This window comes from Schistocerca nitens, chromosome 3 (genome assembly GCF_023898315.1).
Source record: "Schistocerca nitens isolate TAMUIC-IGC-003100 chromosome 3, iqSchNite1.1, whole genome shotgun sequence".
NCBI classification, from domain to species: Eukaryota; Metazoa; Arthropoda; class Insecta; order Orthoptera; family Acrididae; genus Schistocerca; species Schistocerca nitens.
The window spans coordinates 165,253,718-165,397,896 of NC_064616.1; the positions used below are offsets into that span (position 1 = coordinate 165,253,718).

A 144,179-nucleotide genomic window follows, 5' to 3' on the forward strand; every position below is an offset into this window, starting at 1 on the left:
GCTAAGCACTCGGCTCGCAAATGCAATAGGTTGTTGTATTACTTCTCCTCCTTGCTCTTGCTCTTGGAACAATTTTACCCCAAGCCCACTACGGGAACTGTCCGTGGCCATACAAAACTCTTTTCCTAGGTCTGGATGCCCGAGAAGAGGTGCTGATAGCAGTGCCTTCTTTAACGCCTCATATTCTTCCTGCGCGACAGGGTCCCAATTCCATACCGTTTTCTTTCCAGTCAGCTCACATAGTCTGGGCGTCGCTGCACCCCCAATCTTAATGAACCTCCTGTAAAAATTGATTAATCCTAAATAACCCCATAGCTGACGTTTTGTTCTTGGCACCGGAAAATCTCTGATTGCTTCGAGTTTGTCTGGATTTGGTCTTATTCCCTCTGGTGTCACAATGTGACCTAGAAACTCGATTTCTTTTCGTCCAAATTCTGACTTTCCCAAATTCACGGTTACCCCATGTCTCTCCAGTGCACCGAGCAATATGCTTAACGTTCTATTGTGGTCTTCCCAGTTTCTTTCGGCTATCAGGACATCATCCACGTACTGTGTTACCTTATCTTTTATTTCATTAGGAATGACAGTATTTAGCGCTCTGATAAATGCCGTGGATGATACATTTAACCCAAATGGTAGTTTCCGGAATTGATACGATTTCCCGTAGCACAAGAAAGCAGTGTATTTTCTACACCCCCTATCTAACTCCACCTGCCAGAAACTCATTCTCAAATCAACTGAGCTGAGAACTCTAATCCCGTCGAACTTTTATAGCAATTCGTCAAGTGTCAGCGGCCGATCTGTCTCTGGCTCTATTATCTTATTAATCCTTCTTGATTCCAAAACTAATCTAATTGACCCATCCTTTTTTTCAACACAGACTAAAGGGCTGTTGTACGGACTGGATGCTGGTTCGATAATCCCTTGTTGTAGCATGCTTTCGATCTCAGCTTCCACTCTTTCTTTGTACACAACAGGTATCGGGTACACTTGGGCCCTAAACTGTTTATGAGGCTTGACCTTGAATCTATACACAAAATTTCTTATTGTACCCGCAGCATGTTTAAATACCTTTCAATTCTCGTATAAAAGTTTCTGCAATTCCCTGTAGACCGTGGTCCTTCGTAAATGCCAGATTTTCTCCCTGATCTCCTCCTCCAAACATTTATGAACTTCCTTCTTCTCTTGTTCGAACCCCGTATTCTGTGCCTGTCTACCGGACTTTACCGCCAGACATAATGTTAAGTGTGCATTATCTTTAGCATATAAGCAATCGTCGAATCTTAATGTAATTTCCTCCGAATCTCGTTTCAACTCCATCGAACCATTTCTCATGTTAACGACTGCTTTATATTGGTTCAAAAAATTAACGCCTAATATCCCTTCAACAGTTAGAGATGACACAATCATGAACACTGTACTAAACCTCTTCGCCTGACACACAAAGTCTACCTGCGCTTGTAACTTCACCTCAATTCCCTTTCCTGTAACTGCCCTTCTCACTGTTGTCCTTTGCAATGGCAACGTTGGCCATGGTTTTGTAAGACTACAACACTTAAACACATCTTCCCTCAAAACACTCATTACACTGCCTGTGTCGATGACACAAGGTGCGATTATATTATTTATTTCTACGCTAATTATTGGGTGGATTTCACTCCCCACATCTCCTACCTCCTCTAACAGATTCTCCCTTAGTTTTCCGTAATCGATATACCTAATATTTACATCATTAATAGTCCTGGTTTGTACCCGTCTATCATGTAGTCACCTTCTTGTCCCTCCATCATTGTGACAGTGATTGTCCTGTCGTGAACCCAATGACTGCCTATCCTCTCTTCGCCCATCATTTTCATTTTCTCTTCTTCTTCCATCTCTGTCCCATCTTCTATTTTCCCGGTTTGCCGGTCGATATCCCCATGAATTCCGCCCCCTATTTCCTCGCCATCTTCCATTTCCGTCATTCCTCTGATTCCATGCTCTCCTGTCATTCTGATAGTTTCTGCCGTTCCTAACCTCGACTCTGCCTGACCTATGAGTCGTGTCGCCATTCACAATGTTGCTCTCATTACCCAGTTCCTGTAACAAGTGCTGAAATGGCGCGGAATCGTCTAAGCCTCTGCCTGCTATCACTATATCTCTGCGCAATCTCACTGGCAACTTCGTTATACAGATCCTAATGAGCTCCCCAGTTTCGTATGGCACATCCAAATACCTATTTCGTTTCAGCATTTCCTGATAGCTTCGTTACAATTTGGCATCATCAATATGCTTTGCTTAACCTGGTCCTGCTTACTTTTCGACCAGAATTCATTTAAAAACTTGTCACAAAATATCTTGTAGCTACTACAGTCTTTAATAACTTCCTGCATTTTCGCTCTAGCCTCGTCCCTCAAATGGTTACACACAAACTTCATTTTGAGGAGCGGTCCCCACGATGAAGGTAATGAATCTTGAAATTGAGACTGCCACAGGCATGGATGTTGGTAGTTATCAGGATCCAGAAAACAAGTGTACGTTTGTACCGACACGAAGTGCCTCCTACATTCTTCTTTCGCATTTATGTTTTCCGACCTTGGACTATACCCAGTCGGGTTTGCCACCTGTTTTATCCGACACAACCGTTCTTCTAACTCTCTGAGTTCGTCTTCCTCTTTCTGCCTATTTTCGTTTTTTCAATTTATCTCACTCTCCCTCTGCAGTCTACCTGGTGGTGTTTCACCTTCGCTTCTACACGCTAATTGCAACTGTGCTAGTTCTTCCCTATGTTTCCTATTTGTTTCTAATCGTGCCTCTTTAAACTGTAATAGTGATTGTATCTCCTCCTGGTCGGCATAAACCTCTCGTTGCGTACGGTCAGAGCCTGTTTCGCCTCTTATACTGATCTTTTCTACATCTGTGCTAATCGTATTCATTCTGACCACTACCTCCGCAACTTTATCCCTGTGTTTATTTAGCGCCACTTCCTGCTGGGTGACTTGAGCTTCCACGCTGTCTAATGCCCCTTGTTTATCTGCAAGTAAGTCCTCCACTACCTCTTTGATTCGTTCATCTGGCAACACGTCCCTACGTTCTGTAATATCGCTCTCTATTGCACTTATTCGTACCTCCAAATTATTGGCTTTTTCTTTCACGGCATCACATACTTGCTTCACCACATCCAGATTCTTCTCCCCCTCATCTAACCGATTATTAACTGCGGACAGACGCTCATCGATAACTGTGTGTAGCTTCCTCATTGCCTCTTTATTTCCCTTATCCATTGCCTCCAATCTTTCCTTATTATCTCTATCCATCGCATCCAATCTTTCCTTATTTGCCTCCAATCTTTCCTTATTCTCCCTATCTCTCTCCTTATTATCTCTATCCATCCTCTGTAAAAACTGCAGTAGCACATTGTCATTTGCTACTTTCGGTGCGCTCACCTCGTTCGCCTGAGAAACCGTAGCTTCGTCAAGGGTAGCTTCACTTTCACTGCATACCTGACCTAGTCCCGGCTCGCCCGCGTCGTCGGGAAAAGCCCCCGTTTGTGGAGAAAGCCCGCCGCATAAAGGATCACCTAGCCACGGTCCGCTGAACAATTCAGCCCCTTCCGAGTGTTTGCCGTTCTCGCTCATTAACCCATGGTCGACAGCTACTTCCTGCCGCACTGCTACGTTCATGCCACACTGGTATCCGGCTTCGCTGTATTAATTGAAAGTGAGTTATTTTACAAAAAAAAAATGTTGTTCTGACAAAAATAATGAAGTATGTTGTACTTATTTTCAATGTCGGGCGGTACTGTACCCTTTCATTCATGAAAACAATGAAGAGAGTGAGATCCATGGGGCGGAGTGGTGTGGTGGGAGGTGGGGGGGGGGGGTGCCATGAAGAAAATAGCTGGAGAACCACAAGTAGTAGGAATGAAAGTGCTCAGTTTCGAACAGTAAGATTTGACTGGGACACATAGAATAGGCAGAGTTTTACTAGGCATCTGGAATAAAACCTACATTGCTAACATATAAAATGGACCCACGTTCTTTGTACCCAAAATTTAATAACCCACTGATACCTGTTAATAGGAAACAAGACTGAGTTTATGCTTACCTGAACTAAAATTGAATGGCTGTGCAGATAGTGGTAAACTTCAGTATAAAAGAGGGAACTTCCAACTTCAAAATAAAACCATCTACTTTAAGACTATAGCTTAACTTGACTTTCCAATTAATGAGTGTAAAAATATTATTTACTTCAAAATCATAAATCTTTCGCTACAAATTTCAAATTTATTTGCACTTCATCAGATTCAAAATAGCAGATTCCTGATTCTTTATGAAATAAGTGATGGATGTGGTTGCAGAATGCACCACCAAGCTGTGAAATACAGCACTACCCCCAAATTGGTAGCAGCCCAGAATTTGGACATTTTACCCTATCATGCACCAAAGATTTATATATAATTAACCAAACAAATACTTTTCTTTGAAATTAGAAAAAAATAATTCACCTGTCAAGTATGCGATCCTTATTGGACAGAATTGATGGGGGACATTGAGAAAGTCAAGAGAAGGGTATTTCGTTTTGAATTATCACGATATAGGCGAGAGAGAGTCACAGATAACGATTTGGTGCCATATGTGACAGCCAGTGTGAATTGACCTTTGGATTTGACTTTTTCACTGAACATATTATTTAACGAAAATTGTTTCATTGATTTATGTTCTTACCTATAAGCAGTATGGGTATCGGATGTGTGCTGTTATCCTTAAACCTAAAGAGTTGTTCGTTTTCAGATACCTGACCTCCCTTGTAGAAGAACACTCAGTGGAAAAAAATATCCAAGTCTTAGTGGAACATTTGTAATTTGTCCTGAAAATAAAGAGCAAAGTAGTAAAATAAAGTAAATTCATAGCTAAAACAAAACGCAGAATAATAAAATACAGTATGTGAAGCTACAAAAGAACAAAATCTAGTACTACAATGAACGAGCGTCGTGAAACTTCATTAACTTTCGAATGGGAGATTACCGGTCTGTTCCGCCAAGTGTGAATCAACCTTCATATACTTGAAATTCAGCAAATAAGAAAGTGAATTTCCTGAATTTATGAGTACAGTTATTGCAATTTCACAGAATAATCCGTTGATACAACCAAAAATTTAAGATCTGAAGATAATTTACATATTTAATTTTCGCTGCGCCGTATCGATGCTGTGTGTTGCACCAGTGTAAAATTACCGGCTCCACATTGAAAGGAATAACTTTGGTTGTTCCGTATCTAAACAATCTTTGGCAATTGATTGTACTATTTTTGTGATTGTATTTTTTTGAAAGTGAGATGGGAAACAGTAGCGTACAACCCTCGCGTTGTAGGAAATTCTCAGCCGTATGAGAATGACTGTGACTGTGCAGCAGGGAAGGAGCCTGTTTCACGATGTGTTGTGCTGTGCTTTAATTTCGTGTGGTTAGTTTTAAGCTATGGCTTCAGATGAAGCAGACAGTTACCCGTTACATGAATGTGTGTTCCGCGGAGATGTTAGGAAATTGTCGGCGCTCTTACGGACCCATGATCTGGCGAAAAAGGATAAACATGGTATGGTTTCCTGATGTTATGTTGCTTAGTTTTTATGACTTGTTTCACGCTGTCTCTTCTCCGCAAACTTTGTGTGTGTTGTGTACAAGTATTTCCCACAATTATACAACAGTTTTGTTTGGATGATTAACTTTGAGGTAAGTTAGTAATAATTAAGTGCTAATCGCAATTGGTCTGAACATTATATAGTGATATTTGGAGGACGAAAAACACTGGAAGTCGCCCCCGATAAAAATCGGAGTGTAATTTGAGCAAGACGTTTTTCGTTTGCAAAACTACACAGTATACTTATGTTAGTAGCAAGTGAGCAGTTTCCTATTTTGTGTGCATAACATAAGCTTGTAGACCTTGCTTCAGGGTAACAGGTACAGGAGATGATAAAAAAAACGCCCAAACTGCACTATGGAACACAAGAACAAATACAAAGGCTCATAACTTGATTATGGAAAAGAATCGCAAACATTTACGAAATATGCTTAGTAAATTAGGTTCATTTTGTAATTTGGTATTTGGCCGTGCTGCCGTGGCACTGCTGCCGTCTACATCAGTATCGAGAGCTTGTGCACCGCACATGAAAGTATCAGTTTTCCTGTTACATTTTAAAATCTTGTTGACATTATCACTTCACGTGTGGCTGTTACCTTTTAGGACTACAGCATTCATGTCTATCTTTACTGTAGTTGAGGATGGTTGGTGGAATGGTGATGCTGGACACTTGTTTTGAGAACTGAGTTGAGATTTCCAACCGCAAGACCGCTACGGTCGCAGGTTCGAATCCTGCCTCGGGCATGGATGTTTGTGATGTCCTTAGGTTAGTTAGGTTTAACTAGTTCTAAGTTCTAGGGGACTAATAACCTCAGCAGTTGAGTCCCATAGTGCTCAGAGCCATTTTTTTGAGATTTCCATCCAACCGTTCCAAATTAGATGTCCCATGGCGCTCCAAAATCACTGCAAGTTAATGCCAGCGTTAAAAACCGTGTCGCCCAGTGCTTGGTCATGTGGAACTTGTGACAAACCTCTAATTATGTCGTTTTGGACAGGGTGTTAAACCACAATCGCGTTTGATGTAGTTTGTAATAATTTGATCATTCTTTATGTTCTCTGAAAATATAAATATCATAGAAACACGTAGGCCTATTTTTCTGATTGTAAAAACATAAATAAAAATAGTCCAAAACAAGTGTCAGGGGAAATATTTTTATTTTTTACTACATTCTGAAACAATCTTTACATTTTATGTGTTAAAAAGTTTACAGCAATAAAGTAGGATGTAAAGAGGAGGCTATAGTCTGTGACGAATTTGTTAACTAATGGGCCTAACTCCATGATAAAATCCAGGAACTGTGCAGTGCTTTTATTCAACCCGTACTTAATAATTTGAGTATGGGATCATAAGGTGCCAGTATTGGGATGAGATGGTGTTTAGCACAATGGCCCCAGCCATGATCAGTGCTGTGAAAAGCAGAGGCATCCACTGAAATATTTAAACAGTACATTTAATTTTATTTGCAATGAGTGGGTAATATTAGCAGTTTTCTATAGCTCAAATGAAAAATATAAAAGAAATGAGAAACTGACAGATTGTACCATTGTGAAGACTGTTTAATGAAAAATCTGTATTGGCAGTATGTTATTGGGCTACACATTTTAAATTTATTGGGTATAACAGCATCTATATTACTACCAAATATATAAAGTACAATGTACGAATATTCTTTAGAGTGTGCAGCACAAAGTGTATGACAGAAATTCTTAAAACAGTTGTTATTGGGCCTCCTGTTTAACTTAAGCGTGGCTCTTTCTCTAATGATCTCGTCAGTGGAATGTAAACCCCTACTCTTCTTTCATCCCATTATCATAATTCTGTGATTTTACATTGCTGAAGTGTGAACCAGTGGTATGACACGTAGGAAATAAATTCCACATTCTTTAAAATGAAGTAAGTAATTATGTTACTGCATTGAAAGTCTAGAAGAATTTAGTTTTACATCTATGTAGGTGAAAAGTGACAACCTAAGATTTGATTACCCATATAAATTATTTTTAGCCTGTGCATTTGTTCTTAAAAGATTCATCGCCTTTGGTGATTGCCATTTTTAACTGCCCTGCTTATATTTATACTAATCCATATATAAGTTGTTTTCCTGTAAGTATTAGGAAATAAAATAACTTTCTTTTTTTTTTCAGGAAATACTCCACTCCATTTGGCAGTGATGCTGGGCAGAAAAGGTATGTACATTTTCCAGTAGGCTGCTTTGAACTATTTGTAATTTTAGTCACTAAAGTACCAAGCAACTGCACTTTGTGTATGTGCATAAGTACCAGGCTATTGTGGGTACAAGCAGCTTAATTTGAAGTCCTCTCTCACTTTTTACAGACATTTTAACAGTTTTATAATGGAATGTTCATGAAAAACTGTTTGGGCACTTGACTTCAAAGTACTTAACATTTTCCTGAAATGTTAAAAAGAAATGGAAATGGTGTAAATGAAAAAAAAATAATAATCAAAAATGTAGAAGTTCTTTACCATTTATTTTATAGTTGTATTGTGTTGGCAATTTTATATTAGTTTCTAGTGTTAAATTTAGGTTGGAATTATCTTTCAGAGCATTCTGGAAAATAAAGGAGATTAATTTGTTTATCTAAAGAGTGTGAGTTTTTGCCCTACAACTTTTGACTAATGGTAAGTGTTACATGGTATCTGTGTATTCCATTGCAGTATCTTGCTAATGACTCTTAAGGCATATTTTAGAGTGCTCATGATCACTAAGTGTTAAAGCATATTCTTATCACGTAGTCAGTGGTAGAAAATTATATAAGTATGTGACAGCTGTGAGAATCATTTTTCAACTGATCACTGACCATTTATGTAGCAGTATAATATCTCTTGCATTTTCAGACATATGAGCAGTATTGAAATTTAAATGTCAGTGAGAATAGCTCTCGCAGATCTGTGGCCTGACATGTTGTCCTTCAAATGTATTAACTGCGTGCTTCCACATAGTGAAGGATAATGTATTGCTGTATAAGACTGAGATGCAAGTCACACATATTTGTGGAATGTGCATTAAAACTAAAGTCTGTTGCTAAACATTCTGAGTTCATATCTGTAATGTTATTGATACAGTAATTGTGCTAGCCACTCTCCTGTTATTGGGTAAAATTCACCATGTACTGCTCCTTCTGTGACAAAGTAGGTGGAGGAGGAGATTAATCTAGTTTTAAAATTTCAGAAATTTAGTATATTGCAAAATATGAGATGTGATATTGGTATCATAAAGACTATGGGAATAATTTTGAGGAAATTAATGATAATTATGAGGCAGTAAATATGTGAACAAGCAAAAATAGAAAGCTCATGCTTTCCCCACACTAATTTCTTTTTAGTGCAATGTCTTTTGATTAGCTGGCCTATGTGGGACCGGATCTCAGGCCGGATAAAGAAATGGCTGGTTGATCAAAAAATTGTACCTAACTCACAAAAGAATTTATTTATTTAGCTGAAAGTTGAAGTTTTTTGTTTAATACTGCATTATTATTAGTAGTATTATTCCTATTTCCATGTCAAGAACATCAGATTAAAAGATTGCACATTCACATAATGACAAACCACAAACTATCCAGACTAAAGAATCAAATTTTCAGTAGAGGTTTGATTTCTGCAGTCTGAGTCTCTTATTCATTAGCTTTGAATAAATCATCCTTACTACAGGATTTGTAGAGCTTCATGCAGACAGGAAGCTGGTGGTTGCTTGCTGTTCCTCAACATTCACAATGTGGGTTCGTGGTGATTTATCCATAATGCTTCGTGTTCTGTTCATACTGAATAACGCCACTCCTGCATCTCATGTATGCTACAAATTTCACATTAATATTGTTGGTTTGTCGTACAAACATTGTACTTCATCTGAGTTGTATGTGGCAAGATTTAGCTTTTCACCCATTGGAAAGTTTCAGTCTTAGGTGTTCTTCCAACTAAGGGTTTCGACTGTCATTTTCCTCTTGTTTTTCTTCTCAAACTCTGCCAGTGTCTGATTTCTGGCAGTGTTATGTCCATGATATGGTACATAATTTTGATGAGTTGGTCATGGATATTATGTTCAGGTAAGCTTTCTCAATCAGAGCTGTTTCAATCTGTCTGGCATGAGCTAATCCTTAAAGAATGGTGCTGCATTTGCTGCTGTGGAGAAACACAGAGCAAGGACTGGCGTGTAACTAACATGTGGGTGCACATTAGATAATAAATGTGAGGCATGAATTGGTTTGGCATTTGGTTTGACAGGAACTGAGAGATTTGACATAGTAGAAAATGCAGGAATTAATAACCAGGAGGAGCCCGGTTAAAATATTGGATTACCCCTCTTTACTGAAGGTTTCTATAGTTTGCCAAAATCACTTTGGAAGGATATGTTCATTTACAGCATTGGTGGTAAATGTCTGGAATGTGTTACATTGTTTAAATGTTTGTGTGGTAACCCTATGAAGCAAGTAGTATGATTTTGCTAGAACATGTGAGACCAGTATTAGGAAAAGCTAAAAGAATACTAAGAATTTTTGAGAGAACTGCAGGAAAGTGCAATACTTCTATTAGAGAAACTACTTGTAACACTAAATCAACCTGTTCTTGAGTATTGTTCCAATCTCTGGAGGGTCATCATGATATTAAATAAAGTCTTAGAGGCACAGTTAGGATCATTAACAGTTTGGTTGGTGTGGCCCAGAGGTGGTCTAAACTACAGATCCATAGGTCATCAGTTCAATCTCTGGTCAGAACTAGGACATTTTGTCTGTCATTTATCACTTCTTTCACCTCTGGCAATGTTTGTTAATGTGAAAATATCTTGTTGGACCATGGTTCAGAGTCTACATTAAAGTGTAGGTCCCAGTATAACTGGCTGGTTAAGTCAGCCTAAAGGCCAAAGGGAGGCAAGGTCATACCGGCTCCAACATCCATGCTAGCAAAGCACTGTAGTGTTGAAACCAATCTTTTTTGTAGCTCATATTTAAAGGTAAATGTTAGACAGATGCTATAGAAGTTTGTTAATGGGACTTGGTGGAAGAAAGATTATGTTGTTTTCTATCACACTTGATAAGGGAGGGAATATGAGGTGAAGATGACTAGTGTAAGAAAAAGCAGATTAGAAATACGTATGGAGACATACACGTGGCAGGCAAATTTTAAAAATCATGCCAGTTCTGTTGTACATGTTTTTTTTTTTTTTTTTTTTTTTAAATCAGTGTTGGGAACACTAATTGTGAGGTGTGAAAGAAATGCAAAATGATATATCAACAGCTGGTTTTAACTAGCCAATAAAAGCACAGCAGGCATATGACATGTTTTGTTGAAATAAATATAATTTTACCTTTCATGTTCTTACCTGACTGCAACATGAGATGCTATTGCCTAATTTCTTGTAAACCAGGAGAATGTGAAGAGAGACTTCGATGGTCCAGAGCCCTGGAATACTGAGAAATAGAAACATGTAACTTGGTCTGACGAGTCTACTTTTACAAAGTTTCCTTCTACAGGACTTGTTCCCAAAAGTAGAACATCAGGAAAAGTATATAACGCAGTCTATGTTCTTCCAACTGTGAAGCACTGTGGATATTTTGTAACAGTTTAGGTAAGTAATTCAGTAGTTTCCAGTGGATTTTATGGTCAGGATGAAAGAAAGTGTAACCTGATAGTCAATGAAACCGTTTTAGTTCATCATATTCATTTAGTTGTGCAGATATTCTTTACAGCAGAGATTTGCATATCCCTACTCACTACCATTGATGATGTACGTGCATCAATACACAAGATTATTTTAGGCTTTTTTATATCAGGTGAATTTTCATCTTATTTTACCCAACCCCAGTGGAAAGTCAGCTCATGAATGGATACAGTGTATTAAAAATGCAATAATAATTGAATTCATGGTAATCAGATAGACAATTTATTGTTAATACTTAAAATAATGGAACTATTAATTGGAAAGAAGTTTACCAGCTCATGTAGTGTAACACACATTGAACTAATCTGTGAGACGTGGAGGTGAGCCAGACCTAAATTGAATCCACGTGTCAGATTAATGACCATGAGTTGGTAAGCTGGCCAGTCTGGGTGTGGTTTGTAGGCAGTTTCCCATGCATGTTTAGATGAATGCTGGGCTGTTCCACCAAGTCTGCCTCGGCAAATATGATAAACAAACAGTTTAAATATGAAAATTCAGAGGCAGGTGGCACACACAGTTTCCATCCCTTAGGTTACCTTGATGTCTTTGGTACCAGGAGCGGTATAAAATTTATCATATTCTGTGGACCCCTTAGTAGATGGGATGCACGCTACGAGAAGGAAGATGAGGAAGAAGTTAATAAATAAAGAAGTTTAGACACTGTAGTAGTGGTGAGGAGAAGAGGGACCTGACATTAGTAGCATCACCCACTTTAATTAGCACAAATATAGCTGAGTATCATGGGGCATGGTGGAGAGATCTGTGTGCACCATAGACTCCCAAGCTACAAAAATTGTGTAGAACATTAGAATAGTAAGCATATACAAAAGCAGGTGATGAAGCAATGTACAGTAGCAGGCAGAAGTGTACCACATGATGTGGCAGTTAAGTGTCCTCCGACCAGTTCTGTTTGTTGTATGTTTTCTCAAAGTATTTCTTAAAATTTAACAGAGTTTTCACATTAATGTATATTTGGTGTTGGCTATTGTGTTATCATAGTATTCATTGTGTATGATAGAAAATATACCTAGTGTTGTACATAAAACAATATTTTTGTTGCTCATTTCTGTATTAATATTTCAAGAGAACACAGAAACAGAGTCTCCATGTGGAGCATGAGCCAGCATTACCATTTTGCTAAGAGTGGAAAACCACCCCACCATTTGGCTTCAGCGATTTAGGAAAACAACTGAAACCTTAAATCTGGTAGGCTGAATGGAGATTTGACTATTAGAACAGCTTTCCTGTCCTTCCATATACAAGTCCAGTGTCTTATTGTTTTGCTTACTATGTGTGCTGTGCTGCACACTGAAAACAGCCTATGACACACTTTTGTGTTGTTACTGGATTCATATGTCTCTGTAGTTCATTAACACTGCTTTATGGAGGTCACTGGTAAATCTATTACTGTATGATATAATGTTGCATGTTCTCAATAGAGGGTATGCCAGAGCAGTAGGTTTTTGAATTCCAATCAATATTTGAAAGTTGTTTCCTTGCTGTAATGCTGATTAAGGAGGAGGAACTGTATGATATTTTCCCTCAGTGACACTGTGTTTGTACGCATCAGTTACAAATATCAGCTTTTTACAAAAACCAAGACTAAAGTGATCTGCCATTAGTTTGGTTCCAAAATGTATGCAAAATTTTTTCGTGTCTGAACATTATCATAATCAAAAAAGAAAATCAAACTTCCCACAATGAAACTTGTCACCAGTCCACATATAATTTGCTGTATTTGTGCACCCATTGCACCTTTAAGCATTAGCAGTTGAAAACTGTGTTCCCTCCAACATTTTTTGAGTCATAATATGTAGCTCCAGGTGTGGTATTAAGCACCACAGGTAATCGTTAACAGTCATTAATATTAAGAAATGAACAGTCACAACCTTGGAGCAGTTGTAGATGAGACAGTCATATTCCTTGTCCCAGCATATGACTTTTATAGTTATTAGATACAAAACTGAAAAGGATGATTCCAGATACTTTGTAGTGAAAAAATAGCCAGCATTTAGGCATTGCTTAGAAAAACTACCTTGGCTCTGATCTAAACTGGATCACTTGGAAAGCTGTAACTCATCTGTTCGGCATAATAGCCAGGAAGAAATTTCATACATGCAAGTGAGATTTTTCCAAGGAGGGAGAAAGATCATGCCTATGTTATGAAGAGTAGATTGTACACTATCCCACAAACTGCTCTGGATGTCCTAATGTACATATGGTGGTTGACCTCATGAGTGCAAGGACATGTGGCCAAATTTTGGTCAAATGTTTTATAACTCTACTTCTTATTTTTAGTTTATTGTTTCGCAATTTATATGTATGTAAAATTGTTTCGAAATGTTCTGTACTTATTTTGTATGTAATTGCATGACATCATCTGTATGAATAAATACTGGTGCTAAATTCAGGCAAGGTACCTTGTCACATAGTGCCCAGGGTATTCTCATTATGCTCACACCAGAATAGGAAACATAAATTTTTGACTTACTCACTTGTCAGCCATGTAGCCAACTAGTAACTCATGCTCTCTCATCTCTAAGCAGCGTTTCTATTTCACCGTGCTTTTAAAAAAAATTTTGGGATGTTGTCCAGTGCCTATGGAAAATGCTCTCTGATGTCATAAACGGTGTCAAAACAGTACCCTTGCAGCACAGATATTAATTTTGTAATAAGAAAGTCATATGGAGTGAGGTTTGGAGAGTTGTGTGGCTGAGGAGGACAGTTGTCTACATTTTAGCAGGCATCGTCATGATGAAATAATCACAAATAATCTTGCTACAAGTGTGTTCTCTATTTTTGAATTTTCTCTTGAAACCTGTTCAACAGTTTGCAGAGTAATAACGCTTGAGTGTTTGACGTTTGAGGCGAACAATTCCATTGACAGTTCAAAGTGAACATCACTTCGACATTGGTTTGATACACTCATGCATGGTTTGAACATGAAGATATTTACCACTCGACTCTGATGACTGGACTTTTATCTCAGAGTCATAACTGTATTCTCATTCAAAGTGTTCCTTCTGCTCTATAGTCAACAAATGAGGAATGAAGGCTGTTGAAAATCTATACCTTTCTGAGCAAGGTTGGCTGTTTTAAAGACACTGCACTGGTGGTTTGGATCCCGGTCTTACCATCCCAATTTTTTTCTTAATTCTCACCACATGACACAGTTGGGGTCCATTGTCGTCTGGAAGTTTTCTGTCAGTTATTGGTGATTTGTGTACCAGATCTGTGATTTAATTAATGTGAGATCTGATTGCTGTGGTCTGAACTGTACCCAACTGAAAATTGTTTTCAAAGGATTGATGACCACACTTTAATTGCTTCTAAAGCTCAAATTTGTCCATAAACATTTTCGTTGCTTTCAGCCGAAAAAAATTAGCGTTTGTAGAAATTTCTTTCCTTAGGGCAACTATTTCATTTTATCTTTTATTAGAGCATGGGCAGCTGAATTTTTAGAAATTTCTTTCTTTATGACAACTACTTTATTTACTTCATTCTTAGAGGATGACTTGTTTCAAAATATATAATGGCTTAGTTTCTTATTGCTGCTTGAATGATGCAGGCTCATTGTAGAATATGTGGAAATGCATTGCAACGTCTGCATTGGCAGCATTTATTTACCATCTAGATATTATTATGAACATAAATCTGAATTGCATCCTGATGTATGCAGCGGGTGTAGGTGATTTGTACTCTTTCGTTTACAGTAAGCATAAAGTGATGTGCAGGTGAAATTAAGTTGTGTGTTTCAAAACCAGTTATGCTCTAAGAAACAAGTAAACAAAATATCTATTGTAAACAAGATGATGTCAATATGAAACAATGTGGTTACTTGAGGAGCTGTGGTAGATACAGTGCTTTAAATGGCTTCACTACCTTTTTTTTTTTTTTTTTTTTTTTAAAGAAAAAAGAAAAGAGAGAGAGAGAGAGAGCAGTTTTTGATAGATGTCATTTGTGGCATCAGTTGCATTTTCTGCTATAAACTACTACTTTTTCTGCCCAGCTATATACAGGGTGTATCAAAAAGGATGGCGTAAATGTACACGGCTGAAAGTACACAATAATAGAAGCACAAATGTCAAGTAAACGTGGGCTCTAAAACGTATACCTTAAGAGCTATGAGATATTGTTGATTTTCAGTATTGTGAAACAAATCTCTTCTACTGAAAGCTCTTTGCTTTCCATATTTTGGGAAGTGGTAGTATGGCCCAAAACAAGAAAAAATGTCCAGTAAACATGTGCTATACAATGCATACCTTGAAAGCTATGAGCACTTGTCCATTAGAAGAGTTGTGTTCCAAAGTACCCAAGATGAACTGGTGGAGCTGTGGTAGATACAATACATTGCTTTCAATGGCATGTTAGTACTTCACTATTATAAAAGAAAAAGGAGAAGAAGAGCAGTTTGTGATAGACGTCATTTGTGGCATCAGTTGCATTTTCTGTCATAAACTTCTTTTTTTCCTGCCCACCTATATACAGGGTGTATCAAAAAGGATGGAGCAAACTTACATGGCTGAACGTACACGATAATAGAAGCACAAATGTCAATTAAACATGGGCTCTAAAATGCATACCTTAAGAGCTATGAGATGTTCTTTTCTTCTTGTTTTGGTCCATACTACCAGTTCCCAAAATATGGAAAGCAAAGATCTTGCAGTAGAAGAAATTTGTTTCACAATATTGAAAATCAAGAATATCTCGTAGCTCTTAAGGTACGTGTTTTAGAGCCCATGTTTACGTGACATTTGTGCTTCTATTATCATGTACTTTCAGCCATGTAAGTTTGCGCTATCCCTTTTGATACACCCTTTGTATTAAGTGTTGCAGACAGGATTTGCTCAAGTGGCATATCTTTAAATCAGTGTTTCCCAAAATGTTCTGTGGAACTCTGGTGTGCGACAAGTTCTGAGAAAAACTGTTAATAATGTGGTGTTCTTTTTTTCTAACATTTTGATGATACTATTTTTTTGTTTTATTATTATTTCTGTGTTATTAGTTGTGATTTAAAATTGAAATAAGCACTGAATAAAATAAGTTTCCCTCATTTTTAAGTATTAATAAAAATGAACAAGGTGTTCCATCAAAGTGCCAGAATTCTCAAAGTGTTCCACCAGAGGAAAAGTTGTCAAACCTCTGGTCTAAATGTCCATGTATGGACTGTGGACAGCATGGCTTCTGTGAAGAAAATGGAAGATCCATGTTTAACCGCCCATTGACACCAAGGTCAATAGAGATGGAGTACCAGGTGTACCGGTATGAAATGAGCGTTAAGATACAAATGTGTCGATAGGGAACATTTGTTGTGAACAAGCCTTATTTTTTTTGTTTTGTTTGGTTGGTATGATATCTGTCAAAGATATTTAGTATACATCAAGCCATGGAACAAACATCATCATATGTTTTCATCGTGTTGACAATGTCGAATTTTGTACCAGAAAGTGATGATTTGCGGAAAGCATTAATTTTTTGGTTTCATTTGAAAAAAAGTGCTGCAGAGTCACATCAAATGCTTGTCGAGGCATATGGTGATCGTGCTCTATCAGAAGCGACATGCAAAAGATGGTTTCCACGGTTCAGAAATAATGATTTTGATGTAAGAAATGAAATTTGTCAAATTTTGCTTCAAAGACATGAAAGAAAATCAATTTTGCATCGAATTGCTACTGGCGATGAAAAATGGATTTATTTTAAGAATCCTAAATGGGAAAAATCATGGGTTAATCCGGGACAACCATCAACATCGACTGCAAAACTAGATCGATTCGGCAAGAAGACATTGCTCTGTGTTTGGTGGGATCAGAAAGGTGTGGTGTATCATGAGCTTCTAAAAACTGGTGGAAGTGTGAATACTAATCGCTACAGACAACAAATGATCAATTTGAACCATGCATTGATTGAAAAAAGACCAGAATGGTTCAGAAGACATGGCAAAGTAATTTTTTTACATGACAATGCACCTGCACACAAAGCAAAATTGGTTCAGGATACAATCAAAACCCTTGGCTGGGAGGCGCTACCCCATCCGCCGTATTCACCAGACTTGGCCCCTTCCGACCCTCATTTGTTTTCATCAATGGGACATGCATTGGCTGAGGAACACTTCGATTCCTACGAATAAGTTGAAAATTGGGTGTCTGATTGGTTTGCTTCAGAGGCGAACATTTCTATTGGTGTGGTGTCCACAAATTGCCAGAAAGGTGGTCAAAATGTATAGAAAGCAATGATCAGTACTTTGAATAAAATGTTTTTACTTTTCAATTCAAAATTAGTGTTTCATTTTCACAAAAAACGCTCATTTCATACCGGTACACCTGGTACATACTTGGATTTGGAGAAGGAATTCTGCCATTCCGTTTTCAAAGGAACCATCCTGGCATTTGTTTAAGTAATTTTGAGAAACCAGGGAAAACGTAAATCTGAACTACCAAATGGGCATATGAACTGCCGTCAACCTAGAAAGAATCCACTGTCTTATCACTGCACCACACCCTGCTTGTTCCTGCCTGCTGCAAGCTCGCCCTGTAGCTGCTCAATGACTTCGACTGTAATGTCTAACTGAATCTTTAGTTTGTTGCTTTCTGTGACCTCAGCCCAATAGAACAACTGTTTCCAGTAATGGGAAGACTATCTGTAGAAAGAGGAAATTGATAAATGAGCAATGTGATGTTCATTGTGCACGATTCTTGACGATGAATCCTAAGCCGGATTGTCCATAACTTTGAAAACAAGAGACTTGTTCATGACATGCCACAAATATCTGTCACAGAAAGATGGTACATTTTGGAATTTTAATTGTACCGATGTGTGTGATAACTGGAAGTACAGCATCTTAAGCTGTTTAGTGTTCTCTCATTTCTTAGCTGGAGTGGTGGTTGGTGATTTTTGTGTGGGAAGAAATTGAGGCAAAAAAAAAAAAAAACCCACTTGAGAGGCCTTCATAAACTTAATACAATTTGGTTATAAAAGAAAAGAAAAAAAACAACCTCAGAATTGTTGAAATGATCATCGGAAGAACTGGGAAAATTCTCAACACAATTCTAAACAGAATCAAATTTAATCAGAATCAGAGGTAATGACTAAAATGGTGTTTCATATTTTATATTTAAATAAATACACCATAAACTGATAAGAAGATGATCTTTGAAGATATGATCAAATAAATCCACAAGTATGTCCAGGAATAAAAATTTAGTTTTCTTTGAAACAAAGTGCTATCAATTGCAAGAACTTGGTTTCTTCTTGTTGTCTGTGTTTTGTTATCTCTTTCTGTTTGATTTATTTGTAAACGAGGTGCTGGGAAGTGATTCTGGTTGGGTATCAACTTATTGTCTGTTGTGTAAAATGAAGCTAGTTTGAATATGCTTTGAGGTATGTGTGTCTTCCTCCTTCTCCCTTTTTTCCCCCTTTCCCCTCTCTTTACCATCCATACGCACATTTGCAGCTGTAAACACTGAAATTAGTATTTGACAAACCATTTAATATACTGTATACCACACTTCATGTTACCCCATCGAGGATATGTGCAAATGGATGAGTGAAAGTGCCTATCAAGACAAAATCCTAGTGTTCAGTTCCCCATCTATTACAGAAGAGGACACAAAAATTCAGTTTTATTAACCAGTCAAACATGTAAATAGCTGGACAGTATTTTGCTACATGTTCATTATGTCTTAGCAGACCATGGAGTACATATACATCTGTGTAATTACTCTGCTATTCACAATAAATTGCCTGGCGGAGGTTGTCAATGAACCACTTTCAAGCTGTCTCTCCACCGATCCACTCTCAAACGGCGCGTGGAAAAAATGAGCACTAAAATTTTTCTGTGCAAGCCTTGATTTCTCTTATTTTATAGTGATGATCATTTCTCCCTATGTAGTTGGGTGCCAACAGAATGTTTTTGCAATAGGAGGAGGAAACTGGTGATCGAAATTTCATGAAAAGATCCTGTCGCAATGAAAAACGCTTTGTTTTAATGATTGCCACTCCAATTCACTGTGTCCCCTATTTCACAATAGTACAAAACAAACCACCTTTCTTTGAACTTTTTCAATGTCATCTCTTAGTCCCACCTGATGTGAATCCTACACCGCGTAGCAATACTCTAGAATAGGGTGGACAAGCGTCGTGTAAGCAGTATCTTTAGTAGAGCTGTTGCACCTTCTAAGTGTTGTGCCAAAGAATCACAGTCTTTGGTTTGGTCTACCCACAACATTATCTCTGTGATCGTTCCAATTCATGTTATTTGTTATTGTAATCTGTGAGTATTTAGTTGGATTTACAGCCTTAAGATTTGCGTGACTTATCGCGTAATCGAAATGTAGCGAATTGCTTTTAGTACTCATGTGAATAACTTCACACTTTTTATTATTCAGGGTCAATTGCCAATTTTCACACCATACAGATATCATATCTAAATCATTTTCCAATTTGTTTTGGTTATCTGATGACTTTAAAAGACGGTAAATGACAGCTCACCTGCAAACAATCTAATAGGACTACTCAGATTGTCTTCTATGTCGTTAATGTAGATCAGGAAAAATACAGGGCCTATAACACTTCCTTGGGGAACGCCAGATACTACTTCTATTTTACTCGATGACTTTCTGTCTGTCACTATGAACTGTGCCCCCCTGCGGATCCTGGGGTTAGAATAGGCCTGCAGAATTCCTGCAACTAAAAGGAGTCTCTCACGTTTTGGCCTTTATGTGATGGTCCCCTGTAGGGTTTGACCTCCATTTTTCAAAATTTTTGCGAAGAGTGAGCCAATTGGGGAAGGGCGCCTTACATGGTGCAGTGTGTCCATCGTGCATTGAGATCTTTAGCCCGTTTTCTCGTCGTTGCATTGCAATCCCGCTCACTCTCCGTCTCTTGGGTGAGGATACATTCCTGGGTGCAGTTTTCACAATCCACTATGCTGTGTCGATTTCTCCACCGACAACGACCATGGACTTCTTTGCACCTGATATCCAGCACAGTAGCCAGTCCGTTGTGGTGGGGTCGCCATGTACCCTGTTGGTTGTAGCCCCCGAAACAACACGGGATTCGCTCTGCTGATGCCTGTGCCATTAACTCCCCACGTATGCCAAGGAGTAGATGCCTATCTCCCTGGGGCATTGCTACTCCCGGCAATGGCCATCATGCCAGGTGGCCGTGCTGCGGCTGGGTGGCGCCCGTGGGGAGGGTCCTTGGTCGCAGTGGGTGGCATCAGGGCGGATGACATGCAATGAAGTGTGGCACATCCTCTTTTGCTGGTGGCCAGCAGCCAGCAGTCTCTAAGTGTTCAATTTAATGCAAAGACATATGACCCCAAATCGTTTCCCTCTCTAGCCACTCCATGGCAGGAACGAAAGGCTAAGAATTTCAGCAAAGCTTATTTGCCCTGCTACCTAGTATGTGCAAGAGCTGATGGGGAATCCTTTATGTCCATGAAGCCTCAGTTCTTTGTACAGCATTTAGAGGACAAGTTTGGGGAGGTGGAGGGCTTGTCCAAAATGCACTCTGGGTCACTTTAGATAAAAACTGCATCCTCTGCCCTGTTATGGGCATTACTCGCTTGTGACAAGTTGGACGATGTTTCTGTCAGCATCACACCCCATGAGAGCTTAAATATGGTGTAGGGTATTATATTCCACAGGGACCTTCTTTAGCAATCTGATGACGAGCTGCATGCCAATTTAGAGCAGTGAGGTGTTCATTTCATATGGCACATTCATTGGGGTCCGAGGGATAATCAGGTTGCCACCAGTGCCTTCATCGTGGCCTTCGAGGGTGATACATTGCCTGAGAAGGTCAAGGTGATGGTCTACTGCTGTGATGTCAAGCCCTATGTCCCTCCCCCGATGCGGTGCTGTAAGTGCTGGAAGTTAGGCCATATGTCTTCCTGCTGTACTTCCAGTCTCACATGTTGAGATTGTTTATGCCCATCACATCACTATACTCCTTGTGCCCCACCTCCCATCTGTGTCAACTGTGGAGAGCATCATTCATCTTGCTCGCCAGACTGCAGGATTTTACAGAAACAGCGGAAAATCATGGAATATAAGACCCTGGACTGACTGACCTACACTGAGGCTAAGACTCCATCCTGTGCGAATGACTTCCTCTTATGCCACCACTAGAACAACAGTGATAGCCCCATAATTTCAGCGAATTCCAGTCGGTTCCCCGAGCCATAAGACTACACATGCCCCCTTAGCCGTGTGGGCACTACCGTCCCTGTTGCTCCTGCACCGCCTACTTTGGGAGAAACACCCCCTGACCCGTCAGGGATGTCCGTCCCCACTTCTAAGTCAGAGAAGCGTCCAACTTCTTCGGCTCCTCTTGCTTGGAAGGGGTCCCTTGGGTCCTTCCCCCCTCCCACCAGTGAGAAAGATGATGCCAGCCAGTGGCGTAAGTGCCCACAAGCAGCTGGTCATAGGGCTTCATGATCCTCCTCAGTCCCGGAGACTGAATCAGTGAAGCCCTCCCAGCCAGTGAAACCCAAGGAGCAGCGAGAAAAGTCCAAGACGAAGACCTCAAAGACCAAGGACCTTGCGGTGGTGCCCACCCCACCTCAATCTACAAGCTCTTTGTCTGAGGATGGGGTGGAGATTCTGGTGTCCACTGAGGACCTAGATCTCACCGGACCCTCAGATACCATGGAAGTTGATAGCACGGGTACTCAGTTGGTGGCAGTAGCTGATCCAGCGGGGTAATCTGCCTCCTCGGTTCCTTCATGCCTTTTTCGGCCCCGAACAATGTCATCCTCCAGTGGAATTGCAGTGGTTTTCTCCACCACCTTGCTGAGCTATGACAACTTCTCAGCCTTCACTTTTTCTTCTGCATTGCTCTCCAGGAAACTTGGTTTCCGGCAATGCCAACCCCCGCGCTCTGTGGCTATTGGGGTTAATATAAGAATCGGGCAGCTTATGAGAGAGTATGTGGTGGAGTCTGTGTCTTCGTCCTTAACTCTCTTTACAGTGATTGTGTTCCTCTTCAAACACCTTTAGAGGCTGTCGCTGTTCGGGTCTGGACGCCTCAGGCTGTTACTGTCTGCAGTCTCTATCTTCCACTGGGTGGTGGTGTCCCGCAGCATGTATTGGCTGCGCTGATAGCCCAGTTGCCGCCACCTTTTCTGTTATTGGGCGACTTTAATGCTCATAAGCCTTTGTGGGGTGGATTGGTGGCAACAGGCCGAGGCACTGTCATTGAGCAAGTGTTGGCACAGCTCGACCTTCCTCTTTTAAATATGTTGCCTCCACACATTTCAGTGTGGTGCATGGCACGTACTCAGCCACCGACCTTATGGTCTGCACCCCTTGCCTTCTACCATTTCTCCAGTGGAGTGTGCATGATGACTTGTGTGGTAGTGACCACTTTCCAATCTTTCTGTCACTGCCACTCGTCACTCACATGGGCACCTCTCAAGATGGGCTTTGAATAAGAGTGACTAGGACTCGTTCGCCTCCATTGCCACTCTTGAGCCTCTTTCTCATGACGCCATTGATGTGGTGGTTCACACGATCACCACTGACATCATTTCTGCCATGGAATCTTCAATTCCCTGTTCTTCCGTGACCCCTTGGTGGAGGACTGTGCCTTGGTAGTCACCAGAGATCACTGAGGATCATTGAAGCACCTGATTACCTTTAAACTGCTCCGTGCCCAAGCCCAACGCCTTATTCGCCTACGGAAGCAGGAGTGCTGGGAATAGTATGTCTTCACCATTGGCACCCGTACCTCTCCATCTCAGGTTTGGTGCAAGATTAGGCGACACTCTGGGTATCAGACATCGGTCGGTGTACCTGGACTTTCAGTGACTGGAGCAGTCTTTACTTAATCAGAAACAATTGCAGAACTCTTAGCAGATCATTATGCTCAGAGCTCTACTTCTACGGATTACCCACTGGCCTTCTGCTCCCTGAGGAGCGGTTGGAAAGTCGAAGCCTTTCAGTCCATACAAGCGACATCTCCTTGACCCTTTCAACTGTATCCGGGTTGAGGGTGAGTTCCCCTCTCAATGACAGGAAAGCATTATCGTCCCAGTGTTGAAGCCTGGCAAGAACCCCCCAGAGGTGGACAGCTGCCACCTCATTAGCCTCACCAACGTTATGTGCAAGTTTCTCGAACACATGGTGAGCTGGAGGTTGAATTGGCTACTTGAGTCTCGGGGCCTTCTGGCGGCTCGGTCCCAGGGTGTGTTCCGTAAGGGCTGCTCTGTCACCGATAATCTGGTCTGCCTGGATTCTGCCATCTGCACAGAATTTGCGTGCTGTCAGCCATCTGGTTGCTGTCTTTTTTGACATGCGGAAGGTGTATGATACGATGTGGCGTCATCACATCCTCACCACGCTTCATGGGTGGGGTGTTAGGGGCCCACTCCCGCTTTTTATTCAAATTTTCTTTCGCTTCATTCCTTTCACGTGTAAGTTGGTTCCTCCCATAGTTCCTCCCGAGTTCAGGAGAATGGGGTCCCGCAAGGCTCTGTCTTGAGTGTCTGCCTCTTTTTAGTTGCTATCAATGAGCTAGCTGCAGCTGTGGGAACATCGGTCTCGGCTTCTTTGTATGCTAATGACTTTTGCCTGTAGTATAGCTCCACTGGCATTGCGGTTGCTGAATGGCAACAACAGGGCGCTATACGGAGGACGCAGTCTTGGGCCACCACGCACGGCTTCCAGTTCTTGGCTGCTGTGGCCTGCGTCATGCGTTTCTGCCAGCGTCGCACTGTTCACCCTGAGCCATGGCTTTATCTTGATTGCGAACCTCTTGCCATGGTGAAGACACATCGGTTTTTGGGATTGCTTTTTGATGCCTGGTTGACTTGGCTTCCTCATATTCGGCAGCTTAAAGAAACATTGTGGCACCATCTTAACGCTCTTCGTTGCTTGAGTCACACTAGCTGGGGTGCCAATCTGTCTACCCTTCTACAACTGTATCAGGCATTGATTCAGTCCCGTCTCGATTATGGGAGCCTGGCTTTCCATTCGGCATCGCCTTCCACATTGTGATTGCTTGACCCCATACTTTACTGCAGGATCTGACTCACAACTGAAGCATTCCGCACAATCCCGGTAAACAGCCTACTTATGAAGTCTGGTGTCCCTCCATTGCGGATCTGGTGCCAACAACTACTGTCCGCTTATGCTGCAAATGTTTTTAGCTTTCCTGGGCATCCAAATTACCGTCTCCTTTTCACCAACTTGGTCGTCCATCTTCCAGAACGGCAGCCCCGGTCAGGATGTACGATCGTGGTTCGCATCTGGGCTCCTCTCTGAGGTCGAGTTGTGCCCTCTCCCACCTCTTTTCCAGGCCATATACATACATCCCCATGGTGTGCGCCCCGCCCATGCATTCGGCTGGATTTGGCACAGGGTCTGAAGGACTCAGTCACTCCTGAGGCCCTCTGCTGCCGCTTTCTTTCCATCCTTGCTGCCTTTCATGGTTCTGACGTAGTCTATACCGACAGTTTGATGGTTGCTGGTCGAGTTGGTTATGGTCTTACTCTTGGGGATCATTCTGAACAACGCTCATTGCCGGCTGGCTGCAGTGTTTTCACTACCGAGCTGGTCGCCATTTCTCACGCCCTAGAGTATACCCGCTCCTGCTCAGGTGAGGCCTTAGTTATCTGTAGTGGCTCCCTGAGTGGTTTATGTGCTATCAATCAGTGTTCCCCTCGCTCTCGTCTGGTGATGGCTATCCAGGAGTCCATCCATACTCTTGCCAGTTGCGGCCGCTCTGTGGTTCTTATGTGGACCCCCGGGTCATGTCGGCATCCCGGGTAATGAACGTGTTGACACGGTGGCCTAACAGGCTGTCGGTGCACCAGCTTTGGAGATTGGACTTTCGAAGTGTGATCTCCATTCAGTTTTGCAGCAGAAGGTCCTTGGTACCTGGAGTTTTGAATAGCGCACCCTGCCTTCACCCAACAAACTTCGGATAGTCAAGGAGACTACTGCTGTGTGGCGCTTCTCCTTGTGGGCCTCTCACAAGGACTCTGTTGTACTCTGCCAGCTGCACATTGGCCACACCTGGATGACACATGGTTATTTACTGCGCCGGAGGACCCACCCCTCTGTCATTGTGCTTCAGCATTGACAGTGGTCCACATTTTGTTGGACCGTCCACTTCTAACTGCACTCAGGCAGACGTTTACACTGCCTGATACGCTCCCTGCACTTTTAATGGATGACGCTGCCATGGCAGGCTTAGTTTTGAGGTTTATGCATGCAGCGGACTTTTATCACTCAATCTGAGGGTTTGTCTCTTTCTTTTGTGTGGAGTCTGCCCTTTGTCCTATGGTTTTAGATTGGGTTTTTAGTGTGTCTCTTGGTGGTTGGGTTTTCCTTTTTTTTTGTTTCCATGGTCGGCCAATCATTGTAACACTCTGTGTGTTTTTAATTCCTCTTTTCTGGTCTTTGTCTATGTCTTTCTTGTTCTGTGTCATCCCTTGTCATCTCCGTTGCTTGTTTTTGTTCCTTGTGGATGTTTCATGATAGTGGAAAAAGGGACTGATGGCCTTTGTAGTCTGGTCCCTTCAACCCCCACAAACAAACCACAAACCATCCAACCACTATGAACTGTGACCTTTATGACAGGAAAGCACAAATCCGAGGCAATATTCCACAGGCACGCAGTTTGGTTAGAAGACACGTTTGAGGAACGGTGTCGAAATCCTTCTGGAAATCTAAAAATGTGGAATCAATTTTATATCCCCTGTCAATAGCTCTCATTACTTCATGAGTATAAGGAGCTAGTTGTGTTTCACAAGAACGATGTTCTATATAATTGCGATATTGTTGTGATATTGGTGTCAATTACTGAGTTTGGTTGAATTATATCTGAAACTTGTTGAACAGTAATGTTGCAGTTTAAATAAGTATTCTGAATATTTTAGCTGAGAATATTCATACTCTTTCAAAACTAAAAGGAAAACTGTGTGACACATTTATGCCAGATCTGTGGGATAAATTACTGATAAAAACCCAAACCATCTTGCAACAACACATTTGCTTGTGATACTCTTGAGTTTCAGATGTAAAACGGTGGTGGTAGTGATGTGCACAAGTCTATTGTGCTCTGACAGATAGCTGGAAACAAAAGATGTGTGTGTACAGTTTTCATAGTAGAATCTGCAAGCAGCTACCTACCTAAGTAAGATGAAACTGAATTGACAGACACCACCAACCAGTATATGGCTGTTGTAAAGAAGATGGTTTATACCTGTCTATTATGTATTAACAAGGGTCAGTGCAACATGAAACTGTCACCATGAAGGTAAAAAAAGAAAACAGCCAAACATAATGCCATCCCTGTTTTGGGTTTACAGGTGGGAATTGCACCAAGGGAGACATAAGAAAAGGATGACAGTAATACCAAGTTTGAAATAGTAATCATCTGGAATGTGGTAATGAACAGCACATATGGGAAATGTGTAATGTCAGTACAAAATGAATCAACAGGAGTGTGTTTGTTAGTCAGGTGAGAAACTGATGAGATACTTGCCCAGACTGCAAATAGTGTGTTAGTTATCATATTAAAGTAAGAACAAGACAAAATGGATTTGTCTACTAGAGTGATTGAACATGTGAGGCAAAATTTTAATGGTGTGCTGAGACCAACTGTTGATGTTGCCCCTCAAGAGAACAGTCATTTTTAAGTTAAATTGTCTAAATTTTGTTGTAATGGCCCAGTTTTAAATCTATCAGGATTTTATAACAACATAACATTAGCTCATATAACTTAGGATTAAAGGAAATGACAAATCAAAAAGCAGTAGCATTGAGTTGTCAATAGGCATACATAAAAGAAAGAAAACTTGCTATCTTTCAGAGTTGTCCTGTGACAAGCTAGAGTGAAATACACATAACCCCCCCGACACACACACACACACACACACACACACACATGTGGTGCTAGCTAGACAAACAGTGACAATGCTATTTTGCAGCAGGTGGACTGGTTGTGGTTGGGGTACTGTTGGTTGGGGTGGATGGAGAGGGAGACAGGAGGCAGCAAGAGGGACTGGAGGTGGGTGGCTAGCGGTTCAGAGGGAGGCGGCTGGTTTGCCAGCTAGAAATGTGGGAAGGAGGGCTAGCAGGTATATGGGCTTGCATGATTTTAGCAGATGGTGGGAGTGGTGTTTGCTGATGGCAACCTGGGTGGTGGGTATGGGGACAGTGAGTTACGGGAGATTAAGACCAGGGTGATTGTGGGATTGGAGGATGTATTGTAAGGATAACTCCCATCTGTGTAGTTCAGAGAAGCTGGTGGTGCAGGGAAGGATCTAGATGGCTTGGGAAACACCTGTTGAAATTGACCATGTTGTGATCAGCTGCAACTTTGTTCTTGACAACAGCTTGGTGGTGGCCATTCATCCTGGTGGACAGCTGATTATCAAGAACAAAGTTGACTACCCAGTGGCATAACATGCAGTGGAACACAACATGCTCAATTTCAATGGCTGCTTAACAACCCGAGTCATCTCTATCTTCCCCACCACCAACAGCTTCTCTTAACTATGCAGATAGACGTTATCCGTAAAACACATCCTCTGGTCATGTAATTGTCTTGCCCTCAATCTCAAGTAACACTCTGTCCCTGCATTCTACACCCAACAATTTCCCCTTCATCTGAACTGTCATCCCCTCCTAATTGACATCCCTCAGATGCCAGCCAATATACCTATAACCCCTTCTTCCTGCGTTCCTAGCTGGCAAATCGACCGCCTCCCTCTGAGCCACTAGCCACCCACTCCCAGTCCCTCTTCCTGCCTCCTGCCCCTCTATCCCTCTACCCACCCCACTTGACACTACCCCCACCAAAACCAGTCCACTTGCTGCAAAATAGCATTGTCACTGTTAGTCTAGCCGGCACCATATTGGTGCATAGGCAGGTGTGTGTGTGTGTGTGTGTGTGTGTGTGTGTGTGTGTGTGTGTGTGTGTGTGTGTCTAGCTCGCCAAAGGATAATTCCAAAAGCTAATAACTTTTCTTCCTTTTGTGTCCACCTGTCGAAATTCAGCACTTGTGCTTTTTGGTAAGTGGACTCCTTTCATCCTAAAGTATTTACATTCTGCAAGAACTTTGCCACAACTTTTATAACCTTAGGTCAACTATTTCATATTATCTTGCTTATACTTTTTATGTGCAGAAAAATAAGGAACAGGACTTTAAAAAAACTATAGGAGCCCTGAGAAGTCCTTCATAAACTGATTCAGCTTATATTTTCATTTTTCTCTTGTCTCATTGACCAGAATTCACTAACAAGCACGAACAAGTACATTGCAAATGGCAGAGGGCTTTACCTTACAGTGTCTGTGCCAGCCCAGTGACACACCAAGTCACGTGCATTGGTGTTGTCTAAATGGATTGTGCTAAATGACAGTGTGACACCTCACTGTCCTCAGTCCATTAAACCATAATGGAATTAAAACAAAGAAATAAATTGTAGGGACGGGCTTTGTAATGTCAGAATGCAATCATGAGAGGATGCAGCGGGTATCCCACTTATCTTCTTTTGTAGTTTTTTTATTCTCCTTAGTTTTGTGTTTGTTTCTGTTCTTCAGTTAATCTCTAACTTATGGCTTTTCTCATTTTTCATTGCCCTCTGGGACTGTCGTGTTCTAATAATTTTCATTGTTTGTGTTTGTATTCCACCTGTTGCCCATTTGTTTGTCCTTTTTTTTTTTTCACTAAATCCATTCTCTCGCATGAGTCTTGCCACTTGCAATGTAATATATGTGTGATTTGCCTATTTTGTCATTTTTTCACAGGCATTTACTAACTGCTTACACTTTTTTCTAACTTCCAGGTGAGGTATGTTTATTTTTTATTTTGATTTGTTTATTTGTGAATATAACCCATCTGGCAATTAAAGATAGTAACAACTCCTTAAATTAATGTTTTAATGCTGATTTCTTGTATGTGCATTTAATTGAAAATAGTGTTGCACTGCTGGCACTTGTTAAATTATTTGTTTTTCTTTTCTCTTGTTCCTTTTTGCTCATGTAGTAGTGTCTTCATCAGTGAATAATTTTACTGTGTTAAGAAACGCTTCACATGGTCATTTGTTATATTGGATGAATTTGGCACTACTGGCACTTGTTAAATTATTTGTTTTTCTTTTCTATTGTTCCTTTTTGCTCATGTAGTAGTGTCTTCATCAGTGAATAATTTTACTGTGTTAAGAAACCCTTCACATGCTCATTTGTTGTATTGGATGAATTTTACAGTTGCATTTTTTGATCATTTTGTTCTATTATCCAGCAAATAACCAAAACCATATTTATTATGAGTCACATTTTTACTGATAATTAATGAATCATTTAATTTTGTGTTGTTTTTTTTTTCTTCCAGAATGTGTTCATTTGCTTCTTGCACATGGGGCGCCAGTTAAGGTGAAAAATATTGCAGGATGGAGCCCTTTGGCTGAAGCAATTAGCTATGGTGATAGACAGACAAGTAGGTACAAGACTATAATGATAGTATTTTAAAATGCAATAGAGTTTCGTAATGATGATATAGTCTTTTTTCAGTCGTAAGTAAAATTATTTTGTTTGTTTGTAAAGCTGTAAAGTTTCTAAGGTTCTATCAAAAATTTAAACTGGCTCTTAGTTTTCTTTTTGATGTCAGACTACATGTCCTATGGTGTAAAAGTTAAGGTATAACACACAGGACTCATAGAGATGGTTAATAATAATAATAATAGTTGACTGGTTTATGTAGGAGCACTCACTACACTAAATATACACACTAGGCAGAGATCAGAACCAACCAACACACAGAAGAAACCCACAAAACCAGCATGGCAACACAGGTTACAGATCAGAATAGAAAAACTGAGAAAAGACATCGGACAGCTAACACAATTTATAAGAAATGAAATATCAGACAAAAAACGAAAAAGGTTAGGTAAAATCTCACAACAAGAAGCGATAGAGCAATTAGATGAAAAGAAGCAGAAATTACAAGCATTGGCCAAACGACTTAGAAGATACAAAAAAAGCGAAAATAGAAGGAAACAAAACCAAACATTCAACACAAACCAAAAGAAATTTTACCAGACAATAGATAACACACACATTAAAATAAACAATCCATCAAACATAACAGAAATGGAACACTTCTGGAGCAACATATGGTCAAACCCGGTACAACATAACAGACACGCACGGTGGATACAAGCAGAAACAGACACGTACAAGATGATACCACAAATGCCTGAAGTGATAATTTTGCAACATGAAGTCACCCGAGCAATTAATTCTACGCACAATTGGAAAGCCCCTGGAAATGATAAAATAGCAAATTTCTGGCTCAACACATTCACATTTAACTAAATTATTTAACAGTTACATTGCAGACCCATACACAGTCCCTGATACACTTACACAAGGAATAACTTATCTGAAACCTAAAGATTAAGCAGACACAGCAAACCCAGCAAAATATCGCCCCATAACATGCCTACCAACAATATACAAAATATTAACTTCAGTCATTACACAGAAATTAATGACACATACAACACAGAACAAAATTATAAATGAAGAACAAAAAGGCTGCTGCAAAGGAGCACAAGGATGTAAAGATCAACTGATAATAGATACATAGGTGACATATCAAGCTAAAACTAAACAAAGGTCGCTGCACTACGCATACATTGATTACCAAAACGCTTTTGATAGTGTACTCCACTCATGGTTACTACAGATATTGGAAATATACAAAGTAGATCCTAAGTTAATACAGTTCCTAAACATAGTAATGAAAAATTGGAAAACCACACTTAATATCCAAACAAATACAAATACTATCACATCACAGCCAATACGGATTAAGCGTGGGATATACCAAGGAGACTCATTAAGTCCTTTCTGGTTCTGCCTTGCTCTGAACCCACTATCCAACATGCTAAATAATACAAATTATGGATATAATATTAATGGAACATACCCACACAAAATAACACATTTGCTATACATGGATGATATAAAACTACTGGCAGCAACAAATCAACAACTCAACCAATTACTAAACATAACAGAAGTATTCAGCAATGATATAAATATGGCTTTTGGAACAGACAAATGTAAGAAAAATAGCATAGTCAAGGGAAAACACACCAAACAAGAAGATTACATATTGGATAACCACAGCGACTGCATAGAAGCGATGGAAAAAACGGATACCTATAAATATCTTGGATACAGACAAAAAATAGGAGTAGATAATACAAATATTAAAGAAGAACTTAAAGAAAAATAAAGACAAAGACTAACCAAAAATACTGAAAACAGAACTGACAGCAAGAAACAAGACAAAAGCTATAAATACTTATGCTATACCAAAATTGACCTACTCATTTGGAGTAGTGAAATGGAGTAACACAGACCTAGAAGCACTCAATACATTTACATGATCACAATGCCACAAATATAGAATACATCACATACATTCAGCAACAGAAAGATTCACATTAAGCAGAAAGGAAGGAGGAAGGCGATTTATTGACATAAAAAACCTACATAATGGACAGGTAGACAATTTAAGAAAATTCTTTATAGAACGAGCAGAAACTAGCAAAATACACAAAGCAATCACTCATACAAATACATCGGCTACACCATTGCAATTTCATAACCACCTCTACAACCCTTTAGATAACATAACGTCAACAGATACGAAGAAAGTAAATTGGAAAAAGAAAACGCTGTATGGCAAGCACCCGTATCATCTAACACAGCCACACATCGATCAAGATGCATCCAACACATGGCTAAGAAAAGGCAATATATACAGTGAGATGGAAGGATTCATGATTGCAATACAGGATCAAACAATAAACACCAGATATTACAGCAAGCATATTATTAAAGATCCCAATACCACAACAGATAAATGCAGACTTTGGAAACAACAAATAGAAACAGTAGATCACATCACAAGTGGATGTACAATACGAGCAAATACAGAATACCACAGAAGACTTAACAATGTAGCAAAAATAATACATCAACAACTTGCCATACAACATAAACTAATAAAACAACACGTTCCCACATACAAGTATGCACCACAAAATGTACTGGAGAATGATGAATACAAATTATACTGGAACCGAACCATTATAACAGATAAAACACCACATAACAAACCTGACATCATACTCACCAATAAAAAGAAGAAATTAACACAACTAATCGAAACATCCATACCCAATACAACAAATATACAGAAGAAAACAGGAGAAAAAATTGAAAAATTCATCCAACTGGCTGAGGAGGTCGAGGACATGATGTGGCATCAGGATAAAGTTGACATTATACCAATTATACTATCAACTACAGGAGTCATACCACACAATATCCACCAGTACATCAACGCAATACAGCTACATCCATATATATATATATACACACAAAACTACAGAAATCTGTAATTATTGATACATGTTCAATTACCCGAAAGTTCCTAAATGCAATGTAACGTATACCGTACAGTTAAAGGGAAGTCACGTTTGATCAAGGTCCGCGCCACTCTCCATTTTTAACCAGACATAACGTCTGAGAAAGGAAAGAAATAATAGTTGGTAGTTCAGAATTCCTATTACAGTCTTTTAGGTGTCATAGAGGGAATTTAGTAGATAAAACTGTGATAAGGCACCCATGCCCAGAAATGTACCATTTGGATGTAAAATAAGTTTGAAAATCAGATTACTTTCAAATCTCCCATTTACAGTATGCACAATGAGCTCTGGCGTGTGTGTTCTACAGGAGCCCATCGGAGGGCAATATTTTGAATACTCATTGTTGGATTCTCTTCTCTATGACAAAGGAAGTCATGTTCAAAGTTGAGAGTGTAGCATGGCCAGTGAACCACAGTCAGCCCTCTTAGTTGCAAACTTACCAGTTTCTCTGTCATTCTAGTTGGATGGAAATGGTTGTTGTTGTTGTGGTCTTCAGTCCTGAGACTGGTTTGATGCAGCTCTCCATGCTACTCTAACCTGTGCAAGCTCCTTCATCTCGCAGTGCCTGCTGCAACCTACATCCTTCTGAATCTGCTTAGTGTATTCATCTCTTGGTCTCCCTCTACGATTTTTACCCTCCACACTGCCCTCCAATACTAAATTGGTCATCCTTTGATGCCTCAGAACATGTCCTACCAACCGATCCCTTCTTCTAGTCACGTTGTGCCACAAATTTCTCTTCGCCACAATTCTATTCAGTACCTCCTCATTAGTTACGTGATCTACCCATATAACCTTCACCATTCATCTGTAGCACCACATTTCGAAAGCTTCTATTCTCTTCTTGTTCAAACTATTTATCGTCCATGTTTCACTTCCATACATGGCTACACTCCATACAAATACTTTCATAAACGACTTCCTGACACTTAAATCTATACTCTATGTTAACAAATTTCTTTTCATCAGAAATGCTTTCCTTGCCATTGGCAGTCTACATTTTATATCTTCTCCGTTTTGACCATCATCAGTTATTTTGCTCCCCAAATAACAAAACTCCTTTACTACTTTAAGTGTCTCATTTCCTAATCTAATTCTCTCAGCATCACCTGACTTAATTCGACTACATTGCATTATCCTTGTTTTGCTTTTGTTGATGTTCATCTTATATCCTCCTTTCAAGACACTGTCCATTCTGTTCGGCTGCTCTTGCAGGTCCTTTGCTGTCTGTGACAGAATTACATTGTCATTGGCGAACCTCAGAGTTTTTATTTCTTCTCCGTGGATTTTAATTCCTACTCCGATTTTTTCTTTTGTTTCCTTTACTGCTTGCTCAATATACAGATTGAATAACATCGGGGATAGGCTACAACCCTGTCTCACTCCCTTCCCAAACACTCCTTCCCTTTCATGCCCCTCAACTCTTATAATTGCTATCTGGTTTCGGTACAAATTGTAAATAGCCTTTCGCTCCCTGTATTTATTCCCTGCCACCTTCAGAATTTGAAAGAGAGTATTCCACTCAACATTGTCAAAAGCGTTCTCTAAATTTACAAATGCTAGAAACGTAGGTTTGCCTTTCCTTAATCTTTCTTCTAAGATAAGTCGTAGGATCAGTATTGCCTCACATGTTCTAATATTTCTGCGGAAACCAAACTGATCTTCCCTGAGGTCGGCTTCTACCAGTTTTTCCATTCGTCCGTAAAGAATTCACGTTAGTGTTTTGCAGCCGTGACTTATTAAACTGATAGTTCGGTAATTTTCACACCTGTCAACACCTGTTTTCTTTTGGATTGGAATTATTATATTCTTCTTGAAGTCTGAAGGTATTTCGCCTGTCTCATAAATCTTGCTCACCAGTTTGTAGAGTCTTGTCAGGACTGGCTCTCCCAAGGCTGTCAGTAGTTCTAATGGAATGTTGTCTACTCCTGGGCCCTTGTTTCGACTCAGGTCTTTCAGTGCTCTGTCAAACTCTTCACACAGTATCATATCACCCATTTCATCTTCATCTACATCCTCTGGTATGTGATGTCATAAGTACAACAGGGATTGATGGGGGTGCCATCTTCTCAGTTTATAGGCTTACCATAAACTGATAGATTTGAAAGTGATTCGATCTTCAAATGTATTTCACATCCAAACATTACATTTCTGGACATGGATTCCTTATCAAGACTCTATCTACTAACGATGGAACCACACAGTTATTGGATTTTTTTTCTTTTTTCTTTTTAGTTGTGGTACATGAAATTCAGAATTCAAATATCAGTCACCCAAAGCACTTTAATGTGACTCTCAAAAATTCTTGAGAAAATCAGTTTTGAAGTTTTATGAGTAACTTTAGAGAACTAAGGGAAGAACAATTTTCGACAGGCCACATGGCTCTATCAGTAGTGCCTGAGACATAATTCATTATTCAAGTCTTGTTTTGCTCACTATTTGTTTTTTAATTTTTTCCATTCAGTTTGAATACCTATGTCATTTAAATCAAAATGCATCATACATATGATAATTTACACATATTAGTTATAATTTTGCATGGAAATTGCGTGTGAGTCGAAGGGTATGTGAGACTAGAGTGTGTCTTTATTTGGAGAGAGTTAACAGTACTTGTTATCTGTGTGTGTTTACAAACTGTGTGGAACATGCATTACTATTAGTTGATGATGTTGTCAATGCTTGTCAGAACCAAGATCACATGCCATTGGCCCAATGCTTGCCCTAGTGGTATTACCTGCAGTGTGGACCACAGCTTGAACAAAAGATTTCAGTGAATTCCATAGTAATTGGAAGCGATACAACGTATCTGGCAAGGGGCAACTGTAACTGTAGTAGCATTTCAGCATTTGTTCCAGTTGTAGTAAATACTACTTTGTGATGATATGCGTGAAAATCTTCTAATAAGACAAGAAAAAGATTGTAATGTTGAATGTGGACAAAGCAGTATAAGACAGTGTTGTGCAGTGAAGTTTCAAGAGTAAACATGAGAAAGCCATTTTATATTACAAGCAAAGCCTCACAGAAAAAAGTCTCATTGAACCAACACCATTGGGGGTAATTCCTAAAGGAGCAATGCTACTAGCAGAAGACTTGTTCATTTGTAGATTACAAACTTTTCACCAAAAAAGTTTGTAAAAAATAGAGTTGATTATGTTCCATGAAGAGGACAAAGAAAATGTTTCTGGTGAACCTGTGTCTGACCTTCAAGATTCTGTGAAACATTATGAGCCAGAGGACAAAAGGACAAAATCATACAAAGACAACGCTACACAGGATTATGAAAGGAAAGTTTTCGATAGCGTTCGAACTCATCTGGAATGGCACCGAAAAGCTTGGGGGGGGGGGGGGGGGTCAAGGATTGTGCAGTTGCTTGACATGTTTTTTTTTTGGAGTAACTGCCAAAATGGGAAAAACCTGTTAAAAGTGATGGAACCATTGTTGACAAATGCACAATTATCGATTCATACACTTACGATCACTTTGAAGGAGGGCTACAGAATTACCAACAAGATATAACCCGTCAACTTGATCTGCTGTAAGCCAATTTGAAAATTTTGATTTCAAAATTTCCGATAGGCGGGTGCAGAAATTGAAACACAGCCATCATATTCACCAAAGGAAAATCATGTAGGTTTTAATGGATAGAGAAACAGCAACAGTGAATGAAATCCTGGCAGCTACGGAAGATATTCGAATCCAACTGAACTTTGACCCTGACCTCATAATTAATACAGACAAAACAGGTACTGAAAACACTTTTTTAAAGATCTTCCTTCATATGTAGTGTTTCTTGAGCTGTGTCAGTAATTGTGGTGGCCAGTAAAGGCAGTCAGACATCAACATAAAAGTAACACATTAATAAGTTTAGTTAAAATATGTAAACATAATAATAGAGATATACATAACTTTGAAGTGCTGTAGGTCCTGTGTGGTGTTGAGTCATATATAGTGAGAGTAATGTTTCTGATAGAAACAAATTGTATTGAATTCTGATAGAATCTGACAAGACAGGACACTGATAGTAATGCTTAGTAGTGTCATGCTACATTGTAATTTCCTCACTGCAGTCTTCCGTACTAAGACTGATTAATTTGGAGATTCACTGTGTCTCTGGGTGAAGCTCTGAGTGCAGCTGCTTCAACAGATGTGCCAGCCAATAAGTCAAAGGCAGTGAGATCATATGAATTTAGCATACCATGGTGGCTTGTATGCGTGGTGCCCCCATCGGAGACAGTGAGTGATGGAAAGCAACCTCATTGACAATGCAGTGCCATCTCCCACGCAGCTGTGAGCAGCATTCTGGGAAAGGTCGACTAAGATGCTGTTGATACTGCATTTTGTTTATTTATCTATCTTTCATTTGTTTTTCAGGGTGTCAGTACCAATCAACTTTTGTCAAGACTTTGATGACAAAATGATCAAAGGTGGTGCTTGTGATGAGGCTGAATATGAATAAAGTTATATGCACTACAAAACTGCACGGTACTGTCATTCTGTCAGGAACATTGCTTCTCCTGATCTTTGCATATCTTCCAGAAACAGGAAGTTCATGTGGACCTAGGGATCAAAAACTGATCGATGAGTATCTCAAAAAGTACTGAAAAATCACAGTCACTTCATCAAAATTGGGCAGGTTGACACAAACCTGTATAAAGATGTTTTTTAATCAGTTCTTTAAACCAATACAGAAAAAAATGAAAGTATCGCACTAATTGATTCTTGGGGTGGACAAAACGATCCAGTGTTGTACATTGAAGGAAGCATCTCCCTACTTGCACAATGGAAGTAGTTCCAGCAAACTGCACACAATTAGTGCAGCCTTGTGACATGAAGTTTTACCGTCAAGTAAAAAAACTTCATTAAGCATCTGAAAAATTATGAATACCTGGTTGAACAAAGATGCTAAATTAGTTACAGATAAGAATGCATAAAAATTCATTCAGTTGTTAGTCACCAGTTGTCCTCTTGAATCTTTGGTGAACTCATGAGGTGTGTGTTGTTCGCTTTGAAAATTTGTGATAAAAGAGAAATCTTTATAAACATAAATGAAGATTTCTTTCCAATCGATGTATTGAAAAGATAGTGAGTGTAAAAAATGTAGCATTTGTACATTATGCTTGATGCCATGAAAATGGTTGTATTCTGTGTTTTTGCAATGCTTATCACTCTGGCTTGTGTTAGACCACGTGTGTGGTATAAAGCAGTTGACACAGACCATTTAAAGGGATTTAATTTCCAATCCAACATTTTTTCATTTTTATTCTGAAAATTTAATTTGTATTTTTTTAAATTAAACAATCTTTATTAACAATCATTTCTAAAAGATCAATAATAAGAATGTATGTTTCCAATGAAACCTAGAACATTTGTGGGATACTTAATTAGAAATAAAGAAACATGCTGTGTGAAATGCATACTATTGTAATAATAGTAATAATCCACCAGCTTGAAGATAAGCCATCACTCAAAACCGGCAATTAAAATATAAAAAATGTAGCTGCATTTCATACAGCATGTCTTCTTATTTCTAATTATAAGAGGAAGGCAAATGAAAATGAGACAGATGAGGAAAGGATAAGTAAACTGTTTATTATTTGAAAAGTAATGTAGAAAAGTAATCACCATAACTGTTAATACATGTATCCCACTGTGAGACGAGATGGTAAGTGCCTTCATTGGAAAATGTATGCAGTTGCCTACGGAAATGTGATTTTACCCAGGCATGTACCTCTTCATCCAAAGCAAATCGGCAGCTGTGAATACCTTTCTTCAGAGCTCCAAAAATATGGAAACTGCATGGGGTGAGAGTGGGACTATATGGAGGTTTCGTAAGGGCTTCCTAGTGAAACTTGTGCAGCATTGTCGAAACAACCTTGGTAACATGGGCCTGCCCAGAGATGTAGGGATATAGAAGCATTTATAACTGGGGGAAAGATAGACACTGCTTATCGGAAAAATTAAAGAGATGTTTGGAGAAAGATGGCCGGAGTGGCCGTGTGGTTCTAGGAGCTACAGTCTGGAACTGCGCGACTGCTACGGTCACAGGTTCAAATCCTGCCTCGGGCATGGATGTGTGTGATGTCCTTAGGTTAGTTAGGTTTAAGTAGTTCTAAGTTCTAGGGGACTGATGACCTCAGAAGTTAAGTCCCATAGTGCTCAGACCCTTTTGAACCATTTGTTTGGAGAAAAGCAAAATAGCTGTATGAATATCAAGAGCTCAGATGCAAAACTAGTACTGAGCAAAGAAGGGAAATCTGAAACCTGGAATTAGCATATAGAAGGGTGTACCCACATGCTGCCAAGATTGTTTCGGCTATGCTGCAGAAGCTTCACTGGGAACCCCTAATGCATCCTCCATGCAGTTCCATCTTGTCTCACAGTGGGATGAATCTATTAACAATTATCTAGATTACTTTGGAAATAATAAATGATTTATTTACGTTCTTCAATCTTCTTGTTTCCATTTGACTACACCTTACACATATCACACACAAAATTCCAGTTTACATTGCATGTTTTTAAAGTATGAAATCTTAAGTGTTATATTTCAATCGTGATCTACTTTTGTTTTGTCATATTTGTAGATGACTGTTAAAATATTGATTTGTGTTTTGGAGATATGGTGTATGAATTGCATCAAAGTTTTCAGTCTGTTATTTGGATCCTTTTCCAAATGCATGTAGATTTCTATTTCCTCTTAACTGTCATGAGGCTTCCTTTTTCAACTCTATGAAGACTGGAAAGATAAATTTTTTAGGGAGCACATTGTGCTCATGTGGAAGCGATCTTGTTTTACAAGGAAAGATAAATGTTTGTCTACTGTGGAGTATTGATTTTCGTGAAGCTGCCTACTAAATGTAGAGAGGTTGTTTATGCTTTATTATTATTATTTTGTTATTGACCAGGTAGGATCACATAACAACTTAAATTTCTCTTCTTTCTTTGTTGTCTTCTATTTTTCTAGTACTTCATCTTTTCCGCATATTGTCTTTTCCTTTCTTCTGTCCATGTTGTTCCCAATTTCTTATGCATTGAAAGCCCTCTAAATTTAATATTTTATTGTTGAAAATATTTATGTCTGTTATTTCCAATAATTTGATGTTGTTTCTTTCTAGATCTTTCCTTATTTCTGTAATCCATGCTACTGTTTACTGTTGATATCTTCTTCCAAAAATACGGAAATATTTGTTTTGTGAGCCTGTTATCATTCATTTGGTAGAGGTGTCCAAAAAAGATTAATCTTCTTTCAGCCATTACGTCTGATATGGTCGTTATATTTTTGTAGATCTCCTTGTTAATTCTTGGTTTCTAGACATCTGTAGTTTGTATTGTACTCATTATTTTTCTAACTAGCCGTCTTTCAGGCACCTGTACTCCGTCCAGCGTGCAGTTCATTGTCAGGTATTCACATGCATATAAACATTCTGGTTGTACCGCTGCGGTATAGTGTTTGAGTTTTATTTTTTCTAGAGATGCATTTCTTGTTGTAAATATTCTTTGTCAAACCATATGCTCTTTCCACTGTTTTTTAAACTCTTACATCTGCTCCAAATTTTTCTAGTTCATTCTGTTGTATAGTTTTTCCAAGATATTTGAATTTACTTACGTGCTCTATTTTATATATTTGTGTTTGTATGAATTTTTCGTGCATTTTTTTTATATTTGTTATGTATTTGGTTTTTTAGTTGAAGTTTTGAGGCCAGTTCCATTTGCTATTTCTTACAGAAGATTTATTTGAATAACTGTGTCTGTCAGATTTTCTGGAAGTATTGCAATATTGCCACATCATCTGCAAAAGCCAGGTAGTTTACCTTAATTCCATTTGTTTTCCTTCCTAGAACGTTTGGTTTAATTTTGTGATACCATAGCTCCAAATTTCAGATCCTTACAGTTTTTTTTTTTTTTCTAGAATACAGTTAAACAATAAAGGTGATAAACCATCCCCCTTGTCTAACACCAGTTTTTATCTCAAATGGCTGAGATAATTCTCCCATAAATTTAACTTTGGATATCGTCTTTGTTAGAGTTTCATGAATTGTGATTGATAATTGTACTTTAACACCAAATTTTCTGATTTTTTTTATCTATTGTCTCTCTGTCTACTGAATCAAATGTTTTTTTATATTTTATTTATTTTTTTTTTTTAAGTCAGTAAGTGGTACTATTTTAAGTTTGCTGGCTAACATTCTGTGGTGATTTAGTGATTTTAGGTTAAAAATCTATTCTGTGCAGGCTCTTCCCTTCCAAAATTCTCTGTGAAATTGCTTGTCCAAACATTCTGTCACTCTCTCCAGGAGAATTTTTGATATTATTTTGTATTCACTGGGAGAAATGACACTACTCTGTAATTGTAAACATTTTGTTTGTCTTCCATTTTGTGTAGCAGGTAGATTAATGCGATTTTCCACTCCTCTGGAATCTTTTTAGTGTTCCAAATGTCCTAAAAAGCGGTTGTATATCATTTATAAACTTTGGTTCTGATAATTTCAATAACTCCACTGCAGTAGAGTCTTTACCACTTGCTTTGCTGTTCTTAGGTGATTTGATGGCTTCCTGGATTTCTTGCTTTGTTGGTGGGAGATCTTCCTTCGGAGTTTGTGATATTGCTGGAAATTCCAATTTAACTGTTGAAATTGGACTATTTAAAAGCCTGCTAAAAGTTTTTGCTAGTATTTAACAATTTTTTGGTTATTTAATCCTACTTTGCCATTTTCATCATCGAAACAAATACTTGCTGCTTGATACTCTCCAAGTACGTGTTGAAAGGTGTGATAAAAATGTCTAGTATAATTTTTGGTAAAATGCTCTTGTATTTCCTTGAGCTGAGGTGTTTTTTCCCCCCACGCTATACATTCCACCATGTCCTCTTTTTATTCTTGGTCACTCCTAAAGCTTTCTCTTCTGCTTTCCTAATTTATACCTGGGGTTCATGCCAATCATCTTGTTTTGTTGTCTCAGTTGCTTCTCTAATTTTTTCTATGTTTTCTGTTGTGATATCAGCTGTAGTGGAGTTGCATCTGATAACTTTCTTGGATGTATTTTTTGTTTTAGATGGGAGAAATCATATTGTAACTGTAGGGAGATGATGATGTGAATCAAATTCCCCATTTCTGATTATTTTAACATTCTTAATTTCCACTATATGCCTTTTAGATATGGCTTTGTTATCCAGCTGAAATTCTCCTAGGTTTAGGTTGGGAGATATCCAAGTTTTGGCTTTTCTCGTAAGTTTTAAAAAAATTGTTGACATCAGTTTTAAATGGAACATTTTACATGCATTGATGAGTCTTTCACAATTTTTCTTTGTTCTTAAGTGTACTAGATATTCACCTACAATTTTCCTGAACTTCTTTTTCTTCCCAACTCATGCAAGAAGTATTTTAAAATTGCTTGTGGGTCTGTACTTGAAATTGGCAGGCTTTTAGTTTAGTTCATCTTTTCATCACTGCAAATGTCAGGACTACCCAGAACTGTTGGTCCCAATGCAGTACAACATGTAATAATGGATTCCTCATCAGAGTTACCACCTGGGATAATGCATCCATTGTGTGAACTTTTAATTTCGCCGTTTGTAGTTGCAAATTGTAGAGAGTAGGAAAGCTAGGATCATCCTTGAATTCCCAAAATAAGACAAGCTTGTTAGCCTGGAATATTACTGATTGAGCCACCACTAAATACGGAACAGACACTGTCAGGGTACCACCGCTAACGTGGAGTCAATGTGCCCTCTGTCCACTTTACCCTTGGACAGCAGGCTGCCTCTTTTACCAGCTGCACTGTATTGAAGTCCATCTTCAATCTGCATCTACATCTACATTCATACTCCGCAAGCCACCTGACGGTGTGTGGCAGAGGGTACATGGAGTACCTCTATCGGTTCTCCCTTCTATTCCAGTCTCGTATTGTTTGTGGAAAGAAAGATTGTCGGTGTGCCTCTGTGTGGGCTCTTATCTCTCTGATTTTATCCTCATGGTCTCTTCGCGAGATATATGTAGGAGGGAGCAATATACTGCTTGACTCCTCGGTGAAGGTATGTTCTCAAAACTTCAACAAAAGCCTGTACCGAGCTACTGAGCGTCTCTCCTGCAGAGTCTTCCACTGGGGTTTATCTATCATCTCCATAACGCTTTCGCGATTACTAAATGATCCTGTAATGAAGCACACTGCTCTCTGTTGGATCTTCTCTATCTCTTCTTTCAATCCTATCTGGTACGGATCACACACCGGTGAGCAGTATTCAGCAGTAGTCGAAAAAGTGTACTGTAACCTACTTCCTTTGTTTTCGGACTGCATTTCCTTGGGATTCTTCCAATGAATCTCAGTCTGGCATCTGCTTTACCGACGATTAATTTTATATGGTCATTCCATTTTAAATCACTCCTAATGCCAACTCCCAGATAATTTATGGAATCAATTGCTTTCCGTTGCTGACCTGCTATATTGTAGCAAAATGATAAATGATCTTTCTTTCTATGTATTTGCACCACATTACACTTGTCTACATTGAGATTCAATTGCCATTCCCTGTACCATGCATCAATTCGTTGCAGATCCTCCTGCATTTCAGTACAATTTTCCATTCTTACAACCTCTCGATATACTACAGCATCATCCACAAAAAGCTTCAGTGAACTTCCGATGTTATCCACAAGGTCATTTTTATATATTGTGAATAGCAAGGGTCCTATGACACTCCCCTGCGGCACACCTAAAATCACTCGTACTTCGGAAGACTTCTCTCCATTGAGAATGACATGCTGCATTCTGTTATCTAGGAACTCTTCAATCCAATCACACAGTTGGTCTGATAGTCCACATGCTCTTACTTTGTTCATTAAACGACTGTGGGGAACTGTATCAAACGCCTTGCAGAAGTCAAGAAACACGGCACCTACCTGGGAACCCGTGTCTATGGCCCTCTGACGAATAGTGCGAGCTGGGTTTCACACGATCGTCTCTTTTGAAACCCATGCTGATTCCTACCTAGTAGATTTCTAGTCTCCAGAAAAGTTATTATACTTGAACATAGAACGTGTTCCAAATTTCTACAACTGATCGACGTTAGAGATATAGGTTTATAGTTCTGCACATCTGTTCGATGTCCCTTCTTGAAAACGGGATGACCTGTGCCCTTTTCCAATCTTTTGGAACGCTACGCTCTTCTAGAGACCTAAGGTACACCGCTGCAAGTTCCTTCGCATACTCTGTGTATAATCGAACTGGTATCCCATCAGGTCCAGCGGCCCTTCCTCTTTTGAGCGATTTTAATTCTTTTTCTATCCCTCTGTCATCTATTTCGATATCTACCATTTTGTCATCTGTGCGACAATCTAGAGAAGGAACTACTTCAATGCTGTTGAGCTCTTCACCGTAACCCTGGCAAGGCCCCTTTCTTGGTACTATCGGCTGGGCCACCTGAACTGTGGCTTTTTAAAGAGGTGTTACTCCTCTATCGCTCCTTTATTTTGGATTTTGACAGGCAACCTTATAACCTTTAGGACCCAAGTTGGCAGAGTTTGTTTGAGCTTTTGTTTGTATGTTCTTTGTATCCTCTTGTAAATTTCCATATTGTTTGCTGATTTAAAACATGTTACGATTACGGTCACTATATCTAATTTTATATATTCCTGATTGATCATATTTTGAGCTTTGTCTTGTTTATTCTCTGTGAAAAATCTGATTTTAACATTAGTATTACAAAATGTGTTACTTACTTTTGAGAAGTACTTTCTATACATGGTAGCACCTCCTTACAGACTGCTGTACAAGCTCCTGGACAGAACAGCATACTGTTAATAGTATTGGGTGTTGTTTCTTAGTAATTATTCTTATGGCACCCACTACAGATCCACCACTCAGTATGTGAATATGGATGCTTTCTCGCAGTTACCAGTGGATCCCACTGGACCAGAACCTTCTGAATACCCTAAGTGAATTTCTATTAACAGCACAAGAAGTCACGACAGCTGCAATTTGAGGGTGTGCTTTGTGCAGAGTCATTACAGTGGTTCTGTAGAGATGGTTGACGCATTTTCACGTGAAGTCAGCCCAGCGCTCCGGTCATACTTCGAACCTTGTGATTGGCTAAACATTGTCAAGGATGTCCTACTGCCAGCTGCAGTAATTCAGAATTGCCGAATTATTATTCCATGATCATTGCAACAATGCATTTTGCAAATATTCCGTATCTCATTAGGGGATGTCTCAAAAGAAAGCACTGACCTGGCAACACATCTGCTGGCCGGCAGTTAATTGTGCCATTGAGCACATGGAGTAAGCCTTTTCAGCATGTATTTACAACCAGGTAGCCTGCCACAAAAATTTTCTATGTGGCCTATGCCAGTGCACCCATGGGACTGGGTGTATTGCGGATTTTATGCGACTAAAAGGAGTCTCTCATATTTCGGCCTTTAGGTGTTGGTCCCCTGTAGGGTTTGACCTCCATTCTTAAAAAAATTTCCAAAGAGCGACCCAATTGCAGAAGGGCGCCATACATTGTGCATCGTATCCATAGTGCGTTGAGATCTGTAGCCCCCTTTCTCGTCGTCACATTGCAGTCCCGCTCATTCTCCATCTCTTGGGCAAAGATACATTTCTAGGTGTGGTTTCCACCATGCAGTATGCAGTGCCACTTTCTACACAGACGACAACCATGGACTTCTTTGCACCTGATATCCAGCACGGTAGCCAGTCCGTTGTGGTTGGGCTACCATGTACCCCGTTGGTTGTAGCCTCTTGAAATGAAGCGATCGCTGTGCTGATGCCTGTGCCGTTAACTCCTCACTTATGTCAAGGAGTAGATGCCTGTCACCCTGGGGCATTGGGATCCATGGCAATGGCTATCCTGCCAGGTGGCTCTTGCTGCGGCTGGGTGGCGACTGTGGGGAGGACTCTTGGTCGGAGTGGGTGGCATCAGGACGGATGACACTCAATGAAGTGTGGCACATCTTCTCTTGCTGGTGGCCAACCAACAGCAGTCTCTAAGCATTCAAGGGCTCAATTCAGTGCGCAGAAGTATGACCCCAAATTGTTCTCCTCCCTGGCCACACCATGGGAGGAACGAAAGTCTAAGGATGGCAGCGAAGCTCATTCACCCTGGTACCTAGTATGTACGAAAGCTGATTGGGAGTCTTTCATGACGATGGAGACTCAGTTCTTTGTAGTGCATTTAGAGGACAAGTTTGGGGAGGTGGAGGGCTTGTCCAAAATGCACTCTGGGTCAGTTTTGATAAAAACAGCATCCTCTGCCCAGTCACGGGCATTACTCGCTTGTGACAAGTTGCAGGATGTTCCTGTTACCATCACACCCCATAAAAGCTTAAATATGGTTCAGGGTATTATATTCCACAGGGAGCTTCTTTTGCAGTCTGACGACGAGCTATGCGCCAATTTAGAGCAACGAGGTGTTCATTTCATCCATCGCATTCATCGGGATCCGAGGGATAATCAGGTTGCCACCGGTGCCTTCATCGTGGCCTTCGAGGGTGATACATTGCCTGAGAAGGTCAAGGTGATGGTCTACTGCTGTGATGTCAAGCCCTATGTCCCTCCCCCGATGTGGTGCTTTAAGTGCTGGAAGTTAGGCCGTATGTCTTCCTGCTGTACTTCCAGCCTCATGTTGAGATTGTTCATGCCAATCACATCCCAATACTCCTTGTGCCCCACCTCCCATCTGCGTCAACTGTGGAGAGCATCATTCACCGTGCTCGCCAGACTGCAGGATTTTCTAGAAAGAGACGAAAATCATGGAATGAAAGACCCTGGACCTACTGACCTGAGGCTAAAGGCTAAGCGTAAGTTTGAACAACTCCATCCTGTTCATATTCCCTCCTCTTACACTGCCCCTACAATTGTTTCGGTCCCGTCACCTCCACTTGCCCCAGTCACCTCTCAGAGCTGGAAGACTACAACTGCCCCTTGATGGTGGGGGCAATTCCCTCCCTGTTGATCCTGCACCACCTACTTTGGAAGCAACACCCCCCACCCCCCTGTCCCTACCATCAGGGACGTCCGTCCCCACTTGTAAGCCAGAGAAGCATCCTACTTTCCAACTTCTTCAGCACTCTCACTCGGAAGGGGTCCCTTGGGTCCCACCCTTCCCAGGTCTCCACCAGTGGCAAAGATGACGTTGCCAGTGGCTGATGTGACAAAATGCAGCTGGTCACAGGGCTTCACGATTCTCATCAGTCCCGGAGACTTAATCAGTGAAGCCTTCCCAGCCAGGGAAATCCAAGGAGCAGCGAGAAAAGTCCAAGGAGAAGACCACTAAGACTAAGGAACTTGCGGTGACACCCACCCCACCGCTACCTTCAATCTCTGTGTCTGAGAATGGGGTGGAGATTCTGGCATCCACTGAGGACCTGGATCTCGCTGGACCCTCAGGCTCGATGGATATCGACTTCTCAGGAAATCAGTCGGTGGCAGCAGGTGACCCTGAGCCATAACCCACCTCATTGAATATTCAATGCCTTCCCAGCCTCACGATCACACTATCCACTAGTGGAATTGTGGAGGTCTTTTCCACCACCTTGCTGAGCTCCAACAACTTCTCAGCTTTCACCCTTTCTTCTGCATTGCTCTCCAGAAAACTTGGTTTCCGGCGATGTGAACCCCCGCCCTCTGTGGCTATTGGTGTTATAAGAATCGGGCAGCTTACGTGAAGATATCTGGTTGAGTCTGTGTCAATGTCCTTAACTCTCTTTACATTGAGTGTGTCCCTCTTCAAACACCTTTAGAGGCTGTCGCTGTTAGGATGTAGACGCCTCAGGCTGTTACTGTCTGCAGTATCTATCTTACACCGGGTGGTGATGTCCCACAGCATCTATTGGCTGTGCTGATAGCCCAACTGTCGCACGTTTTCTGTTACTATGCAACTTTAATGCCCATAACTCTTTGTGGGGTGGCTTGGTGGCAACAGGCCGAGGCACTGTCATTGAGAAAGTGTTGACACAGCTCGACCTTTCTCTGTTCAATAATGGTGCCTCCACACATTTCAGTGTGGTGCATGGCACGTACTCAGCCATCGACCTTTCGGTCTGCAGCCCTGGCCTTCTACCATCTGTCCAATGGAGTGTGCATGATGACTTGTGTGGTAGTGACCACTTTCCAATATTTCTGTCACTGCCCCAGCATCACTCACCTGGGCACCTCCCCAGATGGGCTTTGAATAAGGCTGAAGGGGGCTCGTTAGCCTCCATTGCCATTCTTGAGCCTCTTTCTCATAACACCTTTGATGTGGTGGTTCACATGATAACCACCGGCATCATTTCTGCCGTGGAATCTGCAATTCCCTCTTCTTCCGGGTCTCCTCGGCAGAGGACTATGCCTTGATGGTCACCAGAGATCACTGAGGCGATTAGAGATCACAGGCAGGCCCACCAGCTTCATAAGCAGCACCTCTCATTGGAACACCTCATTACCTTTAAACGACTCTGTGCCTGAGCCCGACGCCTTAGTTGCCAACAAAAGCAAGAGTGCTGGGAACGAAATGTCTCCACCATTGGCACCCATACCTCTCCTTCGCAGGTTTGGTGCAAGATCAGGCAACTCAATGGATATCAGACACCCGTCAGCATACCTGGGCTTTCCCTGAATGGAGCAGTCTGTACTGAATCAGACACGATTTCAGAACTCTTAGCATAGCTCTGCTTCTACAAATTACCCGCTGGCCTTCTGCTCCCTGAAAAAGCAGTTGGAACATCGGAGCCTTTCATTCCATACGCACCACCCCGAATTGTATAAATGTTCCATTCAGTGAGTGGGAATCCCAAAGTGCCTTAGCTGCTTGCCCTGATACAGCTGCCGGGCGGATCGCATCCACTATCAGATGCTCAAACACCTCTCGGTGGACTGCCAGCGGCACCTCCTAGACCTTTTCAACCATATCTGGATTGAGGGTAAGTTCCCATCACAATGGTGGGAAAGCATAGTCGTACCAGTTTTGAAACTTGGCAAGAACCCACTGGAGGTGGACAGCTACCACCTGATTAGCCTCACCTATGGTCTGTGCAAGTTTCTCTAATGAATGGTGAGCCGGAGGTTGAGTTGGCTACTTGAGTCCCAGGGCCTTCTGGCTCTGTCTCAGGGTGGGTTCCGTAAGGGCCGCTCTGCCACCAATAATCTGGTCTGCCTGGAGTCAGCAATCTGTACGGCGTTTGCCCGCCATCAGTATCTAGTGGCAGTCTTTTTTGACATGCAGAAGGCATACGATACACATGGCGACATCACATCCTCACCACGCTTCATGGATGGGGTCTTAGGGGCCCACTTCCAATAATTTTCTGTCTCTTCATTCCTTCCGCAAGCAAGTTGGTTCCTCCCATAGTTCCTCCCGAGTCCAGGAGAATCAGGTCCCACAAGGCTCTGTCTTGAGTGTCTGCCTCTTTTTAGTTGCCTTCAATGGGCTAGCTTGAGCTGTGGGAACGTCCATATCAGCCCCCTGCGGGTTCGGGCGTTAGAATAGGCCTGTGGTATTCCTGCCTGTCGTAAGAGGCGACTAAAAGGAGTCTCAAATGTTTCGGCCTTTATGTGGCCCCTCTCGGGTTTGACCTCCATAGTTCTAAATTCTTCCGAAGAGCGAGCCAATTGTGGAAGGGCGCCTTACATGGTGCATTTTGTCCATTGTGCATTGAGACCTCTAGCCAGCTTTACCATCGTCGCATTGCCGTCCCGCTCGTTTCCCATCTCTTGGGCGAGGATACGTTCCTGGGTACGATTACCACTATGCATTGTGCAGTGTTGCTTTTTGCTGAGACGATGACCTTGGACATTTTTGTACCTAAGATCCAGCATGGTAGCCAGTCCGTTGTGGTGGGGCCGCCATGTACCCTGTTGGTTGTAGCCCCCTGACAACACAGGGATCGCTCTGCTGATGCCTGCGTCGTTAACTCCCCATGTATGCCAAGGAGTAGATGCCTATCCTCCTGGGGCATCAGGACTCCCGGCAATGGCCATCCTGCCAGGTGGCCCTTGCTGAGGCTGGGTGGCGCCCGTGGGGCGGGCCCTTGGTCGGAGTAGGTGGTATCAGGGTGGATGACACGCAATGGAGCGTGGCAAATTATCTCTTGCTGGTGGCCAGCCACCAGCAGTCTCTAAGCGTTCGAGGGCTCATTTTAAAGCTAACGTGTAAGACCCCAAATCGTTCCCCTCCCTGGCCACACCTTGGGAAGAACGAAAGGCTATGAATGACAGTGAAACGTATTCGACCCAGTATCTCGTCTGTACCAGAGCTGATGGGGAATCCTTTGTATCCGTGAAGCCTCAGTTCTTTGTAGAGCATTTAGAGGACAAGTTCGGGGAGGTGGAGGGTTTGTCCAAAATGCGGTCCGTTTTAGTCTTGATAAAAACAACATCCTCTACCCGGTCATGGTCCTTGCTTGCTTGTAAGAAGCTGGGGGATGTTTCAGTTACTATCACGTCTCATAAAAGCTTAAATATGGTCCAGGACATTATTTTCCACAGGGATCTCCTTTTACAGTCCAATGACGAGCTGTGCGCCAACTTAGAGCGACGAGGTGTCCATTTCGTCTGGCGCGTTCACCGGGGTCCGAGGGATCATCAAGTTGCCACCGGTGCCTTCATCTTGGCCTTCGAGGGTGACACATTACCTGAGAAGGTCAAGGTGATGGTCTACCGCTGTGATGTAAAGCCATATATCCCTCCCCCGATGTGGCGCTTCAAGTGTTGGAAGTTCGGCCATATGTCTTCCCGCTGTGCTTCCAACCTCATGTGTCGCGATTGTGGTCATCCATCCCATCCTGATACTCCATGTGCCCCGCCTCCCATCTGTGTCAACAGCGGAGGGCACCATCCCCCTTGGTCGCCGGACTGTCCGATTTTGCAGAAGGAAAGGAAAATAATGGAATACAATACCCTGGACCGACTGACCTACACTGAGGCTAAGAGGAAATTTGAACGGCTTCATCATGTGCGCATGACGTCTTCTTATGCCGCCACTGTCACTCCTGCTCCCGTTCCATCAGCTTCAACACTTCCAGTCAGCTCTCAGAGTCGAAGGACCACACCTGCCCCCTTGATGGGGGGGGGGCACTTCACTCCCAGTTGCTCCTGCTCCATCTACTTCAGGAGCAACAGCCCCCCCCCCCCCCAACCATCAGGGACATCAGTTCCCACTTCCCAGCCGGAGAAGCGTAAGACTTCCTCGGCTCCTCTCGCCAGGAAGGGGTCCCTTCGGGACCTCCCTTCGCAAGTTCCGACCAGCGGAAAAGCGGACACTGGCAAGTGGCTGAAACAACCACCGGTCGCTGGTCGTAGGGCCTCGTCGTCCGTCCCTGAGACTGACCCAGTGAAGCCCTCCCAGCCTGAACCACCGAAGGCACAGCGCGAGAAGCAGAAAAAGAAAAAGGTTCCGAAGACTCCTGACATTGCGGTTGCACCCATCCCACCGCTTCCTACAAGCTCAGCGTCTGAGGATGAGGTCGAGATTCTGGCGTCTGCTGAAGACCTGGATCTTGCCGGACCCTCGGATGCAATGGATGTCACTTGTGCGGCTACTGATGCGGTGGCAACAAGTGACCCAGTGGCGTAATCTGCCTCACCAGTCCCTTCACACCCTTATCAGCCATGGACAATGTCATCCTGCAGTGGGACTAAGGCGGTTTCTTCCACCATCTTGGTGAGCTCCAACAACTTCTCAGCCTTCACCCTTTCTTCTGCGTTGCTCTACAAGAAGCTTGGTTTCCAGCAATGCGAACCCCCGCCCTCCGTGGCTATCGAGGTTATTATAGGAACCGGGCAGCTTATGAAAGGGTATCTGGTGGCGTGTGCATCTATGTCCTTCACTCCCTTCACAGCGAGTCTGTCCCTCTACAAACACCTTTAGAGGCTGTCGCTGTTCGGGTGTGGACATCACAGGCTGTTACTGTCTGCAGTCTTTATCTTCCACCGGATGGTGATGTCCCGCAGCATGTCCTGGCTGCGCTGATAGCCCACTTGCCGCCACATTTCCTGTTACTGGGCAACTTCAACGCCCATAACCCTCTGTGGGGTGGGTCAGTGGCAACAGGTCGAGGCGCCACCATTGAGAATGTATTGACACAGCTCGACCTTTCCGTTTTAAATGATGGTGCCTTCACACATTTCAGTGTGGTGCATGGCACGTACTCCGCCATCGACCTTTCGATATGCAGCCCAGCCTCTTACCATTTGTCCAATGGAGTGTGCATGACAACCTGTGTGGTAGTGACCACTTTCCGATCTTTGTGTCACTGCCACAACGTCACTCTTTTGGGCGCCCTTGCAGATGTGCTATGAATAAGGCTGACTGGGAATTGTTCTCCTCCACTGCTGCCATTGAGTCTCTTTGTAATGAAGGCATCGATGCGGTGGTTCACTCGGTCACTGCCGGCATCGTTACTGCTGTAGAATCTGCCATTCCCCGTTCTTCTGGGTCCCCATCATTCGCCAACACAAGCAGGAGTGCTGGGAACGGTATTTCTCCACCATTGGTCTCCATATCTCTCCATCGCAGGTTTGGGCCAAGATTAGGCACCTCTGTGGGTATCAGACTCCTGTCAGCGTCCCTGCCCTCTCACTGAATGGAGCAATTTGTACTGACTGACATAATTGCAAATCGCTTAGCAGACCATTTTGCTCTCAGTTCCGTTTCTGCGCATTACCCACTGGCCTTCCGCCCCATTAAAGAGCGGTTGGAACGTCGGAGCCTTTCATTTCACACCCACCATCCTGAATCCTACAATGTTCCATTCAGTGAGTGGGAATTCCACAGTGCCCTAGCCGCTTGCCCTGATACAGCTCCCGGGCCAGATCGCATCCACTGTCAGATGCTGAAACACCTCTCAGTGGACTGCCAGCGACGCCTTCTCGACCTTTACAACCGTATCTGGGTCAAGGGTGAGTTTCCGTCGCAATGGCGGGAAAGCATTGTTATCCCTGTATTGAAACCTGGCAAGTACCCATTGGAGGTGAACAGCTACCGCCCCATTAGCCTCACCAATGTTCTTTGCTAGTTGCTCGAACGCATGGTGAGCCGGTAGCTGAGTTGGGTACTAGTTGGGTACTAGAGTCTCGGGGCCTTCTAGCTCTGTCTCAGGGTGGGTTCCGTAAAGGCCCCTTTGCCGCCAGCAATCTGGTGAGCCTGGAGTCAGCCATCCGTACGGCCTTTGCCCGCCGTCAGCACCTCGTCGCTGTCTTTTTTGACATGTGGAAGGCGTATGATATGACATGGCGCCATCACATCCTCTCTACGCTTCATGGTTTGGGACTTTGGGGTCCGCTGATGATTTTCATAAGAAATTTTCTGTTGCATCGTACCTTCCGCGTGCAAGTCACGGCGTCCCATAGTTCCCACCGAGTTCAGGAGAATGGGGTACCGCAGGGGTCTGTCTTAAGTGTCTGCCTGTTTTTAATTGCAATTGACGGGCTCGCTGCAGCGGTGGGAACGTCTGTCTCAGCTTCCTTGTATGCTGACAACTTCTGCCTCTACTATAGCTCCATTGGCATTGCAGCTGCTGAATGTCAGCTGCAGGGCGCTATCCGCAAGGCACAGTCTTGGGCTGTAGTGCATGGCTTCCAGTTTTCGGCTGCCAAGACCTGCGTTATGCATTTCTGCCGGCGACGTGCTGTTCACCCTGAGCCGCGGCTATATCTTGACGGCGAATCTCTTGCTGTGGTGGAGACACATCGGTTTCTGGGTGTGGTTTTTGATGCCCCGTTGACTTGGCTTCCGCATATTCGGCAGCTTAAACAGATGTGTTGGCGGCATCTTAATGCTCTGCGATGCTTGAGCCACACCAGCTGGGGCGCCGACCGATCTACCCTCTTACGGTTCTACCAGGCATTAATCCAGTCCTGTCTGGATTATGGGAGCCTGGCTTATGGTTCCGCATCCCCTTCTGCGTTGTGGGTGCTGGACCCAATCCTTCACAACAGAATCCGACTTGCCGCTGGTGCTTTCCGGATCAGCTCTGTGAACAGCATACCTGTGGAGGCAGGTGTCCCTCCACTGCAGTTACGGCACCAACGTTTACTGGCCAGTTATGCTATACGTGTTTATAGCAAGCCCGGGCATCCAAATTAACGTCTCCTGTTCCCTCAGGCGGTCCATCTCCCGGAACATCGGCCCCGGTCGGGTTGTACAATCGCAGTCCGCATCAGAGAGCTTCTCTCCGGGCTTGGGGTTTTCCCTCTTCCACCTCCTTTCTGGGCCCCCCTGCGTACACCCCCGTGGTGTGTGCCCCGACGTTGCCTTCGGCTTGAATTGGCACAGGGCCCGAAGGACTCACTCCCTCCGGAGTTCATCTGCCGCTGCTTTCTTCCCACCCTTGCCATGTATCAGGGCTTTGGCGTTGTTTACACTGACGGTTCGATGGTTGCTGGTCGTGTCAGTTATGCTCTCACTCTAGGGGACCATTACGAACAACATTCATTGTCGGCTGGCTGCAGCGTTTTCACTGCTGAGCTGGTCGCCATCTTTCATGTCCTAGAGTACATCCGCTCCTGCTCAGCTGAGTCCTTCGTTATCTGTAGCAACTCCCTGAGCAGTTTACGAGCTATCGACCAGTGCTTCCCTTGCTCTCGTCTGGTGATGGCTGTCCGGGAGCCCCTCCATACTCTTGCCCGTTGTGGCCGCTCTGTGGTCTTTGTGTGGGCCCCTGGTCATGTTGGCATCCCGGGCAATGAACATGTTGACCGCCTGGCCAAACAGGCCACCAGTGAACCAACTCTGGACATTGGCACTGCCTGACACGCTCTCTGCCCTTTTAACAAATGACACTGCCATGGCAGGCTTAGTTTTGCGTTTTATCCGGGCAGGGGTTTTTTATCACTTAATCTGAGTGGTATTATTATTATTATTATTATTATTATTATTATTATTATTATATAGAGTCTGGCCTTTGGCCTACGATTTTAGACTGAGTTTTAGTGTGTTTCTCGGTGGTTGGCTTTTCCTTTTTTGTCTCTATGGTTGGCCAACCACTGTCACACTCTGTGTGATTTTAACTCGTTTTGTCTGATCTTTGTCTGCGTCTTTCTTGTCCTGTGTCATCTGTTGTCATCTCCATTCTTTGTTTTTATTCGGTATGGGTGTTTGCAGTTCTGGAACAAGGGACTGATGACCATCGCAGTCTGGTCCCTTATCTCACAAACCAACCAACCAACCGTCCATATCAGCTTCTTTGTATGCTGATGACTTTTGCCTGTACTATAGCTCCAATGGAATTGCAGTTGCTAATTGGCAGCTGCAGGACACTATCCGCAAGGCGCAGTCTTGGGCCGTAACTCGTGGCTTCCAGTTTTCAGCTGCCAAGGCTTGGGTCATGCATTTCTGCCGGCATCACACTGTTCACCCTGAGCCATGGCTTTATATTGATGGCGAACCTCTTACTGTGGTGGAGACTCATCGGTTTTTGGGATTGCTATTTGATACCCATTTGACTTGGCTCCCTCACATTCGGCAGCTTAAACAAACATACTGGCGGCATATTAACGCTCTTCGTTGCTTGAGTCACACGAGCTGGGGTGCAGATCGGTCTACACTTCTGTGACTGTATCAGGCATTGATTCAGCTCCATCTCTATTGTGGGAACCTGGCTTACGGTTTGGGATCGCCTTCTGTGTTGCGGTTGCTTGACCCCATACTTCACTGCGGGATCGAACACCCAACTGGAGCTTTCCGCACAAGTCCTGTAAACAGCCTACTTGTGGAGGCTGGTGTCCCTCCATTGTGGATCCGGGGCCAACAACTACTGGCCGCTTATGCTGCACATGTTTTTAGCTTGCCCGGGCATCCAAATTACTGCCTCCTGTTCGCCAACTCAGTCGTCCATCTTCCAGAACGGCAGCCCCAGTCAGGGTGTATGATTGCGGTTCGCGTCGGGTCTCTTCTCTCTGGGCTTGAGTTTTTCCCTATCCCACCTCTTTTCCTGGCCCATTTCCGTATACCCCTGTGGTGTGTGCCCCACCCATGCCTTCAGCTGGATTTGGCAGAAGGCCCGAATGACTCAGTACCTCCTGAGGCCCTCCGCCAACGCTTTCTTTCCATCCTTGCCGCATTTCACGGCTCTTACGTAGTCTATACTGATCGTTTCATGGTTGCTGGTCAAGTTGGTTATGGTTTTACTCTTGGGGATCAATCTGAACAACACTCCTTGCTGGATGGCTGCGGTGTTTTCACTGCAGAGCTGGTAGCCATCTCTCGCGTCCTCGAATATATCCGCTCCTGCTCAGGTGAGTCCTTCGTTATCTGTAGTAACTCCCTGAGTGCTTTACAAGCTGTCGACCAGTGTTTCCCTCGCTCTCGTCTGGTGATGGCTGTCCAGGAGTCCGTCCATACTCTTGCCCGTTGCGGCCGTTCTGCGGTTTTTGTGTGGACCCCGGGTCATGTCGGCATCCCAGGTAATGAACGTGTTGACAGGCTGGGCAAACAGGCTATCAGTGAACCAGCCCTGGAGATTGGCCTTTCGGAATGTGATCTCCAGTCTGCGGCAGATAGTCCGTGGTATCTGGGGTGACGAATGGTGCACGCTGCCTTTACCCAACAAACTTAGGGTCATCAAGGAGACTACAGGTTTGTGGCGCTCCTCCATGCGAGCCTTTCGCAAGGACTCCGTTGTTCTCTGCCGGCTATGCATTGGCCACACCTGGCTGACGCACGGTCATTTATTGCGCCGTGGGAACCCACCTCTATGTTGCTGCGGGTCAGTGTTGACTGTGGCCCGCATCTTGTTGGACTGTCCGTTTTTAACTGGCGCTCAGACAGACGTTTGCGCTGCCTGATACACTCCCTGCTCTTTTAACGGATGAAGCTGCAATGGTTGGCTTAGGTTTGAGCTTTATTCGAGCAGGGGGCTTTTATCGTTCAATCTGAGGATTTGTCTCTTTTGTGTGTTACGTCTGGCCTTTGGCCTACGGTTTTAGATTTGGGTTTTTAGTGTGTCTCTTGGTGGTTTGCTTTTCCTTTTTTGTTTCCGTGGTCAGCCAACCACTGTACAACTCTGTGTGCTTTTAATTCCCTTTTTTCTGGTCTTTTTCTGTGTCTTTCTTGTTCTTTGTTGTCCCTTGTTACCTCCATTGCTTGTTTTTATTCCTTGCGGGTTTACACGGTTGTGGATGCAGGGACTGATGACCTTTGCAGTCTGATCCCTTCAGCCCCACAAACCAACCAACTGTATGCAGATTTTGCTGATCCCTTCTTATGAGCAATGTGTCTCTTAGTGGTAGACATCTTGTTTAATTTCCCCTATGTGGCTAGGTTGTTCTCCATGACATTGCACGCTACAGTTAGTGTTTTTTCTGTTGCTTTCACTATTGAGGGTGGACCATGTACCCCATTCGCAGACGATGGTCGCTACTTTGTGTTGGAGAAACGTGAAGTGTTCTGCCACTGAAATGGTATTCAGCACTTGGCCACTATGCCATTGTGTTCAGCATCTAATGCAGAGGTTGACCAGTTGGTCAGGACATTAAAATCGAAGAAAACAGTCTTGGAGGTCACTAGAATGGATGCCGTATCCAGGTAACTCCAACCAATGGGCACAGTCTGGCATGGCCATCAGTGTTGTGGTCTCTCTGATCTATTGTGACCAATGCTGCGTGTCCCTGTCCCAAGGATCATGTCAAATGTCATCAAGATTTCACTGTCGGGGTACACACATTTGGGATGCAAGACATCATGGTGAGAAATAATTGTGACAATTTATTGCAGTGGGTCAGCAGCACCTGAAACTTGATGCTAACCAGCTATGCCTGCATCACAATGAACAACGGCTGCCACAGCTCAGTAATACAGGCAACATTCTCACAGGCAGGAGGGACCAACTACCCTTTGCTTCAAGCAGCAAGCAGTACCTGGCAACATTCTCAATACCTGTGTGTTGCTTGCCAAATAATTTGCACTCTTGCTCTGTAAAATCGTTCACCCAGGAGAACTGCTGGCCAGACATGGATCTGCTGGAGGTGGAGTACCTCCCTCTGTCAGTGCAGCAGCCACCATAGGTTGCCTCCAGTCCTCATCGATCTTCGGGCAGAGTATCAGTCTGTCAACATCCTCAGAGTTGTACTCGATATCCCAACAGTAGGTGCCCTGGCAGAACCCCTGACCGAGATACCTGCTGCCTGAGGTCCTGTAACTCAGCAACTCTAGCACAGGCCTGGGCATTTTTGGCCCTATGTGCTTCTTGAAGGGTGGTGGGATTTGGTATCCCCACTAGACATGGAGTTGTTCATGGTTGAGAGTAGGAGTGATCCATAGAGCAATGTGTTCAATTCCCCATTTGGCCATCCAGCTATAGGTATTCGATAATTTCCCTCAGTCACTCCAAACAAATCCCATGATGGTTCCTATGAAAAGGGAATTAACAATTTCCTATCCCATCCTTTCGTAATCCTAGCTTGTGCTCTGTCTCTGATGACCGCATTGTCGACCGGACATTAAACTCTAATCTTCCTTCCATTCCTTCGGAGTGACCCACGACTCCACTGTCAGCAGTGAGTGTGTCACACACATTGGGAAGTGTCTGTGGAGTCGTAATTCTCCTGGTTCCGCCGCACAGAGTCCAGAATCAGTCACATACTATTGCTAGCCTGATCCTTCTTTACCGACTCTATGCTCATGTGCTTTTTCATGTTGTTCCGTTAGGTTGACTTGGTTGTGGTTCACAAGTGCCACATTTCGTGCTACTCCAATCTCATTCCGAGTGTTTACAAAATGCTGCTGTCTTGCTCTGTGAGACAGAAAAAAGAAAAAAAAATTAGGGCCTAATTTGCAAACTGAAATGATGAATTAACATTAGCAAAAATAGAAAGAAATAAAGAAGGCAAAATTCATTAGGTTACCATATGTGGTAAATAGTTTTCAAAAAATTAGTAACACATTTCATGATACTAATGTTAAAATTAAGAGTTTTCACAGAGAATAAACAAGGAATACAAAGGACAATGCTCAAAAATATTACAAATCAGGAGTATATAAAATTAAATGTAGTGATTGTAACACAATCTGTATCAGACAAACAGGACGAAAATTCACTAGAAGATAAAAGAATATACAAACAATTGGGAAATCATTCTCTCGGTGTTTTCGAGAAAATTGAGAACTTTGAAAATTTTTGTAGGTGATAAAATTCAGAACAAATTTTACATATGATATAATGTCAGTTTTCATAATTGATATAAATTTAATAACAAACTATATCTCTGACATGTAAACTGATATTGTAACAATGAAATTTATTCCTGAAATTCAACTTAACTGTAATACCCATACTACCTTAGGTGATATGCGAAAATTTGTGATGGATTGAGACTCGAACCTTGGTTTCCTGCTTATCACAAGTGGTCACCTTACCACTTAAGCTGTATGACCACACTCGTCGGATGGGCTCTGTGTATTTCTTCTCATAGAATGTTAATTCATTTACCCATAGTTGCACGCCTCATTATTCCTGTGCAGGTTTAGAAGTCATAGATTATCATTGTCATTTTTGTCACGGGCGTGTCCTTGTCTTATACAGGGTATTCTGAAAACATTCATTCAAATTAATCCAGGAGGTAACGAACATGAAAACATATATATTTAGCTAATATTCACGTAAGGGCCTTGACTGCAGTTTATGATGCTAGGGACAATTTACACAGAAGGTAGTTAAGCATGGTAGTTACAGCAGTGGTATTCACAGGAACTGCTTAAATGCACGACCACTGGCCTGTATGCATGCAGTACAGCATCGGACCATTGATTGGTGTGTCCATTTCAAGATTTCTGGCACCTCAGCAATAGTACAAGCAATTATGGCAGTTCTAGCATTCAGGTCATCTTCTGTTTCCACAATGATTTCATACACCAGCTGCTTCATATGCTCCCCGAAGAAGAAATCTACACTTGAGACTAGGTGACCTGGATGACCAGATTGCAGAGCCACCTTGGGCGATACATCAATTCCCAAAGGTGGCTCTCAGATGATTCCTCACATCAGTGCCGAAATGCATTGATGCCACATCGTCCTGGAAGTACATCCTTTGTCTAACATTCAGAGGTACATCCAACCAGTACTGCCAACCATCCATAGACAGAGAAGTCATAGACTATCATTGTCATTTTCATCACCTAAACCTAAAGCCTGAACAGGAATCACGAGATATGCGAATCAAGGGTAACCTTGGACCGCTCACCAAAACCAGGAAATCTGGTGTCGAATCCCATTCCAGCACAAATTTTCACATGTCATCTTAAGTAGTATATATACACCTGTTACAGTTGAGCTGAATTTGTAGTTCATCATCAGATATAAATAGATATTGTAACAGCTGTGCACAAATATGACAGAATAAAAGTAGGTCATGACTGAAAAAAGTCGTACATACAACCAACATTTGTACGTGTGTGTGTGTGTGTGTGTGTGTGTGTGTGTGTGAGAGAGAGATTTCATTACACATATATTCACCTTTTGGTTATGGACACGTGTATGTAAAAGTCATTTTATAATTGTATAAGGCGAAAGATACAGGGTGGTGCGCGAAATGTGTTACTAATTGTTTCTTTCACAATTTACGACGCACATTAGATATCCCGCTGGGATCTCTACAGCAGTACCAGCAGAGCTTGGAAAAACAAATGAGCTACGAAATGAAGTGCAATTCACGATACTGCCGCTAGGAGACTAGTAAGCGGCAATGGCTGACAATGGAAGACTGACGACACAGCAACGATCAGCAATTGTGTTAGTTTTTCATGAAACTAAAAGCCTTGTTGTGACTCAGAGGCATTTTCGACAACAGTTTAACACACGATGGGTCCCTTGCAAGACCATCCACAGGTTGTACGATAAATTTGTACAGGAAGGAACAGTATTGGAGGCGAAGCAACCTCGGCCTAAGCCTGTTTGTTCCCTGGAGAATATTGAAGCAGTATGAGTTGCTGTACGGAGAAGTCCCGGGAAATCATGTAGAAAGGCAGCAGTGCAACTGGGAATATCCAGACGCTCCGTTTAACGCATTCTTAAAAGTGACCTCCATATGCACCCATACAAAATGACCTGTGCACAAAAGCTCACTGAAGAACACAAGCAGCAGAGACTACTGTTTGCTCAGTGGGCGGAGGATAGGGAAGAAATTCTCAACAACGTTTGGTTTTCAGACGAGGCTCATTTTCATTTAGACGGTGTGGTTAAACAAAATGTATGCTTTTGGGCCAATGAAAACCCACAAGTTCCTCATGAACGACAACATTATGCTCCGAGGATTACAGCGTGGGCAGCAATTTCCAGTCACGGATTTATTGGACCCTTTTTCTTTGAACAAACTGTGAACAGCAAGCGTTATTTGAGTATGCTTCGCAGTAGCTTCATTCCACAGCTTCTTGCTACTGCCTCGCCCTTCAACACGCAGTGGTTCATGCAAGATGGAGCAAGGCCACATACTGCAAACACTGTGTTGGAGTATTTACACGAGCATTTCGACATGTGGATCATTTCACTCAGGTTTCAGGTCGCTTCAATGATGGACAAAATTGCCCCCCCCCCCCCCTCCCCAATAGTCCAGACCTCAATCCATGTGACCTTTTTCTTTGGGGGTACCTAAAGGAAAAAATTTTCCCGAAATGTCCACGTGATTTAATGGAACTCATAAGACTTATTCTTCAAGCTGGCAGTGAAATTACGGAAGACATGTGCCGTAGGGTAATCACTAACTTCAGTGTTCGTTTGAAGGAAGTTAGGAAACGAAATGGTGGACATATTGAGCATGTGCTGAGTTAGAACAAATATCCATGGATGGCTCTTCATTGTAGTATATGTTCCTTTCATATTGTATTGACAATAAAGTTTATATTCAAAAACAAAGTGGTAACACATTTCGTGCACCACCCTGTAAATTGCAAATGAGGACTGATGTCATGGAATGGGACGAGAAATCAGGCTGGTGTGTTATATTTGTTTCATGATTTTAACTTCTTACTTTAGTTCTGCATGAGACATATTGAATGCTCTGTTCAACATGCTTCTGTATGCAGCCAGTGTACACGTGGCTGGAACGAGCTGTTGTGTCTGCAACTGTCTCCTTTCTCTGTATGTGAAAGACGTATTTGTTGTTTCTGACACAGACAGAGGGTAAAAAACTAAATTAATGGTCTGTCTATGCATAACTGTGAATTAAATGTTTAGCTGTAAATTATTAAAATTGGTATACAGATCTTCTGTTTCATTTCTGTTATCCAAGAAAACTATTGTATTATCCTTATATCTGTAAAAGGATAGTGTTTTAGTTATGAAGCTAGTGTTAGGACAGTGAACTGGATTTTCATGGCAAGTAATGTGTTACCAGGTGTTGAAAAAACACTGAGTCCTTGTAAATGTAGTTTAGCTCCTTAATGTATCTTACATTAACACAAGCAAAGAGAGGTGACTGGACACATTTTAATATTATTAAATACCCTAATTGAAGAGTCACAGTGACATTACACTCAAATGCAAAAATATCCGTTACAGATCGTAGTCACAAGACATGTTCAGAAAGTAAGTGTAGTTGATTTTTATATTTTTTTTAGAAAAAGGTTATTTGAAAAGAATTGCAGAATATTGTTGCTACATGGTCACCATCGCATAAAATGCGTGTCATGAGCGATGGCATAAGCTTCTTTATACCCTCCTTGAAGAACTCTCCTACAGCCTCTTTTCCTGACTTCAGAACCTCTTTCTGCAAAGTTGGGGCAGCAGCTCATGTCACTCACCCAGTGAAAGATCTGCTTAATGCAACCTGTCACAAACATGTCATCTCCAGAAGTTTTCCAGATGCAGGGCCTACGAGATCACCTGATCTGAATCCATGTGACTTTTGGCTCTAGGGCTATCTAAAAGAACTTGTTTACTAGGGACACGTTCAGTCTCTACATGATCTGAAGGCCAGTATAAGGGGACATGTTGCTCAGATTCCATCAGAACTGCTATGAGCAACAGTTGATCATTTTGTTCTACGGCTGCAGCATCTCATAGATGTCTCCTGTGCTCGTGTTGAACAAACTGTGTAAGCAGCGACTAATAACAAAACCAACATTATGTGCTTCTCTCTTGTATGACCTTTGCTGTTCCTAATCCATTACATATGGAAACATTTCTCTGTATATGTCTTCCTTGCATTCACAGCATCAGATTTGCACCTGGTGGCCAAAATTGGGACTATTTTTTTTTCCTAGTGTAAATCGATTCCAAATCAACACATTAGAGTATCTACAAAGTTTCTCTGTGATATGATAATTACAGCCCACACTGGACCTTTGCGAGTAGATGCACTTTTAATTGTAACCACCTTGTGGATATAACTGACACAATGTCACCTTATTATGATATGACTGTGTCTCATACAGTAAAGATAATTGTGAACTATCTAAAAGAGCAAGCACAATGTGGGTTCTTATATGCCTGAAATTATCCATAACTTAACTGTTCTAATTAACTTTGGAGTATAGCGGAAGTGCTGGTAACTTCCAATGGTGAACAGTTTTGCCTGTACGTATCAGACTGAATTTGTTAAGCGGTAGCACTCATGTCTCTGTGTCTTACAGGAATTGCAGATACAGATCTGCCAAAATAGTAAATACCATTCACCAGCAACTTCCAGGTCGTGGTTTCCGGGCAATAGCACATTAGCAAAAACAGTGTGTTATCAAATTTTGAGAAGTATTCGCTTCCAGCTAAATTCCTTATCAGTAAATCTGTGGTCTACTGGGTATTTATGGTGGCTTCGAAGCCCCTGCAGATTCTTATTAATCCCTATGGCTTTTTATCTCGTGTCATAAGTGTTAACTGCTGGCTAGTAGAAATGGGTATAAAATGGTGCACCCAAGAATAGGCTCAAAAAGCTGCCCGTAGGTTTCCCTTAACTTATCAAAATCAATAGATACTATACTAATGAAGACCATGTTCACATAATCATTGAATTGAAAACCAAATAAATTGAAAGTGTGTATGCTGAATATGGTTGTTGCTACTGGTGAAGTTACCGCAGTTTCTACAAGGCACAGAAACATGAGTACATCTCCTTAACAAATGCAATTTGATATGTACAGGCAAAAGTCTTTGCCATTTTGAGTTACCAATATACTTCCACCATATTCCAAAGTTACATAGAACAGGTAATTCAGATGCCATAAACACTACTTTGTAAAATTGGTCAATTGTAACACTGTCATTAAGACTAGGGTTAGATGTGACTAATCTTAATGATAAGATTATAGTATAATCACCAAGTTATGGATTAAAAAGTCAGCATAAGTGTTCAGATTGTGAATAAAAATATCATATAATGATAAGCTACTTGGTTCTGGGAGGAGTGACGATAGTTTGGAAGTAATTTGTAGCACAGAAACCCGATTAATCAACATGACAATGCCTCACCGGGAAAGCCTGAAGAATTACTTTGTAGAAAGTCACCATTTGTTAAACAGGATCTTCAGTCTTCCTCTAAATCTCTCTTTAAACTCAACAAAACTTGGCAAAAGGAGTTGGTGACATTGGTAATGCATTGTGCTGTCTCAGGTGCTGCAGCAGCTCCTGTCACTTTTCCATGTGCTGTTGTTGCAACAGTAGATGTTGCCATAATTTCATTATTTACAATTTTTCCGAATTGTACCATTTCAAAACTGTGCGCACACAACTCCAAGTGAGTAACCTCATTGCTACTTTTGTGTTGTACACAATGCCAGTTTTGTTGAAAACACAAGTCATGTATTCTGTTGGCACATTATTGGGTTCATGATAAACGTATCATTCTGGAGCAGCTATGCTACATTCAGTACCAAATACAGTGAAACTTGAATGAAGCAGAATGTGTATAATTCAGGAATCTGCCCAAACCATACAGGTATTTCAGTCCCGACGCGTTCAGTACACTTTTACGTGTTAATTTTTTTGTGTAAAGCGTAATGTGCCTAACGTGGAAACTGGGGGATGATTCATCAAACCACCTTCACAATAATTTTTTGTTATTTCACTCTTGAACGGCACTAGGGAACTCTGATTTCCCTTATTTTATTATGATGATCCTTTCTCCCTATGTAGGTTGAGGTCAACAAAATATTTTCACATTTGGAGCAGGAAGTTGATGATTGAAATTTCTTGAGAAGATTCCGCCGCAACAAAAAACGCCTTTGTTCTAATGATTTCCACCTCAAATCCTGTGTCATGGCAGTAACACTCTCTCCCCTATTTCTTGATTTTAAAAAAAGGTTGGGGGTTGGGGGGGAGGGGAGGGGACAAGCATAGTGTAGGCAGTCTAGTTACTAGATCTGTTGCGTCTTAAGCACAGTCTTTGATTCGCCTTCCCCACATTTCGTGTGAGTTCTTTCCAACTAAGTTGTTCGTAATTGTAACCCTAAGTACCTGTATTTAGTTGAATTTACTGCCTTAAGATTTGATTGAATTATTGCATAGCCGAACTTTAACTGATTCCTTTTAGCACTCCTGTGGATGACCTCACACTTTTCATTATTTAGGGTCAGTGCCCAATTTTCGTACCAGATGGATATCTAAATCGTTTTACAGTTGGTTTTGATCTTTTGATTGATGACTTTACTAGATGATAAATGACATCATCTGGAAACAACCTAAGACGGCTGCTCAGAGTGTCTTCTAAATCGTTTATGTACGGTATGTAAGGAACGACAGAGACTATCTCTTGTTTTACTCGGTGACTTTCCGTCAGTTACTACGAACTGTGACCTCTCTAACAGGAAATCACGAATCCAGTCACACAACTAAAATGTATTCCATTAGCATACAATTTGATTACAAGCCGTTTGTGAGATGCGGTGTCAAAAGCCTTCTGGAAACGTAGAAATACGGAATCAATTCAAAATCCTTTGTCGATAGCACTCAACACTTCGTGTGAGTAAAGAGCTTGTTTTGTTTCACAAATCAGATGTTCTCTAAATCCGTGTTGCCTGTGTATCAGTAGACCATTCTCTTAGAGGTAATTCATAATGTTCGAACACAATATATGTTCCAAAATCCTGCTGCATATCTACGCTAATGATATGGGCCTGTAATTTAGTGGATTACTCCTATTGTCTTTGTTGAGTATTGGTGTGATCTGTGCAACTTTCCAGTCTTTGGGTACGGATCTTTCGACGTGTGAGCGGTTGTATATGGGTATGGATTGTGAGTGATCTTATGGAAGGTTGGCTGGACCTCTTTCAGTGCTAAAATGAAAAAAAGGAAATTGCCAAGTTCTCCATTTCCTGCACAATGTAACCTGCCACCCGAAAGTCAAAGTATCAGATGTGAAATTGGCCAAGTTATCAACAAGGCACTGTGCAAGCTGGTGGTGGTTCCGTAATGGTGTGGGGTGTTTTTACATGGACGAACTGGGTCCTGGGGTAAAACTGGACTGATCATTGACTGGAAATGGTTATGCTTGGCTACTTGTTACCAAACAGCGATGGAATTTTTATGGATGACAATGCGCCATGTCACCTGGCCATAATTGTTTGCGATTGGTTTGAAGAACAATCTGGATAATTTGACCAAATGATTTGGCCATTCAGACCACCTCACATGAACCCCATCAAACATTTATGAGACATTATCAAGAGGTCAGTTTGTGCACAAAATCCTGCATCGACAACACTTTCGCAATAATGGAAAGTTATAGAGCCAGCATGGCTCAGTATTTCCGCAGGGGACTTCCAACAACTTGTTGAGCCCATGCACGTCGAATTGTTGCACTATGCCAGGCTGAAGAAGACCCTACACAATATTAGAAGGTATCCCATGACTTTTGTCACCTCAGGGTACAATAAATGGACATCTACTGTGTAGGAGTGAAGGTATGCAAATACGTGCATAATTACAAATTTATGCCAGTACTTTTGTGCATGATACCTGACAAATTTTGTGTGGACTGGTGAGTTTTGTGTAATCCAGAAACTTGGCCAATATGGAAAATTATATTAGTCCCCATGTGATTCCATGCCAAGCAAGTTTTAGTGTACCATTTGCCCAGGGCTATCCTGAGCAGTAAAGAAGTTTAGAGACAAATCACAGCTGAATGCCAAAAAATAACCATCTAAATAGAAACAATGGAAATATCAAAATCATGAGTTGGGTTATTACAGTTAGACTGTTAATGCTGCGAGATGAAGGCTTCTTACAAACAGTGAGCTGCCTGCCATTCACGACATAACTAAATTTATGGATGTGGTTGAGTAACACAGCTTCAATCAGAATACCACTTGTAGTAGCCTCTTGGTGGGGGCACATGCAAGCTAACAGCATCTATGCTAGCCCTTCACCTTTTGGTCAGGACATAAAAGGAGTAGCAAGTTGACTTTTTCTGCTTTGATTTTGCTGTTATGTTAATGACGAAAATGGGATTCAAAATGCAGTGATAGAAAACATGAGTAACGTATGCTTTACATGAGAGGATGATTTTAGTTTTGTAGTTCACTTAAAAATTGCCCACAACAGAGCACATTTCAGTATCGAGCTTGCATGGAGACAAAAATTCCAAAATTTGTGTGACACGTTGTAATTTATACAGACTCCGTGATAACTCTTGGGGAGGAGTGAACAGTAGGAGGGAATAGGCGGCATTACTGAAGAAAATACCTGAGTTATGATTTCTTGAAGAATACCAAGACAAATACTCTGTATAAGATGATGATAATGCACTCGTTCGCTACTCTATATCAGCGATGAACAGTTCTTGATAGTAGTAATCATTAGTAGTGGGCAGTAAATGTGCTTTGTGTCCTTTTTCAGTACCTGCCTTTATTCAGTGTCTTTTGATGTGTTATATTACATTGGTGTTACTTATATTTGTTATAATAACTGTTGTCATCATCATTTTTATCAATTAGTTCTTAATTTTATTTTCAGTCTCCTCGCTAGTGCGGAAGTTGAAGCAGCAGGCTCGAGAACAGATGGAAGAGCGAAGACCTTCTTTAGTAGCAGCGCTGAATCAGATGGGCGATTTTTATATGGAACTGAAATGGGATTTCCAGAGTTGGGGTATGTACCAAGTGCCTTTCTACTTGTTACCAAATTTTAAGCACTAACAACTCAAGAACAAAATGAGATATCTTACTGCTATTAGTTTCAAAGAATATTTCAATATCTTATCTACATTTGATTCACTGCAGTGTATGAGCTAAAATAAACCATACGCAAATTTTACATAATGGGTTTCTACCTCTTCAAACCCCCTAAAATTTCATGTAATGTTTCATTTAATTTGATGCAGTGCAGTAAAAATAAAAGATAACAAAAAGAAATTCAGTTCTTTGTTAAGTGGAGCTATCAGACCACAAATTTTCATAAAATCAGATTATAAGTATTTCATATCAACTGGAATGCCGCCTCTGAGGACAGGTACCAGCATTTGGCCAACAGTGCATCCATAACAAAAGCTGCCCTGAGCACAGAATGCAGAGCAGAGAGCATGTCTGCAGCAGTGCAAGGGTTAATGGACCAAAGGTGTAATAATCACATGGGGAGAGATCATGACTATAGGGTGGGTGCACGAGTGTCTCCCTCTTGAGTTGGCATAACTTCTGCATTACAACATTTGTGATGTAGGGATGTGCATTATCATGAAGCTGCAGCACCCCACACAGAACTTGGATCACCATTCAACAACGGTGGTTTTCGACAGACGTGTTGCCACATACTCGTTCTTCAGTCTTCAATGGATGTCTACTGGTGTTTGTCCTTCAGCAGCCAAGAAAAGAATAACAGCTCATTGGGTCTTGTTTTGGGCACATTTTGTAATAATGTTGCCTTACTTTAGGTTTTCACATTTACTGCTCACAGTTTGGAAGGACACGAATGCTATGCTAATCTCTTACCTATGTGTTGGTGCTTATATACCCATATTGGAGTCGCGCAACAGACCAGGGGTTTGGGGTGATGTAAGGCAAGGAACGTTTCCTCTAGATGGCCCATAAAAACGTTGGCATAGAAGGGTGCCATGCAGGTGCCCATGGGCATGCCACAGATTTGTTTGTATACCTTCGCTTCAAAGGAAACGTAGTTGTGCCTTAGGATAAAGTTAGTAATGTGTATGAGAAATGGGGTAATGGGTTTGTAGTCTGAAGGATGTTGGGAAAGGTAATGTTCAGAATTGGCAACACTATGAACATGAGGGATGTTTGTGGTTGTGAGTGTTGCTCAATGAGGTCCGAAATTCATTCAGTCTGGGCAGAATAACCTACTACCCCATTCCTTGTATACATTACTAACTTTATCCTAACACACAACTACTTCTCCTTTGAAAGGAAACTATACAAACAAATTTGCAGCATGGCCATGGACAAGCACATGACACTCTCCTGTGCCAATCTTCTAATGGGCCATCTAAAGGAAATCTTCCCAGCCCAGCCCCCCCCCCCCCTACTCCCCAATCTGGTTTAGGTTCATCAGTGATATCTTCATGGTATGTACTCAGGGCCAAGACATCCCATTCTCATTTCTTCACAAACTCAATGTCTTCTTTCCCATACGCTTCATCCAGTCCTCAACACCAGCATGCCACCTACCTGGCTGTCGACCTCCTCCTCTCTGATCTGATGGCTCCATCCACACCTCTGTCCACACCTCTGTCCACATTAAATCCATTAACCACCAACAGAACCTGCACTTGGACAGCTGCCATCCCATCCGCAGCAAAAAATTCCCTCCATACAGCCTGGCCACCCGGGAGCAGCATATCTGCATTGACAAGAACCCCTTGCCCAGTAATCTGGTCTCACCAAGGCCTTCACAGACACACACTACCCACAAGACCTACTCCGCAAACAGATTTCCTGTGCCATATCCCCATACACACCCCCTATCCTTCCACCAGCTACAAAGAAGTGCCCCCTTTGTCATCAAATACCTCATCTTTTGTCAGGGATCATTTCCTGTGGAAGACACAGATGCAAGACCACATATCCTACCCCCATCAGCGGCTGGGCCACCTGTGAAAACAGCCACATCATATACCAGCCCTGTTACAATCATTGCATAGCTTTTTATATGTGTATGGCTACCAACCAGCTGTGGACCAGGATGAATGGCCACCATCAAACTGTGACCAAGAGCATAGAGACTACCCCGTGGCACTAGTTGCAGCTGAGCATAACATGCTTGATTTCAGTGGCTACCCCACAGCCCAGAACTGTGCAAATAGGAGTTATTCTTACTACACACGTTATCTGCTCTCAAAATTATCTGGACCTCAGCCTACATTCCCCACACCCTACACCCAACAGTTTCTGCCCTTCTGTCCTATCACCTCAACCCTATTTCGCGTCCCCTCACCCTCATTATGCCACCCACTGCCAGTGCACTCACCTGTTGTTCCCATTCCCACCTCCTCTCATTTCCTGCTCTGTTCCCCACTCTCAATCCCCTGTCCCTGCCACACTCCCAATTGCTGCCTTCGTCCAATGCAACAGTTGTAGTCCTTTTATTTTCTGAATTAGTCTTTGACTGAAAGCGTAGTGGGTATCAGTTTTTTCATGATGCTTGTATGCAGCTCAACTTGTCATCTTTATGGTGAGTAGCAGTCTATCCTTTTTGTAATTGTTGATATTCCTATCTTGACTCTCCATTGTTGTTTAATTACTAGTTTTAATGGGGACTAATGACAGTTAAGCAACTGTAATAGAACATTCGGCATTAGAAACTTGATTATGCCCTAATTGACTTTACTATGTTACATGCATCAGTGATTGGAGTTCATACCCCTTTTAGCCATTCTGATGTGGGTTTCCCATGTTTAATGTTCAGGAGGACAATGGTTCAAATCTCCATCCTGCCATCAAGATACAGGTTTTCTATGATTTCTCAGAATTACTTCAGGTAAATACAAGGATTGTTCCTTCCAAGGACATGACTTATTTCCTTCCCCATCTGATTAACACAATCTGAGCTCGTGCTGCATCTCTAGTGATCTCATTGTCAAGTGTATGTTAAACACTAATCTTCCTTCCTTACTTCCCACAGTTTGTACAAATCATTTCAGCTAAATTCTGGAATGGTGTATTCTACAAGGCTGTGGCTGATTTCCTTTTTAGATACTTGTCCAAGTTAGTGCTCCATCTAAAATGACACTAGTATTGATGAGATATTCTGTTCTAAACTTTCCTCCTTCTGGCTAGCAGTATTTTAATCAGAATTATAATGTAAGCAGAGTAGTTAAAAGTTACATGGGTCATTCCATGCTAACAATGAGAAGTCCCCAGTGGTGCAACTGACTCTTTGCAACCACCTATGTGGTGGTGTAGGGTAAGAACCCATAACAGGATTCGAACCTGCCACCTTCAGTTTTTCAGGCTGTTACACTACCCATTATGGTAAAATGGTAGGCAATAACCTGGTGTTAATTTGATGCTCTAGCATAACAGGCAAAATTGTTTTTCAACTTTTATACATAAACAAGGGCCCACCAGGGTGAATGGCTTCAGAGTGGGATACCTGGGTTCATAACATACACAACCATATAGGTGGTTGCAAAAAGTTAATTGCCCCACTGGGGACCTCTCCTTGTAAGTGGTCTAGGGGTTCCCATATGACCATGATTTTGATGAGATTTTGCATGAACAATTGCACATGTTCCAATGAACATTGGTAAAGTTTCACGATAATTAATTCAATACTTCTGGAGATGTAGTAATTTGTTTGATCCCATAGTGCAGCTATCGACAGTGCACCTGTGAGTTTTCAGTAACTTTGAGACATAATATCTCCAGTAATATTGTCTTGAAAGAAACAAAACTAGGTCATCTTGCACAAATTTTTGCGCTCTCTTAAGCAAAATAATAAAAAAAGAATTCCTGAGCGATTTGCAAAGTCAGCCCAAAAAGACATTAAAAAAAGTTAACTTCAGCTTTTTATATCTCCAAAAGTAATTACAGGATACACGTGAAACCTTACATGTAATAACTTACCAATACAAGGTCTTAGAATATAAAGTTTCATCCTCCTATTGCTTTCCAGTAGAGTACAAATTGAGGTCAAAGTTGATGACCTTTTTTTTAAAAAAAAAATACAAAAAATGATTATTTTTACCCACTTTCACAAAAAAGTCTTCTGCAAACTCTTTTAAACCATTTTCATATGAAAGACCATGTGTTAAAGCACCTAGAAAACTATATTTGGTTTTGCAGTGCGAGTACATAAGGCCTAAAAAACGATGACAAGGTGGAGACGCATTGAAAATGGATTCATTTCCACTGGTATTCAGACTAAATCTGACATCTTTTACGATGTTCTACAGTTGTTTAGTACTCTCTAGAAAGAGAGATAAAGTGTGAATAAGTAGAAAAACTTCAAAAAAGGGATGTCTTTCATCACAACTCATCATGACACATTTCAGTCTGTTTTTCTGCTATAACTACACAGTCGAACTGGTCGTAAACTTCACAGTCTAATTGTGCATTACCAAGACAGAGGAGCTCTTGGTAGTAAAACTGTTGCATAACAGCTGCAGTAGATATTGTATAAACAGCCTGCAGCATTTACACCACTGTCGTATTGTGTAAGTTCTCGTGAAGTTCATAGTAGTCTTCCTGACATTTTTTGAATGGATTCATGTTATAGAGAATGATTACTGTGTCCTTTTATTGTGTAATGCTATCAGTGTGCTAGTTTAATTCTGGCTGAAGGTCTGGCATACTCTGTGTTAGCATTGTTTGTGATTAAGTGGAACATTAGTGTACACATGAAAAATTGTGTAAATGTGTTGGTATGGTCCATAGTTTAGACAAGAAGAGAACAGAAGCTTTCGAAATGTAGTGCTACAGAAGAATGCTGAAGATTAGATGGGTAGATCACATAACTAATGAGGAGGTATTGAATAGAACTGGAGAGAAGAGAAATTTGTGACACAACTTAACTAGAAGAAGGGATCGGTTGGTAGGGCATATTCGGAGGCATCAAGAGATCACCAATTTAGTATTGGAGGGCAGCGTGGAGGGTAAAAATCGTAGAGGGAGACCAAGAAATGAATACACTAAACAGATTCAGAAGGATGTAGGTTGCAGTAGGTGCTGGGAGATGAAGGAGCTTGCACAGGATAGAGTAGCATGGAGAGCTGCATCAAACCAGTCTCTGGACTGAAGACCACAACAACAACATCAATGGTCCATGGTGGCTTAACCACTACTGGTTCTTTTTAAAGTGAGAAACCCATCATTCCCATCGCCATAAGGGCCATACCTACTATAGTTGAATTCTTTTATCTTGGCGGCTCGCGCATGCCCGCCCAGACGCGGGAGATTGCTGCGTTGCCAGTTGCACACGACGCACGCGCCAAGAGAAACAGCGCCATAGTACAGTATAGTTCGCAAGCTTACGTTTAGGGGGGAGCGCGCAGTTTACGAAGTAAAGCCACCACGGCCGCATTAACCCTTTCGCTGCTACAGAGACGTGCTCCCCGCATTCCGCGCTGTGCGCGATTTTGTCACTGCACTGATCGCCTGTGCTGACACATGGTGTTTCCGACTGCTTTGACACACTTATCATTCGATTCCACAACTACTATTTGGCCCAAAAATTAGATTTTTACACATCTTCTTGACTGATACCTTCCCCCCACTTCCTTTGACTGACTGAAGTGCTTTAAAATAAAGCCAAACGCGCCCGGTGTAAATAAAACTTTTATTACAGTCGCGAAAGACGGAATATTTCTCAATATTACATACGACACCTATGTGGTACTTAAATTAAATGAGATATTGTTATACAGTAAATTTTATATGAAATTTAGGTACCTTGTACACATTTCATTCTCAACATTGTGGCAACTAAAATCGACCATACGGAAAGTATAAGCTATGGATTTTTACCTCTGCAAACTCTTCAAAATTTCGTGCAATGGTTTACTACATTTAATGCTGCACAATAACTGGGTTGAACATCGAAACAAAATTAAGTCATTTATGGGGGGAAGGTATCAGTCAAGAAGATGTGTAAAAATCTAATTTTTGGGCCAAATAGTTTTTGTGAAATCGAATGATAAGTGTGTCAAATCACTGGAAACACCATGTGTCTGCACAGGCGAGCAGTGCAGTGATGACAAAATCGCGCACAGTGCAGAATGCGGGGAGCACGTGACTGCAGCAGCGAAAGGGTTAATGAAGAGACAAAGCACTAGAAATTTCAAAAAACTGCATTCAAACGAATAAAATTCGTGAAGTAAGACACTTCGATATTGTTTTAAAATAAAAAAAAATATTTAGCATTGCAAAAGGTTTGAACTCGTTACCTGTCGCCTGCTAATCCAACGCCTTAACCATTACGCTAACGCAGCCCGTGCTGACTTATCTCTCCATAAGGACTCTAACCCATCACGCAAAATTCTGACAAACACTGTTGGTATGCCTATGAATTACTCGCACTTCGTCGAAGTACAATAGGAAATAAACAATTACCGCTGTTCTTTATTGCGAAAAAGCGGTTCGTGAAATTGATACAAACACCTTTTCTTGCTATCGCCTGAATTAAGAGTCTTATTGCTTGTTTGGTTTAATTAATTAATAGAAAATGAAGCAATTGGCATAAACAATGGTTTTTCCAAACTTTCAAAAAACAAAGTCTGCTATCAAGACATTGCTTTTGTTCTATTACTTTATTTATGACTGAACGTTTCTAAAACTGAAGACACTCGTCCGTGCTCTGTACTACAGTCGAGATCTGGCAACGTCGTTCTCTGTTCATTGGCTGACTGTATGTTTTGACGTCAGATGCGCAGAACGAACCTAAACTCGGCCGCCAAGATATATGACGCGCACTTTAGCTGTGCAACAGCAGCCATGGGTAAGTTCCTTTACCACAGGTTCTGAAACCTGATAAGGGTTTCTTTACATAGGATCCTAAGCTGATGCTACATTTTTAGAATTGTCAAAGGCCAAAGGCCAAAGCTAGAAAAGGTTTCTTTTAGGATCCCAAGGTTATGTTTACTTCAAGCTTCTTGAATTTTTTACAGGTTTCATTACTTTTCTGTAAAAGGTCGTGAGGCAAACTATACTGCCAGCCAGACAATGTCACCAATGGGATTGTTTGGGAACGAAAAAAAAAGAATGATTGTGTGGCATTGTTGGCCAGGAGGGTCCCTTTCGGGGAAGTTCAGCCGCCAGGTTGCAAGTCTTATTTCTGGTGATGCCACATTGCACAACTTGTGTGTCGTAGATGATGAGGACAACACAACATCCAGTCCACAAGCAGAGAAAATCTCCAATCCGGCCGGAAATCGAACCCGTGCCCAGTGCATGATACGCAAACATGTTGCCACTCAGCTACACTGGCAGACACTTGGGAAGAAATTTTCATGAGACAGAACGCAAAAATACAATTTTCAAGTGTGATTACCTCAAATATATTAGAGCCACAAAAAAGAGAAAACTATTCGTTATATTGGATTCCTTACTTCATTTCAGTTTTTATAAAAAGAATTTTGTATAACTGAATACTGTAGAGATGTCTAAAAAGTTTAAAAAGGCTACTTACTTGCAGTTTTTCTGACTCGAGCTCATTTCCTAGTAATCAGGACTTTTGATATTATCTTCCACAGAGAGAACCAAACAATTGTGAAACATCCTAAAAGAGGTCAGATTTAATTTGTGTACCAACGAGCAGAATATGGGCCCATCTTCAGTGCACCTCCACCTTCTTGTTCTTTTTTAGGGACTTATGTCCTCACAGTGCAAAACCAAATAAAGTTTTTTATGTGGTTTAGAACATGATCTTTCTAATGAAAATGATTTGAAAGAGTGTGCAGAAAACTCCAATAATAGCTATTTTTGACGTTTTAGAAAAATTGTCAAATATGCCCTCAATTTGTAAACTATTGGACAGCAGTAAGAGAATGAAATTTTATATTCTAAGATCTTCTATTGGTAAGTTATTACAAGCAGAGGTTTAGGTGTATCCCGCAATTACTTCTGGAGATATAAAAAGCTACACTTCACTTTTTGTGAGCATCTATTTTTTCTGCCAAAAATCTTTTTGTATTATTTTGCTTAAGACAATGCGAAAACTTGTACATTATGGCTAAGTTTTGTTTCTTTCAAGAAATTGTTGCTGGAAATATTGTGTCTCAAAGTTGCCGAAAACTTACAGGTACACTGTTGATAGCTGCAATATGGGGATCAAACAAATGACTTTATCTCCAAAAGCCACATGAGCTTTCAGCAAAATCCGTGGTGGTCATGTGAACTTTTTCCGAAATTAGACCACTTGGTGTGGAGTGGCCCACATGCCAGTTTTGGTGTTTCCTCACATTTCAGTTCTACATAGACAAAATATAAAAACTTCTGGAAAATTGCATAAAAGGTATAACATATAGCAAATGCCCTTGGTTAAAGACCATGTCACGAAAGTGTGTCACTTGTGTCGTGGATATTTGGTAGATGATAATGAATTGTGGTCTCTTGTTCAAGAAAAATGTTTACTCTACCAGTGTGGAAGTAAATTGGGACTTACCCATAGAGGTAATGGTCCTGTATTGTTCTGCGGCTCAGTGTAAATGTTGAGATGCTCACAGCAGCCACTCATTCCTGAGACAAATAGCTAATGTCTGACTTATGGCTGGTTACTTTGCGTAATTATAGTCTTCAATAAGCTCCTCTGTACATGGTAATTAATACGAGTAACATAGCCGTCCTTAAGGTCATAACAATGTCAAGGTTCTGTTCATTCATGTGTGTAATTTCAAATATCAATATTTAGCATTTGCTGTAGCACTAGCCCTTCTTTCAATGAATCTTCTGCATCAGAACTCATGGTTAAATGAAACTTCCTGGCAGATTAAAACTGTGTGCCCGACCAAGACTCGAACTCGGGACCTTTGCCTTTCGCAGGCAAGTGCTCTACCATCTGAGCTACCGAAGCACGACTCACACCCAGTACTCACAGCTTTACTTCTGCCAGTATCTCGTCTCCTACATTCATGGTTAAATGTTGTATCTGGTAAATTACACCTTAGCACCATTTCATTGTATTATCTATTGTTACTGTTTTATCTTAGTTACTCAGCAAGAACCATGGCTGTCCTTTCAAATGGAGTGAAATGCTCCTGCTTATGTGTAGCAGTTTTCTTAGCACTACTGCAATAACAACATAACCAGTTTTTGTGTCAGTTGCTTTGGTTTTCCCAGTTTTTTACAGTTTTTGTGAATTTTTTCAAACTTAGGGAAATGTCTTTGGCGTGCCGTTGCCAAGACAACACTAGTTGTATGGTACTCCATTAACTTCAGTTTTATTATTGTGTTGCGTGTTTGAGTTAGACGGCTTCAGGATATTATAAAAAAGGCTTCATTCTTAATGATTGCAGATCATAAACAGGATGAGGGTATACCTAGCAACAACTGTTCTTATAGTTGTAAATTGTTGTAGCCATGAGGGAAAGAACCAGAGCTCAAAGTACTAATAGAAAGCACTAAATCTCAAATCATTGCAGGTACTGAAAGCTGGCTAAAGCCAGAGATAAGTTCAGCTGAAATTTTTACAAAGGACCTAATGGTGTTCAGAAAATATAGATTATATATGGATGATGGTGGTATATTTGTTTCTACCAGAAGTAGTTAATCTTGTAGGGAAATTGAAGTAGATATTTCCTGTGAGTTAATTTGGGTGGAGGTTATACATGATAACTGGAATAAATTAATACCTGGTTCCTTTTACTGACGCTCCAACATAGATGGTACAGTTGCTCAACGAAAACTTGAGTCTTACTTCAAATATGTACTCCACTCATGCAATCATGGTGGTGACTTCAGTCTCCCCTCGACATATTGGCAAAAATACATGATTAAGTTGGTGGTAGGCATAAAACATCATTTGAAATAGTGCTAAATGCTTTCTGTGAAATTTAGTTTGAGCAGTTATTTCAGGAGCCCACACAAAGTATAGATGTTTGACTTAATAGCAACAAATAATGCTGATCAAATAGGGAGCATCATGATGGATACAGGATTAAGTGACCACAAGGGGGGTGTTGAAGTGAGACTGAATAATGTAACAATCAACCACAGATAAACACAAAATATATATGTTTAAAAAGAAAATAACCATTGGTGTCTTCCTAAGAGACAGTCCCATCTCCTTCCTAACTATGTTAGCATAAACCAGATGTGCCTCAAATTCAAAGAAATAGTATTGATGGCAGTTGAGAGATTCGTACCGAATAAATCAGTAAGAGGCAGAACTTACCCCCATGGTACACAAAACAGATCAGAACACTATTGCAGAAGCAAAAAAAAAAAAAAAAAAAAAAAAAAAAAAAAAAAAAAAAAAAAGCCAGATTTAAAATAATGCAAATGTACAGGATTTGCGATGTTCTTCTAAAGCTCAGAACTTGGTGTGGACTTCAGTGTAAGATGCCTTTAATAGCTTCCACAACGAAACTCTGTCCCAAAATCTGGCAGAAAGTCCAAAGTGATTCTGGTCATATGTAAAGCACACCAGTGGCAAGATACAGTCGCTACCTTCACTGTGCAACAGCAGTTGTAATGTTACCAATGACAGCGCTACTAATGCAGAATTACTAAACGCAGTTGTCCAAAATTCCTTCACCAAAGAAGATGAAGTAAATATTCCAGAATTCAAGTCAAGAACAGCTACAAACAAGAGAAACTTAGAAGTCAATTTCCTCAATGTACGAAAGCAGCTTAAATCCCTCCGTAAAGCAAAATCTAGTCCACACTGTGTACCTATTTGGCTCCTATCAGTAATTGTCAGAAGATCATCGATTAAAACACAAGTGATATCTGATGTTCCCCCAGGGAAGTTAAAGCCCACTTAATCATTATAAATGGTTTAGGAGACAGTGTGATCAGCCCTCTTAGATTGTTTGCAGATGATGCTGTCGTTTACCATCTAACAGAGTCACTGGAATATCCAAACCAATTGCAAAATGATTTAGACAAGATATCTGGCAGCTGACTCTAAATAATGAAAAGTGTAGGTCTTCGACATGACTCCTAAAAGGACTCCATTAAATTTAGGTTACACGATAAATCACACAAATCTAAAGGCTGTCAATTCAACTAAATATCTAGGGATTACAATTACGAACACATTAATTTGAGACGAACCAAAGACTGCATTTTATTGACACAATACTTAGAAGATGTAACAGATTTACTAAAGAAACTGCCTACACTACTTTTGTCCATCCTCACCTGCAGTATTTCCACATGGTGTGGGATCCTTATCAAGTAGCACTGATGATGGACATCGATGAAGTTCATAGAATTGCAACACATTTTGTATTATTGCAAAATAGAGGAGAGTGTGCCATAAATTGAAGTGACAGTCATTAAAACAAAGGCATTTTACATTGCAGAAAAATCTTTTTACAAAATTTCAGTTACCAACTTTCTCCTTTGAATACAAGAATATATTGTTGACGCACTGGAAAATGACTGTCATAATAAAATAAGAGAAATCAGAGCTTGTCTAGAAAGATTTAAATGTTCATTTTTCCTGCACACTGTTCGGGAGTGTATAGTAGAGAAATAATCTGAATGTAATTTGATGAACTATCTTCCAGGCACTTACGTGTGAATTGCAGAGTAGTGATGTATAGGTACATGTAGCTTAATGAAAGTTTTTGGATTCATTATTGGAAGTTCATAGTTGACTATGATTGTGCTATGTCATCTCTCAATCATTTAAGACTGTAAACTGGCAGTACTCATGCACAGGTATGAGGCAGAAAGAGCTATTGCAAGCACTAAACCTTTAGACAAGTGATCATGTTCAGTAAAGAAAATGATTACTATAACATGTTTATTTTGAGCAGTAGAAAATACTGTCAGCTTGAGACAATGAATAGAAAAGCTATTGCTACTCTCACACTGAGAGTCATATGGCCATTAGAGGAAAATATTACAGGTGGGTCACATTTTTTTTTCCTTACTATGCTACAGGAAAAGGTAAATTATACATAGAGGCTGTAGAATGACAAGGTTTTGCAGGTCTTTTGAAGTAATGTTTACACATTACAGTTACACATTACCCCAGTATTACTTTTTTATAAGTTGTGAAATTGATTTAAGCACTTGCAATGATATTCTTACTAACATGCATAATAAATTAATGACAAAAGCAATGAAAGGATTTGTAGTAGCAGCATCATCATTGGTAATGAAAAATCACACATAGATATATTTAGTGAAAACAAGGAAAAAGTTTCAGGAAGAATCATAACTAAAAATCATATCCCGCTCCCCTCCCCTCCCTCCCTCCCCTCCCCCCTCCCCACCTCTCTCCCTCTGTGCCAGTAACCAATTTCTTTATTTAATCACCCTTTCAAAAATTCAGTGTTTACATTGTATTATGAATGGCACTTTTCAGTAAATGTAATCTACTCACTAATATGTTTCATAGATTGAAACTTAGACATCTTTTTGGTGAAGTAAATATTTTCCTATAATAAGTGACTGTTTTATGATTTTACAGTGCCATTGGTGTCTAGAATTCTTCCATCTGATATATGCCGTATTCATAAACGTGGTTCCTCAATACGCTTGGATACAACTCTTGTGGATTTTAATGACATGCGGTGGGAGAGAGGTGACATTAGCTTTATCTTCAATGGAGACAGGAAACCTGGACAATCACTGACAGTTTTAGATAACAAGCAATGCCTATATCAGCGAGTGAGGTATGAGGTATGGTAAAAGATGATATTAAAACTTCTCCTATCTAATTTTTTTAAAAATCTTTTTAAATAATTAATTATTATGTATTCATTTTGTGCTATTGTCACCAGTTGCTGTCCCTCTGAATTAATTTCATGGATGTGAATATTGAATTTAATTATATTATAAGGGGGCAGTAAAATGAAAATGAGACAGATGGAAAAAAAAAACAAGTAAACTTCATTATTTGAGAAATAATAACCATAACTGTTAATACATTATCCCACTATGAGACAAGATGGTCAGTGCCTTCATGGAAGAAGTTTGCATTTGCCTTCGGAACAATGATTGTATCCAGTCATGCTCCTCTTCGTATGAAGCAAATCATCAGCCACGGATGTCTTTCTTCAGGGCTCCAAAAACACAGAAATCACATGGGGAGGGATTGGTACTGTATGGAGGATGTGCAAGGGCTTCCCAGTGAAACTTCTGCAGCATTGTTGAAACAGCCTTGGTAACATATGGTCCTGCCAACAAATGTAAGTATATAGAAGTATACATAACTGAGTGAAAGATATAGTCTGCTTATAGGAAAATTAAAGAGATGTTCGGAGAAAAGAAAAGTAGCTGTATGAATATGAAAAGCTCAGATGGAAAACCAGAACTAAGTAAGGAAGAGAAAGCTGAAACATGGAAGGAGTATATAGAAGGGCCCGTCCACATGTTGCCAAGATTTTTTCAACTATGCTGCAGAAGTTTTTCTGGGAAGCTCTAACACATCCTCCATAGAGTCCCGTTTTGTTTTGCAGTTGGATGAATGTATTAACAGTTATGGAGATAAATTTGGAAGTAATAAACAGTTTACTTAAAGGCTCTGATTTCACTGACTGAGGTACAGAAACATAAAAAGAAAGTAAACTACTTATTATTTCAAAAGTAATCACCATAACTGTTAATTATCCCTCTGTCAGACAAAGTGGTCAGTGCCTTCAAGTAAAAATATTTGCAGTTGCTTATGGAACCATGACTGTACCCAAGTGTGCACCTCTTTGTCCGAAACAAGTCAATGATCACAAATGTCTTTCTTGAGGGCTCCAAAAATATGAAAATCACATGTGGAGAGATCAGGACTGTATACAGGATGGTAAGGGCATCTGAGCGAAATTTCTGCAGCATAGTTAAAATAATCTTGGCAACATGTGGACTGGGAAGGCCATACAAATCCTCCATACAATCCCAGTCTCTCCCCATGTGGTTTTCATGTTTTTGGTGCCCTGAAAAAAAAAAAAAGAAAAAGAGAGAGACATTCATGAGCATCAGTTTGCTGTGGATGAAGAGGTGCACACCTGGGTGCAATCATGGTTCCATAGACAAGTGCAAGCTTTTTTACATGAAGGCATTGACTGTCTTGCCTCACAGTGGGATAAATATATTAACATTTATAGTGATTATTTTTGAAATAATAAACATTTTTCTTACTCTTTTCCATTTGTCTCATTTTCATTTGTCTGTCCATTACATTAGAGATTTTACATAAAATGCTTATTGACTAATGGTAAGTGTTATAATTAAGGGAAAGAAGAAAACAACTTGGATGGTAGGAGAATTTACCACTGCCATCCATGCAGCATCATTGGTGTTATTAGGAATAATGTTATACCATTGGGATATTAAATAGTTAGCACTGAGACACCAAGTTGAAAATTAAAACCAGTTATGTAGTTCCGTTGTATCTGATCTTGGCCAATCAAATAAAATGAAGTTGCCTTCAAGTAATACTGAACATGACTCTACAATGTGCAAGCCCATGTCATACTACTTTCACTAAATCATATTTTAAATGGATGGCTTTTTCTTGTCATTTATCAAGAAGTGTTTCAATTACTTAGAGATGTGTACCATTTTACACAACATACAATCAGTTAAGTGTGTGGTAAAATTTAAGTTTTTTTTTCTTTTTTTCCAGTGTAGGGACTTTTTCCACTGGCAATAATAATTCTGTTATTTGTTCTTAAGCTACAATATCACCACCACCACCACCATCGCTGATTCAACATTAGCGCTGCAATTATGTTGCGCTAGATTTTAATTCATGTGTAGCTTCATATCTACTAAGTGATAGTAGGGGGGAGTGGTATACTTTAATGAACTATTATAGTATCTACTATAATATCGAGTGTGTATAAATTCAGTACACTAATGAATGAATTATGAACATGTGCCCAGCAGCGTGTAGTACTGTTCTACACCCTAATGATGGGTGCTGTGAGTCATTTTATGTAATTAATGAGGCACTGAGAGCTATAGGGGACCATTATTACCAGTGACTGCTCACCTGCTACCAACCACCCACAGAGATCAATTGGAGGTTGGTCCAAGGCAAATACATGCTGCTTTATAATATCCCAGCTCTGCAAAACATGACTGAGGTCAGGTTGTGTGAGAGTCTACACAAAAACCTTCATATCTGTTGAGTGTTCCTCAAACCAATTTGGCACAGTTTAGGAACAATGAGTTACATCCTTATCTTGATAAGAGTTAAAGGTTGCAAGTAGGGAGTTGCAGATGAGCAAATGCTTGCACATGATAGTGTTATATGTTTCCATTTCTTTCACTGTTGAATGACTATGACAGATGTCTCAGGGTACACTTTTCATCCCGTGTAAGCAGCCCCCATGCAAGAATAAGTCCACCACCTGTCTTAATGGTGCAGTGTTGGCATGTATTACCTCATGTGGTCTTTAACAGACTGGTTTGCTGCCATTAGTGTGTACCAACATGCACCATGACTCATCAGTCCAGGTGCCTAATGGTGGTGGTGTTCATGCAACTGTGCTAATCTGTTTGTCCAGTGATGTACTGTGAGCAGAGGTACATGTGTGGGGCATGGTCTTTGGTATTCCTTAGCTGGAGATGGCTCTGGATAGAATGACTGCTCACTGTTTATGTCCATCATTGACTTTGTGAATGTTTTGTTGTGCTGTTGCCTGTAAATCTATTGTCACAAACTTAATAGTTGATGATGACCCCAGCCATCAATACATTGTTGCCTGCAGGAGTTGACTGTGATGGCAGCAGTTTTTCGTGTCAATGTATTCATGGTACACCCTTGACAGGATGGCATGTAAAAGCCCAGTCCTTGCCTGACCTTGGAGACAAAGTGTCCAATGTGCCAGGGAGACAAATTGTCCTATGTGCCAGGCTGACTGTGGTCAAATGCACTGACATTGTGCATTTTGCCAACCTACACTTGCTGGTCATGCCTACAGCCAGTAAAAGGCTTGATGAAATCCCTGTCTTGCTTACGCCGAATAAGAGGTTTATCAGGATCTCAGTCATGTAATACACTGAATCATTTTATTTGTTTTGCTAGAATGAGCACACAGTCTTCAACACTGCAGTTATTCCTAATCCAACTGCTCAAGAGTGTAGTATGGAATACAGAACAGTCATTAACAGAATTTACCAACTGAGATCATGTTTAATGTTTACCTCTGTTCTATAGTGTAGTAATGCACTAATCTTTTTCAGGAAACAGAAGTTGAAATAGAGGATGAAGTTGATATTTTGATGAGTAGTGACATTATGGCTGCTCAGATGTCAACAAAATCTATCACTTTTTCACGTGCACAAACGGGTTGGATATTTCGAGAAGACAGGAAGGTAATCTGTGTTCTTAGTAGTTGTTACTGACTGATGGTTTTACTTTTGTATCTTCATTCTTGCTGTTATTGTTCTTATTGTTGTATGTGGGCTGGTATTGTGTCTGTGTTTTAAAGTGAAAACTTCGCAGCTTTCCTCACCAGTTTGTTTCACCTTATTTATTGAGAAGTTCAGTCAACTTATAAAATATTCCTCATTTTAAATAGAATGGTAATAAGAAACTGTTATTGTTTTATGCTGAAAGTTATTTTAAATTTGTAAGAAATGTGCAGTTTTCTCCAATCACATTATCATCAAATGCTGGTTATGGCTCTTAATTCAGATGATTGTACTTAAATCTCAAACAGTGTGTGAAATGAGAATGAGGTCCAACAAATGGAAGAGAGAAGCAAATTTAATTGTTTATAACAATTTAGGTACTGAAATGCAAAGTACTTGGTATAAAAACATTCACAGAAACATACATTACAGTGCTATACCATCAATGACTGGAGTGGAAACAGGTGTCTGTCTATAAATATAGTGAAGGGCTTCTCAAGGCTGAAAGTGAGGCTGGCTGAAACAATAAGAGAAGGTTGTTACTATAATAGAAAGAAAATACCAATATGCTGCAACCAGTTGGTATTGCCATCCCATCTCTTAATGATGTAATCATAGTCATTAATCTTCATTCCTTCAGATCAGACAGTTGACAAAAAAGAATGTAAACTAGAAAAATCCATCAAACAGAAGAAGAGGTTTAGTTGATGTTATTCACACCAGACAATGACTACATGAGTGGATAAGGACAAAACAGTGAACCGGGCGACACATTTGTGGAAGCTGAAAGCAAACAACTGTTTTAGTCATATCAGTGCTACTAACAGGCTGTACCTTTTCCAGTTTGACTGTGTTTCAAGTACTCAGAATAGCTTCTGTGTTTAATTATGACATTTTACTTCTCCCTTTTTAACCAATTTATGCCTTGCAAAGTTGATGGCATTTGTTGTATAGGCTATTACTTGCATATGTGGTTCAACACCTCTGTTTCTTATACACCAAATTGCTTATGTAAAGATTCAAGGTTAGATCTCCCTTTGGACTTAAAATATTTCCTCAGTATTTTGACAACTGTTAATCTATAAAGTATGTGAAAAATACAAACCCAACTCTTGGGATCCCACACTAAAGCTCATGCCCGGTAACTCACTGGTGATTTGTACAGCATATTGTTACCATTTGTACAGTACCCAGTAAAGAGTTTTGGTAGTAAGTCAACTTTAGAGTAGTGACTGCTTTAGATGTGTATATTACTTGCATGTAATTTTTTCTTTAAAGATGTACAGGCTGAGGATAAATTACAAGAAATGATCCCTTAGAGGATAAGGAACAAAAAAGGTCATATGGACAGATGGCCGGAAATACATTTAAAGAGAGAGACACACCAACTTACAGGTGGAGATAAAAATCATTGACTCTATAGGCTTCAGTGATTGGAAGCACATATATGCACCTAGTAAGGGGGAATATTTTGTCTCTACTAGCGTTTATATCCAACCTCGAGAGGGCAGTAATGTTGTCCAGACGATGGCGGGCACTCATGTATCGGTGCCACGGGGCATCTGCTTCACTGTTGTTGCCGATTCACTCTGGTGTGGATGTCTGTCATGTAGTGCAGTGCTCGGAGACGATGGTCTGATACTTCAACCAGAAACAGGCCACAATGGTCTGTACATATGGACAGGCAAATGCAATAAGCTGACAGCAGCACGACTGTACCAGGAGACGTATCTTCACCATCAGCAACTGCACCATAAATGGTTTGGAACGGTGTTTCATCATTTGTGTTGGACACAGTCATTTATGGAGATGAGTAATTATGAATGGCAGGTGCCCGGTACATACGAAAGGTAGGCTGAAAAGTATGAACACATGCTTGTAGAACACAAGCAAGACAATTTAGGAAGATCAGGCAAAAAGTCCATTTAAGTACAATTCTTAAGCTTCAAAATCGTATTCATTTTTCAAAAAAGTTGCTGTTAAGAATAACACATTACTCCCAGTGTGTAACAAGTTTTTTTCATTCTGTCACTGAAATATTCTTGCGACTTTTCTTGAATCCAGGACTTGACAGCTGTCTTCACCTCCTCATCTGAGGTGTAATGATTACCCTTGAGGTCTCTTTTGAGTAGAGGAAAAAAATAAAAATCACAAGGTGCAAGATTGTAGGAGAAATGAGGGTGTTAATCAGTTCAAACGTTAGGTTTTGCAGAGCCTCTTTAGCTGCACAAGGTGTGTAAATGAGCATTGTCATGTTGCAAAAATGCAAAATTATTGGTGCCAGGCTGCCTCTAAGATGACAAACTCAAGATCGGAGATGTTCCAGAGTCTCTCTGTACTGAGAAGAATTTACCGTTGTGTCTTGTACCATATAACCAGTCGCATAAACTAGGTGAGCATCCCAAAACAAAGTCAAAAGAATTTTTTTCATCAACCATTATGACTCTTTCACAAAATTTTATCACCCAAGAGTTTGCGGTAGACCTGTCAACAGCCTTGTCACCATAAACAGGCTTTAAACAATGATGAATCTCACTGGGAATCACATCTTTAGCAGGTAAAAACTTGATAACAGCATGTTATTTAACTTTTATTGTCATAGCACTAAATACACTGGATGAATGCAATGCATTCAAACTTTGTATGTGTATTGAGCAGGAAGTTTCCTTCCACGTGCCACTTGGTGCATTTCTCAAGGTCATTTACGTCACGTTCGACAAGTATGTGTACATTACTTTTCAGTGTACTCTGATACATAGGCCTCGGAGGAATAGGTGTTGAACACTGTACAATATGACCCCAGTATCAGCACCTGGCAGGTGGCCCACCAACATGGGGTGAGCCAGACGACTGTGTGGAACATTCCCCACGACTACTGCCACTATCCGTATCACTTACCTTGCACTTATTACCATCAGACTTGCCTCCGAAGTGATGGTATTGTCACAGGGTCATCACACAGACCACCATGATGCTGGAATTTCTGTCATCATTCCTGCCCCAGGGAAGTATGATAGGACCAGTATTATTCTCTATATACATAAATGATCTACCAGACAAAGGGAGCAGCAATCTGCAGCTGTGTCATTCTTGAGGGCCTCTAGGAAGATAAAAGATGCCTTAAACAGAATTTCTAGTAGGTGTTAAGAATGGTAGCTTGATGTAGATGTAGAGAAATGTAGGTTAATGCAGATGAGTAGGAAAAACAATCCCATAATGTTTGAATACAGCATTAGGAGTGTGCTGCATGACAGTCACATCACTTAAATATCCGGTCATAATGTTGTGAAGCAATATGAAATGAGATGAGCATGCATGTATTGTAAAAGGGAAGGTGAATGGCCATATTTGGTTTATTTGCAGAATTTTAGGAAAGTGTGGTATATATGTAGAGGAGTCCACATATAGAACACTAGTGCAACCCATTCTTGCATTCTGCTAGAGCCTTTGGGATCCCCACAGGGTCAGATTAAAGGAAGACGTCAAAGCAATTCAAGGTGCACTGCTAGATTTGTTACCAGTAGGTTCAATCAATGTACAAGTATTAAGGAAATGGTTTGTGAACTCGTACGGGAGTTCCTGGAGGGAAGGCGACATTCTTTTCGAGTAAAACTATTGAAAAAATTTAGTGAACCGTCACTCGAAGCTGACTGCAGAACACTTCTATTGCCACCAATGTACATTTTGCATAAGGACCCCGAAGACAAGATGAGAGAAATTGGGGTTTACACGGAGGCATAGAAAGTCATTTTTCCCCTCACACTATTTGTGAATTAAATAGGAAAGGAAATGACTAGTAGTGCTACTAAGTACCCTCTGCCACTCACCATATGGTGGAATTCAGAATATGTGTGTAGATGTAGGTTCACAGATTAGGCTACTTTTACAAGGGGTGGTATTGCCAATCTTCAAACCACCAACCTGTGAACTTTAGAGAATCCTCATTGTATTTTGGCAGTGAACCATCAACACTGATTCTGCCTCATAATGTGGGCAGCGATTATTGACCGCTGCCTCATGGGATCATCATCCTTCTACAGTGCCCCACAGGCAAGGCATATTTGCACTTCCAGCTGGTGATCCTGCCTCACTTGCTGGAAGACGTGCCTTTGGTGGTACAAAAGATAATGTGTCTACTACATAAGATGAACATCAACAAAAGCAAAATGAAGATAATGGAATATAGTCGAATTAAGTCAGGTGACGCTGAGGGAATTAGATTAGGAAATGATACACTTAAAGTAGTGAAGGAGTTTTGCTATTTGGGGAGTAAAATAACTGATGATGGTCAAATTAGGGAAGATATAAAATGTAGACTGGCAATGGCAAGGAAAGCGTTTCTGAAGAAGAGAAATTTGTTAACATCGAGTATAGATTTAAGTGTCAGGAAGTCGTTTCTGAAAGTATTTGTATGGAGTGTAGCCATGTATGGAAGTGAAACATGGACGATAAATAGTTTGAACAAGAAGAGAATAGAAGCTTTCGAAATGTGGTGCTACAGAAGAATGCTGAAGATTAGATGGATAGATCACATAACTAATGAGGAGGTATTGAATAGAATTGGGGAGAAGAGGAGTTTGTGGCGCAACTTGACAAGAAGAAGGGACTGGTTCGTAGGACATGTTCTGAGGCATCAAGGGATCACAAATTTAGCATTGGAGGGCAGAGTGGAGGGTAAAAATCGTAGAGGGAGACCAAGAGATGAATACACTAAGCAGATTCAGAAGGATGTAGGTTGCAGTAAGTACTGGGAGATGAAGAAGCTTGCACAGGCTAGAGTAGCATGGAGAGCTGCATCAAACCAGTCTCAGGACTGAAGACCACAACAACAACATGACGGTGTTCCAGTTCACTTCCCAATTTCCATGTACATGTAAGTCGACAATATTTACACTGCCCGATGAATCAAACAAAGTTGCCTGCCAAATCACCAGACTTCAAACATGTAGATGGCCAGCTGAAAGAAGTTGTGTATGCAGAGCCCATTCCTGACATGCAGACACTTGAACAGCGCATTTGTAATGCCTGTGATTCCAATTCATTCCATGATGGTACATTTGAATGAGTTCATTAGTCACAGCTGTATTGAGTTTGCACATGCTTAAAGATGCGGGGGGGGGGGGGGGGGGGGCACTTCAGACATCTTGTCTATGTCTACATCTAAATCTATGTACATATTCCACAAATTACTGTATGGTGTGTGGTGGCTATCCTGATTCACTTGCAAATAGAGTGAAGGAAAAACAATTGTGTAAGACTCCGTACAAACCCTAATTCTCTCATTGTATCTTCATTGTCCTTACGTGCACTGTATATTGGCGGCAGTGGGATCATTCTACAGTTGACCTCAAATGCCAGTAGTGCCTCCTCAGTAGTGCCTCGTGAAAAGAACATCATCGTCCCTTGAGAAATTCCCATTTGAATGCATGATCCATCTCCATAATACGTGCATGCTGATCGAATGAACTTGTAACAGATCTAGCAACACACCTCTGAATTGGTTTGAGGTCTTCCTTCAATCTGACCTGGTGGGGATCCCAAATGCTCAAGCAGTACTAAAAATGGGTTGCATCAGAATTCTATATATGCCGTCTTCTTTCAAGATGAGCTACATTTTCCCAAAATTCTCCCATTAAAATAAAGTTGACCATTCACCTTACACTCTCATTCCATTTTATATCACTCTGCAGTGTTAAACCTAGATATTTTATGGATGTGACTGTGTCGGGCAGCACACTGCTAATTCTGTATTTGAATGTTACAGGATTGTTTTTTCTACTCATCTGCTTTACCTTACATTGTTCTACATTAAGAGCAAGCTGCCATTCCCCACACAAACTAAAAATTTCGTTCAGAGAATTAGTAGACAGTATACTGCTTGATATTTTATTTTTGAATATGAGCTTATTTTGGCTTTATTGCGTTCATCAGTATATCTGCAAACAATCACATTTATTTATAATTTACATACTATATAATTTACGAAGGTTTTTTCTGTACATTGGATGTTGTACTCACATCCTGACTTCGTTAACGGACATATGCCAACTGTGTGTGAGTAAACTATCGCTGCTGTCTGAAGTTGTTGGATATAATATTTTTTCAGTAACGTTTTAAAGTTGTCCAATAATTTACTGTTCGATGGCTAGTTGTTTACTCGAAGATATGTGTCATGTATCTAGTGAACTGTATTGATGTGTGTAGGTTATCTGTTAACAGTATATCAAATTTCAATAATTTTTTTCAAAAACTGTGTGTGCTTGAAATCAGTTGGTGTATATGTGTATTTCAAATGCCTCCAAATTATTCATGATTGGAAATTGTGGTATTTTGTGCAGGATTTATTGTGCATTTTCAGTGTTGTCAGCTTCATGTTTTTGATTTTTGTGGTGTGTAAAGAAGGTGCATTGGTTGTTGTTTGTTTCTGTCGTGTGTTCTTTGAATCTCCCCATTTGTCCTATCTGTAATTAATTGCAATAACTGCACAGAATTTTATATAGGATGCATAGAAAGAAATTTCATAGTCAGATTCAGAGAATACGCAAGAGAAACAAATAATAACCAATCTACCTTTTTACACACCACAAAAATCAAAAATACAAAGTTGACAACATCGAAAATGCATAACAAATCCTTCCCAAAAGGTCCAATCATGGATATTTTGGAGAAATTTGAAATATACATACACACTTAAGATTATTTTTAAAAATTCTATTGATATTTTATGTAGGGATAACAGATAACCAAATATCTGTTACCCCTACATAAAATATCAATAGAATTTTTTTAAAAAACACCAGAGACTACAAACACATAAATAACAGTTCCATTGATACACGATCCACAACAACATAAATACCTTTGAGTGAACAACTAGCTGTCAAACTCAAATTTCAATGACTCTCAGAATAATAAAAAATGGATGATAATTTGATACTGCATGCATATTATAAAACAACTTTAAAATGCTACTGAAAAAAATTCTACATCCAACTACTACAGACAGCAGTAATAGTTTACTCAGAGTTGACATAGGCCCACCTTACAAAGTCAGGATGTGAGTATAACATCCAGTGTAAAAGAACCTTTATAAATTGTGTATTATATAAATTATAAATGCATGTCATTGTCAGCAGATGTACTGGGGAAGGCAATAAAGCTGAAATAAGCTTAACTCTGAGAATAAAATATCAAGCTGTGTACTGGCAACCAAATCTCTCCATAATGTTCTATTGTTACTACATATATATGCTGCAGGTCCCACAATAAAGAAAAAATTGAAATTTAGTCTAAATCGTCTTGGATTCTCCTACAGTCATTCAATGATGACATCTTACCATACACCACAACATCATCAGCAAATAGCCGTAAATTGCAGCTCACTCTCTCTGCCATATCACTGATGTGTCTAGAGAATAGGAGCTGTCATATCACACTTCCCTGGGGCACACATGGTGATAGTCTTCATCACAGAACGTCGTGCACTGCATTGCATTGTACAAGCATTAAGTCTTAATAAATACCTTGCAACATATAGCAATTTTTCTACATTTTTGCTTCCATGACTATTATGATTATGCTGCCCAGACATATTAATAAATGTAACAGTAAAAACAATGTAGAGAGGTTTTTCGTGGGTAAGGTAATTTACACTGAAACTTATTTTCAGGAAATGGTCGGGCCTTTCCATGCAGATTTTTATGTAATCAATGGAATGTTACTTGAATCAAGGAAGAGGAGAGAACATCTGTCAGAAGAAGATCTGCAAAAAAATAAGGCAATCATGGAAAGCCTGACAAAAGGCAGCACGCAAGGGTTTGACAGTAATGGAGAGGTAACTAAAACATTATGACGTATGATGATGCAACTGAAAACCGATGCAAAAAAACAATAAATCATATAACAAACTTTAAAATCAGCTCTGTAAAAGTAATGACTTTGTAGACTTATTTTGGGCCAACTGTGTATAAAAAGAATGTCAAAGGGCAAGAAAGAAAATGAAAATGATTTGTTTAATGGACATAAAGCGTAACAGTAAAATGTTAACAATGATTGTTCACAGAAGTAAAAGCAAAACCCCTGTAGAAACACGGTTTTCCTATTTAATATTTGTTTCTCCATATGGTGTCCTCAGGATATTTTTGCATCAGATCATCCTCCATTGACTGTAGGTATCTGCCTGAATAAATCATTACTGTTGAGAGTAAATATTTCAGCCAGCATTTACTAATCATTGATTTTGTAACACTGCTTTTGTGAAAATTCAACAATTACATAGCTGTTCAAATTACAGTATACCAACTACGCAGTATCGTCTTTCTCTGGATTCCTCATTTGTTTATTCTGTATTAAAAGTTGGTGTGTAAGGACATAAAGTTCTCAGTGCTTCTGGTATCCTTACAGACACTTTTATCATTATTTAATATCAACACAGAAACATTTATCAGCAAGTTGATTACTCCACCTCTCTTTGTTGGTTTAACTTGGTGATGGTGTTAGTCCTCCTCTACATATTCACTGTTCTGTGTGACACATTTTTCCCAACAAAGATTGATTTTATGGTGGCTATTCATGAAATGTTCCATGTTGCAAATTACTTCATTGTCATTCTGGAAATGTCTGCCACTCGAATCATTACTTCAGCCAGGGAAAGACGAAGAAGTGACTGGGTGCCACGTAACGAGAATATGGGGCATGAGGCAAAATTCTATAGCCCAGTGTAGTAACTGGCGCGACTGTCCTGCACAGTATGATCTGGGAGCTGTCAGGGGCGCATAAACACTCTCTTGGACATCTTCCCGTAATGCTTTGTCTCAACAGCCTCCCTTAACCTTGTCAGGAAACTTTGTGAATATGCTCCTTGTGTGATATATCCCTTACAAGCGTAATCTGTTGGCACCATACCATGGCAGTACCAAAAAACACCCATCACAACTGTCACTGATGTCAGTTGGGTCCTTGTCTTTTTCGACAGTGGTGAATCAACGCATTTACAATGTGTGCTTGCTCCTTTGTCTCGGGCAATAGTGGTACACCCAGCACTCATCCATGGTGATTAGGCAGCAAAAGATGTCATGTGGATTGGCCTGACATGTCTGTAACATTTCCGCTGCTGCCTTGATTCGACAGGATTTTCTAATCATTGTCATCAGTCAGGGACCCCAATGGGCAGCCAATTTTGTTTACAAAATTACTGAGGTTGTCATGGCCACTAGTTGACATAATGCTTGTTCACTTTTGCCACAGGTTGTTCAGTTGAAGTTTTTTTTAACATGTTCTCTTAACTTTTACCAGCTGCTCATGCTGGCAACAGACAGGAAAATTGTTAAACAAACATCGGCCGAAGAACCCGAGGCAGTAGCCAGTGGGTTATACTTCAAACTTTTGCACGTTCAGATGTTGTGCAAGATGTTGAAAATCAGTCCGTTGAGTTATGTTATTTTCACTTTTTCCACTATCATCTTCATTTCAATAAGCCAGTCATCGAGCACTTCTCCTGAGGCTCCCAGTGCTTCATGACAGATAGTCTGTAAATTTGTTTTTCATCATTCAGACTTTTCGAGCACACTGGGTACACTTGCACCTCTATTTTATATGTTGGTACATTGTTACCATGTGCTTCTGTTAGCTCAGCATGGATTTTTGCAGTGTTGTTTACCTTCAAATGCAGAAAACTATATTCCACATTATAATGGTCTTCATCATTTTGTGTTGACACTTCTAGTGGTACGCTCCACTACTTTATTGCAGGGATTTCAGTGAGTGGCGTGACTGCATCATACATGCACTTCCAAGCAAAACTTTATGATCGCCCCTCGTGTATTAATTTGTATCTAGGTTCTGAACTGTTTCACGTTGACAATTTTAATGTATGTATATACAGTAAGTTTTTATTTTTTAATGTATGCAACATTTTTAAATAATTGTTCTATAGTTACATGTAAGTATATTTACATAGATTTTCATGCATGTTCCCTCTAGAAACAACTAAGCAGTGTATAACAGAATAAAGACATTTCAATTTCCAGCCAGTTAGAAGACCATCACTGTCACCTCCACCTGAGAGCAAAGTTACCTGGGAAGAATACGTTAACAGTGATGTTGGTGCTCATCCCACATTAGGAAGGGAAATGGTGTATAAAGAAACGAGCAAATCATTCAAGGCCACAGTGGCAATGGTAAGAAGAGGTTTTCATTGTTGTTGTACTGACTTTTGACACCTCTGACTTCATATTTTATGTTTGTTACAGTTTCTTTATAAGAGAGAGAATAATCTGTAACTCACAGAATGATAAACAGTTAAATGAACCTGCATTGGGCACAAAAAAACTTGTTCCAAATCTGAGAAACAGTTCTTCCAATGGAAAAGTTATCAGTGTTTCAAAGTAAATTGGCATGCTACAAACCATGGTCAGTGCTCTGACCAGATACTTACGTGCCTCAACAATAGGTTAACATCATCAGAGGTATATTTGTAAAGAGGCCAGACTAGTACAAGGTTCCTGAAGGGGGACAGCAACCTTCCCAGTAGTTGCAGAAGCAGTCTGAATGATGGAATGATAGTAATAGTAGCCAAGATGGCCTGTTGGTGTTCTGAATGGCTGAAAGCAGAGGAAATCACAGTCTTTATATTTCCCAAGTACACGCGACATTACTGTACGCTAGAATGGTGGTGGCATCCCCTTGGGTAAAATATTCTGGAGGTAATATAGTCCCACATTGGCTCTCTGGGTGCATACTGTTCAGGAGTATGTTATTGTTGGGTGAAAAAATTAGTGTTCTGCATGTCGGTGTGTAGAATGTTAGATCCCTTAATTGCGTAGATAAGTAAGAAATTAAAAATAAAAACTGGACAAGTGCAAGTAGGACTTAAGCTATGATGATTCCATACAGGATTAATTATGTATATTGATGATGATGATGATGATGATGATAATAATAAATTATTATTATTATTATTATTATTATTATTATTATTATTTATTATTATTATTACTGCTATTACTATTATTATTTCGTGTGGCTCAGTAACTTGGTATAAGGCTTTGTATTGGATGCCACTTAGGAGAGTTGCCTGTCTCTGACCTAACCCAGTTACCCAACTGAGGAAAGAGGACCTACAGTTTAGCTTGGAATCCAAACCATGTATTTTTTCTGGAGACTCCTCACATGGTTGAGAGGTGGAGGCTAGGTTTAAAGGTAGACTGAAAAATCCGTAGTCCGACCGAGATTCGATCCCACTATCTCTCTATTTCCAGGCATGCACTTTACCACTAGACCACGAGGCCCTACTTGTATATAGATAGTTCAGCTATTGGTTTTGATGAGTGAGTTCATGAATATCAGAATATGTGACATATATGGCCATGTCTTTTGGCTGCATTGACTTAGAATCTTAAATTTTTTACACCACCAATTGACCGTTGACCTTCGTATTTCACATAAATTTCTGCTTGATACCTCTACGCATTCCAGAGAAATAGGGGTCTTAAGAGTCTGACAGACAGACAGACAACAAAGTGATTCTATAAGGCAGTGGTAGTCAACCTAATCCGTACCACCTATGAGTGGACATTTCAGCTTTCCTGGTGGACAGTAGGTGGTAGGTGTTTTAAGAAAATTTTCATTAGTTTTCGTAGAATTGTGACATGAAGCATTTGGTAAGGTATTATTATTATATGCTGTAACTTACTGTAACTCTGCTTTATAAATGTTATTAAGTAAAGTTACTACCTACTTTATAAATCACCATAACTCTGGAACCAGTGAGCGGTTAGAAAATTTTACTGTTAACGGAAATACAAAAGTGGGCAGTAGGTAAAAAAGGTTGACTACCTCTGCTAAAGGGTCCAGTTTTCTTCAAATTGAACCACAGAACCCTAAAAATGAATAGACTGAAGTTAGATGTAGTGGACATAAATGAAGTGTGGGGACAGGAAAAATGGGGCTTACGTTCAGCTGAGATAAAAAACTTACGAAACAAGAAAATATAAAAATGCAGCAAACGAAGAAAGCAAAAGGGAATATAGATGTCTAAAAAGTGAGAGTGACAGAAAGTGCAAAAGGGTAAGCAAGAATTACTGCGCTGTACAAGTACAGGAAAATTAGAGAAACCTGTGAAGGAACGAGAAGCAGCTCTATGAATATAAAGAGTGCAGATGGCAAGTCAGTACTGAGCAAAGAAGGGACGACTGAAAGCTTGAAGGATTATATAGAAGGACTATGTAAAGGAACTGACAGCGATAGCAGTATTATTGAAAGGATAGAGGAAGCGTATGAGGATAAGATGGGAAATAAGAGACTGCAAGAAGTTTTAACAGAATACTGAAAGACCTAAGTATAAACAAGGCACCTGAAGTTGATGACATTCACTCTCAGTTATTGAGGTCCTTGGGAGAAAATACCATGACAAAACTATTCCACCTGCTATGAGACAGCCAAAAATATAATCAGACCTCAAGAAAAATTTGACAATTCCGATTACAAATAAAGCAGTACTCTGAATACTGATATGAATGATTTACGGAAAAACTGAAAAACTGGATCAGTCTGGGTTCAGAAAAATGCAGGAACTTGCAGTGTCATACTGACCCTCTGACTTAGAAAGTAGGCTGGTGAAAGCAAACCTAATTTTATGGTATTTGTAGATTTAGAGAAAACTTTTGACAATGTTTATTGAAATACACTCTTTAAAATTCTGAAGGTGGCAGAAATGAAATACAAGGAGTGACTGGCCTGCTAGTGCCATTGATGTTCTGCTAGGCATGACAAAGGGCTTGGGAAGATCAGTTGAATAGAATAGACAAGTCTTTTTAAAATGTGTTATAGAATTAACATCAGCAAAAGTAGAATAAGGGTAATGGAGTGTAATCAAATAGAATTGGGCAGTGCTCAAGGAATTACATTCTGGAATGAGATACCAAAAGTAGTTGAATTCTGCTATTGGGGTAACAAAATAACTGTCAATGGCCGAAACAGAGATGAAATAAAATGCAGGGTCGTGGTAGCATGATAAGTGTTTGTGAAAAACAGAAATTTGGTAATGTTTCGTATAAATCTAAGTGTGTGTATATGGAACGACGGCTGATGGTGTCAACCAACCCGCATCCTGACATTCATCTTGCTAACCCCCAGGAATGTCAACTGAGAAACCGAAAATAGGACGTCCATCTAGTGGCATAAGTGGGTGCAGCATTGTCACTGCTGAGGACACAGAAGGCTGTACAGCTCATGCAGGCTCGATGTCTGTGATTGCCGTTGCTGCAGATGGCGACAGGCATGTGAGGAGAGAACACAGAGGAATCATTAGAAATAAGTAGTTAGCATGCCAGCATTGTAAGTGGCTTGGGTTGGATAAACGAATAGAAGATATTACCACCCGTTGCTGCAGATGCGCGGATAACCAGGCACTTCCACACCAAGAATTTTGCAGTTGGCCTCAACCTGACAGTCATTGGCAGGGTATCCATATTAATTTTGGTGGTCCTTTTTGCAACACACAATGGCTCATTATCTTCAGTGCGTACAGCAAATAACTGTTTGTCATTCCAGTACATTCAACTACTGGTGCTATTATTATCAGTGTCTCTTGCTTGGAAGGTTTACCACAGAGATTTGTTTTGGACAGTGGTCCAGAATTTTCTTCATTGGAATTTAAACAATTTCACCAACAAAATGGAATTCAACATATCCAAGTGACACCATTCTGTCCTCAGTAAAACAATGAAGCTGAATGCTTCATTCACACTTTCAAGGCTAAGCAAACTTCATGCTTCTTGAGGAAAAATGCTTTGACGTTATTCCAGAGCACCAATTGTACTATGCCTGCCACAGTGCTTTACCTGCAGAAACGTTACATGGTCATCGTCACCGCTCAAACGATTCTGCAATACCCTCTATGTTATAAACACGTGTTGTAATGATGTGGCAATCAGTACTCGGGTTTGTTCATTAGGAAAGTGCAATAGAATTACAGCATTCTGAAGAGAAAGGCTGTCATGTTGCCCATGGTATTTGCGAACTACTGCATCTGAGATTGATTTTTTATTATGAGGCCTACCTATTTGAATGTAGTTCTTGTGCAGTCATGGTGACTGATCGTGTTCAGTAGCTTGCGCGATCCACCGAGAATCAGTGTAAAAAGCTTGCAGCACTTGAGAATAGAAATTATCAATTTGATAACAAGAGACATGTGAAGCATCAAAATCCAGATCATTTCCCATAGATAACTGAGATAGTGTGTTGTGTTTGTGTGCTGTGCCATAGGGTGATACAGGATTTCATATTGATAACTGTAAAGTACTAGTGACCAGTGTTGCAACTTCCATACTGTACAATTAGGTACACCTTTGGCCGGATGAAAAAGAGTTTATGATTGACCACAAGAAAAAATTTTCTACAACACTCAGGTTGCTGAAATTTTGCAACACCATAAATTTCAGCTAAATCTTCCTTTTCCAACTGACTACTTGGCTTGGGCCTTGTTCAACATCTGAGACGCGAACACTGTGGGGGTGTTCCGTGTTGCCAATCTTGTGAGATAAAACTGCCACTGTTCCTTGTGATGATGCATCAACTGGAAACACTACTTGCTTTTGCGGATCAAAATCGGTAAAACAAGGGTGACTAAGCAATGTATGTTTCAGTTTCTGAAAAAAATTGTTCACATTCTCCAGTGCATTTAAAAGGAAAGTTTTTATGCCAGGGCCAATGCAAAGGAACAGCTGTTAGCAATGCGTTCAAAATAAATTTGATGGATTACGTCATTTGCACATATGTAGGAGAAGGTCATCTTCCTATGGCCCCTGAATGCTTAATCACAGAACGAATGTCATTTATTTATTTATTTTTATTTAATCGTATGGCTAGGGCCCCCTGTCGGGCAGGCCGTTCACTGGGTGCCGGTCTTTCAATTTGATGCCGCTTCGGCGACCTGCAGTCGATGAGGATGCTAGGATGATGATGGGGACAGCACATCACTCAGTCCCTGGGCAGAGAAAATTCCCTGACCCAGCTGGGAATCGAACCCGGACCAGAGGATTGACACTCCGTCACGCTGACCATTCAGCTACCAGGTGCGGACATGGTCATCAATGATATGTTCCAAATATTCAGTTTCAGTGTTGAAAATGAATATTCCTGTGATTCCTTCGTCAGTTAAAACTTGAAAAGGAGACTCCATACGTTTGAGATGCTGTTCACATGTTTGTCCGGATACAGTGATGTCATCTAAATAATTTGAATAGAACAGAACTTTTGACATCACTTGTTCAAGAAAGTGTTGAAATTACACAGGAACAGAGGTGCTTCTGAAGTGAATGCACTGGTATTGATACAAGCCGGTTTCCTCATCTAGGGGAAGTTGAAGATAAGCATTGGCTAAATCAGTTTTTGAAAAGAATTTTCCACCTACTAGGTGATCCATAATCTCATCAGTACATGGAATCAAGAAAGAATCAGTAAATGCTTGGGTGTTAACTGTAGCTTGATCATCCTGTTCACTTTTCTTGTGTTCACAGGGGGAGATGGCCATAGATTTGCAGAAATCCATGTCAAAACACCAATATCTTCTAATCCGTTGAGTTCAGAAGCAACTTCATCACAAATGGTGTGTGTGATACCACAAAACTGCGGTAAAACTTGGGTATTGCTGTGGTCTTGAGCATAATATGAATATTGAAATTCTTTGCATATTCTGGTTTGCTGTCAAACAAATGTTCATATTTTTCAAACAAGTGATGAATACTGGCATGGGAAGTTTTTGTGTCAGTATCATGCACATTGCCCTGAATATCTAAACCAAGTAAATCACAAGAATCCATGCTAAAAACATTGGGATTAGAACGTGTCTGAATGCTGTGAAAGGCACTGGTGATGTAGTCATATTTCTATATTGGGTTGCAGTGTGCACTCTCCGAGTAGAGAGCTACATTCATTATCATGGGGCACGAGATGCTGGTGTGATTTTTGTTGATGAGGATCTGAAGTGCTAATAAGTATTTTGATTAATTGGTGTGACTGAATCACCAGTGTCTAACTGAAACGGTACAGATTAATTTCAAATCTGCAGAGAGATTAACAGTCTGTGTGTTTCATCTGAATGTTACCATTTGTTCTGACTTCTGAAATACTGTCTTTGTCTGAATTGTGACTGACGAAGCATTTACCTGCACTTTTATTAGCGAAATCATTAGAATGAGGCAAGTTTTGAACTTTGCATTTCACTGTGTGGTTACATTGCTTTCATCCATGGTTCATGAGCACAAATTCAGAATGAGAGACCATATTTACTTCCATTTTGTCAAGTTGAGATTTGTATGGAACAAAATTACTTTGTGTTTCCTTTGCAAGTACACTTGTTGTGTTTGTCCTCATCTGTGGCAGTGTTGGAATTCCACATGGTAGAGAAAGCAGTTTTTGTGGTCATAGATTACATAACATTTTACACAAGCCTCCAGAAGGTTTGAACTAGTCGATGAAGCAGCTGAGAGTGTCAGACTGTATCTATACTGTTGCTTGAGAGAGCCATTGTTGTTTGCCCTGTCAAACAGGGGTCACTTCAAGCTTGCAACTTTGCAAGAACAGCCACATTAAAGTCATGTTCGGTGAAGTCTTGAACTTCCTGAGGTTTAAACACTTAAAGCATGTCATTGAGACCAGGGTTTCAGTGCTTTAGAACCTCAGCTAGTATTCTAAGTGTATCGCCTTGAAATGAGACTCCACAATAGTAGTTGCATTTACAGTTCCTAGTCATGCCCTTGTGTTCAGCTATCCTTTCCATGTAAGACTGATTATTATGACAATGTGTATGAAAAAATTTGAAACTAGCATCGGCTAAATGAATCTGAGCTTCAGAGAAGTCTTCTAATGCTCAGATAATATTTTTGTGTGGTAAGGTTAGGGGTTCTAGCTGAGGGAACAACTTTTGACGCAATCTGGAAGTATGCACATCTAACCATGGGAAAAAGGAGGAGGAGGAGGAGGAGGAGAAGAAGACGATGAAAGTGTGTCATGTAGGCTTACAAATGCTGCTCGAGCTACTGGCGGTGCTCCATCAATTTCTCATATTGTGTATCAAAGTAGTGGAAAGGTGGAGGAGGTGGCACCTGGTTGCTATCATTTTGTGCTTCAGTTGTTGTAGCTTGCTGGGTTTGTTGAGCTTCAATCAGTCAGCCAATAGCCATTAGTAATGAGGTAATATGTTGACTGAATAAGTGCAGTGAGTAATTGCTCTCCAGAAGTTGCCATTGCATACTGGGATTAAAAGCACTTGAAATAGATATGAATAATTTTAATGAGGTCTTGAGTACTGCCACTATAAAACCAGACTCATCACCACTTGCTGTCTGATGGGTTGGTATCATCGGTGGCTAATAGAGACAGCCAACATTTACAAAAAGATAACACATTAATAAGTTTATTTACACTATGTAAGCTTAATAACTGAGTTAAACATAACTTTGCATGGCTCTAGCTTCTTCTGTGGTGCTGAGTTATACACAGAGAGAGTAATGTTCTTGATAGAAAGGAATAGTGTTGGATTCCAAAACACTCTGATAGTCTCTGAATATTAGTAATGTTTAGTAGTGTCATGCTGTGTTGATGTATTGCTCCTCATTGTAGTTGTCCATGCAGCTGTTGGTAAGTCTGTAGATGCTCTGTATCTGGGATGAAGCTCTGAATTGTGGCTGCTTAAAAAGATGCAGTGGCCAATCAGTCTTGAGCAGTGAGGTCATGTCAGTTCTGTGTCCTCTGGTGGCATATATGCATGGCACTCCCCAGTGGAGACAACGAGTGATGGATGTGCAAGCTTGCCCAGCAGCACACTGGTGTAAGATGGCACTCCCCATTGGAGACCACGAGTGATGGATGTGCAAGCTTGCCCAGCAACACACTGGTGTAAGATTTAGCTGTGCCCTCTCTTGCATAGCCGTGAGTGAGGTGTCGACTGCAGTTGACAAAGATGCCATTGTTACTATGGGGGGGGGGGGGGAGCGGTGGAACTGCTGTAGGGGGGAAAGAGAGGGGGGAGTGTAAAAATTGTAATGGGAGTCCAAGGGTTGATGTATGCAGATTCAAATTGACATAGATGCAGTAGCTACACAGAAATAAAAAGGAGTGTACAGTGTAAACTAGAATGGAGAGCTGAATCAAACCAGTCTTTGGATTGAAGACCACAACAACAATATTGTAATGAAAAATTGTGGATGATGATGCAAAATAAGGATGAGCATTGTTCAGTCCTCAATAATGATCAAAAGCTTTCACACATTGTGTGTGCACACGTGCACTCATCCATGTGTGTGCTCACACACACACACACACACACACACACACACACACACACACACACACACACACAAACAGCAACGTTGGCTCACAGTCATTTAGCTGTTTTTCTGATGTATCACCAGTACGAATAGCCAGCATTGCCAAGGTTCACCCTCAGTCATTGGTGGGCAAACTGGAGGTGAGCTCATGGTCAGGGGTTTCATGTACTTAGAGTGCCAACCTCGGACGATCTTTCATTGGCCATTTTTGCTATAGTTCTTCCCTTGGTACCGGCAATGGTCATTTGCTGCAGGGGGCGAATCCAGGCTCCATTTACCTAGTGGCTTTCCTTTTTCTAGCGAAGCTGTTGTCATGCCTGTGAGTTTTTATGGCTTCTCTGAGCAAATGGGCACAGTTGTTCTTCTGCACAGTGAGAATCTCCAATCTCCATGTCAACAAATTTTATTATATTGTCTGTCTTATACAGTGCATAATCAGGCAAAACCAATTTCTGCACATGTCCCAACCTTTGATGCTGTTATTGTTCAGTGAACCTAGTACTGCTGGATCATACAATCATTTAGACATAGACTTTTCCACTTGTACATGTCATGCAGTACATTTTGGACATTGCAAAAGCTCTAACAGTTTTCAGTCTTGTTTATGTGCCTATTGAGTATTCAATGCCTCACCTATACAGTGAGTGGTTATGTTGAGTCCTTTCATTACTTGTTTTCCATGCATTACTTTAAATAATCATATCTGTAATGAAAATCGTAGAAAAGGTTCATTTCCAAAGACCTGTAGCTCACTACCAGCATTGATATCTGATTAAAAAACAAGGTCAAGTAGTATATACAGATGTTCTGTGGCCTCCAAATTTCAAGTTTTTTATGCATTTGAACATCTGTGAAAACACATTGGTCACTGTATTCTCTCTGTGAAGCCTTCACACATGCATCATCTGCTTGAGACAGATTGGCTGTTGATACCCATGGAGACCTATTCACTCATTATTTGGATCACTACACTGCTGCATGTGTACTGATGGTAGTTGCTGTGGATATTAATTAATGGCCATACTAATGTATATTGGCAGCGTACTGTATGACATTCTCTACTCCCATTTTTCGTTGTACTTATTTGTATGTCACTGAGTGGTTAGTGTGACTGACTGCCATTGGAGTATCGGGGTTCGATTCCCAGTACTGCCATGGACTTTTCCGTAGTGAAAGGACTGGAATGGGATGCACTTAGCCTCATGATGCCACTTGAGGAGCTACTGGATGGAGTAATGGTGTATTCGGCTCACATAAACTTACAGTGAACAGGAGAGCAATGTGCTGACCCCACACCACTCCATACTGCATCCAATGACATCATTGGCAGAGGATAATATGGCAATCAGTTGGTACCCGTGGGCCCATCAGGGCCTGTGGGCAGAGTATGTTTTCCTGTCTTTCCCATGCTTCTTATCACAGTATTGTTCAGAATTCATAATCTGTGTGGAAATGTTAATCAGAAAAGAGAGTTGCATCCTGGTTTCCATGTATTTTCAGTTTAGTGATGAGATTGATGAGTATCTGCTAAAGCTAAAGGATATTTGTCACCTAAGATGAATTAAGCCTCTCATGTATGCCACTGATGCAAATGCAAAATCAGTATTGTTGCGTATCCACCTGTCTGATGACCGTGGAAGACAACTAGAAGAAACTGTTAAGGAACTCGGCCCACAGGTATTGAATACACCTCACAGTCCACCAACCTATAATGAAGGGAGGGTCAGAGCAAAATCAAATATGGACACCACTCTAGCAAATATGACAGTGGCGCACTGTGGAAAAAGGTGGAAGGTTTAAAACATTGAGTGATCGCAGTATCATACACTATACCCTCACTGGAAGGGAAATTGAGGATACCACAAAAAACACGTGCTTAAGGCTCTAATACAACTTCCGGAAGGCTAACTGGGAAGAACTGAGGAGGCTATTTTGGTATCCAGGAAATCCACCATTGGGTGATGATGATGCAGATCTTAAATTGCAAGAACTGTCAGGGGCTATACATAGAGCAAAGAAAGGCATCAATATCTATCAGGAGAGGTCATTACAGAGGAGTACCTTCTGTGTATCCTGAGGTGGTGCAGAAATTAAGATGTGAACCAAGTAGAGCCAGGAAGATATATCAGAACAGCATGACCGAAGAAGAAAGTATCCAATGGCTGCATAGATACAGGTATATTAAACAATATTTTTAAGGAAGAGTTATGGAGAACAAAAGTGCAACAATGGAAACAATTTGTGGGGAATAAATAAGAAACCGATACCTGGTGGATATCATGTAAAATTGTCTACGAGAATATATGATCACCAACAGTCATGTCCACACTCAAAAGAAATTATGGGGGTAATAACAGAAAGTTTGGAACAGTCAGCTGCCTTGCAAATGGAAACAAAGCTTCCAGATGACAAAGTAGATGAGACAGAAGATCAGCATAGGTTACAAAAAACCATAGAAGACTGCTGAGATGGTGGCAAGACAAGGATCTGATGTTATCCATGTTCAACCGACCGATTTGTCTTCTTAACTTTCTTGGCAAGATATTTGAAAGACTATTATGCAAGAAATCACGAGGTCATAGACTGCTACACGGGATGAGCCCTCATCAGTTTGGGTTTAGAAGAGGCAAGTCATCTGAAGATGCAATAAATAAGTTGATCTTGCTAACAGCAGATATTCATTCTACGTACCCTATAGCAATGATGATCGATATTATTGGCACTGTTAATAACGTATGGCAGCTGTCTTTCTTTGGTTGCTTTATGTAGTTAGTGTCCAGAGATCCTGTACAACTGCCCAAGAGACCTTTGCTGTGGGAGACATACACCTCTAAATAAGCCCAGGAAAGGAAATAATGAAGACAGTAATAATAAGCAGTCCACTGGGATCAACGTGTGGTCCAGAGTTTTGGGATGTAATACAGGAGCCCATACTACAGAAGTTACATGACAATGCTAACATAAGTCGATAGATAGCTTTTGTAGGTGACATTTTATTCGTTGTATCTGGTAACCACAGAAGAATTATAGGACAGAAATGTAATGCAGCACTCCATGAACTTGAAGGATGATGTCGAAATATGAGATTGTCACTAACACCTCACGAAACAATATACCTCCTGCTGAAAGGGAACCTAGCAAGAAAGATAAAATTAAACAATGTTACAATTAGGAGAAGCACAGTTACAAGATAGCTAGGAGCATTCCTGGATGAATGTCATAATTTTGCACGTTATGTGTGTTCCCACCTCTCATCATATGAGGGTACATAATCTAATCATTTCAGTGTCCAAGTGTTATGGTACGGGAAGGCATAATGACACATGGGTTTACTAACCTCCATATCTTTGAACACGACACACTGGTCAGTGTTATTGTGACACTGTACTCCTTTCCCATGTGCATCTTTTCAGGGGTGCATTTGGGCCTAACTTAATTTTTATGCATGACAATGGATGACCACATCAAATAGTGCAGGTGGAGGAGCTCACGGAATGAGAGGATATTCGGCAAATGGACTGGCCTGCCCATTCCCCCAACTTAAACCCCATCATGCACATGTGGGATGTGTGGGAGAGACATATTGCAGCATGTCTGCATGCACCAGTGATCATCCAGCAGTTGTCAACCGTGTTGGTGGCAGAATGGAATGTCCTACCATAAGAACTCCTATCTTCCTAGTGGCCAGGTTGTGAATGTGCTGCAGAGCATGCATTGCCATCTGTGATGATGGCCCACACTATTAAGGGCCATGTTCTGCCTTTTGCAATGTCCTGGGGACCTTTATATCATGGTGACTGCAGTGTAATTATTATCTTTGAACAAAAGTGTGATTTCTCTCTGTTACCAAGTTTCACTGATTTATGTCACTTGGCAGTGACATGTCATGCGAAAGTTGATTTCATCCACAAGTTTTACACACCAGCGTATAAGTGCCACAATTGATAACATGTTAAAAATATGATCAGACAGATAACAAGAGTAAAATTTTATGGAATTATGGTTGTACTGGCACTACTTCACGAGAATCATTGCTGAATACATAAAAGAAAGAACTTCATGCAATATAAAAAATGTTGAAATTAGATTTCTTAAAAGAATATTCTACTCAGGAGCTTGCTACATAAGGGGAGAGGGGAGGGACTAAAAACAGAAGCAGAACCAACATAAAGTAGCATAATTAACTACCTCAATACTTGTCATGAACAAACAAACACACACACACACACACACACACACACACACACACACACACACACACACACAGGATGGGTAACACACAACTTCCCCAGTGAGCATTAGCATGTAAACTGATGGCTAGGAGAAATGTAGGAAGACCTAAGAAGAGATGAAAAAGAGTAAGAGGTAACTGGATTGTGACTTTCATGAAGCTGTGTGGATTAAGAAGATTTTAATGAGGAAAGTGATTACGAGAAAAGTATATTTGAAGCAAGTGCTGAAGAAGAGTCATGTTAATATATTAACTTCTGCCAAATTACCAGAAGGCAACTGTATATGGAAGGGATTCAGTACTCTTCACTGTTCAACCAAAAACTGGATTGAAATATTTCCAGCTTTTACCTGAGAAAATTTATAAGTAAAATACCAACTACTATGAATAAATATATACAATGGAGAAAATACAGAAAATGATGCAACTTAAATGGAATACTCAGTGTGCTCCTTTAGAAGGATGTCTGTTAAGAATGGATGAAGACATTCGTGAGCATAAAATTATGAACATGACTCAAGATTTGAAGACCTAAGTAGTTAGTTGCCTGTTGTGCTGAAGTTTGTAGATCCAGAATACCATTCTTAAGTTTGTAGATCCAGAATACCATTCTTCATAGGTGTTTTGATCACTGTTTCTTCTACATGTTTTGAATCCTGCATTTAAAAATATAAAATGATTAGTCTTTATCATCCTGCTAGTGAGGCCATTAAAGATTATTTTAGACCAAGAGGTTGCACATGTTGCACAGAATGTGAGTGATGCCAGTGTCTATACTGACGAGATGTGAAAAAGGTTCCAAGAAAAATTAAGGAAACTCATTAGATCAAGTGAAAGAAATTAACTAAAAGAAGTCTGCAAACTGGGTCCTTAGAATGTCTTATAAAATTGCGTGAATGCAACTGTATCTAATAAGGAGACCCATTGGATATGTCTGTATTCCTCTAATTGTAAAGACAAAACAGTAAGCCATGAAAATATGAAGCTTCACAGAGACTGTGAATATTTGTCAGATTCATAAAATGGTTACTAGCTCATATTCAGATGCGGAATAATTGTATCATCATCATGTGTTTTAAATTTAAATATTCCTACTGTTGTTGTTTTCTTATAATAAAGTATAATTTTGCTCCTGCTTTTTTGAAGAAATATTTAGAAACCATAGGGTTATTTTTGCATTTTTAAGATCATAAGCATAAATTTTCTTCCACAGTATCATTATGCCTTGTAATAAAAGTGACTATGCTGTAAGCTACACATCTTTTTATAATTTTCAGAGTCCAGATTTCCCATTATCAGTGGAAATGCTTTTAAATGTACTGGAAGTTATTGCACCTTTTAAACATTTTAGTAAACTTCGTGAATTTGTTTTAATGAAACTTCCACCTGGATTTCCTGTTAAAATAGGTAAGATACCTTTCAGCTCTCGTTTGTTTGTAAAATTGTTTCAGTGTATTAGATATCTTTATTGCAGAACTGTAAATTTATGTAGAATTGCACTGCTTAAAGTAGATGTTATTTCTTAGCTGGAAATAGATGAGAATTTCTTTTATAATATTAACATGGACATTCTGAGAAAATATCCTTTGTTACACAGTAATTTTCATTGCAAAATACTCTGGTCACCTTGGAATGGGATGACCGCTCCTCAGTGTTACGAATGAGTGCTTAGGTTTAATGGAAGTCGTGGAGTGCAGAGCACAAGATATGTAACAGACAATAGAGCAATAGAGAAACCAATTGGTCACCTCCATTTTCAGAAAATGTGAAATAATGCTAGGAGCAGATTACGATTATCCAACTGCCAGTGAGTATTACAGAAATGCTGTGATCATAGGATGGTAATGTTTTGCTGTTGATACTGTGTGTGGCAAACCATTATTAGGTAAAAGGTCATTCAATGTCCGTGACACATTTAAACATCAGACACATCCCAACTCTTCTAAACAAAAATGTCACAATATGTGCCATGGCATAACTGTCAAGAGTACCTTTCAGTGGTGCCACACATACTTTTAGAGTGCTGTGTCCATCACACATTATTAAAAATCAAGTTCAACTGGAGCCTGTATTTGTCCATTGATGTAGTGCAGTTGTACCACAGAAGAGTGAAAACAAAAACAGCTTCATTGATCCAGTGAATTATGTTTCTTGTTACGTTACATCAATGAGCATAGCATGTTCAACATTATCCACAAAAAACCTGGTGAACAAATACTGTGAAATGTGTACAGGTCATTGGTGGCAGAGTATGGTACAGGAAAATATTCATCTGAGATTTCTTGGGACGTGGGGTTAAGCTTTCATGTGCCAGCATCCAGATTCTGTGGCTGTTTACCAACTGAGGTCAAGTAGTGGTTAAGACAATGGACACTTTGTGGAAAAACGAGTTTCAGATCCCCATCTGACCATCCATATTTAGATTTACCGTAGTTTCTCTTGAACTGGTTAAAATGAGTATGAGGATGGCTCCTTTGAAAATAATACAACTGATTTCCTTTCTCATCTTTATGCTTTGTGTTCAGTGATCTCACTATTGCTGCGACGGAGTGCTAGCTTGGGTCTCAGTTACCACTGCATGACAATCTACATGAATAATGCACATCTTTCCCTTTCAGTCTCCATCCACCATACTAAGGACTTTTTACAATTATGCATTGTCACATGAGGTGATACATTAGTTAAAACACTGGCTCAAAGTGATTAATTTTCTAGCAAATATTTAGCATGATTTGGGTTTAAATTCCCACCTGTCCATCTGGATTTAACTTCCTGCAGTTTTCATCAAAACACTTTAAACAAAAACTGTGATGGTTTCTTAGGGGAAGGCTGCATCCAGTTTCCTGGCTCATCCTAATTTATTGTGCTTTTTTTAGGTTTAATTTCTTCGGTGTTAATAGTATATTTAAACCTAACATCTTTCTACCCTTCGCCTGAGTAATCAAAGATATTTTGTTCTACAAAAATGACTCACATTAGTGTTAGGTGAATTGTCATGATGTTTTGGTTTATGTAGGTTTGGAACAAATACATTTGCAAGTCCATGTCCTTTCAGAATTTTTTTTCAGTTGTCATTTCTCTTAAAGGAAGATCAGTGTCCCATTTTCATCATTATGCTATTTTTGTGCAAAGTATTAAACAGTTGTGATCTTCTTCTTATTCTTCTTATATTGCTTCTTCTTTTTCTTCTTCTTCTTCTTCTTCTTCTTCTTCTATGCTGCTGCTGCTGCTGCTTTTCCCATTTTTCTCCAAGGTCAGTATTTTTATATGGGTTCAGACAATGGTAGTGGTAGTAATGGCCGTATGCCCTTCCTGATGCTATATTAAGTGGTTGTTATTGATCAGATTACTTTTAATGCTTGCATAATGTACATATTTATATACAGTTATTTATTTTTGGCCATGATTGAAATTACTGAACTATTAATGTAATAATGTGTTTCTAACTACGGAATCAATCTTACAGAACATAATAACAAGTTGACTTTTTAAGATAGGTCATCTATTGATTGAGGCCTAGGGCTGGCCCATTAAGTAAATACATTCCATGCTGTAGTCAAAAGAAACTAATGCTTTTTCACACCAATGTGACATACCAACTTTTGATATTAAAAGCAATTTTTCAGAAATAACGATGTTGCCTAAGAAAGGTAAGGTACAGTATATAGGTTTGCTTGGTATGACAATTAAGTGTTACATATAAAGTTTTATAAAAAGGCAAGAAACTGTTGGGCATAGTGAATGAATGACTACATTAACTGACTTCTACACATTGAAAATTGAGAATTTGTTGATGGTTGACCAGTATTAAAAATAGTGACATGCATCTTTCTTTTTAGATATTCCAATTCTTCCAACAGTTACAGCCAAGATAACATTCCAGGAATTTGCATTTAGGAATGACATCAAAGCAGAGCTTTTCGAAATACCTTCTCACTATGTAGAAGATCCTACAAGGTAAGGAATATGTGCGAATAGTAGTAGTTTTCTTTGTAACTTTCCTCTTGCATAACATTTACTTGTTCGAAGGAATTTCAGCATGCTCCATTACAGATGTTGTAGTATACATTATTATGTGCATCCATTTATGATAAGTATGGTAGAGGTACACGATAAATGTGTTGTTTCCCAAAATTTAGTATGTGGGATTTTTAAGTAAAGAAAAATTATGTTACAGATAGAAATCTCAAGTTCTGAAATGCATCCTTTCCCCTAGATTTGTAAAAGTGTTGAAAAATCAGTAACACAATCTTTGGTTCATTTCATGTAGTGTGTACCAAGGAAATTATATGTACAACTGATGCAGAATGTGTTTCTCATGCATTATTTACAATTTTAGAACTAGAAAAGATGTAAATTTTAAAAAAATGATCAATTAGAATGGATTTTATTTCATGCCACTCAGTTTCAATTTTTGAGGCTGGATTTTTTAACTGCTGATGATGCTCTGGGTTCCCTAAATTGCTTAATGCAATTGCTTCAATGGTTCTTTGAAAAATAAACAATCCATTTTCTTTCCCATGCTATATTCAAGTTTGAGTGGCTCCACCAGTCTCCTGTAATTAACAGCCATGTAATACATTCAGTTATCATGATAGATAAGTATGTTACAGTACAAAAAACATTGTAAGTTACTTTAAGACATATATACTAAAACATGTCAGAGTGTAAAATGTCTTAATCACTACGTTGCTTCCACTTGATCAATTCAGCCTGTAGGTCATGTCAGAGATTTTCAAAATTTTGGTTGTTTCCTGAGAACATCTTAACAATGATAGCATCTTACAAGAGTTTCTAATTTAGTGATGTTCGTGAAGATTTATTAGAGTAATATTTTATTTGAAGCAAAAACTTTTTTACTATGAATCTTGTCTCTTAGTCAGAATTTTAGTGAAATTCAACAATTATCAATTTGTAATAGTATTAACTTGTGTGCTAATAATATTGTAGTGCAGCAAGTAAGATCCTGGACTTAGAATGAGAAGATCTGAACTCGTGTCTAACTGTACTAAATTCTGCTTTTTATTTCATAGTGTTCCAGAAATTGTTTCAAATGAATAATGGCTGGGACAGTTCATTATGTAAGACAATTTCATGTTCCCTGCCTTGTGAACTATGAATCAGATTTATGATTCTTTAAATAATGAAACATTTTGTTTCCATTCTTAGAAAATGTATTTCATATAATGGTTTCTATCTTCCAGATTTCCAGAATTATGACACCTCGACCAAATAATGTTAATTGAAATAAATTACCGATATCCTTTGGTTAACAACAACACCAACAAACCTAATGATCATAACAGTGCTATGCCCACTGAAGAAATCCTAATAAAGGCACATCCATCAGCTTCTGTGTTCAAATCATCTTCAAAGACTTTATTTAAAAAGAAAGACTTTGAGTTCATTTTTTATGAAAGTATAACATCTAGATTAACTGATATTGGAAATCAGTTCCGCAGAACTAGTGAACCAAGTAATAGTTCAACAGAAGAGGAAGAACATCATGCTAAAGATATTGTTGTGCTTGTCAGTGAAAGGAGTAACGAAAATAAAATTTTTAATGAAGTACAAAATGCTGTTGCTGTACCCAATAATAAAAACCGGTTACCAACTCTTAGAACTCTGTGTCCATCCACAACAGTCAACAGCATACTGAACCCCAGTGTGACAGTTTCACAATCAATTGCTCTTGAGTTTCCATTACCATTTAACTTAGGCAGTAGTTACTCCAGTCACTGTACATTTTATTTGGAAAAGTGTGTATCACAAAGGTAGGGGGAAATTTCAAGTTTCTTCTCCAGCGTAGAGCTCACTGCAAGTGATTTTAGTTTTGTATTGTCTCCAAGTGATTATGTGTTTCTCACATAATCTTTAGAAACAAGTACTCACAAGGAACGGATATTCACCAAAGGAAGCCTACAACACTCCCAGAGTCCTTGATGGTATGGTGTTAAATTGGATTATTTACATGGCTGTGTTACTCATGAAAGTTAGGCAATAAATTTCTTAATCAAAGATGTGAAAATGAGAAATGGATGCATGCGTGCGCGTCTTGTGTATTTATTGGGAATTTATTTTTTGAATGGTTTTGTGACAGATTTGTACAGTTATCATTTTATAATAAATTTAGGCTGTTAATTAAAATTGAAGTCTGCACTGAAAATGATAAATATTGTTTAGTGTGTTTTGTATTATAAGTAAGTTTATTAAACTAAACAAACATTTTATATGACAAATTTTGTTAACTTCATATTTTGGTTTGGAATCTTGTATAATTGTATAAATACAAAAAAATATTAGGTGTATTAAAATATTTGTTATTTTGAATAAAGTGATTGCAGTGTGTTGTTTCTATGCCTTAATCACATGCAGAGATACATTAATTATTTTTACCTGTTCACATTTAGATTTGTAAATTAAAACAATAGATGACTTTAAGACAATGAAAAAATTCTGCAGTGGAAACTGTACAGTGGTAATGAGACAGAAGTGAAATGAAGGAAAGAATGGGTGGTTCACAAGGATGAAGTGAAGGTGAGAGAACAACAAATCAAAATTGTTCCCAAGGAGGATACCTGTGATGATTTTTTAAGAACTATAGTAATGGAAAGCCTTTGGTATAATATCAGGGTGTCCACCACTGTGGAAAATGGAATTTTTCTGTCCTGGAAAACTTGGGGGAAGCTCAGGTAAGTTTTGCATTTTGTTTAAAAACCCTGGAGAAGGCGTGGTCTCTCTCTTGATTTTTGGCAGAGGCATTTGCTTGCCTTCTGCATTGGTTTGATGCAGTTATGTGCTCACTGTTCACCTTTGGTGCTGCGAGACTGCCCTCCATCAGGGTTTTGGGATTCCCCAACCCTTGCCCTCACTCAATTCAGTGCAGTGGCCAGCCGATCAGCCCGGCCTGTGCAAGTCCAAACAAGCTGTGTGGCATTTGTTGTTGTTGTTGTTGTTGTTGTTGTTGGCATGAAATGGCTTGCACACTTGTCACTGCAGCGTGGGTGTACTATGCTGGTATGTTATTGTCGTTGTTGTTGTTGTTGTTGATGATGATGATGATGATGATGATGATGATGATGATGATGTCGGCGGCGTGATTTTGTGTTTTGTGACACAATGTAACCAGCAACGATCTGTGATGTATTTGATGTGGTTTACATTTACATCCGTTCAAATGTGCTGCTTTATTTGCTAATACAATGTTCTCACAAAGACGTGTGCTTTCAGAGGAGTTTGTGACATGGGGACTGAGGTGACTCTTTGTGTCATTTCCATCCTCAATGGCCAACATTTCTGATGCTACTGTGGGTCTTAGTCAACATAAACTACTTTAAATTCCGCACATACAAGGAAGGTTTGATTGCCTTACACTGGACCCACTCTGGGAGAGATGTAGGCAAGAGGGTGGAGCAGAAGTTGCTTATAACTAGGAAAAAAGTGCCAATTGCAAAATTTTCTAGTGGCTTCCCTTCTTTGTGAGCTCTTTTCCACATATCACTATATTGTGTAGATGTGATTCTGTGTAATGCATGTGTTATATCAGGGCTTACTCAATGATCTGGAAATATGCTTTCAACTCCCACTGGACTGAGAATCCAGAATCTTGGTGGATCGCAGACCACACATCTGAAAAATTCCGTGTTTGGTTCATGCTCTCTAAAAGCAACTTGTCACTCAGCAATATAGGCAAGTAGGCCTTGGCCAGTCGTTCAAGGGAAAGAACCATATTGGACTTGAGGCTATTAGGAAGATTACATTGTCTCTATCCATGTTAATCACCACAAATAGCCATGGATCCAATGCTGCCACGGATCCAATGCTGCCTGCCACCTCGGGCTGCCGTCAGCTGATTGTCAACTCTGACAAAGGAAAGGACATATCTGATGGTGCCATGATTTGGCAGGTGCACTGGAAAATAAAATTACCAGTTTCAGTGAAGAAAAGTAGTATTTGTAATTATTCTCTGAGTATTTTTAATCTGCCACAGCATGTGCAGGGAGTGCATCGTGCAGTTGTGGTGTGCCTCAGCAACCACATGTTCCCCAAGGCAGTCACATCAAGAACCTACTGCAGGAGCTCCTGGATGACGGACGACAGTGCTAGATTAAGGGCAGAGGGATGCCATGATGAAGCCAGAGGTCCTTCTGTATCAGTTGGCTGCTGTGAGAGATAATCTTCTTGGGACAATGGCAGGATACCAGATGTGTTTCCAGATAGTAACATTGCTTCAGAAATGCATCTTGAATAGTCAAAAGTAAATTATGGCATTGTGTTCAGACTGGAGATGCTGTTCATTAAATAACTACAGGAGTTGTTGCTGCATGTGATATGGTAATGATTAAGTTTGATCTGATACACTTTTAGAACAGCATGTTGGACCAGTTTTCGAGCAAGTACCTCACTTCAGTGTTTTTGAGAAAAAGTGCTGCTAAAGATTTAGTTGAAGAACTTGAAGCAGGTGCAGCCAGTCTGAGGTAAATCTGAAAAGGCAAGTTGTTCATGTATCCATGGATGGTCCTAATGTGAATAAGGCATTCCAGAGTTGAAAAGCCAGCTCAAAGTGTAGGCTAATCCAGAGGGTCCCATGCTTCTGGACTTTGGGACATGTAGCTTACACACTATGTGTGGTGGCTTTGACAGTTTGGACTAGTGTTGGTTGAAATCTTGTTCAGTTTATGATAGCTTTATGAAATCTATATATATATATACTGGCAGAAGTAAAGCTGTGAGTACCGGGCGTGAGTCGTGCTTCGGTAGCTCAGTTGGTAGAGCACTTGCCCGCGAAAGGCAAAGGTCCCGAGTTCGAGTCTCGGTCGGGCACACAGTTTTAATCTGCCAGGAAGTTTCATATCAGCGCACACTCCGCTGCAGAGTGAAAATCTCATTCTATATAAAAACATTCCCTCCCGCCAAGCTGATTTCAACAATATTACAAGCGCCACTGTTTTCCCACAGAATTTTTACACTGTTTGGTGGGTGGAAAATAAAATGAGGTAGAAAGAGTAAAAAGAAAACAGAAGTAGGTAAAACCAAAACCTAAAGTCACTACTGGAATCCGTAAAATTCATAGCTACCAGATAGTGTGCAAGTCTTTGAGGGGCAAGGTGCTGTTAGTTCATCTCGCCTTTTTTGAGACTGTGGCTGCTCAGGTCGAGTTGGTTCTGACTAAATTTCAGTCAGATGCTCCTTTAACGCCCTTCTGTGATTCCCCCCAGTCTATAGTCAGAGAATAAATGAGAAAATTTGTCCAACAAGAAGTTTGTAAAAACAGACTGCAAAACACATCTGATTGACAGTAATATCAGTTGCAACCTCAGAAAGTGAACATCAGGTAAGAACCAAAAAAGCTCTGGATCAATGTGACATCGGAGAAAGAGATCTTGGCATTCCAGAATGAGTGCCTTACTTACATTTATGAAATGTATGATATCCAAAATTCTGTATAAATAGCACCTGGCTTATTTCTTTAGGATGGGTATTCTGTCTTCAGTCCCGGAAGTTGCAATTAATGCCGATTTGAGAAGAGACAATTAGGCAGAGCATTGACACATCTCATCCGCATGATTAGAGGCGCCATGTCCTGCTGGAGGCCCGAGTCCTCCCTTGGGCATGGGTGTGTGTTTTGTTCTTAGCATAAGTTTGTGAAAGTTAGTTTCAGTAGTTTGTAAGTCTAGGGACCGATGACTTCAGCAGTTTTGTCCCTTAGGAATTTGCACATCTCACTACCTTAAATTGCTTTGGTGGTCAGTAGGACGACGCCATTGCCCATTAGTTCCAAAGTCTAGTAGAGATCATGTCAGTAAAGAAAATCCTCAAAGAATTTGATAGCGACTGTGTTCATATCAATCAGTTCTGGATGATGGTCATTGGGATCGAGAGTGGATATTAAAAGTGTGAAGAGATTTATCGTGGTTGCTTCCAGACTCTTCCCTGGCAATGCCAGTCTTGAAATAAATTTATCTCCATTCTGGTCAAAAATTTGACTGAAGCCTTTCTCATAGTCGTTCATGCTGTTGGCAATGTGGTTGAGGTCACTGAGTGTGTTGATCCGTAATTATCACAAAGCAGTTAATAGACAGCGTTCGAAATGCACAAGATACACTATGTGATTAAAAGTATCTGGACACCCCCAAAAACATACATTTTTCGTATTACGTGCATTGTGTTGCCACCTACTGCCAGGTACTCCATATCAGCAACCTCAGTAGTTCTTAGAAATTGTGAGAGAGCAGAATTGGCTGCTTCGAAGAACTCATGGACTTCGAACATGGTCAGGTGATTGGGTGTCATTTGTGTTGTACCTCAGTATGTTAGATTTCCACACTCCTAAACATCCATAGGTCCACTGTTTCTGATGTGATAGTGAAATGGAACCGTGAGTGGACACGTACAGCACAAAAGCGAACAGGCCGACCTTTTCTGTTGATGGCACGCTTCGCTTGGTGTAAGGAGCGTAAACATTGGTCAATTGAACAGTGGAAAAACGTGTGGAGTAACGAATCATGGTACACAATGTGGCAATCCGACGGCAGGGTTTGGGTGTGGTGAATGCCCGGTGAACGTCATCTGCCAGCGTGTGGGGCTTGCAACCCTTTTTGTTTTGCGTGGCGCTATCACAGCGTAGGCCTACATTGATGTTTTAAGCACCTTCTTAGTTCCAACTGTTGAAGAGCAATTTGGGGATGGTGATTGCATCATTCAACATGATCGAGCACCTGTTCATAATGCACTGCCTGTGGCGGAGTGGTTACATGACAATAACATCCCTGTAATGGACTGGCCTGCACGGAGTCCTGACCTGAATCCTGTAGAACACCTTTGGGATGTTTTGGAATGCCGATTTCGTGCGAGGCCTCACTGACCGACATTGATACCTCTCCTTAGTGCAGCACTCTGTGAAGAATGGGCTGCCATTTCCCAAGAAACCTTCCAGCACCTGACTAAACATATGCCTGCAAGAGTGGAAGCTGTCATCAAGGCTAAGGGTGGGCCAATACCGTATTGAATTCCAGCATTACCGATGGAGGGCGCCACAAACTTGTAAGTCATTTTCAGCCAGATGTCTGGATACTTTTGATCCCATAATGTAGGTACAATGAACCAGTAATAGAGAAAAGTTCATCTGAAAAGTCCTCAATAGAAAAGGAGAAAAAGAAGAAAGAAGGTAGAGAAAAGCTAAGATCAATACAAACTGTTAACACGGTATTCGTGGAAAGTGCTGGGAAAGAGGTTTTTCAGATTGAAGTAGTACTATTACTAAAAACTACCTGTTACACTTAATGTCCGTTATTTTTTCTTCCATACTGTGACTGTTTCTCCCATAATCGTTTTGTACAAATGGTGTTTGAATTTTGTTCTTAAACATCTACGTAAAAAGCATAATTTTTTCCCAAAATAGACAATGCTCTCAACAGCTAATTGTTTCTAATTTAAATGTTTATTAATAATATTTCACTTCCTTTGCGACCTAGTCTCATTCTACACTGTCCAGTCACATTAGTGGACCACCTGTCAAAAGCCTGAACATAGTTCCCAATAATAGATGCATACTTGTGTTGATCCATTGTGCCTTCCAGAATGATATTACCCAGGGAAGGACATGAAAACATTCCCCCAGACCATAACACTCACTCCTTCAGCCTGGACCCTTGCTTTCAGACATTTCACGCCGTACATGCCAACAGCTATCTAACCGATTTTGCATAAAACTAGATTTATCTGAAAAGGCCACATGTTGCCACTCAGTGGATGTTGAGTTGCTGTATTGATATGCAAATTCCAGCCTTCACTGCCAGTGAACAGCAGCCAGCATAGGTGCATAAACAAGGCGCCCATTGCTGAGGCCCATATGCAGCAACGTTCACTGAACGATCATTGGGGAGACATTGTTGGTAGTCCCTTGGTTCTTCTGGGCAGTCAGTTGCACGTCTATTGACCCATACACATTCCCGCAGCTGTCATTCAGCCTCGTCGTCTATGGCCCATGGTGCACCACTGTTGCCTCAGCATCAGATTGAATAGTGCCATTTTGCCATGAACACTATATTTTAACCACAAATGGCAAGTGAACAGTTTTCAAACTTAGTCGTATCGGAAATGCTTCCACCCTTGGTCCGAAAGCTAGTGATAATGGCTTTTGGTTGTCAGATAAATTGCTCTGTATCCACATTACAACAATGACTGCAGTGTTTTCAGTTTCCTCCAACGTGCTTTATATACCCTCCACTACTAGTGCTTCCACCTACCATGTACAAGTGGTTTTAGCATGCTGATGTCGAACTAGACAGTGGTCACATTAATGTGACCAAACTGTGTAATTTTTATGTTTTCTTTTGTTTTCCTCCCCCCCCCCCCCCCACCACCAAGTTACATTTTATACTTCTGTTGTCAGATTGTAGTACATTTATTTCTTGGTTAAAATAAACCATGTTCATTTTAAGGTTTTTCATTTAACTTGGAGTGTAGCCTCCATTATGTTCCTATATGTTGACAAAATTTGTAAATTTTGTCATTCAATCAGTCAAAATTGGTTAGGATCTAAGCACAGTGAGAGCCTGGAAATTATATATATATATATATATATATATATATATATATATATATATATATATATATAAACAAAGATGATGTGACTTACCAAGACAGGTCGACAGACACACAAACATACACACAAAATTCAAGCTTTCGCAACAAACTGTTGCCTCATCAGGAAAGAGGGAAGGAGAGGGAAAGACGAAAGGATGTGGGTTTTAAGGGAGAGGGTAAGGAGTCATTCCAATCCCGGGAGCGGAAAGACTTACCTTAGGGGGAAAAAAGGACGGGTATACACTCGCACACACACACATATCCATCCACACATATACAGACACAAGCAGACATATTTAAAGACAAAGAGTTTGGGCAGAGATGTCAGTCGAGGCAGAAGTGCAGAGGCAAAGATGTTGTTGAATGACAGGTGAGGTGTGAGTGGCGGCAACTTGAAATTAGTGGAGATTGAGGCCTGGTGGATAACAGGAAGAGAGGATATATTGAAGAGCAAGTTCCCATCTCCGGAGTTCGGATAGGTTGGTGTTAGTGGGAAGTATCCAGATAACCTGGACGGCGTAACACTGTGCCAAGATGTGCTGGCCGTGCACCAAGGCATGTTTAGCCACAGGGTGATCCTCATTACCAACAAACACTGTCTGCCTGTGTCCATTCATGCGAATGGACGACTCCTTACCCTCTCCCTTAAAACCCACATCCTTTCGTCTTTCCCTCTCCTTCCCTCTTTCCTGATGAGGCAACAGTTTGTTGCGAAAGCTTGAATTTTGTGCGTATGTTTGTGTTTGTTTGTGTGTCTGTCGACCTGCCAGCACTTTCATTTGGTAAGTCACATCATCTTTGTTTTTAGATATATTTTTCCTACGTGGAATGTTTCCCTCTATATATATCCAAAAACAAAGATGATGTGACTTACCAAATGAAAGTGCTGGCAGGTCGACAGACACACAAACAAACACAAACATACACACAAAATTCAAGCTTTCGCAACAAACTGTTGCCTCATCAGGAAAGAGGGAAAGACGAAAGGATGTGGGTTTTAAGGGAGAGGGTAAGGAGTCATTCCAATCCCGGGAGCGGAAAGACTTACCTTAGGGGGAAAAAAGGACAGGTATACACCCGCACACACACACACACACACACACACACACACACACACACACACATCCATCCACACATACACAGACACAAGCAGACTGAGGAGCAAAGGTTATGACTCACGAGATATTTGAGGTGGTGAGTCGTAAACAGGCCAATCAGTGAGACAGGGAACTTTGATATCTTCCAGTTGAAACAACAGTGCAATTTAGTCAGCCAGATTAACATAGCTGTGTGCATGTGTGTGTGGGCATGCATGCCCATGCCCATGCCCATGCCCAGTGACTGATCACCTCAACTGCTCGATATTTTTTAAGAAACATATTTTAGATTCTAAGGTCGCATTCCACGCAGCTGATGTTAAGTTTGGAGAAGTGTTAGTAAGAAATGAATTATTAGGAACATGTGATTAATCAGGAGGGGTAAAGATGGATCCCAGATTAATACATGTGGTGGACGATTTTGTAGCTTCTCAGAGAAGCAAGGAGTTGCAGTGATTCTTGAAACTGGCAAATAACTACACAAAATTCGTGAATGGTTTTGTTGATATTGCAAGGTAGCTTACACAATTTTTGAAGAAGGCTGCAAAATTCCATTGGGCAGTAGAGTGTCATTGCACATTTGGGAGGCTGAAAGAGGATTTGACAACATATCCAGTGTTGATCTTTCTGGATTATGAGATGAAGTTTGTACCATCATATGACACTTCCAACCAGACATAGGGGGGATGTGTTTTGAGTTAAATAATACTTGGTAAGGAACATTCTGGGCTTTACACCTCAAGGCAGTTAAGCAAAGCCAAGAAGAATTACTTCACAATGAGAAAGGAAAAACAGTTTGATATACAAATGTACTTGCAAACAGAATGTTATCAGTGTGTTATGCCCTTGGAATCCTATCATCAGTGTTTTAGTTACATACTGTTCATATATACATTCATTTCTCAGCTGTGGCTTTATTTTTGGGGAACAAATGCACAAAATATGATCACAATTTTCAAACTCCAGAAAAGTGCCATAAGAATAATAACGAAAAATAGTAGTCGAGCTCTTTGTAAAGATCTGTTCAAAACACTGGGGATTATAACTGCTCTGTGTGAATACATTTACCAATCAGTTGTACATATCAAAAATAACATTGGTAATTACTGCACAAACAGCTCTGTCAATGACCATGTAACAAGAGGTAGACTCACATTTACCAAGAAAAAATAAACATAAAACTCAAAATAACATTTCCTACCAATAAATAAAATTATACAATAAATTACCAAAGAGATTAAAGAAATTGCAAAAATACACTTATTTAAAAAGGCAGTTAAAAATTACCTGTTATGTAATACATATTAGACACTGAAGGATTACTTAGATAAAACAGAGTAGGGGTTTGGTGAAAAAACATCATACAAATAATTAATAATTATAAAAATCCAACATTCCACATAACACCTTCATACTATGCTTTTTTCCTTTTCTAGAAATACTTATCCCCAAGCTATGGCACAGTATTAACACCTCTTTCTGAGCTCAACAGCTCACTCATTATAGTGGGATGCTGCCTCAGTTTTTCAGGACAGAAAATGGGAAGTTGCAGTACAGAAAATGGCCCAAAGATCACCAGTGAGTGTGTGTGTGTGTGTGTGTGTGTGTGTGTGTGTGTGGTGTTATGAAACAATGTGTGCAGTGACTGATAGTGAGATATGAGTGAATAGTGTGGCATTACATTATTTAATAAGTTATTTGTAAAAAAAGTTTTGTATACCAGGAGTAAATCTAATGATTGTCTCTAACTAGAAGTCTGTAAATGTATGTGTATACGAACTACCTTATTTTAAATTGGTTTAAACTTGTAAATACTTTGATATGTCCTATATCCTTGCCTGCACAAATGACTATGGGCTGCTGCTGCTGCTGCTGCTGCTGCTACAGCTACTACTACTACTACTACTACTACTACTACTACTACTCTTTGGATGCTATCTATATAGTAAAAAGTTTGAGGTAATAACTGATCACACAGCATTTAAGGGGTTGTCAGAGTTGAAGGATCCCTCAAGTAGACTCATGAGGTGGGAATTGATATTAAATGAGTTTGACTTTGAAGTGATTCATAAACCACACAAGAAGCATGAGAATGCAGAGTATCTGAGAAGAAAGGTTACAGTAGTATGTGCACTAAGTCACAGCCTTGTAGAGTCGCAGACAATGCAAACAGCTGATATGAACTGCCGGCTGTTTACTACACAGCCAGGATCCGTTGTATACAAAGGGTTGTTATGTAGGTCAACTAAACAGGGACTGTACGTAGCAGTGTCTGCTGAGCTGAAAGAAGTAGTGTTGAAGGAAGCAGTGAGGTTGTAGGGTGGAGGGTGGCAAAGCATTACAACTAGAGGTCAAGGAAAAAGGATGTATAGTAGTATGTAAGTCACTGTGTCCTGTGTGCACAGCAACTGGGCCTGAGCCATCAACAGGTACAGGCAACCAAGTCTTTTGAGATGATAGGAATGAATAATTTAGGCCCTTTTAAATAGACACCAATGGGAAACCATTGGATGACGACTATTTTTGTTCAGTTCTCAAGATACATAACAAGTGTCACCATTCCAAATCAACAGAAAACATCAGCAGCATAAGTCGTGGTGAATAACTGGTTGCTGAAGTGTGGTGTCAGTGAGATGGTAATCGTGGACCAAGGTATTAACTTCCTGTCAGATTTAATGAAGCAGTTACGTCACTAATTAGACTTTTGTAAATTAAGAATGAGCCCACTGCCCCCACAAGAAAATGATAGAACAGAAACCATACATCTTTGATATTGCGCTACTATGTTAATGGCCCTGATAATGATTGAGATGTTTACTATTGGTAGGATGTTGAGTTGCTACATCAGCAGCCACCATAATGATTTGGGTTTTTACTCACCATGTGTAGTGGCAGCATATAGTTCCAAAGTGCACACCAGCACATGGCTTTCTCTGTATGAGGTAGTGTACGGGAGCAAGAGGCCTTCACTGTTCGATATAGTCAAACCAACAGTTGGGAGGAACTGAGAGCTGATGTGAAATTTCACAAGGACATTGAAGGAAGTATGGAACTGGGTACAGAAGGCAAACACCAAGCTCTGGTGCATCAGGTAGAAGTAGGGAAACATACAGGGAAGTTGCCACAATATAGAGAAGGACAGTGGGTGACACTATCAAGCCCATATCCTCCAAAGGATGCAATAAAGAAGTTTATTACATGGTGTCAGGGACTTAAACAGGTGACCTAAATGATGTAAACAGTAAATATCAAGGTACAATTGCCTGCACAAATGACTACGATTTATTCCAGATGCCTGTGATGGTTATAAAGTTTTTGGATTCATTGCCACAAGTATCAGTTCAGACAGCTAAGAAAATAGTGGGTAAAAATAGGAAGAGTGGAGAACACAAGTATCATGCACATCTGCATGTGAGATACTGCATGGGTGAAGAGCACAAAAGTAACAAAGGACCTGTCGAGTATCATTCTCTGTGGTTTAATGTTGCAGGTATGGAGGACAGCTAGTAATTGCATTGCAGTATGATTTCATTGCTATAAGTAGTATGGGAAATACACTTTGTTACTGTAATTGTTGTTTCTTTTATGTCAAGGGTGTAGACACACACACACACACACACACACACACACACAGGGTTTTTTATCCATTCATTTGAGGAAGGACACGGAGTCTTTTCGGAGGGGGGATGGAGATTATGGACAACATTCTTTTCTCAGAATTCTGCACACCAAAGATGGGGTTCAGGGGCATCCTAGTCCTCACAGTGCTACACGTCTTCACTCAGGGTGGAGTAGGCACTACTGACACAGCAATTTGGCAGTGGAGTGCTATTCACCAGGCATGGACAATGAGGAATCGTGTGCAGACAACAGTATCCAAAAGCTGATTGGTACCATGGGGAGAATGAGGGAAGTTGCAAATAAAAACAAAGTTGTCAAACTTGGAGCAGGGTGTGCTGAGCAACACGTGTAGGTTGCAGAAGATGACAGCAAAAAATGCAGTTGTATACATTGGACATGGAATGGCTTTTACAGTCACTAGGCGACAGCATATCGGATGGTCAGGTGGAAGTGATAGTCACAGGTAACCATACACCACACAGTGCACAGTGAGGTGAGCTCAGCCCTATGTATTATTGATATAGATTTGGTTTCAAGCCGTGAGTTTAGAAGGAGTTACCTCCACACAAACAAAATCTACCACTGTACTACCATATAGTGACAGTGGCAGTCAGGACAGACAAACTATGACTCTATGTTCTGTTTAAGTTTCCAGATGCAAATGACCACACACACACACACACACACACACACACACACACACACACACACACACTATAGAAGCTCACCAGCTACCCTAACCTATTAAAGTATGGAGCCATAGGGAAGTATGTGCAGGTAAGGAGAAGAGAGGTAACTTTAATTTCTGAGGATGGGGGAATGCATGCTTTAATGTCAATGAAAGAACTCTGTCACTGTCAAAGTGAACAGGTTGCGGTATGTCCAATGCAACTGATCCAGACTGGTAAGGACACAAGTGAGATCCATTTATTTTTAGGTGATACAGATGGCTAGGGATGCCCATTGGGTATCCTGGAGCCACAGCCCTATTTTCAATGAATGGGGCTACACCCCTGCGTATAATGCCATAGTAGTGATAGCGAATTGTTTTGAGTAGGAGAGACTTAGAGGGGCTATGTGACAGGAACTGCACAACAGTTGATTGCTGTTCAATGAGACAACTCTTGACATAATGGGACTGACATTTCAGCTCCTACCCACTGTTATGGGGATCATGATGATGAACATAATTTGGCCATTGTTTTATTGGACAGGTAAACTACTAGAAGTACTCACGGCTTGAAACCAAATCTATATCAATAATATGCTAGAACTTGACCTCATCCTGTCCCTGAATGAACTTGAAGTAACCCAGGAGGGATGTATTTATGCAGAACAGATGCTTCACCATGTGCAGCAATATCGAGATATCGTTTGGTTAAGACTATGAGCATCATGATACCCGTCACCATAATAGATAGCTTTGACCCTACCACCTACAGTCTTCATCTACCTTATGCAGAGAGCCAGCCACCTGTGTTACCCTAAAGTACACCAACTACCAGAAGAATGGAGTACCTTTCGAGTAAAGATACAACTAAGTGAATAACAATGTGTCAAAAAAAGAAACTGTTGAGAGAGAGAGCGAGAGAGAAAAAGAACATTTTCCAGTATTATGTTTAGCTTGTCATGTGAAGAGTCAATGAAGAGAATTAGGTTAATATGCCATTCTAACAGGCATAAGAGCTGGCCCAATGAATTTATTGTTAAGTATCTAGTAAGGGATGATCAAGAAGAGTGAAATATTTGGTACCATCACTCAGCTAGTTTGTCAATCGACATTTAAGGAAGTTATTGGTTGGGGAAAACATACAAAGCCAGTGGGCTAATACCATACATTAAATACGCAGTCAGTGAAGCTTGTGGTTTAAACTGACTAGTCTCGAGGAAAGTGTACTGTACACAATTAAAAGTTTTTTGAATGATTTCTTGAAGCCTTCGGCTGCCATTTTCTTTATTTCCTGTACCATTGTACAATTTCAGCCTTAGGCCATTTTCAAGTATTTTATGGATGATTTTTTGGTAACAGATTGTGTTATATACGTTGTTGCTCTTATGACATCATGTTATGCTCATAAATTAGTTCAAGGTGTTCACGCTATTTTAGGAACATGTACAATTGTACATAAATAAATAAAATGGCAGCTGAAAGCTTCAAGAAATCATCCGAAAAATTCATCACAGCTGCAGACCCTTTCGCATTGAAAATTAAAAGTTTGAGAATATATGTTGAGTCTCTGCAAGATTTCTCTGCACTAAGATTCAGAGACTGAATCTACCAGAGAGGGGAGGTGCACAGTGCCGCCATTATTTTTCACTGCAACTGAGTAAAATGGTGATGCTGCCACTGCTGTTTCAGAAGATTACGGGAACAGTCAAGTGCAGGGGCCATGAAAACACCATTACATCAGATGCAGAGCATTGTCGGTGGATTTCTACATTGCAGGTTGAGTCACCTTCAGCACCACAATAACGATAACACAGCACAAAGGCAGAGTGACTCTTATTATGGTACACATCCAAGTTATGGACTTATTTTGGCGTTCATGGTTGGAAGCAGTACTTTGGCAAAACAAGTAGGTGCCGAACCAGTATAAATATGCATCACTTTTAGCCAAAAGGATTGCAGTCTGGCATCTACAAAGGGAAGTCCACTCCATTTGACAGGGTGACAGGCAACCAGCCTTCACGGGACTCAGCCCATGCCAAGTGCAGGCCTACTGTTGGGCCTAAGCAGGCTATCTCCGAGCTCACTTCAGCTGCAGCTAGTCTTTTGCTGCCCCATACGATTATTTCAAGTGCCCCCTTCCCTCTCTGCATTTTCAGACACAGTCAACCTTCTCCACACTGTCATTTGTTCACGACATCTTATTTTCACATATCTCACATAGTCATATGTCATTCTGCATGAATACATCTTTATGAATAGAGCCAAGTATGGGGTACCAGTTGGTGAAACAGCAGTGAGACATTTGCAGTGTAATACAATTTGAACTATAACTCCAGTTTTCAGTTACGTTACTCGCAGAGTATATAACTAAAAGCTGTTCAGTTTTTTTCATTCCCTGGGCAGAGAGGAGCATGCAGTGTAATGGAAGAAGCACCATGACTACCCACAGGGAGAATAAAAGTGTGAAGTAGAGGTAAGTAGAGTTTTCACACTACTTCAGATGGTTACGGTTTGCGCTTAGTACTGAATGCTTGCTCTGGTGTAAATGTCAAGCAGAGAGATAGGTTTCGTGAAAGCACTTATTTACATAGATGATAATCTTCATATGTGGTACATATTCCTAGCACATCACAGAGGCAAAGAAAGAAATGCACAGCTTTCAATGTGCATTGAATGACTATTCATTGCAGCACTGAATAATGGCAGGTTGCATACATTGACTGAAGTTGCACAAGGCGCAAAACCATTCTGAATTAAGTCGAGGAATTCCAAGCAGATCTATGGGTCTCCAAGAACAAGAAAAAACAAACAGCCTCTAGTATGTGAAATAGGACCTACAACAACGGATTTCCACAACGTGGTGACATTTAGCAATGTATTGGCTGTTAGACAAAATGAATGTAGGCCTGCCTTCAACAATGAATGAGAAAGTATGTAATACAGAAAAAAATCAGTTCTAAAATTAATGACAAAACATACATTCACACTTACCTTATACAGGGTGGAGCAAATGAAAGTGGCCTGGCCGAGATGATATGACTGGATCTGAATTAGTGCATGTGATGCACCCACGAAGCGATCTGCACCAATTCCTTGGAGTACATTTACACAAACTTTATACCTGACAAAATTGTTAGCAGACGTCAGCCTAGTCGTGGGCATAGCTGGCCACCCAGGCCACCTGATCTGTCAGTGTGTGATTACTTTGCATGGAGAGCCCTCAAGTCTAAAGTGCATCACATCAACCATCACAGTCTTCAAAAACTGCAGCAGAACATTTCGGATGAGACTGAAGGAATTACAGCAGTCCAGCTTCGATCTGCTTTCAGCAACAGTAGAGATAAAGTGGGGTGTCAGCACACTATATGTGTGCAGGCCATACTTCATCATTATTCATTCCATTAAATTATTTTAAATAAAATGGTGCAAATAGTAATCTATTTTATTCTTTTAATTTAACTCAATTACTAGAGGTTGAAAATACCACTTCAGTTGTAAATTTATTTTATTATCACGACCAGTTTTGGGCTACCTATGAGCACTCATAGGTAGCACAATGCACCTAGTACATGTCCACCGCAGAGCTTGGGGGGCCACAGCAGAGTTGCGACACCGGAGCATGGCCTTATGAGAGCCCGAAACTGGTCGTGATAATAAAAGACATTTGCAACTGAAGCAATATTTTGAACCTCTAGTATTATGAGCAGTTGTGGATGTTCGTCCAACAGGATTGTTTGTAGTTAGCTGAATTACTTCTGTAAATATATCAGATAAGATTACTGATTTTAACCAAATATAAAGCCGGCCGAAGTGGCCGTGCGGTTAAAGGCGCTGCAGTCTGGAACCGCAAGACCGCTACGGTCGCAGGTTCGAATCCTGCCTCGGGCATGGATGTTTGTGATGTCCTTAGGTTAGTTAGGTTTAAGTAGTTCTAAGTTCTAGGGGACTAATGACCTCAGCAGTTGAGTCCCATAGTGCTCAGAGCCAATTGAGCCAAATATAAAACCATTAAAAACCACACACTACAAAAATTATTTTTTTTAGAATAAATACATAAACACGGTTATTAATGTTTTAATTATTTTATTTTTAATTTTTTAAATTTAATTTTCTTTAATTTTTTTTTAAATCTACAAAAAATTTTATCCTGATAAATTATAACAAAAATCTTATTAATTAGCTCTTCCAAATCTTTTTCGATTTTGCGAAATCTGATTATATTATAACAAACAAAACTATGACTAATGTATGGGATGAATTAAAATCTGACAAAAAAATTTTGGTGCAGAGAAATAATAAAACGAGAAAAAAAGTTATATGTTATATTTGCAAATATTATTTTAAACCAACCTTAAGTATAGAACATTTGAAAAGAATAGAACGTAATGATGCTATTGATTATACTAAAGAATATTATGATGAAGATACCCAAGTTTGAATTCTATAGTTATAAAAAAATTGTTAGATAAAGGGAAGAACCAGACAAAAATTCTCTGTTTTTTAACTTTAAAAAAATTGAGGATTATGATACAAACATAGAAAATGCTCATAAATTTTATTTGTAATGAAATAAAAAGACAAATGATTTACCCAAAATATTACAAATCTTTTTATATATTATTTTTAAAGACTTCTCATTTAATAACAAAGATAAAACTTTAAAAATTCTCAATATCCTACATTGAACATCATAAGTTAAATTCTTGTTTTCCATAAAAAATTGTATAAGCTAAGGTATCATTAGGAATTGTATAATCAAAAGCAGCTCATAATTTCATAGCTCTTTTATTGATTTGCGACAATATTTTTTCCAGTCATGGATAATTTGTAATGGAATTATGTGGATTTACAGCAGTATTTCCTTTTAATTGTTTTACTAGTGTAAAATTGCGAAATGCTTTTTAAGAAATAATTTTGTAGATCTGAACTGGACATCCCTTGAGGAAGAATTTCATATCTTCAATTTTTTTGATAAATATTTTGTAATTTCACATTTCATGATAAACCAATCAACTGATTACTTCTTCTTTCTATTTGAAAAACAACAAAAATAATAGAAAGTATATCAAACGCTGCTGAACTACAATGATTTGTTATATCAGTCTCAAAATTATTTTTATTCCTCAATCCATCAATTTCTATAGTTTGTAATTCAAAGAAAGGTATTGGTATTTTACGATTTTCAATCTTTCTTGCTCTGATTCTGATTCATAACTAGGATCATATTTAACAATAGACACTATTAATTCCACATTTTCCATAACAACTTGTCTTTCATTTGGTACCGTACCTTTTGTTTCAACTTCAGCATAATTTTTATCAGACCATTAAGAATAGCATCTCCAGTAGCAGAACTTCAAGCAAAAACAGTTGAATCACCTTCCGACATAATTTCTTTATGATCTTAGAAAAACGCCAAACTTTTCTAATAGATAAAGTACTTCATTTTCTTTACTTTTTATTTGATCGTTGATAGCTATACGTTCTTCAACATAAATTTTATCAGAAAGAGATTAAGTTAAATTTAGTAAAACTGGCAAAGAAAAAAGGGATGTTTTAGTCTTGATAAAATACTATTTGCTTTTTTAATTATAAAATCAAATAATTTTGCAACATAATTATCAATTAACTTTTTATTAGATTTTCTGCCATATGTGGGGTAATCTGACCCATCAATTTTTTCATTAACATGGAAACAATAAAATTGATAGCTTTCTATCTTGTTGATTTATAAAGATTAAAATTTTATAAAAATAAGTGCAATTTAACGTAGTCTCCTATTACATCAATGGACTTTTCTCAACATATGTCTAGTGAATAGTTGCCAGCCTCTGTTGTCGAGCGGTGCTAGGCGCATTAGTCTGGAACCACGCAATCGCTACGGTCGCAGGTTCGAATCCTGCCTCGGGCATGGGTGTGTGATGTCATTAGGTTAGTTAGGTTTAAGTAGTTCTACGTTCTAGGGGAATGATGACCTCAGATGTTAAGTCCCATAGTGCACAGAACCATTTGAACCATTTTGAACCATCTTGTCGAATACAATCAAAAATTTTATAAAGATTAAAATTTTATAAAAACTTAATAAAAACGTCTTATTAACGATAATTAAAAATTATAATACTATTGAGGCCAATTACTAATCTTGGTTTTCCATAATTCATCCCTCTAACTGTCATCATTGGTAATTTTTCACCAAATGAGGCATCATCTGCATACATAGTTTCTTTTGCTGTTAATTGCAGTCTCTTTTCTGAATATTTATTACCTCTCTATGCATATCATGTTTTTTTTATAAACTTTATCTAATGTATGTTTTCCTTTATCACCTCTTGCTAAACTTTCTTCTAATTTTATTCCTGGACCACAATAATTATAACCAGGAATATGCATTTCAAAAGGCAGTTTATCAATTAAAGTATTAACTAATCCTTTACCATGTGTTCTGATTTCCAAAATGGGCGAGGTAAAGGTATTGCTCTTGGATTATCAGTAATTGTTTGTTAATATTTTTGTTATTCCTACTTTTTCATTATAATAATTTTTATTTTGAGCAAATTCTTCTCCATGAATAATTGCTAATTTATTGATTAAAGCTCTTACATCAGTCATCCTATTATATTCAGTTGGTTTATCTACATATTTTTTATTAAACCTTCACCAGTTTTTTGACATTCCTATGAATCTAAGCTTACTGGTAATTTATAAATATCAACAATGACTTTCACCAAAAAATTATATTTATTGCTTTTGCTTGATAATATTTTATTTGGATTATTTTCACTATATAAAGCATGTCAATTATATATCTGCATAATTTGATAAATCAACAGCATCAAATTTTTTATTCATATTATCTGTAGTTATATGTTTTTTAGTTAAGAGATTCATTAATCCAACTGTTCCTTTATATATTTTACTGCCAACTGTTAGTTTATCACCATCAAGTTTTACTAGCAATTTCCTAATATATTTAAATGTGACAACAGGTTTTAATCCAAAAACTGTATCTTCACTATTGTTCATATATTCTACCATTCCTTGACTTACATTTATTATTTTAATATTTCAGGCTTGTTCATAACTTTTCAACATTTTTCTTTCTTTAATCTCTTCATCGTACTTATTCAATAAATCTTGTATTTCTGATCTGCTTAAAGTATAATCTCAATTGTACTGTTTGATTGTATATCATTAAATTCTTCCAAATACTATCGTCGTTGACAATGGTAAGAAACAATTTGTTTTCCAACTTCATTACTTTCTTAAATTGCTTTTATAACTTTGTCTCCATTATATTTGATTATATCAATAACAGGCTGATATTAGTTTTTATATTTTTCATATTCGGTTCTAGGCTGTTTTTTCCATTATTTTAAATTCTTCTTTTAAATTTTACTTTACTTTTCTTTTCGCTTTTCTTAACAAGCTGTATATCAAGTTTTACAAAAATTTATTAAGGATAAAAAATTTAATAATTATTTTTAACATTATATGCATATATTTGACATTTATATCTATGTTTATATTTTAAAAAAATTCTTGACGTTTTAAGTTTAAACTTTGCTTTTTGTTTCCAAAAATGTTTCATATTATTTATGTATATTCCATTATTAATTTTTCTACTCATACGTATTGTGATAAATCCAAATTTATTATCATCCCAACATTTACTACACATTTCTTTAAAATCATCAAATTTTAAATCGCCACCAACAAATTCATAATCATATGATTTAAATTTGTATCCTCTTGTCTAATAATATTTTAAAAAACTTAAATTATCTCTCAGTAATTGTTTTGGTATGTTTGAATATGTTTGAGCTAAATAAAAACAATCTTTTCCTTTATGTCTTCTTCTAGCAAAACATTCTATAACTATACTTTCATTTATGAGAGTAAAATCATCAAAGACAACAACCAAATAACACTATACCAGTCCTCTCCAACAATGGAATAGTCCCCGGCATTTGATGTAATGGAGAAGTCCTGTATTACATGTGATCATACAATCTTATAAATTAAGAAATTATGTAGTCTTAAAGATAAAGTATGTGATAAACACATAACTGACTTGTAATTGATTCTTAAAAACCTTGTTGTTGTTGGTAAAGGTGTTAATGACAATATCTCTTTCCATGAATTAATTATAAAACATTTTGAAATTTCCTTAAGTGTTTGTGATAATCTTTACAAAGTAACTACTGCCAACCAATCAATAAAGATTGTACATAAATCATTTGTTCTGCCTATAAGTTAAAAATGTTGCAGTGAGATGTTAATATAATTTTATTTGGCGAAGTGTTGTTAGATTCAAATGAAGATGGTAGATTAGAACAATAATGTTTATTTTTTTCTATATAAACAGATTCATTTCTTAAGAAAGTCACAATGCTAACAACTTTAACTTGTTTAACTAATTAGCAAACTAGAATTAATTTTTTTCTATAATAAGCTGGTTACAAATATTTAAAAACAAGTTCAGTGAAAAAAACTGTTTGGAACTCAATAATGAATTTAAATTATTTTGCCAAACAAAAATACAAGTTAAGTAATGGTTTTCATTTTTAATTTTTTTAAGAGAGAAAATATTAAACTAAAATATGAAGCAATGAAAAATGTAAAAATAATGAGTTTAATTATCTGAAAAAACCTAAAAAACTCAGTTTAAAAAATCTAATAATTGTTCATTTTAAAAAAAAATCTTATTCATGTTTTTTCCTTATAAATAAGAATGCAAAATAAAAATTGCAATTCAAATTTCTTTAAAAACATTTGCGAGTTAGAATTAATTGTTTTGTATACTATTACTAATGTTGAATATATACATACTACTATAGTAAAAGAATTTGTTTAGAACTCAATAATGAATTTAAAATTATCAAGCCAAAAGGATATAATAAACTAATTTAAGATTGTGTTTTTCAATTTTGTAAGGAAGGGGATGTTAAACTAAAATAAAATGGAATAAAAAATAATAACCTTTATAAATTAGAAATCACTAATGTGGCCAATGCAGTTAAGGCTCATGACTTTCTTACAAGTAATTTCACTGTAAATTAACTTTATGATTATTGTAAATCAGAAAATTTATAAAGGTATTATAAATTAAATAAACAAAATTTAATTATATTTATAAATAATTATATATTTACAAGCAAAAACCAAGAGGTATAGTTGGATATGATTAGCACATTAAAAAATTGAAAATGTTGATGAAGTTTTTAAAAATAATGAGTATAAACCATTACCAGAAATATTTCCTTTTAATGAAAATTTATTTATGTAGAAACAAAGTATAGGAAAAACAGTTACACATTGTTTACCAATTAAAACGATTACAAACTATAAATGTCGAAAATAATATAAACGCAGTTTATCCCCACCTTTTCTTGAAGGACATAAAACGAAAATTTGCGAAAATACTTAATGAAAAATTGAAAACATTTAATAGTTTGAAAATAATTTTTTTATATTGTCAATATAAAATGTTGACAACTGATGAAGTTAAGGAATTTTGTCATCAAACCCAAAAATATATAATTCTTACAGAAAAGGGTATATTTAAAAGATTTAATGATGGAGAACAAAATATTTTAACAAAAAATTCTAATTTTCAAACTTGGGAGTCAGGATGGTCATTAAACAGAATTGTTGGAAAGTAATTATCAATTAATTTTTATGTCACTTTAAGATGTTCTGCTTACATTGAGTTGCCTGAAAAAATAAAAGAAAACATGGGCTTGTACTAATGTCAAAAAAATGATCAAAATGTGTTATAAGATCTACAAAACCGTTATATTTCATTTTGAAAAACAATTTAAAATTTCTTCAAGAGTGATGAAATATAAAAATGTTAGACTCAATATTGATGATAAATTTAAGAATTTTGAATTCCAAATTAAGACTGGTGATATTCCAAAAATTGTGAGTAAACATAATGAATCTATTAGTGCTTTTACTTTTGATGAAAATTATCATGTCTATCCATTGGAAATGGCATATTCTAGGAAAGAAAATCATATTGATTTATTATACTTTAAAAATGGAAATAATTCACACTACTATTCCATAAAAGAATATAATGAACTTGTTGCAAACCCAATCTCAGAACATAAAGAATCTAAATTTATTTGTTGTATGTGTTTATGACATTTTAATAATAAAGAAAAATTCGATGATCATTCAAAAAATTGTTTAATTAAGAATCCAGTAAAAACAGAACTACCACAAAAGGCGAAAATATAGAATTTAAAAATTATTAGTTTGCCCAAAAAGCTCCATTTGTTATTTTTGTCAATTTTGAATGTTTATTATTAAAAATGGATAACTGTCAACCAAAGTCAAAAGATTATATACTGCGAAGTATAAAAACATGAACCAAGTGGTTTTTGTCAGCATATTAAATAAATAAATGGACACTATAAAGATCCAGTTGTTTATAGAGGGCCTAAATGTCACAAAAATTAAAGATTGTATGAAAAAAGAAGCTGGAAAACTTGGTGGAATTTATTCTGAAATTCCAGATATGAAACCACTAAGAAATGAAGATCAATCAGGACATAATAAATCTAAAAAAAGGTTCCTAATGTAAAACTCATTACATAGAAAAAAAATTTCGTCATCACGATCATTTAACAGGAAAATATATAAAGTCATTAAGTAAAAAATGTAATTTACAAGTAACACTAAAGAATAAAGTGCCTGGCAGAGGGTTCAGTGAACCACCTCCAAGCAGTCTCTCTACCATTCCACTCTCGAATGGTGCACATGCAAAACGAACACTTATAATTTTCTGTGTGAGCCCTGATTTGTCTTATATTATCGTGATGATCATTCCTCCTTATGAAGGCGAGTGCCAACAGAATGTTTCCGCAGTCAGAGGAGAAAAGTGGTGATTCAGATTTCATGAGAAGATCGCATTGCAAGAAAAAACGCCCTTGTTTTAATAACTGCCACTTTCATTCATGTATCATGTCTGTGGCACTATCTCCCCTATTTCATGATAATACAAAAATGGGCTGCCCATCTTTGAACTTTTTCAATGTCATCTTTCAGCCCCACCTGATGCGGATCCCACACTGCACTGCAATACTCCAGAATAGGGCAGACAAGCATGGCATAAGCAGTCTCTTTAGTAGACCTATTGCACCTTCTGGCAATGAATTGCAGTCTTTGGTTTGCTCTACCCATAACATTGCCTGTGTGATCATTCCAGTGTAGGTTATTTGTAACTGAAATCCCTAAGTATTTAGTTGAAGTTACAGCCATGAATAATTTCAAACTTTTCTTTATTCAGGGTCAATTGCCACTTTTTGCACCATACAGATATCATATATAAATCATTTTGCAATTCGTTTTGGTCACCTGGTGACTTTACGAGAAGGTAAACGACAGCATCATCTGCAAATAATCTAAGATGACTACTCAGATTCTCCTATGTCGCTATTTCCAAAAAAAAAAAAAATAAACACACAAAAAACTGAAAGACTCAGAAATAATGATGAAGATTATAATTGTACTAAATTAATTCGGGGAAAATTTAATATATATAACTTGGTGCGTATCATAATTGATATTTGAAAACTGATGTTTTTGAAAACTTTAGAAAAATATACAGACTGACAATTACTGAACTATATGAAATAAAATCGTTATAACCTCTGAACGGTTTGCATTACTATGTTCAAACTGCATGGGGCATGTTGGGAATTACTATCATTTGGTTCAGCGATGAAGCTGACTGGCGTATTGATGGGTTCATCAATAAGCAAAACTGCTGCATTTGGGGAACTGAGACTCTTCGTATCTTGATCGAAAAGTATCCTCAGCCTTAACAGGTGTCTATGTGGTGTGTAATGTCCAGTCACAAAGTAATTGATGTGATATTCCTTAATGGCATGGTGACCAATGAATGGTACGTGAAGGTTTTGAATGACGATATCATCCCCATTTCGCAAAGTGACCCTAATTTCGTCGAAATGTGGTTAATGCAAGATGAAACTCGACCCTGTCGAAGCAGGAGAGTGTTTGATGTCCTGGGGGAGCGCTTTGGGGACGGCATTCTGGCTATGGGTTACCCAGAGGCCTCTGGTGTAGGCCTCAGTTGGCCACCATATTCTTCAGATCTGATCACATGTAACTCCTGTTTGTGTCGCTGTATTAAAGACATGTACAGTAATAATCCCAAAACCATTGCTGAGAAGCAAAGAGCCACTCGAGGGTCATCAACAGCATCAATGTTCCGACACTTCTGTAGGTCATGCAGAATTTCACTATTCGTATGCACCACATCATTGGCAATGATGGAAGGCATATGGAACATGCCATAACCTAAATCTGAATATCTGTAGTGACGTTTACACATTGAATAAAGTGTGTGCACGCTGTAGTTTGTAACTAATTTAAGATATATAATTAAGCTCCTCTTGATATTATACGGTACCTGGTTTATCATGGGATGCTATGTTAAAATGACAGAAGTTAAAGTATAATTATTAGATGATAATGATACAATTTTAGTGGTTGAAAAAGGAATAAAAGGTGGAATATGTCAATGTTGTAAATGATATGTTAAAGCTAATAATAAAAATATGTTACAATTTTGATAAAAATATACAGTCAAATTATTTATTTTATTTAAATCTAAATAATTTTTATTGGATATACTCATTTGTCAGTATTTACCAAACGAAAAATTTTAACACGATGAACCAAACATATTTGATTCAAAAAAAATATGTAAGAATTTGAGACATTTCTAAAATTAGTTATATTTCTAAAATAGATTTAGAATACCCAAAAAATTTACATCATTTACATAAAGATTTAACTCTAGAACCCGAAAATGAATGGATGCAAAGAACTAACGAAATTATTAACTACTTAAGTTAACAAACATATTTATATTGTTCGTTATAGATATCTTAAACAGTATCTGTCATTAGGAATGAAGATAGCAAAAACACAAAGTTTTTTAGTTTGAATGCTCTGATTGGTTAAAAATATATATAGATTTTAATACAGTAATGAGAATGATTGCAAAAAGTGATTTTAAGAAAGATTTTTATACACTGTTGATTAACTCAGTATCTGAAAAAAACGATGGAAAATATAAGAAACAGAGTAGGTGTAAAATTAGTCTCAGATGGTAAGAAGTATGATAAATTAGTAGCTAATTCAAATTTTAGAAATAAAACTGTATTTCATGCGAATTTAGTTGCCATTCTCATGAATAAAACTAAAACATTGTTTAATAAACCTATTTATATTGGAATGGCCATACATGATTTATCAGAAGAAATAATATATGATTTAATTATAATGTTATGAAACCAAAATATTGAGAAAATATTGAGATTTGTTATCAAGATACTGATAGTTATATCTACGATATGAAAATAGAATATATGAAGAAAATAATAGGTAAATTTGTTAAAGTGATTACCAGAAAATAATATTCATAATATTCCTCAAGTTAATAAAAAAGTATTAGGAAAGAAATAATGGAAGAATTATGGAGTTTAAGAGCGAAAATGTAAGCCTATAAAGTTGCTGATAAACAAGAGAAAAAGTAAAAAACAATAATGAAGATTGTTGTTAAAAATATATGTTTAGAAGATTATAAAAACTGTTTAGTTAACAATAAAGAACAATGTAGAACAATAAATTTAATATGAAGTGAGAAACATAAAGTTCATTCAGTTGAAACCAACAAAAAAATCTTTAAATCTTCAAGACAATGAAAGATGTATTTTAGAAAATAAAACAGACACACTACCTCGTGCTCATTATTTAATTAAAAATTATAATTAATTTTTCTGCATATAAACGAATAATATTAGTCATCTTTCAGAAATCATATTTGGTGTCTAAAATGTAAAAAGAAATTACTGATACACATCATCCAAATACAAAATAACAAAAAATGAAATACAAGAAATTGAAGGAAATAGTTCAGTTTGTAAAACTAAAAAAAGTAAATTCGTTAAAGAAAATTTGTAGCTGCTGGAATATGCCCTGATAATAATATTTGAGAAGAAATAATTAATGAATTGCTGAAACCAGTAAGAAAAATTCTTCCAAGAAGAAATTTTACCATTTTTCTTTTGGTGTAGATGATTATGGCAAGCGGATCTAGTAGAAATAAGTTGATATAGTTGAAAAGGATTTCGAAAATAAATAAAGAATATAAATATTTATTAGCTATAATTGCTGTTTTCTCAAAATATATCTACATCTACATAGATACTCTGCAAAACACTGTAAGGTACGTGGCGGTGGGTACCCTGTACCACTACTTGTCATTTCCCCTCATGTTCCACTCGCAAATACAGTGAGGAAAAAACGACTGTGTACATCTTCGTATGAGCCCTAATTTCTTGTATCTTATGTTCGTGGAACTTATGTGTCATGTATCTTGGCTGGAGCAGAATCGTTTGGCAGTCAGCTTCAAATGCCACTTCTCTAAATTTTCTCAATAGTGTTTCCCAAAAGAACGCTGCCTTCGCTCCATGGATTCCCATTTGAGTTCCTGAAGCATCTCCATAACACGTAAGTTTTGTTTGAACCTACCTGTAACAAACTTAGCAGCCCTTCTTTGACTTGCTTTGATGTCTTCCTTCAATCTCAGCCGGTACAGATCCGAAACATCCGAGCAGTACTTAAGAATAGGTCGCACCAGCGTCCTATATGTGGTCTCCTTTACAGATGAACCACTCTTTCCTGAAAAATCTCCCAATAAACCGAAGTCGACAATTTTTCTTCTCTGCCACACTTTTCACCTGCCCGCTCCACCTCATATCACTTTGCAACGTTACATCCAGATATTTAAACGACTTGACTGTGCTAAGTTGCACACTAGTAATACTTTATCCCAGCATTACAGGTTTCTTCTTCCTATTGACCCACATTAACTTATATTTATCGACATTTAGGGCTAGCTGTCATTCATCACACGAACTAGAAATTTTGTCTAAGTGATCTTCTATCCTCCCACAGCTACTCAACTCCGATGCCTTACCGTAAACCACAGCATCATCAGTTAACAACTGCAGACTGCTGCCAACCCTGTCTGTCAAATCATTTATGTATACAGAGAACAACAATGGTCATATCACACTTCTCTGGGGCACTCCTAAAGATACCCTTGTCTCTGATAAACCCTCAGCGTCGAGGACAACATACTGGATTCTATTTTTTGAGAAATCTTCGAGCCACTCAGATATCTGTGAACTTATGCCATTTGCTCATACCTACATTAACAGCCTGCAATGGGGCACCGTATCAAATGCTTTCTAGAAATCTAGAAATTTGGAGTCTGCCTGTTGCCCTTCATCCATAGTTCTCAGTATATTATGTGACAAAAGGGAAAGTGAGTTTTGTACAAGTGATGCTTTGTAACACTGCTGAATCGTAGACATAAGCTGCCTAGCCTCAAGAAAGTTTATTATATTCGAACTGAGAATGTGTTCAAGGATTCTGCAGCATACAGAAGTTGAGGATATTGGTCTGTAACTTTATGGGTCATTTCTTTTACCTTTCTTATATAATGGAGTCAACTGCGCTTTTTTCCAGTCTCTTGGGACTTTGTGCTAATCAAGAGATCCCCTGGGGTACTCCTGACGATATCCTTGTCTCTGATGAACACTCGATGTCAAGGACAACGTACTGGGTTCTATATTTTTAAGAAGTCTTCAAGTCACTCAAATGGCTATTCCAGTTATGGTAAAACAGATAAAAATTTTGCTGATTCTTAAAAAAATTTAAGCAAAGATGTCCAAGAAATTTACTAACAGCTAATGGCAAAGAATTGTATAACAAAGATTTTCAAGAACTTAAGAAAAAATGTAAAATTAATCATCATTCACGTTTTATAGAATTAAAAGCGCCTGTTGTCGAAATATTTAATAGCACATTAAAGAAAAAAATGTGGAAAAAATTTGACTTACAGGGAAAATATAAATGACAAGATTTAGTTTCTAAATTAATTGGTGAATATAATAATATAGAACATTTAACAATAAAAATCCCCCCATGAACCATGGACCTTGCCGATGGTGGGGAGGCTTGCGTGCCTCAGCGATACAGATGGCCGTACCGTAGGAGCAACCACAACGGAGGGGTATCTGTTGAGAGGCCAGACAAACATGTGGTTCCTGAAGAGGGGCAGCAGCCTTTTCAGTAGTTGCAGGGGCAACAGTCTGGATGATTGACCGATCTGGCCTTTTAACATTAACCAAAACGGCATTGCTGTGCTGGTACTGTGAATGGCTGAAAGCAAGGGGAAACTACTGCCGTAATTTTTCCTGAGGACATGCAGATTTACTGTATGGTTAAATGATGATGGCGTCCTCTTGGGTAAAATATTCCGGAGGTAAAATAGTCCCCCATTCGGATCTCCGGGTGGGGACTACTCAAGAGGACATCGTTATCAGGAGAAAGAAAACTGTCGTTCTACGGATCGGAGCGTGAAATGTCAGATCCCTTAATCGGGCAGGTAGATTAGAAAATTTAAAAAGGGAAACGGATAGGTTAAAGTTGGATATAGTGGGAATTAGTGAAGTTCGGTGGCAGGAGGAACAAGACTTTTGGTCAGGCGATTACAGGATTATAAATACAAAATCAAATAGGGGTAATGCAGGAGTAGGTTTAATAATGAAAAAAATAGGAGTGCGGGTTAGCTACTACAAACAGCATAGTGAACGCATTATTCTGGCCAAGATAGACACAAAGCCCATGTCTACTACAGCAGTACAAGTTTATATGCCAACTAGCTCTGCAGATGATGAAGAAATTGATGAAATGTATGACGAGATAAAAGAAATTATTCAGGTAGTGAAGGGAGACGAAAATTTAATAGTCATGGGTGACTGGAATTCGTCAGTAGGAAAAGGGAGAGAAGGAAACATAGTAGGTGAATATGGATTGGGGGGAAGAAATGAAAGAGGAAGCCGCCTTGTAGAATTTTGCACAGAGCATAACTTAATCATAGCTAACACTTGGTTCAAGAATCATGAAAGAAGGTTGTATACCTGGAAGAATCCTGGAGATACTAAAAGGTATCAGATAGATTATATAATGGTAAGACAGAGATTTAGGAACCAGGTTTTAAATTGTAGGACATTTCCAGGGGCAGATGTCGATTCTGACCACAATCTATTGGTTATGACCTGTAGATTAAAACTGAAGAAACTGCAAAAAGGTGGGAATTTAAGGAGATGGGACCTGGATAAACTGAAAGAACCAGAGGTTGTAGAGAGTTTCAGGGAGAGCATAAGGGAACAATTGACAGGAATGGGGGAAAGAAATACAGTAGAAGAAGAATGGGTAGCTCTGAGGGATGAAGTAGTGAAGGCAGCAGACGATCAAGTAGGTAAAAAGGCGAGGGCTAATAGAAATCCTTGGGTAACAGAAGAAATATTGAATTTAATTGTTGAAAGGAGAAAATATAAAAATGCAGTAAATGAAGCAGGCAAAAAGGAATACAAACGTCTCAAAAATGAGATCGACAGGAAGTGCAAAATGGCTAAGCAGGGATGCCTAGAGGACAAATGTAAGGATGTAGAGGCTTGTCTCACTAGGGGTAAGATACTGCCTACAGGAAAATTAAAGAGACCTTTGGAGAGAAGAGAACCACTTGTATGAATATCAAGAGCTCAGATGGCAACCCAGTTCTAAGCAAAGAAGGGAAAGCAGAAAGGTGGAAGGAGTATATAGAGGGTCTGTACAGGGGCGATGTTCTTGAGGACAATATTGTGGAAATGGAAGAGGATGTAGATGAAGACGAAAAGGGAGATAAGATACTGCATGAAGAGTTTGACAGAGCACTGAAAGACCTGAGTCGAAACAAGGCCCCGGGAGTAGACAACATTCCATTGGAACTACTGACGGCCTTGGGAGAGCCAGTCATGACAAAACTCTACCATCTGGTGAGCAAGATGTATGAGACAGGCGAAATACCCTCAGACTTCAAGAAGAATGTAATAATTCCAATCCCAAAGAAAGCAGGTGTTGACAGATGTGAAAATTACCGAACTATCAGTTTAATAAGTCACAGCTGCAAAATACTAACGCGAATTCTTTACAGACGAATGGAAAAACTGGTAGAAGCGGACCTCGGGGAAGATCAGTTTGGATTCCGTAGAAATGTTGAGGCAATACTAACCTTACAACTTATCTTAGAAGAAAGATTAAGAAAAGGCAAACCTACGTTTCTAGCATTTGTAGACTTAGAGAAAGCTTTTGACAATGTTAACTGGAATACTCTCTTTCAAATTCTGAAGGTGGCAGGGGTAAAATACAGGGAGCGAAAGGCTATTTACAATTTGTACAGAAACCAGATGGCAGTTATAAGAGTCGAGGGGCATGAAAGGGAAGCAGTGGTTGGGAAAGGAGTGAGACAGGGTTGTAGCCTCTCCCCGATGTTATTCAATCTGTATATTGAGCAAGCAGTAAAGGAAACAAAAGAAAAATTCGGAGTAGGTATTAAAATTCATGGAGAAGAAGTAAAAATTTTGAGGTTCGCCAATGACATTGTAATTCTGTCAGAGACAGCGAAGGACTTGGGAGAGCAGTTGAACGGAATGGACAGTGTCTTGAAAGGAGGATATAAGATGAACATCAACAAAAGCAAAACGAGGATAATGGAATGTAGTCGAATTAAGACGGGTGATGCTGAGGGAATTATATCACGAAATGAGACACTTAAAGTAGTAAAGGAGTTTTGCTATTTAGGAAGTAAAATAACTGATGATGGTCGAAGTAGAGAGGATATAAAATGTAGACTGCCAATGGCAAGGAAATCGTTTCTGAAGAAGAGAAATTTGTTAACATTGAGTATAGATTTAAGTGCCAGGAAGTCGTTTCTGAAAGTATTTGTATGGAGTGTAGCCATGTATGGAAGTGAAACATGGACGATAACTAGTTTGGACAAGAAGAGAATAGAAGCTTTCGAAATGTTGTGCTACAGAAGAATGCTGAAGATAAGGTGGGTAGATCACGTAACTAATGAGGAGGTATTGAATAGGATTGGGGAGAAGAGAAGTTTGTGGCACAACTTGACTAGAAGAAGGGATTGGTTGGTAGGACATGTTTTAAGGCATCAAGGGATCACAAATTTAGCATTGGAGGGCAGCGTGGAGGGTAAAAATCGTAGAGGGGAGACCAAGAGATCAATACACTAAGCAGATTCAGAAGGATGTAGGTTGCAGTAGGTATTGGGAGATGAAGAAGCTTGCACAGGATAGAGTAGCATGGAGAGCTGCATCAAACCAGTCTCGGGACTGAAGACCACAACAACAACAATAAAAATGAAACCAAAAGATGTAAATGAAGAAACTGAAATAGCTTTATTGCAAATTGTTTATTTCAGAAATTTCGAAGATAGAAAACCCAAAAATAAAATAGGAAATAAAATAAGAATAAGTAAATTAAAAGTAATTTTTGAAAAATTGGTAAACAGAAATTTTTGAAACTGAAAAAGTTATTCATTCTAATCCATTGATATACAAATTAAAAACTTTAGATGGAGAAGTGAAAGGCAATTTTTATGAACAAATAATTCCAGATGCATATCTTGTTGGAAACGTTACAAAAAAGAAAA

The 144,179-nt window shown here is 39.5% G+C and overlaps 1 protein-coding gene across 1 annotated transcript; it reads left to right on the forward strand.

Annotated features, from left to right (window-relative positions):
• Positions 1-5,273: 5,273 nt before the first annotated feature.
• Positions 5,274-112,968, forward strand: LOC126248104 (ankyrin repeat domain-containing protein 13C). The gene is made up of 11 exons (XM_049948775.1): positions 5,274-5,570; positions 7,758-7,799; positions 29,631-29,735; positions 67,590-67,721; positions 80,160-80,371; positions 83,873-84,004; positions 91,713-91,877; positions 94,072-94,221; positions 107,881-108,010; positions 110,443-110,560; positions 111,808-112,968. The coding sequence occupies exons 1-11, from the start codon at positions 5,456-5,458 to the stop codon at positions 111,821-111,823; spliced, it is 1,317 nt and encodes a 438-aa protein (XP_049804732.1). The 5' UTR covers positions 5,274-5,455; the 3' UTR covers positions 111,824-112,968.
• Positions 112,969-144,179: the final 31,211 nt, after the last annotated feature.

Excerpts from the sequence above, each read along its gene's own strand:
- LOC126248104 (XM_049948775.1), top strand. The coding sequence starts at position 5,456 with ATGGCTTCAGATGAAGCAGACAGTTACCCGTTACATGAATGTGTGTTC. Across the intron at positions 5,571-7,757 it reads GGCGAAAAAGGATAAACATG|GAAATACTCCACTCCATTTG; the intron begins GTATGGTTTCCT and ends TTTTTTTTTCAG. Across the intron at positions 84,005-91,712 it reads TATTTCGAGAAGACAGGAAG|GAAATGGTCGGGCCTTTCCA; the intron begins GTAATCTGTGTT and ends ACTTATTTTCAG.